Source organism: Schistocerca piceifrons, chromosome 9, assembly GCF_021461385.2.
Source record: "Schistocerca piceifrons isolate TAMUIC-IGC-003096 chromosome 9, iqSchPice1.1, whole genome shotgun sequence".
Classification (NCBI taxonomy): domain Eukaryota; kingdom Metazoa; phylum Arthropoda; class Insecta; order Orthoptera; family Acrididae; genus Schistocerca; species Schistocerca piceifrons.
The window spans coordinates 224,246,837-224,391,015 of NC_060146.1; the positions used below are offsets into that span (position 1 = coordinate 224,246,837).

Sequence of the window (144,179 nt, forward strand, 5' to 3'; positions counted from 1 at the left end):
GCCATCAGTAGTTCTAATGGAATGTTGTCTACTCCTGGGGTCTTGTTTCGACTCAGGTCTTTCAGTGCTCTGTCAAACTCTTCACGCAGTATCTTATCTCCCATTTCATCTTCATCTACATCCTCTTCCATTTCCATAATATTGTCCTCAAGTACATCGCCCTTGTATAAACCCTCTATATACTCCTTCCACCTTTCTGCCTTCCCTTCTTTGCTTAGAACTGGGTTGCCATCTGAGCTCTTAATATTCATACAAGTGGTTCTCTTCTCTCCAAAAGGTCTCTTTAATTTTCCTGTAGGCAGTATCTATCGTACCCCTAGTGAGACAAGCCTCTACATCCTCACATTTGTCCTCTAGCCATCCCTGCTTAGCCATTTTGCACTTCCTGTCGATCTCATTTTTGAGACGTTCGTATTCCTTTTTGCCTGCTTCACTTACTGCATTCTTATATTTTCTCCTTTCATCAATTAAATTCAATATTTCTTCTGTTACCCAAGGATTTCTATTAGCCCTCGTCTTTTTACCTACTTGATCCTCTGCTGCCTTCACTACTTCATCCCTCAGAGCTACCCATTCTTCTTCTACTGTATTTCTTTCCCCCATTCCTGTCAATTGTTCCCTTATGCTCTCCCTGAAACTCTCTACAACCTCTGGTTCTTTCAGTTTATCCAGGTCCCATCTCCTTAAATTCCCACCTTTTTGCAGTTTCTTCAGTTTCAATCTGCAGTTCATAACCAATAGATTGTGGTCAGAATCCACATCTGCCCCTGGAAATGTCTTACAATTTAAAACCTGGTTCCCAAATCTCTGTCTTACCATTATATAATCTATCTGATACCTTTTAGTCTCTCCAGGATTCTTCCAGGTATACAACCTTCTTTTATGATTCTTGAACCAAGTGTTAGCTATGATTAAGTTATGCTCTGTGCAAAATTCTACAAGGCGGCTTCCTCTTTCATTTCTTCCCCCCAATCCATATTCACCTACTATGTTTCCTTTTCTCCCTTTTCCTACTGACGAATTCCAGTCACCCATGACAAATTTTCGTCTCCCTTCACTACCTGAATAATTTCTTTTATCTCGTCATACATTTCATCAATTTCTTCATCATCTGCTGAGCTAGTTGGCATATAAACTTGTATTACTGTAGTAGGCATGGGCTTTGTGTCTATCTTGACCACAGTAATGCGTTCGCTATGCTGTTTGTAGTAGCTAACCCGCACTCCTATTTTTTTATTCATTATTAAACCTACTCCTGCATTACCTCTATTTGATTTTGTATTTATAACCCTGTATTCACCTGACCAAAAGTCTTGTTCCTCCTGCCACCGAACTTCACTAATTCCCACTATATCTAACTTTAACCAATCCATTTTCCTTTTTAAATTTTCTAACCTACCTGCCCGATTAAGTGATCTGACATTCCACGCTCCGATCCGTAGAATGCCAGTTTTCTTTCTCTTGATAACGACATCCTCTTGAGTAGTCCCCGCCGAGAGATCCGAATGGGGGACTATTTTACCTCCGGAATATTTTACCCAAGAGGACGTCACCATCATTTGATCATACAGTAAAGCTGCATGTCCTCGGGAAAAATTACGGCTTTAGTTTTCCCTTGCTTTCAGCCTTTCGCAGTACCAGCACAGCAAGGCCGTTTTGGTTAATGTTACAAGGCCAGATCAGTCAATCATCCAGACTGTTGCCCCTGCAACTACTGAAAAGGCTGCTGCCCCTCTTCAGGAACCACATGTTTGTCTGGCCTCTCAACAGATACCCCTCCGTTGTGGTTGCACCTACGGTACGGCCATCTGTATCGCTGAGGCACGCAAGCCTCCCCACCAACGGCAAGGTCCATGGTTCATGGGGGAAGGTCTGTCACTTAAGCTGAGAAAAATTACTTTGCGCATCACAGTTTCGATTCTAGAAGGGTTGCTCGACTGAGACTGCTATTTATGTATTCACTTATGAAGTAGTACAAACTTCAAATAATGAAATTCCCCTTTTCGTATTTTTTTAATATGTTTGAGGCATCTGATAGTGTAGATCATGTTACCTTCTTAGAATAACTCAAGTTTTATAAAATTGATGGTTTTACATACAGCTGGTTTGAATGCTGCTTTAACAAACAGAATCAAAATTCAAACAATATTCAAAGAGTAGAAAATTTTAGTGGCCAGGGAGAAATCACATATGGAGACCCACAAGGATCAAGTTTGGTTCCACTTCTATTCCTTGTAAAAGTGAATGGTCTTCCACTTAACATTCAGCAAGTAGAACTAGTACTGCTTGTAGATGATACTAGTGTTACTATAAATCCCATTAGAGAGAAATAACAGGTGTGAGGGTACATGGAGTTTTCTAAACAATTGTTAAGTGGTTCTCAGAAAATGGACTCTCGCTAATTTTTGAAAAAAAAAAGTATATTCACTTCTGTACAACAAATAGAGACATACTAACTATTGATGTAGCACATCAGCACACATCAGCTAATCGAGTGGAATGCTCAAAACCTTTGGGTGTTCATAGAGGTAAGAACTTGAAGAAGCATATTACTGAGCATCTCATACGGTTAAGTTCAGCTACTTTCGCTGTTCGTATAATTGCTGATATTGGAATCCAACGAATTAATCCCCTAAAGTATTTTATATACTTCCACTCAGTACTGTCTTATGAAGTAATTTTCTGGACTAACTCACCACTTAGAAAGTACTGGTTGCACAAAAGCGAGCATTAATAATAATAATATGTGTTTGTACTCATATTTTATATAATAACCTCTTCATGGAGCTAGTCATTTTAACTGCAGCGTCACAATACATATACTCGCTAGTGAAATTCGTCATATAAAGTGTCGTGGCTCAGAAAGAAGCTCAACATGCAGCAGCAAAAATCTTTGATCATTTCCCCAGTGACTTAAAATGTCTCAGAGATATCAAAGCAAATATTAAATCTATCCTAAAATCATTTACCCTGTTCAACTCCTCCTATTCCAAAGGGCGAATTTTTATTTGAAAACTGAAAGGGTGCATGTTAAGATTTGTTTCTATGTGTTGTTGCTTGATGAGGACAGAAAAAAGAGCACATCAGTGTTTAATACTAATCATGTATACAGAAACTGTAAACAGACTCGTTCCATATCATTTCAATAAAAATATTCTTCAGACAGTACATGGAAAATGTATCTAACTCACTACAACAACGATCATGTTAGACAGTGCTGGACGTACCCTCATACTGTATGGCGAGAGGTGGGAACGTGTAATTCACCCAGGAATATTGTAAGACGTGATCGTTTTGATGGTTCAAGTGTTACAGTGTGTGCGGAGGCATAATGTTTCATTGGCGTACTGAACTCCAGACCATTGAACATGGTACGCTCACTGGCCAATGTTATCGTGATACTGTATTGCTTGCCCATGTGAATGTTCCTGTTGGTGCATTCGACCAAGACTTCATTTTTATGGATGACAATACTCGACTGCATCGAACTGTACAGGTGGAGCACCTCTTGGAATAAGAATATATTTGGCAGATGGATTGGCCTGCTCGTTCACCCGGCTTAAATCCCAATGAGCAAGTGTGGGACGCTTTGGGGAGACGTACTGTAGCGCATCTGCATGTACGAACGACCATCAAGCAGTTGTCATCCGTGCAGTCTATTGAGAACCATGTCCCACCTTTTGTAACCTTTTGCCTTAAGTGCAATAACTGCATTTGACTAAAAGGGTCATTTATGATCGCCTCACTACGTTTCTCTTCAAGCCATCTTTGGCTATACTGTAGCAGTTCTTTCTATGTATGATCCAAGGTCTATCGAACTATATTATTCGAAAGTTACTTTCGACCTTAATTGTTGCACACTAGTGTAGCAGGAAAAGCAGATGCCAGCCTCAGATTCATTGCGAGAATTCCAACAAAGTGTACTTCATCCACGACAAAAATGAGAGACTGGTTTGACTTACTCTTGAGTATTGCCTGTTAGCCCCCGATCTTACCACTCTGGATTGATAGAAGGTACGAGGATATCCAGCGAAGAGCAAAGCGGTTGATCACGGAACCGCTTGGCAGGTGCGAGAGCATTACAGAGACCATCAGTGGCAGGTGATTCAAGAGCGGCGTGGTGCGTCACAGAGATGACTATTGTTGATATTCCGAGAGATTATGTTCAAAGAACAGTTGGGACCTTCTTGCGTGTACATCCTGCGCAGAGATCACGACGAAAAAAATGAGTGAAATTTGATGTCACAAAGAGCATCACCGACAATCGTTCTCCCTGTATCAGAAGCACACTCTGCCACAAGATACAAAGTTGCTTGTGAAGTATAGATGTGATTGCAGATCGTGGGTGAGACGTTGAACCGTTATCCGCCTTCCTTCCACTGCCTTCATGCACAAACGAATCCCCCACGAGTCTCTTTTATAACTAAGCCGCACTTACCAGTGCTGGAAGAGTACGGAATGTGCCGAATGAAGCAGTGAACCGTTCCCCGCCGATCGGTGCCTTAATTCTGCTCAACGGCAACCAAGTGGAGCCAGCAGATCTGGGGGTGTGAATCGTTTGCTCTGTGCCACTTATATCGCCTCGCTTACAAAGACTTTGCTCTGCAGGTAGGTCTCCAAACACACCGATAAAGCGACCCCCATGACCCGTGTGGACGCAGTTTGTTTCCTCTATGCTACTTATCTCCGCTGGCTTACGCCGGCCGCTGTGGTCTAGCGGTTCTAGGCGCACAGTCCGGAACTGCGCGACTGCTACGGTCGCAGGTTCGAATCCTGCCTCGGGCATGGATGTGTGTGATGTCCTTAGGTTAGTTAGGTTTAGGTAGTTCTAAGTTCTAGGGGACTGATGACCACAGATGTTAAGTCCCATAGTGCTCAGAACCATTTGAACCATTTTTCCGCTGGCTTACACAGGCTTTGCTCTGCAGGTAGCTCTCCGTATACAAGGTTAAGACGGCCCACACAGCACGTGTGGACCCATTATCAGGTACTGTCACACCTGACTGCTCTGTGACATAAAGGGACTGTTGGTGCAAAGCATTTTCTCTCAGCCCGTGATGGGATTCTTAGACGTCGCAGAGGCGCTTCTCTCTGAAGTGTCAAGGACACACCCACCCTGGGAGCAATCAGATTGATGATAGACTGAAGACCCAAAGAAACTGGTACACCTGCCTAATATCGTGTAACGCCCCTGCGAGCACGCAGAAATGCCGTCACACGACGTGGCATGGACTCGAATAATGTCTGAAGTAGTGCTGGAGGGAATCGACACCATGAATGCTGCAAGGCTGTCCCTACATCCGTAAGATTACGAGGGGGTGGAGTTCTCTTCTGAACAGCACGTTGCAAGGCATCCCAGATATCCTCAAGAATGTTCATGTGTGGAGAGTTCGGTGGCCACCGGAAATGTTTAAACTCAGAAGACTGTTCCTGGAGCCGCACTGTACCAATTCTGGACGTGTGAGGTGTCGCATTGTCGTGCTGTAATTGCCCAAGTCATGCTTACTTACGTGTCACCTGTCAGAATCGTATCTAGACGTATCAGGGGTCCCATATCAATCCAACTGCTCACGCCCCACACCATTACAGAGCCTCCACCAACTTAAACAGTCTCCCATTCTCATGCAGGGCCCATGGATGCATGAGGTTGTCTCCATACCTGTACACGTCCACCCGGTCGATACAATCTGAAACGAGACTCGTCCGACCAGGCACGTTGCCAGTCACCAACAGTCCAATGTCGGTGCTGACAGGCCCAGGCGAGCCGTAAAGGTTTGTATCGTGCAGTCATCAAGGGTACCGAGTCGGCCTTCGGCTCCAATAGCCCACACTGGTAACGTTTCATTGAATGGTTCACACGGTGAAATTTGTTGATGGTCCATTACTGAAATCTGCAACAATTTGCGGAATGGTTGTACTTCTGTCACATTGAACGATTCTCTAGTGTCGTCGTTGGTCCCGTTCTTGCAGATTCTTTTTCCGGCCGCAGCGACATCGGAGATTTGATGTTGTACCGGGTCCCTGATCTTCACTGTACACTTATGAAATGGTCGTACGGGAAGACACCCACTTCATCGCTGCCTCGGAGATGCTGTGTCCCACGGCTCGTGCGCCGACTATAACACCACGTTCAAACTCACTTATATCTTGATAACCTTGAAACGTCCCCTTTGAACAATTATACATGACTGTGCTTAAACTGACACACAATATTTTGTTAGCGCAACGCAATCTGACTTTCAAAATTCCCTACAAAAGAGTGGCCCTGACTAACATTAAACTATACCTTTCACAAATCACTTACCTCACAAAAATCTTCGCTGCTCAAGCTACTGCAATACAGCGAGCGCCACTACTGCCAGCTAAATAAAAGATTCAAACTATGGAAGGCACTAACTACTGATAGGGATAGTTAGCAAATGAAAGATATTAATAGAGAACAAACAATGTATTTACCTTGATATCATCATATATAAATATAGCAGTTCATGACAAATTTCAAAACTCCGCCATCTCTCTCCCCACATCCACCACTGCTGGCGGCTCACCTCCAACTGCGCAACGCTACGCGCTGTTCACATCTAGCTCCCGCTGCCCAACACTACAATGGCGAGTATTACAACAATGCAAAGCAGCCACAGACTGCACACAGCACAGCCAGTGATTTTCATACAGAGGTGGCGTTACCAATAAAAAAACCTAAACAGCCTACTTACAACCTGCCATTGTAGCAGCATTAACCGATGTAACAACTGCGACAGACAGTTGTTGTCTTATATAGGCGTTGCCGACCGCAGCGTCGTCTTCTACCTGCCTACATATGTCTGTATTTGAATGTGCATGCCTACACCAGTTTCTTTCACAGGGTAACATAAACAAGTGTGTACATCTACATCTACAGCTACACGCGACAAGGAGGGTACGTCTGTTACCACTATGTGTTCTGAAAGAGAGAAGAAAGTGAAGTGACACTTCATGAGTTGAGGGTTTTGTGAAGTTATTTCAGTGAATAAGATATCAATTTCGTAGGAAGCTGCCTGGATGCACTCGCTGATTCCAGAGGGGATGAGTCATAAAGCCTGTTTGTCTTCCCCAGAGGCAAGCTGACCTACAACTGTCGTATCGGATTCTTGGTATCCTGAATACTGCAACTGGGACTGGTTTGACGTCCGAGCTGGTCCCAGACATATTCTACCAGGGCCAGATTTTGGGATCTTGCTGGGCTATGGGGCAACTCAGTGCCATGCGGACAGTTCGTAGAGACAAATACCACGTGTGGACGGGCTTAGTCCTGCAGAAGAATAGCACCACGATACTGTCACATCGGGAGTAACTTACGGGAACACATGATGTCCGGAACGTACGGTTGTGCCATCACTGTTCTCACAGTCGCTGCCAGCAGTGAGCTGAAGTGAAAGTCGACGGCTCCCCACATCATGAGGCCAGGTGCGGTGCCGCTGTGCCTCCGCGAAGCGCTGGAGGGAGGCCACCTCTGCCCAGGCCTCCGCCATGCTCGACAGTGGCGGTCATTCGCCACTGTGCAGCACCGCAACCCGTCTCTGAACACAGTGCGTAGCCATCCGTCAGCAGTCCGTGGTCCCCGGTCACGACACCACTCCAAAGGCGGCCCCTTGTGTTCTGGAGTTAACAACAGCCTGCCCTGGTCCGGCCGGAACCAGAGTCCACCCACTGCTGCACGACGGCACACAATGTTGCCGTCTAGATCATCACTTGTTCTCATATGGCGGATGGAGGTGTGAAGTGTTGCGATATGACTGGTGCACAACCAAAGAGCGGGTCGACAGAAACCTTCTACATCTACATCTACAGGATTACTCGGCAATTCACATTTAAGTGCTTGGCAGAGGGTTCATCGAACCACAATCATACTATCTCCCTACCATTCCACTCCCGAACAGTGCGCGGGAAAAACGAACACCTAAGCCTTTCTGTTCGAGCCCTGATTTCTCTTATTTTATTTTGATGATCGTTCCTACGTATGTAGATTGGGCTCAACAAAATATTTTCGCATTCGGAAGAGAAAGTTGGTGACTGAAATTTCGTAAATAGATCTCGCCGCGACTAAAAACGTCTCTGCTTTAATGCCTTCCATCCCAACTCGCGTATCATATCTGCCACACTCTCTCCCATATTACGTGATAATACAAAACGAGCTGCCCTTTTTTGCACCCTTTCGATGTCCTCCGTCAATCCCACCTGGTAAGGATCCCACACCACGCAGCAATATTCTAACAGAGGACGAACGAGTGTAGTGTAAGCTGTCTCTTTAGTGGACTTGTTGCATCTTCTAAGTGTCCTGCCAATGAAACGCAACCTTTGGCTCGCCTTCCCCACAATATTATCTATGTGGTCTTTCCAACTGAAGTTGTTCGTAATTTTAACACCCAGGTACTTAGTCGAATTGACAGCCTTGAGAATTGTACTATTTATCGAGTAATCGAATTCCAACGGATTTCTTTTGGAACTCATGTGGATCACCTCACACTTTTCGTTATTTAGCGTCAACTGCCACCTGCCACACCATACAGCAATCTTTTCTAAATCGCTTGACGGCAAGTATACCTGCCTTCACGTTCCCAGGCAGTCCAACATTGGACCACTGTCTCATCCGAACGCTCTACAAATTTGGACACATGGAAATCAAGTTTCTGGGACACACCGTTTCACCTGGTGGCTCAGTACCAGAACCAAGCAAGATTTATGCAATAAAGAACTTCCGCTACCCCAAAACCAAAAGCCAGTTAAAAAAACTTTATGGGACTTGCCTCTTTCTTCAGGCGTTTTGTACCATCGCAATTGCTGAGTAATGATGCTTTACTGAACTTACTAAGAAAAGAGTGTGCTTTGGGACTGGTCTGATTGCGTACAAAGCGGCATTTGACAAACTCGAGCAAGCACTAGTGATTTCAGAAGTATTAAAACATGTGGGTATGACAGAGGACTTTTGTCATGCTACGGACGATTCGCCCTGTGGCTTGGGGTCGTGTCTGTTACAAACGGACCAATCGTCAAGCAAGATTGACACACGGATAACTTGTTTTGCGAGCTCAGTGTTGACGGGAATCGACAGAGGATATTCCGTTACGGAACTTGAGGCTCTTGCAGTAGTGTGGGCTTTTAAAAAGTGCCTCTATTACGTTTATGGGAAGCACGTGAAAGCCTTTTGTGACCATCAATCATTAAGGTTCTTGCTATCATGTAAGCTATTAACACCAGATTGTCTCATTGGACATTTTCAGAAGAACACGATTTCTAAACAAGCCATGTCAGTGGACACTACACCATGGTTGCAGATGTGTTGTCTAGGCTACCAGGCTACCAGAGGGTCTTTCAGAATTTACTGATGTGGTGGAGAAGCCTTCAGAATGGAAGGTATTACTGGTCAGAGATAGAGTAATACAGGAGACGCATTAACTCCTTGTTGGAAGTAATGCATACCTGTCTAGAATATTCTTGTAGTAATTAGTGTTATTTCTACGGAAATATTCATTTTCTGCACACCTCATTTCTTGATGTGTAGAATCCATGTCACGGAAGTTACCGGATCAGTTACAAGACAATGCACCAGTTATGTTTGAATGCGTGCTGCGTGGGCTTCGTGGTATTTGTTCAGAGTGATAACCGAACCTAACTTACGAATATCGGGACGTGTTTGGTAGACTTGCTTTTTTGGGTTGTTGTACATAATGAAGTCGCGATTTACACTTGCTCCCGAGTTTGTTTCTCAGTGTGAAGAAGGGAAGTGCATGAACACAGGTCCTCGTTTTATGCAGAAATGTGTAAAGAAATAAAGTCAAAGAGTGAATCTGTGTTGAACACTACACAACATACTCAGCTTTATGTAATCCAGTATGTTCAATTCATCCAATGTTCAGCAGAGGATGCAATTTATTTGCAAAAAGACAATTTGTAAGCAGACCTTATGTACGAAGGCATCAAACAGTGAAAATGCTATAAGCTGTATTTCTAAGTAAGTGAGTAAAAGAACTTGAGTATGAACAAGGACCACGGAAAGTACAATACAGAGGGAACACTTAATTGATTTTTGTGCGAACCACTTGCTCTTTACGGACACTGTGTGTGAGCGAGAAACGCGTAAGTGAACTGATGAAGCATTCTAGTGATGTCATCAGTGAGTTACGAACGCTCTGTGAATGAAACATGACTTTTAAATTGAACGAAAAGACGTCCGCATAATAACCGTTTAACTAAATGAGAAGATACTTAAGTGAGACCTGAGAGATGAGCAAATGCATGTGGAGAAATACATGCGGAGTAGGAAATTGTGGGGACAGACCGTGTCTATGCAGCGCTCGGCAACTGACATTCCAAATGGTGTCTCGGAAGCAGCGAGCACTGCGGAAGCCAACAAAGCAAATTGTAAATAAACAAACGGGCCCGTGCATCACCAGGAACGCTGATTTGCGTGAAAAATCGTGGTGCAAAAGTGTCGAGACTATTGTCAGTCGAAAACGGGCAGCAAAATGCCGAACAGAAGGCGATCTGTACAGTTATGGTGCCGAGCACAGTACGTACAAGACACGTGTGAAAGTGGGTGAATGACAAACATTAACCACTTCTTTGCAGATGTGATTAGACGTGTATTTCGTGAGCCGATGCCGGCCTTTACTTTCCAGGACCAGTCTCTGGAGCCAGCGGCCAGCACAGCGCCTCACGCCTCCCTCTGCCCCTCCGCTCACGCAGCTGGTTCTCAGACTGGACCGGCACCACGGCGTCGCACGCGGCCGGCCGTGCGTCGTGTGCCGACGACCTACGCCCACGCCCGACAATGTCTTCAACAATGAAGAATGTAAACCTTACACAGGGGCAAAAGAAACCACCTACGTAACATGAAAAAAAAGAGTTCGAAAAACATAACGAAAGAATGGACATTTTTTACATTGTATGCAATGCTTTCCAGATAATTAAAGAACACTGAAATTTTACATGAATTTGTGACACATGTGGGTAGATCTAAGTATTTTACGAATTGAAATTTACCACCGTTATCGTCGTATTTCAAACCATAATTGTAATTTCAAGTGTGGTGATATATATATATATATATATATATATATATATATATATATATATATGACCTCAATCTTAAGGTAACCACCTGAATCTCAGACATAAAGTCACAACACCTGACAGAAGTCAGGTGGTGTAGTCTGAGGGCCGCGGGCGGGTTTTCGATATTCCATCTTGTGTTTTCCCATTCCTTGTATGTAACCCCTTGTGTAAATGCTGCTTCCTTTCCTGGTTAGTACGATATTAAGATTAGTGGACTATTCGCTTTACGGCGCATAATATTGTGTTCTGAATAAAAAGTAATTACATTAAATAAATTTTTTGCTTCATTTCTGCATCCCCACCTCAGAGTGTCTCGATGAGGTACCAGCTAGATACAGCAGCCTCATCCACGTCACACATTACAGAATTCCTAAAACCAAGTGGTAGGCGGCAGCGGATATGGCAACTGTAGACATGAATTATAAAATAATTTTAATCGGACTGCAGTGAGGGGAACAACGAAATGAAAACTGTCGACACAATCCGATTTGAGTTGTTCATACTTTCTTTTCAAGCGGGACCAATATGTTACATGTTCTGTCGGTTGAAGCATGTATTCTATTCATTTGTTCATTCAACTGAAACTGCTGATTGGTGGTTTTACAGACTGAGTTACCCAGTGAGTGAAACTAGTCTGTAGAACTTTCATTAAGTGAGGTAAAAAACAGTGGTGTGCAATACAAACACGGGTACTACATACACATACGCCTGAAGGATAGGGAGCCTGTCCTCGAGTCCATGCTAAGAAGAACACCCCTTAGTGGGTACTCTGAAGTTGAAATGAACAGTATACGCGCTTACTGTAGTTTCACGATTTAAAACTGCTCTCCATTAACCTGTTCAAGGTGCAGTTAAAACAACACATAACTAGTAAAGCTGAGCAAGTGTAAAAGCTTTATTAGAGGTACGTGAAGGAAAAAGCATGATAGCCAAATTTTAGCGACTGTTTGCATTCCGTTGCATTGAAATGGTATGATATACATTAATTAAAAAAAAGGGGGGGGTCACGCTCAACGTCAGCGTCCTGCTGATGCCAGGGGCAGGGTAACAGCCAGCGCGAGGAGGTGGCGCGGTGACTGGCGCGAGCGGAGCATTGACCGCGCTTGCGCAGTGAATCTGCATAGCGGCGGCGACCGCGCCACCTCCTCGCACCGGCTGTTGCCCTGGCCCAGGAGCCGGCGGTACGGCGCTCGCGCCGGACTGCGCCTCACGCCACCTCCTCGCGCCGGCTGCTACCCTGGCAGCAGCAGGAGGGGGGGTTACGACAACTTCCCACTGAAAAAACCGACCGAACGAACGTAAAAGCAATCCAGTCGACTGGATCCCTCCCACGAGGATGGCACGCATTAAACTTTTTTTTTGTATATACGTAACTACTAACTTCCTATGAGGTTTTTGGTTATCGTGTCTTGTCTGAACCATTATCCAGCAGAGGAAGGCATGCTGTGTGCTGTTGCTGAACATGTTCTTATTTCTTTCTTATTTTTCTTTATTGGCAACAACAACACTGTAACACTGGACTGTTAAACTATAATTAAATTTTATAATTGGTAATTCAGCCATGCCAGGAATAAAATACAATGAATAATAAAAAAAATGATGGGTAGCAGCGGGAATCGTACTCTAACCTTACAACTGTTATGCTGTACTTTTACAAGCCGTGCCACGCCACAAACTGCACAGTTGTCATTCAAACACCGCTCACAATATAATTGAAGAACTTTGGAGAGCGTTTTCCCTTTTTTTATGGCCCAGTGAAAGAGAAATTCGGTTTTCAATAAACCATTGTTACTGTGTAACTTGGCTCAGATGTGAAAGAAGCACCGTGCCGCGATCGACGGCCATACTAGAGGCACTGCCCAACATATCCATGTAAAGCTTCATCGGATTACACCTTCTCAGTTCACTTTTATAAAACACATATATCTAGTACGTTTTCTGGTGCACCCATCATCTGCAGCAAGTACATGAATGCTCATTAACAAACTAATGTCAATAAAGGTGTAAAAGCGAATGCGGATGTTATTCCAGAAAAATTGACTGGAGTTGCCTTTAATGTAAAAGTTGAAACAACACTGGGAATCAAATGACAATGTTGCAGCAGGAAAAATGCATTTAACCTATAAATGGTCATATATATACATATACATATCAGGCAATGGGAGGACAAAATTGCTTTTGAGAAACATTTTTCATTTCTTTAAATAAATAAATATAAATCCCCACAAACATTTCATTAAACTGAGGACTCTGAATTAGGGGGAAAAAAAACACTAAAATAATGTTCACTACGATAGGGTCCACAGCGGCGATTAATTTTTTGAATGATTTCTTGAAGCCTTCATCTGCTTCTCTCCTTATTTCGTGTACGATTGTACAGTTTCAGCCTTAGACCATTTTCAAGTATCTTATGGATGATTTTTTAGTATGAGATTGTCATATACGTTGTTGCTCCTATGACATCATGTTATGCTCATAAATTAGTTCGAGGTGTTCATGCAATGCTGAAAAAAGTTCAGTTTCACAACAGGTTGTGTCATCGAGTAAATATTGACAAATGATATTTGCATCACAATGGGACTCGAACCACAGTATCCCTAATTTTGCGAGCACCTGCCTCAACCGTCTGCCATTGCCTGAGCACTACCCTAGTCCTTAACAAAACTCTGATGGTAACTGAGGTTTCCCCAACACAACCACCAGAGGTTGTACCATCAAGGGGTTGTGTGGAAATACAACAGAAAAGCAACTCTGGGGAGACAGAGTCGGCTGGAGGATTCTGGGTCAGCATGTCCCAAGAAATATATTATACAAAATACATAAAATACACTGAGATGAGATGACTGAATCAGTGGGACTGAACGGTGTATGGCTTTACATGGCATCAGAGCACTGATTTCAGCCATTAAAAAATACCCATGGCTTAATTTCATTTATACTGACCCTTTCATTTGATTTTAAAGAGTTTAATTCAGTTCTTATAACATCATAGCTACAAATAAATTTACAAATGATGTCCAATTTTCTACAGAAAGTCCTCAACATAAACACACATACTGTACATTCTTGAAGCACAAATCTGATACACTCCCCACTATTAAACACAGTTTGTACTCTTGCATATTAGCGGTAGCAGTGCAGTGCATTAGGTTGCATCTGGTGCCCCAAATGTTGTCCTCGATCCACTGGCTATGGGCACACGTCCTGGATAGGACCTTGGCATCCAGTGCCCCATATGTTGTCCTGGATCCACTGGTGATGGGTGCCAGCGTCAGATGGGACCATCATATCCTGTGCCCCGTATATTGTCCTGTATCCACCGGTCAAAGCGGCGGTCCATCTCCGGGGACATACGCTGTCTGGAGGCGCCCACCTCGCCCTCGCGCATGAACGCCAGGTCCTGGGGCACCGGCGGCAGGCCTGTGGTGGAGCGCAGCCTCTGCACCAGGCCGTCATAGTTGGTGGCCGGGTTCTGGCGCATGCTGCTGAAGCTGAGGTGCTCTTCCAGTCGCTCCACTTCCTCGTCCGTTACGATCCGGCCCAGAAAGGTTGCCGTCTTCCGTATCACTGCACGAAGATCCTGTGGGCATCCACCACAGTAGCCATATAGTTGACACTGAAACTACATTGCAGACAGCATAGACCTTGAAAAAGCCAGTTAAACGGAATGGACAGTGTCTTGAAATGGAGTTATAAGGTGGACACAAACAAGAGTAATGAAATAGAGCTCAAAGAAAGCAGCTGATGCTACAGCATAAGAGTAGGAAATGAGATGCTAAAATTACTGTACAGGTTTTGCTATTTGGGTACCAAAATGACACCAAAAGTAGAGAGAATAGGTGGTGTTTAAAAAAGGCGTCACATATTACAACAGCAGGTAATATTGATGAAAAATAAAATAAAAATTCCCCTAATGATGTGTGAGGGAGCCAATGCCTGCTGAGATATGGATGAAACTATTCTCTCACTCCCATCTGTGTGTCACACAGAAGTGGACGCTACAGACAGGCCTCCACGTGGTTACCATACTTCCTGACACATCCTTCAGGCCTTCTTCACAGAAATCAGACACACTTTCACATACACGGATTAGTCACATGTTCCTATAATGCCTGCACAGTGTTGATGAGCTGAGCACATTCCAGTGCGTTTAAATGTCCAAATATCCAACAGTTTGAGGTCTGGTCAATGCAGAGTCAATGCTACAGAACCTTCTCAAACAATCCATCGTCAACGAAACTTTGCAGTGAACCACTGTCGCACAGTCTGTAGGCGTTCTACACTTGCGCTGGAAATTCATCAAACAGAAGGGGATGAAACAGAGCACCTGATAATCTGTCTATGGCTCAGTAAGTCTGTCACCAACTGTTCCGGCCCACGCATTGGTATTGAAGCCGTCGATTGTTTGAGATTTTCTAAAGCGTTCTGTGGTAATTTACTCTGCCATCACATGTAAATCCTGCGTCCTCTATAAATAAACTTCTGTCTGTGAACTTTGAATCTTGAACAACCTATATCTTAAGAAGTGGGCCGACTAGTTTCTGGACAGATCTTAACAGGAAGTTTTATTCCACAATGGTGTTCAAAATTTAAGGCCAAAGTTAACTGTGGCATTAGGTACCATAGCCAAGTATCTCGGCTCCATGAAAGTGGGCTCGTAGATAGAATGCACTGCTACAGTGTAGTACAGAAAGTTGTAGAAATAAATAGGCATCGAGACGAAGAGAAATACCACTTTTATTGGAAGCTCATAATAAGACTGAATTCACCGTGGTTTATGACGGTCACCCGCACATTAAAAAAGGTGGGACACGGTTATGATTAGTGTGTGTGATCACCGTGGACAGCAGGGCGTGCTCTGCAGTGTCCTCCCACGCTGGCTGGTGAGGAGTTCCTGTGACAGGGAGCTTCTCTCTTCCACCAGCGCGGCTGACAAAGCCAGATGGTCGTCGGTTCTTGTGGACGTTTAGTAGTTAACTGTTCATATTGATGTGTTAAGTTATTTATTCGGTCATTTGGTACGATTTCCTCGATTCTTTCAAATATTTCTTCCTTATCGTGTGCACATTGTAAATTTAACTCAGAAAATTTTTGTACTATCACGCGATCTCTTTATTCCTGTTCTCTATCCTGTTCCTTTTGTCTAATTTCTATTGAAGTTAATCTATTATTGTGAGCATTCAAAATCGGTTGTACTTCTTCTCTAATTTCTTTCTTTAATTCATCTTTCATGTTTTTAAAACATGTCCCTATTCGTGAGTCTAAAGGTAGGGTGACCATACGTCCCGATTAATCGCGACTGTCCCGTTTTTTGAGGCTCCAAAATTTGTCTCGACCTTTTTTTTTTCAAACAAGCAATTTGTCCCGATTTTCAAGGATTATTTTCAGACATTTACAAAGTGGTTAAAATATTTTCTGAGTGTCGATTTTATAAACTATCAATTGAATTTGACATTCCGTACGTTGGTATCCCCTTATAATGTACAGCTTAAGCACTATAATTTTTGCGTACTCTTATTTTCTTCGATTTTGCTTGCCATTGTTGTCAGCACTCAGTATCAGTTTCGAGAAGTGCTAGCACGTCGTGGCGACGCTGAAACGAAAATCAAAGTTTTAGGAAGAGCTTCAGAGGAAATTTCCTTGCTTCACTGTTACAGACAATGACTGTTCATCAAAATGTAACATATGTAACTGTGCTGTATCCGTGTCTCATGGTGGTGATGCAGATCTCAAGCATCATATGGAGTCAGAGAAACACTGGAAGAATCTTCGATCGGCAGGTTCCTCGCAAAAACTGACGAGGTATTTTGTAACTTCAAATACACAGGAACAGAAAAACGTAGCTGCAGCAGAAGGAACCCTGTCATTCCATGTTGTTAAACACCACCTAAGCTATCGTTCTAATGACTGCAGTGTTCAACTAAACAAAAAAAAGTTTCCTGATTCTATTTTTCGTGTGGAAGAACAAAGTGTGAAGCAATTATCAACAATGTTATAGCTCCGCATTCCCAGAAACAGGTAATAGCTGCTGTAAACAGTGCAAAATACACTCCTGGAAATGGAAAAAAGAACACATTGACACCGGTGTGTCAGACCCACCATACTTGCTCCGGACACTGCGAGAGGGCTGTACAAGCAATGATCACACGCACGGCACAGCGGACACACCAGGAACCGCGGTGTTGGCCGTCGAATGGCGCTAGCTGCGCAGCATTTGTGCACCGCCGCCGTCAGTGTCAGCCAGTTTGCCGTGGCATACGGAACTCCATCGCAGTCTTTAACACTGGTAGCATGCCGCGACAGCGTGGACGTGAACCGTATGTGCAGTTGACGGACTTTGAGCGAGGGCGTATAGTGGGCATGCGGGAGGCCGGGTGGACGTACCGCCGAATTGCTCAACACGTGGGGCGTGAGGTCTCCACAGTACATCGATGTTGTCGCCAGTGGTCGGCGGAAGGTGCACGTGCCCGTCGACCTGGGACCGGACCGCAGCGACGCACGGATGCACGCCAAGACCGTAGGATCCTACGCAGTGCCGTAGGGGACCGCACCGCCACTTCCCAGCAAATTAGGGACACTGTTGCTCCTGGGGTATCGGTGAGGACCATTCGCAACCGTCTCCATGAAGCTGGGCTACGGTCCCGCACACCGTTAGGCCGTCTTCCGCTCACGCCCCAACATCGTGCAGCCCGCCTCCAGTGGTGTCGCGACAGGCGTGAATGGAGGGACGAATGGAGACGTGTCGTCTTCAGCGATGAGAGTCGCTTCTGCCTTGGTGCCAATGATGGTCGTATGCGTGTTTGGCGCCGTGCAGGTGAGCGCCACAATCAGGACTGCATACGACCGAGGCACACAGGGCCAACACCCGGCATCATGGTGTGGGGAGCGATCTCCTACACTGGCCGTACACCACTGGTGATCGTCGAGGGGACACTGAATAGTGCACGGTACATCCAAACCGTCATCGAACCCATCGTTCTACCATTCCTAGACCGGCAAGGGAACTTGCTGTTCCAACAGGACAATGCACGTCCGCATGTATCCCGTGCCACCCAACGTGCTCTAGAAGGTGTAAGTCAACTACCCTGGCCAGCAAGATCTCCGGATCTGTCCCCCATTGAGCATGTTTGGGACTGGATGAAGCGTCGTCTCACGCGGTCTGCACGTCCAGCACGAACGCTGGTCCAACTGAGGCGCCAGGTGGAAATGGCATGGCAAGCCGTTCCACAGGACTACATCCAGCATCTCTACGATCGTCTCCATGGGAGAATAGCAGCCTGCATTGCTGCGAAAGGTGGATATACACTGTACTAGTGCCGACATTGTGCATGCTCTGTTGCCTGTGTCTATGTGCCTGTGGTTCTGTCAGTGTGATCATGTGATGTATCTGACCCCAGGAATGTGTCAATAAAGTTTCCCCTTCCTGGGACAATGAATTCACGGTGTTCTTATTTCAATTTCCAGGAGTGTACTTTTCAACACCTACTGCTGCTAGCAACCATTGGCATCAGAAAATTTTTCCAGTGATAGTTCAGTATTTTTCTGTAAGTGAGGGTGGACTGCAGACGAAATTGTTTGATCTTGATGAATTGCAGAACGAAAAGTCCGAAACAATTTCTAAGTATCTTTCTCATGTTATACAGTTATTCAGTATCATCTCAATGTGTGTTGCATTTGGTGCAGACAATACTAACTGTAATTTTGGGGGGTTAATGAAGAAAGAGGGTAATAATGTTTTCACACATCTGAAAGAAAAATTAGAAAACTCTAACATTGTTGGCATAGGTTGTCCAGCACATGTTGTTCATAACACACTTCAAAGTGCTTGTGATGTTTTACCTGTTGACATTGACTGCATTGTCATGAAGTTGTACAACCATTTTCATATTTTTTCTATTCGTGTTGCAGAACTCACTGAATTCTGTGAATTTGTTGGTGTCACTTACAAAAATTTACTTTCATTTTCCAAAAGAAGGTGGCTTTCATTGTTGCCAGCCATAGAAAGGATCTTGAAAATATATGAAACTTTGAAATCTTACTTTTTGTCACAGTCTAACTCAAAGTGCCCTGCAGTCTTAAAGAGTTTTTTCAGTGATCCTATAAATGACTGTTATTTACTTTTGTACATTCACAAATGAGTGTTTTCCAACAATCCATTCTGAGCATTGAGAAACAGAATAATTCCATATGTGAAGTATTGGCAGTCTTAAATAAAGCTTTGACAAGTCTAAATTCAAGGAAACATGAACATTTTGTACCACTAAATGTAAAAAAAACTGCTGAATGATTGTGATGACTAGTCTGTTAAGAAATTTGACATAGTAGTATCAACGATTTATGATGCTTCAGTAGACTATTTATCCTCATGGTTACAGGGAATAACTGAGTTTTCTGTATTCTCATGGATGATGCCCACAGAACCACCAGAATGGTCAGTAGTTGAAAATACTTTAATGTGGCTAAATGAAATGGGTATTCTAGTAAATGACAGCCTCTTACTTGATGAAATAGTTCATATACAGTCATTTGTAAAACAACAAGCGGAAACAGACAGTGAACAATCGAATCAGTTGATGGCACATGAAAAATGGTGTAGGTTTTTCACATCTTGTCAGTGTAATGAACAGTTAAGAGAATCGCTTAATGTAGCGCAGTACTTCTTTTCACTCCCTGCCCACAATGCAAATGTTGAAAGAGTTTTCAGCTTACTATTGTCGCAGTAGACAGAAGAGAGGAATGGATTTACGGGGAGGAGCGTTAAGTGTATTTTACTGACCTGTTTAAATTTCAGTAAATACAGTTGCACTGACTTCTATTCATAGCTATTAGGCAAACCTGAGCTTCCAGAATGAGATTTTCACTCTGCAGCGGAGTGTGCGCTGATATGAAACTGACTGGCAGATTAAAACTGTGTGCCCGACCGAGACTCGAACTCGGGACCTTTGCCTTTCGCTGGCAAGTGATCTGAGCTACCGAAGGACGACTCACGCCCGGGCAATGGTCCCGAGTTCGAGTCTCGGTCGGGGACACAGTTTTAATCTGCCAGGAAGTTTCAAATCTGAGTTGCTGAATGAAATTTCATCTTCGAAGAAATATGGGTCCTGTGTGGAATCCACAAAACCATAAATTCCTTGTGTTCACTAAGAACTTTTTTTGTAGTGATTGTTACTGTATGTCTTTCTACATTCTGTATTATAAATGTTACATTTCTTAATAAGTAAATTTCTGAAAACCTGAAATGTACTTCTTTCCAGTCTTTCCATTCCTTGTTTGGTTTTGTACACACACACACACACACACATACACACACACACACACACACACACACACACACACACACACAAATATCAGTGAAGGCTATATTTGCAGAGAAAGAAGAAATGTTAGCATTAAAAGTGATATTTAACAAGAAATAAAAATTGTCCCAGTTTTTGGCCAAGAAAATGTATGAAAGTCCCACTTTTGTCCGAAGAAAATATGGTCACCCTAGTCTAACCGTGTTTCCATTGTTCCCATATCAGTTTTAAATGTTCCTATTTGTGATCCCAAATTTAATATTGCACTCATCAACTGCTCCATATTCACTGGTTCGAAATTCTTTTCGCCCCTAACATTTCCCGTAAAACTAACTTCCTTCGTCACAGCTGTAAAGCTATCTGTGTTAGATACTATTCCAGAATCTTCTGTCGTTAAGCTCGTATTCTGAAAATTTTTTGATTGTGAGAAATTTTGAACTGGATCCGGACTATTTTTCCGGCTTATTAGTTTTCTACTTCATTATTCATCATACTGTTCTCCTGTGTTGGCGAGTTCGCCATGTTAACAATTTCGTTATTCTGACTATTCATCATTTTTACCTTTTTCATCGATCGCGTAATCATTTACAAAACATACAAAAATCGCCACTATACGAAAATTACACACAATATAACACTTTATCACCAACAATACCATCCACACGAAGTGCTTCACGACAAACACGATTAACGAACAATTAAAACCTTCACGATTGCACAAAATTGTCAAACCCGTATACGACTCATCAAAAATTAAATTCTCCAAAAATATCATCAGAAGAATGACAAGACAACTACAAATGTTCAATTGCAAAATCTATACGTGCAATATAGACTACAATTACCAAACTACAAATTACTACAACAATACTACTGTCTGCTATTTTTACTATCAAAAGAATTCCAAGGGACGATCCGAAGCAGCGGTCGCCACGTGCATGGGGGATTAATTAAAGGAATATGATACAATAATTTTAGTAGCTGTGTGACCGATTACGAAGTCTCGTAACCGGTTGGCCCTGACTAGTATTAGCATGCAATCTGACTGCATAAAATAAAAATAAAGAATGACAAGGAATTTGCATTAACACAATTGATTAATGAAGTCCCCTGCAACTATAAAAGCTACGAAGCAACAAAGCACAAGTTTAACTGTGTGTGGTAGTGTGACTCAACGTACATGTATCTGGCTCGGTTCTTTCTCAAAAGACAAAATATTTTAAACACTATTTACAATGAACTAATTGAAAAACCAGAAATACTATAATTGCACATAGAAACCAGAATTACAAGTCTAATACATTAACATGAGCCAGATGCTTTGTTGACTGTACCTGTGACCAAGAGGCATTGTCGTTAAAGAAATCTGTAATACCTTTTTACCTAATTATATATTGACAAAAATTTTCCATTACACCAGCATCATAAATCAAAGCCCACCTCCTTCCTCAAATACAACATCTTCCATCTATACATCCAGTGGAGGCGGCGGAGTAATAATATTTGGCGCAACCTCTGGCGCTGTGACTCAGTGTAGCCACCTTTCAAGGACCAATGTCATCTGCCGCTCGTGGCACGTGACGTCCAACTTTCTGTGCACGGATGGGAGACCTTTGGCAACAAGTTCCCGCATTTATATTCATTTCTGGCGAGTGGGTAACATCTTACGTTACTTAAGTTTTGCACAGCAGTGTAGTTTGTGAGCAATACTACCTTCTGTAGAAATATGTGACACTTTTTTTCTAAACACAGTATATAAAATACAGAGGGGTACAAAGAAAAAATGTCACCATCTGAATGTATACTTTTCCTGTTTGTATCGCCAGTAAAAAACTTCTGATTTTGCAGAAAAGTGACAATGGTGAGACTCAATGGTGTTTTAATGCGCCAAAAGATGACCAGTACAGTAGCTGTTGCAACGTTGTCAACATCAGCAGTTGACGACTATGACACTCGTTGTACATCCACATCTACATCTACATGGATGCTCTGCAAATTACATTTAAGTACCTGGCAGAGGGTTCAGCGAACCACCTTCACATATCTCTATTATTCCATTCTCGTTGTGGTTTTTGACAATGAAAATGTTGTGGTCTAGGATAACTTACTGCACTGTGTTTCCTAAATAAAAAGTAACCCAGGCACGTGCCTAACTATGTATTCGATAAAAACGTAATTTCTTAAAAGAATATTCTAAATGACACAATCAGGTGATTCTGAATTAAAATCGTTTTCGAAAGCGTTTCCCTCCATTCCTTGTGGTGTGGATATAATGTGTGAAGACTGAAAGCTTTCTCTGAGAGGTATGATGATGGATGCTATCAAAACTGCTGCAGGTAGGAAGTCGGCAACTGTGCAGTTCGTCAGAGGTGTGGGCACTTCACAGCTATTCCACTCATTACAGCTGGTCGTGTTCACTTACCTTTTTCATTTCTTCGTAAGTGTTCCACAATATATTTGACTCATGCCGGATTTTCCAGAACTCGAGGACATTGGTCCAATATGGTGTGTAGTAAACTGCAAAAGAAAGGGAGGCACACAATCATAAAGCGAAGTGCACTGCCTGGCACAAAAGGTATATCACTCAGAAGGGAAGGAGAAAACAAAACTAAACTTAAGGGTGGAGAGCGTATGCGATGTTATTTAACTGATTACAAAATACACTCAAATTTACAAAGACGTTTGTTGCGTGAGACGCTTCTCGTCTGGACGCATGTGCTGTTTCGGTTGGGAAAGGTGTGTTAAAGCCACTTCTCCTGAGGTAAGCTGGTCCGCTACTGTTGTAGCCGATCCTTGTAATGCTGGATGCTGGCACCAGAAAAGAGTTGACGTCCAAGATGGCCCCATAAACGTTCCACTGGTGACGGGTCTGGGTCTCTTCCCGCCGGCGGCAGTACCTCAGTATTAAGCAGATGGTTCATAGAGACACATGTGGGCGGGCACTATCCTGTCGAAAAATGGCTCCATCACACTGCCACACGAGGAATAACAAACAAGGACACTTGATGTTTGTGACGCACTGTTGCTGGCTGGCTGCTGATGGTCTCTGGCCAGTGGCGCCCTGTGGCACAGCGTGTGGCAGGGCGGCCATTACCCACTGCAAGAGGGCAGGCCCAGGTGTGAGGAGGCGACGCTGGTCACACGTCGTCGACCACAACCTTGACCAAGGGTGTCGGTTCCCTTGCAGTCTAACATCGAAACACTATCGCATCTGAACGCTCCACAAGTCTCGATATTGCTAGATTCGACCACCCAGACAAATAGAAGCTCATAATGAGGCCCCTTGCAAACTCCGTCAACTACTGATAACGCTGTCTCACATGAGTACTTGGTATCTTCACTGTGAACAAACGTCTAAGGCTGCTCGCACCCAGTGAATACCATGGAAGGTCCGGTAATAGCACTACACATGAACACTAATGCAATCTGCTGGCTGTTCTACCAGTCACGCAAAATTGAAACTCTAATCTTTTACATACTTGCTGATGATGGATACGTGTGTGAAACTACACTAACTCCTGGCCATATCTTCTGGGCGCTTCAGTTTCCTTGCCAGACAGGACGTTTTCTTCTTTTATGGCGGGGCTTAGACGCAGTTATGTAGACTGCAGGCCACTTCACAGTGTGTCGCGGAGGCTACTGGTGCACTGTAGTTCTATCCTTCTCACCTTTTCTGCTCCACAGTATGTGGATAACCCAGTTGTCGGCATCTCGCCATTTCAGCTCCGAAAATTATCGTATTTTCCGACGAGGTTTGTTTTGCGAGACGCGTGTGGGAGGAAGTGATGTGGCCTTCACGGAACCTGCACTCTTACAGTTTGTAGAATCAAATTCCCCGTGACGCACATCGCCTCTCTTGTAACGTCTGCACTGCATGTCGCTGAGCATATCCGAAACGCCGTCACGCTTACTAAACGATCCCGTGACGAAACGTGCAGCTCTTCTTGGATGTTAGCATGGCCAGAGCAAACATTTAAAACAAGAGATAGTGTTTTTTGTGAAGACTCTCTTATAAATCGGCCAGAGCAAACATTTAAAACAAGAGATAGTGTTTTCTGTGAGGACCCTCTTATAAATCGCAACAGACATGTACACAATTACTTTGTGCGAGGGGATAAAGCAGAGTTTCGCAGTGCATAGCTGACATGAATGATTTGTTCACCTCCCACGCTCCCTCACGTCAAGTTCCCATTGGTGGCTGGTGAGACCCGTAGTATGTCAGCTGGCGAGATAGTCAAGACTTTTAAATGAATGGTTCATGAAAAGGCTGGGAGATTGAGCTCGTACACTGGGATGACAGAGATCACTCCGTACCCGTCAATGTCGTGTCGGGCCTCCTTCTGCTCGGCGTAGCGTACCAGCTCGATGTGGCGTGGACTCAACAAGTTTTTGAAAGTCCTCTGCATAAACAGTCAGCTAAGCTGCCTCTACAGTTGCCCATAATTGCGAAAGTGTTATTGGTGCGGGATTTTGTGCGCGAACCTGCCTCTCGATTACGTCCCATAAATGTTCGAAGGGGTTTATGTCAAGCGATCTGGGTGGCTAAATCTTTGGTTCGAGTTGCCCAGAATGTTCTTCAAACCAGTTGCGAACTATTGTGGCCCAGTGGCATGGCACATTTTCATCCCTACAAATTCCATCACTGCTTGGGAACATGAAGAGCAGGATGGCTGCAGATAGTCTCTATGTAGCTTAACCTAACCAGTTTTAGTCAATGATCGGTTCAGTTGGACCAGAGGACCCAGGTCATTTTACGTAAAGTCAGGCCTCGCCATTGTGGAGCCACCACCATCAGCTTGCAGCCGCGCGGGATTAGCCGAGCGGTCAGGGGCGCTGCAGTCATGGACTGTGCGGCTGGTCCCGACGGAGGTTCGAGTCCTCCCTCAGGCATGGGTGTGTGTCTTTGTCATTAATATAATTTAGGTTAAGTAGTGTGTAAGCTTAGGCACTGATGACCTTAGCAGTTAAGTCCCATAAGATTTCACACACTGCCGAACCGAACCAGCTTGCACAGCGCATTGTTGACAACTTGGGTCCCCATGGCTCCGTGGGATTTGCACCACTATCGAAACCCCCCATCAGCTCTCACTAGCTGAGACAGGCGCTGATCTGACCAGGCCACGGTTTTCCGATGGTGTAGCGTCCAACCGAAATCATCACGGGGCCAGGAGAGGCGCTGCAAGCGACGTCGTGCTGTTAGCGAAGGCACTCGCTTCGGTCGTCCGCTGCCATAGCCCGTCATCACCAAATTTCGCCGCAGTGTCCTAACGGATGCGTTCGTCGTAGGTCCCACTTTGATTTACGCAGTTATGCCACGCCGAGTTGCTTGTCTGATAGCACTGGCAGCTCCACGCAGACGCCACTGCTCTCCATCGTCAAGTGAAGGCCATCGGCCACCATGTTGCTCATGGTGAGAGGAGATGCCTGAAATGTGGTGGCACTGTGACACTGTGGATCTCGTAATATTAAATTCCCAAACGATTTCCGAAATGGAATGTCCCATGCGTCTATCTCCAATTACTATTGCCCGTTCAGAGTTTGTTAATTTCCATCGTGCAGTCACAACCATGTCGGAAAGCTTTCCACATGAATCACGTGAGTGTAAATGATATCTCCTCCAATGTACTGCCCTTTAATAACTTCTGTACGCGACACTACCACCATCTGTATCTGACCATATTGCTGTCTCATGACTTTTGTCAGCTCATTGTATTTAAACGTCACATAATGGCACATTGGTGGTCAGTTTCACTAAATCTAAGTTACGGCACGAAGACTAAGATTCCGCAAGTTCACTGTGGTGCGGCGGATGCAAGCGTGCAGTTACTCCAGGTTCTCCAAGTACTGATATTTCCCTTTTTTCTGCCTTCACATGTCTAAAATATTTAGGTGCTTCCTCATTAGAAGTATGTTCTGTAGCATTTGTTGGTGTGTGCATTTTATCAGGAGTGAGTCGTCATTGTGAGTAATTGCCGAATTGCCGGCAGGAGTGGCCGAGCGGTTCTAGGCGCTACGGTCTGGAGCCGAGCGACCGCTACGGTCGCAGGTTCGAATCCTGCCTCGGGCATGGATGTGTGTGATGTCCTTAGGTTAGTTAGGTTTAAGTAGTTCTAAGTTCTAGGGGACTTATGACCACAGATGTTGAGTCCCATAGTGCTCAGAGCCATTTGAGCCATTTGCCATGAATTTTTTGAAACATTTCTTGAAGCCTTCAGCTGCCATTCTCTTTATTTCCTGTACGACTGCACAATTTCTCTACACATTTTTAAATATTTTATGTATGATTATTAGCAGTAGATTATGTCATGTACGTCGCTGCTCCTATGACATCACGTTCAGCCTACCAAAAAAAAAAAAATCCTAGATGTTCACGCTATTTTAGGAGTACGTTACTTTCGAGCAGTTTGTAAACGAATATACTTTCTGAAACGACAAACATCATTGTCACCTTTAGTTATGATTTACCTGTTGCTACTTTGGCTTAAAGTGCTTGTTGTAATTGCACTCTATTCAAAATTCTGTGCATGGGAATACACATATAAGGAGTACCACAAATTCACGATTACTATTTTACGTCGTTCAGTTTATTTTTACAAATGGTTCAAATGGCTCTGAGCACTATGGAACTTAACTTCTGAGGTCATCAGTCCCCTAGAACTTTCAACTACTTAAACCTAACTAACCTAAGTACATCACACACATCCATGCCCGAGGCAGGCTTCGAACCTGCGACCGTAGCAGACGCGCGGTTGCAGACTGACGCGCCTACCGCCAGCGCGGCTGGCTTCACTTTTACAGGATCCCGCAACTACCCTTATCCCAAGTACTGCACCTATTCCACGTACTGCCATTATTTAAAAACATAAAAATGCGAAAGTTTCGCTCGTCTCCCCTGTTTACAACCGATGCTCTGCTGACTGACTCTTGTACTACACAGATAGACTCAACACCATCTGAACCACGCACGCATTTTCAAGTGAGACGAATACGGTTCTCTATTAAAACTGCATCTGCTATCGCTATAAACAGGTCGCAGGGATAAACATGTGAAAGAGCAGGATTGTGTTTACCAAATCCCGTCCTTACTCACGGACTATTGTATGCAACCTTTACAGTCTTATCTAAATCAACTAACATTCCTGTATCCATTAAAGAAAATGGAAAACAAAAAGTACACTAAGTTTATATTCTTACGTCAAATATCGTTTACACCGACGAACTGTAATGCTTTTTTAAAAAGCGTGTGGTAACGTATATAGAAGAATGTATCATAAATTCATGATTAATTACTTCATACGGTTCATTTTTAAAGACGTTGTCTCTTCATTCCCACAACTACCCTTGCCCCAACGGCTACAATTATTCCACCTATTGTCATTATTTACAAATTTAAAATTGCGAAAGTTTCGCACTGGTCTCCTGGTCTTTCATTACACTCTCAAATTAAATGACGACTAAATAAAGAAACAGCGAAGCGAAACGAAACAAGCGATTCAGAAGCACAGCAGGGAGTCAGATTCACGAGCGAGAGAGTCTCGTATCGAACGAACACAAAAGGCAATAGCCGTTTTTTCGGCCTTGTATACTGTATGTGACGTCAAAATGACTCCACGTGTTGGAGAACACTTGCGAACTGCGAGTCACACAATCCCCGTATTTTGTTTTAGGTCTCCTAGTGGTGGGGATTTCAGCAAGTGCCACGTTAATCGTGTAACTGTGTGATTTAGATGTGGTGACAAAACTTCGTTACTCGCCGCCGTGTATTTTGCAGGTGGACAGCGCATTGTCAGTGGCATTGTGTTCGGACCTCGAGATGACCGTCTCAGACAGTTGAAACCCACGACCGAAAAACATAAAAGACATTCCCTTTGGAATTAAAAACTGTATTAAGAAATGTGGCTGGCGCATTCAGTAGTTTTAGTGGACAACAGGATGTAGTTATGTAATAATGAAAGCGCGACGCCCAACTATGTTTACTGCAGTGTGGGACTGTTATCTTCCTGTATCGTCGAAACTTATTACTTCTGATGCAGAAAAGTATGTAAGATGGATGATAAATAAATGAAAAATTATAAAAGGAAGATTGTTTTTCCATCAAATTTAAGTTTAAACCATTGGTAGTATCCTCTTGGGGGAACTCTTCTTTACTACCACTTGTATATACGTCACATCAGGACGGCTCTCAGTGCCATAAGAATAAGTTAGTTATTATTTCACGTCACGACTCGGTTGATTTATGATGATCTCATCCTTCTGTCCTTGCCTTGTGCTAATCTTTCCACCTCTACACGCAACACCCTCCACAGCCCATTCCTCATTCTTCACTCCCTGTCTGCCCCTTACACTCTTATCTTGTTGCTCCCAGCACGAGGTTAAAAATATTCCACACCTGCCACTCACCTTTCACTTCTTCTTCGATCAGCGCATTTCGTCGCTATTCTCTTTGCTACTTCTCCATTTCGTACTTAATCTGTAGACTTAACTTACAACATTCTTCCTTGTCGCCACACCTAAGTTATTCCACATTCTTCTTCAATTTATTTCCGATGGTGTGTGTTTCTCTCCCACACAATGCTCTGCAAACATACATTTTCAGGAACTTGTTCCTCATTTTCATACCAAAATCTGTTTTCAGAAAATTACCCTCACTTCTTTTACTACTATGGTCTTTCCTTCGTGAGGGACCACAGTCATACAGAATTTTTTGAAAGAAATTTCCGTCATTTGACTGTTAATTGTTCATTTATTTTACACAGTCATGATTTCGGCCCTTGGAGCCATTCACAAGAGCATGTTGAAATATTAAAATATGTCTGACTGTGTGAAATTTCATCGTAGAAAAAACATGATGAACAGAAGTGATAAACGCTGGTCACAGGAATGTTAAATACGCGACACTGTATGTTAATGGTTCCTCATTGTGCACAATGTCAGGCATATTATGTATGTCCCATATGTACTCGTATCCCGTACGGCGACAACCGCTCTAGAAGACTAGAAATATGTTTTTTCGACGAGGGTATGTCACAGATAGGTCAGATATATTTTAGCATTTTAACACTTACTTGGTAATGGCTCCAAAGGTCGAAATCGTGATTGTGTAAAATAAATGAACAACGAACACCAAAATGACGGAAATTTCTTTTAAAAAATCTTTTAGTATTCCGTCGCTCACATTTTTTATATTAAGCAACGTGCTACTTTATTTTCAAGTGCTCATACCTTTCGTCTACACTTTCTGTACTCTTAAGCAATATCCTGTAGGAATTACGTTCCCCATTTCTTTCAAGAAGTCTTCTAAGGCATCCTTTTATCCAGCTGGAAATTCCTTGTCGTCTCCGAACCTCAATTTTGCTGTCTTCCTCTACCCCTTGCACTTTTATTCCTCTTTCGACATATTCATTTAGTTCATTCATTAAAGTTACGACTCAGACAGAACAGAGAACGGAATTTTTTCCTTACAGAAATGCCTAAGAATTATTCCACTTACCAACATTGGCAAGAAACGCGTCGTAATATTCTTCGAGCGGAAGTTTCAGATCGTACATCAGCCGAATGTGGTAATAAAAGGAGGTCGCAGCATCTTTTGGATTCCGGGCGACGTATATAACCTGTGGAAAAAAAAAATAGGCAATTATCATCAGCGTCAAAGTCAACCGGATGATTTAAAATACCAGCTTTGGACTACTTCTCAACTCTTAAACTCCGTAATTCAGCTCTCTGTGGGAAAAATGTACACTTAATTTTTTTGTGCGAGCTCCGATTTCTCTTATTTTATTATGATCATGTGTCCCAATGTAGGCGGCGACAATTCAGAATGATGTTGACTGAAATTTGGTGAGGAGATATCGCAGCAACGAACAAGTATGTTTTAATGTTTGCCATCCCAACTTGCTTACCATATCCGTAACACTCTCTCCGCTATTTCGCGATAACACAAAACAAGCTGTCCGTCTTTGAACTTTTTGGATGGTCTCCCTCCGTCTTTTCTGTTGAGCATCCGTTACTGCAGAGCAACAGTCTAGCAGAGGACGGACAAGCCTACTGTGAGCAGTCTCTATAGTAGAGCCGTCGCATCTTGCAACTGTTCCGCCAGTAAAATGTAGGCTTTAGTTTACCTTCCCCCAACATTATCTACGGGTTCGTTCCAACTTAAGTTGTTCGTAATTGTAATTCCTAGGAACTTGGTCGAATTGGCAGCCTTTAAATGTGTTTTATTTATCGTGCAATCGAAATTTAACCATTTCTTCTTGTACTCATCTGGATGATCCTACACATTTCCTTAGTGAGACACAATTGCCACTTTTCGCACATCGCATATCGTGTGTAAGTCATTTTGCAATTGGTTTTTATCTTCTGATGACTTTGCTAAACGGTAAGTTGCTCGTGTAGCATTATAAGTAAAAAATGTAAGAGGGCTGATCAGATTGTCTCCTAAATCGTTTACGTAGATTAGTAACAGCAGAGCGACTGTAATACTTCCTTGAGAAACGCCGCGTATCACTTCTGCTTTACTTGACGAATCTCCGTCCATTACTACGTACTGTGACCTTTATGAGAGGAAATCTCGGACTGAGTCGCGCACCTAAGAGATACTCCACAGGCAAGCAATTTCATAAGACGTCTGTTATGAGGAATCGCGTCAAAAGTCTTCTGAAAATCAAGAATTATGGAATAATTTTGAGATTCATTCATTACATCGTACGAATAAAGAGCTAGATATGTTCCGCAAGAAAGATATTTTCTGAATCCGTGCTGACCGTGTCTTACCTTCGAGGTAATTCATAATTTTCGAGCACAATATATGTTCCAAAATCCTACTGCAAATTTACGTTAGTGAAATGGGTCTGGAATTTAGCGGATCACTGCTATATCCTTTCTTGAGGATCGATGTGAGGTGTGCAACTTGATACGGACCTTTCATCAAGCGAGCGGTTGTATAAGATGATCACGTATGGGGCTGTTGTACCAGCTTACTCAAAAACGAACCTTACTGGTATGCTGTCTTGGTCGGCGGACCTTTGCTACACCAAGGACATCTACTTCTAAGTTACTCATGTTGGCAGTTGCTCTCCATTCGAATTCAGTAATACACTGGTGTCCAAAATTAAAGCAACGAACCGCCGTTTCCCCGTCCTGTGTCTAATTCACAATATAGTCATACAAACTGTCGGCAGATGTCCGTAGCATCGTGTTCTGCACGGAAGATGGCATTCCGGTCAACGAACGACCACGCCAACCACGACGTGAGGGCAGAGTTTGCCGGGTGGTCCCACACCCACATTCGCTGTGTCCACAGACACAGGCGGCGCGCTGTGGGACGTGACATCAGAAAGAGAGGACCGTTGTTTGGCTGCAAGGGGCACGACGGTACCGCCTCAGTACTGCACGGCAACTGGCGTCTAACCTTCACAGAAGGGAACGTCTGGAGTGGAGTCGCCAACATGGCACCTGGACGGTCGAATAGAATGCCGATTTGGTCTGGAGAGTGATTTTTGATGGATCCGCATCTGGAGGACACGTGAAACGCAATTTCGGGAGCCAAACATTATGGAAAGAGATCGATATCGAGGAGGATCACTAATGGTGTGGGCAGGGTTGATGATGACCACTCTAACACCTCTTCATGAAATTGTGCGGGTGAATCAGCAAGATTTAACTGCTGTCAGGCAACGTGACGAGATCTCGGCACCTCATATGCGGTTGTTGTGAGATGCTGTAGGTCCAGACTTCGTATTGATGGACGGTAATGCTCGACGTCACAGAGCACGCGTGTTGATGTTTTCTTGGAAACGGAAGATGCTGCACGCATGGCGTGGCCTGCTCGCTCTCCCAAGTTCAATCCCACACAGCATATCTGGGATGCACTAGGGAGACGGCGTTCATCCCGTCAACGTCCCCCAACCACTCTCCAAGACTTGCGAGTAGCTCTGCAAGAAGAATGGGCGTTGCTGCCTCAGCATGCGATTGATGGCGTCATTCACAGCACCCACCGTCGTTGATGACAGGCCTGTATTGCTGCTAGAGGTGGCCACACCGCGTACTGAGCACATTAAGCAGTTGACGGAATGTGTACGCAAACCCGTTGAGTTGGAAAAAGCGAAGAACGTTTTTGTCTACCGTTAAACGCTTGTTGCGCTTTTACGTTCTGTATTCCACACATTGTCCTTACTTTCTTTATGGTGTTTTGTGGCAAAATAAATGCAGTCTTGCAAAATTTCTGTTTGTTGCTTTAATTGTGGGCACCAGTGTTTTTACTTCGTCTTATTTGGTGAAGGAATTTTCCAAAACTGTGTTTAATACCTCCGCTTTAGTGACACTGTCATCGGTTGTATTACACATTGATTATGCCTTGCCGATGGTGAACTTGACGTACGACCAGAATCTCTTTGGATTTTCTGTCAGATTTCGAGAAGATTTTGATTGTGGAAGCCACTAAAAGCAGCTCGCATTGACGTCCGCGCAAAGTTTCGAGCTCCAGCAAATCATCGACAGGCTTGGAGATTTTGCGTTCTCTTAAATCTGATATGCCTTTTTCGTTGCTTCTGCAACAGCGTTCTGACCTGTTTTGTGAACCATTGGCGATCAGCACCATCTTTTATTAATTTTGGTGTAAACCTCTTAACTGCCTCGATTACTATTTCTTTGAATTTAAGACACATCACGTCTACGCTTGCATGTGTAGCTGGTAAGACGTAGGAGCTGTCTCTTAGAAGGAAGCGAAGAGAATTTTATCTACTTTTTTTAAATAGGTCTGTCTTGCGTTCACTTTGGTGGATTATAAATCTGTGGTTTTTCAGTCTCGCTACAACGATCTCGTCTTCACTGATCGCTGTATCCGTCATGATGCTGCTTATTTGATCAGGATTATTTGTTGCTAAAAGGTCAAGACTGTTTTCGCAGCCATGTAGACTTTGACTTGGCACCTGAACTAACTGCTCAACATAATTTTCGCATATAACGTTTGGTACAATTTCTGACGATGTTTTGTACCTAGTGCAGACTTTTAATATGTATTTTCGCCAACAAATCTGGGATAGATAGAATTCAGCATCAACTATAGTTGTATGGGGGTGGGGGTACCGAAATAGTGATGGAACCCAGATTTTGTTTGAACAGTTCGACAACTATATCATCTGAGTCGAGGGTCCGGTTAAAGGAACCACTTATTAGATCATTCGGGTAGTTAAGTATAGCGTCTACCCACACTATCTCTCAGGGACTATCTACACCAAATACGCTATGAGATAAAACCACGAGGGGCGTTCAGAAAGTACTGCATGGTATTATTTTTCTCTGAAAGCATAATATTGCCCATTCTTTTGGCTACAAAACCGTAATTTTGAACATGCTCTCCGTTTAATGGGACGGCTTTACGCCGCTTTACTGGGAGGGTCTGGATGCCCGCGTGGCCCTGTAACAACAACTATTGCACATATAAGTAATTCTTTTCATCTGATTTTACGATAAACTGACTTCATTTCTTTTTGTTTCATGCCATTATGTTAAGAAAGCTGTAAATAAGTTTCAATGTGAATATTAATGTTTATGTCAAATATCAAGAAATATGTTTAAAATTGCAGCTGTGCGTCTGGTCCATACATAGGCAATGTGTTAGGATATGTAGAATGCAAAACCTCGGGTGAACACCCGGTCTGTCAGGGAGCGGTAAAAGGTGGATGGCAGGCGAGCGCGGGAAAATGCGCGCGGGCACTGCACGGCACAACGGGCTCAGCAGTAGTAGTTGGAGTTTGGCATTGGTCTGAGCAACACCTTCTGGAGCGAGGAGGCTCTCCTGGAAGACGTAGCTTCACTGAGCCTCGGGTATGCCGTTCCAACGCCCACACAGCATGGCAAAATTCCATAGGCACTAAATGGAAAAGTATTGCGACGCTAAGAAGAATTAAAGTGCCGATACATCAAGAGCCATAGCTCTGGTTGTATGTGTGCTCTGTGCCTCGCCATCTTGCCGCCCGCCAACCGCCGCATCGATACTAGCAGGTTGAAACTTTTAGTACTGTATTCGTAAGGATCACAGAGTGAACTGTGTTTGTTTGGTGCAATAATAACCTAAATTTTACCAAAACTTTTTCATCATTTAATTATCCTCACAACTAACCTAGACAGGGTCCTTTCCAAACGTTGTGCAATCTGAGTGTCCCGAAATGAAAATTAAAAATTGTGTTAATAATGATTATTTGGAGGACTAGTTATATTAGAATGGTGTTTAAAGAAATGTTTTGTTAATGAACCAGTAATGAATGGTGAAGGTCTAGCGAAGTCGAAAGATAACTTTAGTATTGATATAGTAATGAATTCTATTATTTCGGGACAGATATAAGGTATTTAAATGAGCAGCAAATAAGATGAAAAGAGTAGTAACTTATATACTGGAAATCTTGAATTAATAATAAATTCAGTAATCATTTTTTTTTTTTTTAAATACAGCGATCATAACAGTTTCAGGGTCCCCCCTTCATTCATTTGAATTCTGAAGTGTTGTAAATTGGTTCGACCAGCAAAAGTTAAAGCCAATATAAATGTCAAAATTTGTCAGTGTTTTATCTTTATCAAAATTGACATTTTGTGTGTGTGGCATGAAAGTACAATTTCTAGGGTAACCTATGCCCGATTTTAATCAGATTAATAGACAGTATAGTTTTGTAGTAAACATTATAGTGTAGTGTTATGTATTCATGATTTTTCATATCAGTACAGAATGTGAAACTATCAGTTCAATAGATTTTCTGGTTCTAAAATTCTACTATATTATGCAGTGTTACAACTTGTTGTTTTGCATGAATATATACCAACTTGTACAGGGAAGAAACTCAGTTAATGCCTAATTAGGGCCGGCTGGAGTGGCCCTGCGGTTCCAGGCGCTACAGTCTGGAGCCGAGCGACCACTCCGGTCGCAGGTTCGAATCCTGCCTCGGGCATGGATGTGTGTGATGTCATTAGGTTAGTTACATTTAATTAGTTCTAAGTTCTAGGCGACTGATGACCTCAGAAGTTAAGTCGCTTAGTGCTCGGAGCCATTTGAACCATTTTTGAACCTAATTAGGCTGGCGACCGTATTATTGTCACATTGGTAGCATCTTCTGGTTTGCTTTTGATCCATCCTGACGTGTAATTGCATTTCGAACTTACTTGACGGATCATTGTTATTACAGAGTGGATGTAAGTGTGATTTCCCACCATTCAGGTACACGCGGTCGATATCTATGCGAAAATCCTTTCTCATAAGGTGCATCCCGCTCACTTACCATAGCACAGGCTTGAACGAGTACTGTGTCAGGGATTACAGCACCACTCCACAGGTCGGCGTGACAGCCGACGCTTCGCCGCAGCAGTGACCTCCACTGACTGCTCGCGCAACGCACTTCAGAGCCGATCGTTGTGCGGTGAGGGAGGACGTCAAACAGAACAACCGCTCCAGAATGGCAGAAGACCGTCGACATGGCTTCACCAGCTCAGGGTGGGGCTTTGAACTTTCTCTATGGAGGAGAGGTGGTGGGGCGCCGCTCCATGGATTGCCCTTTTATTTCTGGCTCGATTTGACGAACACATATTTCATCGTCTGTGGCGATGTTCGACAAAACGTTGTCACTATCAGCCTAGTAACGCGCAAGCAACGCCGACCACGCAGTCCTTCGTTGCTCTTCATGGTCTTCTGGTAAGTGGCGAGGAACCGAGCGGGCGCACGTCTTTCAGTGGCCCAGCTGGCAGACGAGTGTGCCGGCACTGCCAACAGAGACGTCCAGTTGTGCAGAGAGGTGTTTACTGTGACCCGTCATCACCTGGAATGAGAGCGTCCGCACGTTCTGACACTGGAGGAATCACAGTTGTGTACAGCTGGCAAGCATGTGGGAGACAGTTTTGTGCGACCTTATTACGATGACGATAGACGCCTCTCCCAATGACTCACCGTGCTTTTGTTCACTATCAGGCCCCTGTAGACATTCTGCAAGCGCCTATGAATATCTGCGGTCCTCTAGTTTCTAGCCAAAAGACACTCGATGGCAGTTCTCTGCTTGGAAAACACCTCCGCTACAGACGCCATTTTGAATGCTACGTGCTGCGCGGGATTAACCGAGCGGTCTTAGGCGCTGCAGTCATGAAATTTGCGGCTGGTCCTGGTGGAGGCTCGAGTCCTCCCTCGGGCAAGGGAGTGTGTGTGTTTATCCTTAGGATAATTTAGGTTATGTAATGTGTAAGTTTAGGGACTGACGGCCTTAGAAAGTTGTCCCATAGGAATTCACACACATTTGAACATTTTCTTGAATGCTACACGTAACGCCGCCGTCAATAAAACTGTCGGGGCTGAAGCGGGAATACTCCACGATGTTCCACAACAAATTCCGCATTTTTTCATCTGAAATGGACTATGATAAAAATGTGTGTTGCATTACTTATTGAACGCCCCTCACAGTTCTAACAGCAACAATGATGCCACCATCAAATGTTTTTAATCTATGCTTTCTAAAGACGGTTAGGTCCATTCCAAAAGTTTACTGGACTTATATTCGGCATTAACCAGCTTTCGGTACCTGTAACGATTTGAGCCCAGTGATTTCTATGAGCGCTTCGTGCTCTGGTTATTTCCCAACACAGCTACGACAGTTTACAATACTGATTATTGCTGCATGTGTCCTCTCCCTGGGTTAGCCCTGTACAGTTTGAAACTGAGCTTCTCCTTCCACTATCTGAAGCCCCTCTAAGCAAAAAAACTGCCCATCCGTCTGCACACGGATCCCGCTACCCGTGTAGCCACCTCCTGCATGTAGTGGACGCTTGACCTATTAAGCGGAACCCGGATCTCCAACACCCTCTGGCTCAAATCGAGAAGTCTTCCATCTACACAGTCGCAGAATGGACTTAGTCTCTGATTCGAGCCCTCCGCTAGGCTCTGTACCAAAGGTCTGCAGACGGTCCTGTCAACGGCGCTACAGATGGTGAGCTCTGCATCTCACAAGCAAGACTGGCACTGTTTACCATTTCAGCTACCCACCCAAATTCAGCGAAAACCTCTCGCAATCCCAATCGATACACATCGTTAGTATCAACATGAGCCATCACCTGCAGTTGGCTGCACTCTGTGCTCTTCATGGCGTCTAGAAGCACTCGTTCCACATCTGGTATGCACACAGAGGTATGCACAGCCATTTCTCTGAGAGACCCCACTACGCTCCTGATGTTGGAGCACGCAAGCAGCAGTAAAGCACCGCCCCTCTGTCAGTGCACAGATCTTGTGGGCTGAGAAGTTCTCTCTGGAACATTGGAACATGGCGAATGACTACATCTGGCTCAGGGTCTTTGTCGGTCAGAGATAGCACCCGAAACCTGTTCGCCAGACGAACTGGGGAGGCTCTACGATCGGCCCCTGGAAAATCTTTCGCTGTCTGCCACACCTCGAAACGGATACCCACACGATCAGGGGTGAGGCGTCGTCCACAGTACGGGCTGTGCCTCAGCAGTCAGAGTATCGGACGCACGGGGGGATGCGATGGACGTGCCCTGCAGTCCTACGTCCAGCCCACACGGCGATGCCCGTCGGCACCAGATTCGAGCTGCGCCACCGAAGCCGGCACCGACTGGGGCTGTGGGCGGTGGTGGGTCACCAGCTGAGCTCGCGTCTGGACACGGCAGCCACACTCCGCACTAAAGTCGGAGGAACCACGGAGACACTGTGGTCAAAACACGCTTTGCCCTGAAGTGCTGCTGCCTGGACAGCAGCTGCTGGCGAACTACTTAACGAGTTCTGCAGTACAACTGACTACTCACACGAAAACAAACTCCTGACGCAAAACAAACGGCGGAAATATACACTACGCAGTAAGTAAAACGCGAAACTGTGGCTACCGGTAACATAAATACTCCGGAACTTTAAGATTTTTAACTGAAATTCACATGCTAAGTAGAACTATAAGTCCCTACTTGATCCTATCAGCTCGTGACAACTTAGAAACGAACGCAGTGCTCCCAACTGTTGCGAGCTGGGCGAGCTGCTGAATATGTCGCTTCGCAACTCCCGTACACAAACAAGATGGCCAGAGGATCTCAAAGGCCCGCTTTCCGTAGCTATTGGTGTGATTAAATCTGTGTGTCGGACAGCAATATCAACCCTGGGTTTTGAAGGTGAATAGAAGACAGATTTGTTTTCGGAAAGAGTGGTGCACCTTGTAAGTAGGCTGTATAGGTTTTTTTATTGGTAACGCCACGTAGCGCTCTGTATGAAAATCACTGGCTGTGCTGTGTGCAGTCTGTGGCTAGTTTGCATTGTTGTCTGCCATTGTAGTGTCGGGCAGCCGGATGTTAACAGCGCGTAGCGTTGCGCAGTTGGAGGTGAGCCGCCAGCAGTGGAGGATGTGGGGAGAGAAATGGCGGAGTTTTGAAATTTGTAAGACTGGATGTCATGAACTGCTATATATATTATGACTTTTGAACACTATTAAGGTAAATACGTTGTTTGTTCTCTATCAAAATCTTTCATTTGCTATGCCTATCAGTAGTTAGTGCCTTCAGTAGTTTGAATCTTTTATTTAGCTGACAGTAGTGGCGCTCGCTGTATTGCAGTAGTTCGAGTAACGAAGATTTTTGGTGAGGTAAGTGATTTGTGAAAGGTATAGGTTAATGTTAGTCAGGACCATTCTTTTGTAGGGATTTCTGAAAGTCAGATTGCGTTGCGCTAAAAATATTGTGTGTCAGTTTAAGCACAGTCATGTATAATTTTTCTAAGGGGACGTTTCATATGTCGACCCTTAGCCGAGGATACCTCACTGGAATCTCCTGATATTTTCTTGTAGTTTGTGCAATTAGTGCAGCCTTTGTTTATTGCTAGCGCGTAATTGTAGAGAGACTTTCCTTTGTAGTTGCAGTTTTTCATTCTTGTACAGTAAAACAGTTGTGGCATGCCTGTAGATTTGCACCAAGTATATCGCAGCTGCGCTTGCAATTAACGAGATATCATTTTCAATGCTATGTTAATGTGTTTTCTTATTTTGCTCTTCAAATTGTGGTTTTCTGTGTTGTCGTGTGAAATATTGTGACAATAATGGCACGTGAAAAACGTAATACTAGGCTCCAAAGTAAACTGAGAAATGACAGTGAAGACGAAAGCAGTGTGTTAGCGCCACCGTGTAATGAATTAACTAATGTTCAAAGTAGTAATTTGGTAATTGTGCATAGGGAAATGGAGCGGGCTGCAAATAATGGTGTAGGCAGTGAAACAATTAGTGAACAGGAAAGCATTATCGATCGATCGGTCAGCAACAGCTTGCCTCAGGAATCCGAAATGACAGGACACAATCTTGCAAATACTGCAGATTCAGGTTTTGCGTCCTCGCCGTTTTCTCAAATAAGTCAAGACACATTTTCTGCTTTTCAAAATGCGAATATTGCCGGTTCAAATGCATTGCCGAATAGCACTGAGGAACTGAGGAACATGTTTCAGACACTAGTGCATTGTTATTACAATTAATGCAACAAATGGGACAAAAGCTTCAAAAGTTAGACACAATGGAAAAAAATCTTCAAAAGTTAGACACAATGGAAAAAAATCTTCAAAAGTTAGACACAACAGAACAACACCAGAGACAAACACAGCAACAGTTAAACACAATGAAACAAAATCAGAGACAAACACAGCAAAAGCTTCAAAAGTTAGGCACAGTGGAACAAAATCAAACACAGCAAAAGCTTCAAAAGTTGGACACCACACTTGAACAAACACGTGAAGATTTAACTACTGAGTTACATAACATTGAATCGAAATGTCAAAATGTCTCTAATGACGTAAAAACACAAATTTGTGAGCACTTTCAACCTATTTTTTCGCGGCATGAAAATGCATTACAAAATCACGAAGCAGCCATAAAAGAACTGCAAACCATTGTTCATGAAAATCATGAAACCTTGTGGGCTAAAATTGACTCAATTGCATCTACTGATTCGGTTACGCTGCTTGCAAAAACTCAGGGAAACTAAAAGGACACAGTAGATACGATTTCAACACAAATGGACACTCTGAAACTTGGTTCAGAAAAACACACTGAGGAAATAAATACACTATCGGAGAAAGTAGCCCAACTTTCGGATCAGTTCACTAACTTATCTGCAAAGGTAGATGATGATCTGAATGACACAAGACCTGTAGCCATCACTGACACAGAAGAGTATGAACAAATTAAGAAATTCAAAAAAAATCAGAATCAAATTAATACGCAACACAAAAGAGAAATCCGGGAAGTACAAGATCAGTTGGCACATGTAATACAAAAATTACATATTTCAGAGGACACTCGCGCTGCAACACGGGAAGAGGGACTTACAAATACGGAAAAGCCACATAATAATAACACAGGGCATTTCGGAAATTATGAAAGAAATTGGCAAGGTGCACCGAATTTTGAGATGGAACCGCCGACACGACGTAACAATGACCAATATGCTACTCGCCGACACGATGATTTTGACTATAAGCTGTTCATTACTACACGTAAATTCAAAACATTTAAGAATTCTGGCAACGACATTCATCCACAAGCATGGCTCCATCAATTCTCTCATTGTTTTCCTCCCAACTGGTCATTAGAGCACAGATTAGAATTTATGTGTGGCTACTTAGAGAATGAACCAGCTGTAACAATGCGATCGGTCATTCATGATTGTCACAGTGAAGGAGATTGTTATCATGCCTTCCTCTCAGCATATTGGTCTCAAGCTACACAAGACCGAGTAAAACATAGCATCATAATGATGAAACATTTCGAACAATCTGAATTTTCCAGTCTTGTGAAATATTTTGAAGACATGTTGCACAAGAATCAGTATCTGTCAAATCCATACAGCCCATCAGAACTCATCCGCATTTGCTTAATCAAATTACCTGAACATTTACGACATATTATTTTGGCAGGACGTTGCAAAGACGACATTGAAGCTTTTCAGGGACTCTTACAAGAATTGGAAATTGTCACTGACAATCGCGGGACGTGAAAACAGGAACACAACAATTACAGGTCACATCCGTCACAATTCCGCGCTGAAAGAAATAATAACTGAACACGACGAGGCTATTCTTACAACGCACATCGTGACCAAAACAGACACCACCCATATGACAACCGTTTGCAGAGTAGTAAGAATTACAGGGAAAGATCACCTCTCCGTGGTAGTGACTGTCACAGAGACAATCAGAGAAACAGACAATATGGGAACCAAAATAATTATTATCAAGGGAGACAGAATAACTTCAGATGCAACGGTCCACCACGCAGTTACGATTCTGGGAGAAATTCTCCACCACATGACCGACAAACAAGAAACTATGTAAACTACCGACAAAGCGACAGACCTGAATTCCATCAGAACTGGCGAGCTTCAAACAGTGCAGGGCCCTCTCGACAAGGTGAATTTGTAGAAGTTAGGCCTCCTAATCCCAATAACGATGCGCGCCAACAAAGACACAATAGGCAATGACTCATATCGCTGGCAGCCACAAAACGTACTTATGAAACTGACGACGCAGCTGCCGTAGCTAGTAATTACGTAAAAATGGAAGACATTAGGGACATCTTACTCCAGGAACACGACGTAAAACATAACAACATTGCATATCCTGTGATTCACATTACAGTAAATGATGTAAAATTTACGGCAGTACTTGACTCTGGCAGTCCCATTTCAGTAATTAGTGAAACAGCCTTTAGCAAATGCAACAAATCGAACGATTGCCCCACACATCCGTTACGTAAGATTAAATTACAAGGTGCAATCGTTGGAAAAAGCGTAGATGTACGCCAACAAACTAACTTAGAATTCTTTTGTGAAAGCCACAGCTTCTCTATGAACTTTCTTATTGTTCCATTATTGTCGACGGAAATTATATTGGGAGTAGACTTTTTGAATGAATACAAAGCAATCTTAAACTTTCACGATGCTGAAGTAAGTTTGGAGAAAGAAGGTAAGTCAATAGCTTTGAAATTTGAAGATTGGCTCTCAAACCATGACGAAGAAATTACTCGGCTTTACCTCCTGTTAGACAACAGTTCGGAATTTGCGACGGAACTTGACACTAACAATCACTCTGCAAGTACTGACAGGGATGATATCGACGGCGCATTTGATACTAATGAGATAATTCAGAATAAAAATTAAACAATTGAGAATTTTAATGACACTGATAGGCAAGACCTTTTTGAGATTTTACAAGCACATTCCACAGTTTTTACTCACAAAACAGGAACAATCAAGGGATTTCAATACCAATTTCGTGTTCGTGAGCATACTAAATTTCGTGCTAGAACATACGTAATTCCGGCGCATTATAGGGACCGTTTTAGAACAGAAATACAATCTATTCTTGACGAGGGCGTTATTGAGCCTGCAGTAAGCTCATACAACAACCCATTACGTGTTATTGAGAAGAAAAATGGATCGATCTGGCCTTTCTTAGATTCGAGACAAATCAATACTATCATCATTCTTGAAACAGACAGGCCGCAAACGTTAGAAGAACTTCTTCAAAATTTTAATGGTGTAAAAATGTTGTCTTGTATTGATCTCAGATCCTGCTTTTATCAGATCGAACTTCATCCAGAGTGTAGAAAATACAGAGCTTTCCTTTGTTTCGGCGTTGGTTATCAGTTTCGGAAACTTCCTTTTGGTTTGAACATTTCTTCGGCAGCATTCATTCGCGGGCTAAATTCCATATTACCTGACTACTTAAAACGTCACATCACCTTATATGTGGACGATATTCTGATAGCAGAAGCCTCATGGGAACAACACAATCGCATCCTCAACAGCGTGTTACATATTTTTGCAGAATCTGGAATTACAGTTAACTTGGAAAAGTCTGAATTCGGTAGGACAAAGGTGAAGTTTTTGGGACATATTATTTCTTCTGAAGGCATTCAGCCGGATCCTGAAAAGTTAGAAGCAATCAGAGCCATTCCAGTTCCATCCACAAAAACACAATTCCGCAGTTTTCTAGGTCTCGAAAATTTTTACCGTCGTTTTCTGAATATGCAAATTCTAGTTACACCACAACTTTGTTCTCTCACTGGAAAAAATACTATTTGGAACTGGGACGAACAAGCACAGTTGGAATTCAATTCTTTGAAAGAATCGCTACTTAACGCGCCAATAGTAGCTCATCCAGATCTGTCACAATATTTCTGCCTTAGCACGGATTCTTCTAAAGTCGGTTTTGGTGCCCATTTATTTCAAGAAGCCACAGAAAATGACACTACTGTTCAGAAAACCATTGCTTTTGCTAGCTGAATGCTAACAAAATCTGAAAAAAATTATTCCGTTACTGAACTGGAAGCTTTAGCTATCGTTTGGGCATTTAACAAATTTCGTTTCTTTCTTTCTGGTAAGCACGTAAAAGTATACAGTGATCATCGTGCATTACAATTTCTTATGTCTTCAAAATTAAATCATGACAGGTCAAAACGTTGGGCATTGTTTCTGCAAGAATTCCACTTCACAATAGTCTACATTCCCGGCAAGCAGAACATTGTTGCGGACGCACTGTCACGCGCACCGGCTGGGCTTGAGAAAAGTAACACAGAAGGCAACCTCGAGAAAAATTTCAGTATTCTTTACATTCAGAAAGTCGCCTTTGAAACCTTCATCTCCACATCTTTAAAGAACATTGCTCATGAACAAGATGAAGATCCGATTTGGAAAGACATCAAAAGCAAATGGCATGAAAAGACACACACACAGATTCGTCATTATTATCTGGTTAGAAACAACATACTGTTGAAACGCTGCACTGTTGATGACAAGCTATGGGTACTTTGCATTCCTGACGATTTTGTTAATAAGCTCATATGGTACATTCATTTCAGCTATCCACATTTTGGCCCACGAAAATGTTATCAATATTCTTCGAACGACTTGTTATTTTAACAATATGGAAAAGAGAATTCGAAGAGTTTTGTCTATTTGTAAACTTTGTCAAAAGGCGAAACCATCTACTATCTCACATCGTGCTCCGTTGTTTCCTATCATTTCTTCTAAATTAAAAGAATTTGCTGCTGTTGATCTCTTGGGACCCCATGTCAGAACATCGAATGGATTTTCGTACGTTCTAGTCGCTGTTGAACTTACTTCAAAATTTGTTTCTTTCACTCCGTTACGTAAAGCCATTGGACGGTCTGTATCCAACGCCTTTGTTAAAAATTTCTTACATGAAGTTGGACACATTAATAAAGTCATTTCAGATAACGGACCGCAATTCAGATCTGCTATTTGGTCACGTATGCTCCGGACTCATAAAATCAAACCTGTTTTTATTTCATTGAACTCACCACATTGTAATCCGTCTGAACGGATTATGAAAGAAATCAATAAGCTTTGCAGACTTTATTGTCACAGAAAGCATCAGCATTGGGACAGATATTTACACTTATTTCAAAACGTGCTGAATGAAATGCCTCATGACTCCACTGCTTTACCACCAGTTCTTGTACTGTGGAATGAAGAACCATCGAGCAGAATCAGAGAGCTTGTACCTTTTCCGAATACACGTAAACTTCGACACAAAGACATAATTGATTTGGCTATTAAAAATATAAATTCTGCAGCAGACAAAAGGAGAAAACTACACGGTAAAGCAAATGCAAAGAAATTATATATTGGTCAGAAAGTTCTCATTAAAGCTCATTCATTGTCACATAAGAAGAAACACTTGAGTCACAAATTCTTTCTAGTTTACAATGGACCTTACAAAATCCGACGTATACCACATGATAATTGTGTTGAAGTTGAAACTCTGCGTACTAGGAAGAGTAAAGGTTTACACCACATTTCTCATGTAAAACCGTTTATTGAAAGATAATCTGCTTTTTAACTTTGTCTTTGACATATAACTTTTCACTTTACATTACTAGTATGCTTTGTCAGACTTAGAATCTGTTAACATGCAACAATGTTTGAAGTTAAATATCCAGTCAAGAACCAAGAGAACTTATTTAAACAGAAATTACGAATGCATTGTTATTGTGAACAGACGACACAGTGTTATTGTGTGTGTACATTCTTGCTTGTTAGTTGCACGATTACGTAACGACTATAAGGCTTACATACTTAGAACATATACCAGCACTGCTAATGAGATTTTACTGCAACATTTTGGTTTACTTGAAAATACATTCTGGATTTAAAGTACTGTCTGCGAGATACCAGATGACACAGTGGTTAGTTTATTTGACAGCTACACGACTACATCACGACGCTACTAATGTGTGACACAATTTACATTGTTGCTTTTGCAGTGTTTCTGCTTTATATCTGCACAGTTTTTCTGAATTATTCTGGAAAGTAAAACATGTTTTAGTAGTAACTTTTATGGTATAGCTACAATGAAACAGCCTTTTCATGAGGTAAGTACGTTGACTTCTGCAGAACTTAGCTTTCGGAGGACGATAACTACGACACATCCACAGAGATTATGTTACAGCAAGACGCACATTTAGTGCTACAGGACACGCATTTCAGTGGTTAATTTTGTACATAAAACATTTATTTTTAAAGATTTTTGGATTACAAAGAAAGTTTTCCGTGATACATTTCATTCCATTGCTGTAATCTGTAACACCTGAGGGTATAATTACATTAATCCTCAAGGGGTACACGCCTACTTTGTGTACCATGTGTTTGGCAAGCACAAGGGGGCCCTAGCTAATATGGTATTTGCTTATACAACTTTACACATCGGTACCATATTTCTCTAACACAGAATTACACAGCTATCTGATTATTTAACAGAGAAAGAAAATTTTTATTTACTACGTCAGTGACATATGTTTACGCAATTACACAGTTGAATAACTTCACACTTATGAAATTGTACTTTGTGAACTATTCATATTTTTTTGGAACTATTGTGATACTATGAGAGCTCTGAATGATGTATTTGGTATGGGATCATGATTTTAAAGTACGTTTGAGGTAGATGACGCTATTGAAATGAGCAGAGAATTTTTTTTAGGTTTTGATATTATTGGAGGAAGCTACGACGTTTTTGAGATTTGACTGAGGTGTTATGATGTTATTGTTATGACGACCATGTGTATTTTGCTGTTGAGGTATGTTTATGATCAATAAGCTGATGCTACGTATTTATTATAATGAAATATTGAAGAAGTGTCGACGAATATGCATATGTGTAATAAGGTAAGGAATAATGAGTAGTGGTTAGGGACTCTGACTTGTGAAGAAGGATGTTGGAAACCAAGAATCATACTTTAAGAGTTATGAAATGTGTGTAAATGTGTGAATGTATCACAATGCCGACCAATATTTTTTGGACACTGTTACAGGATTTCGTTTCTACACATTTGCAACGCAAATTCTCGACCTGTGAAATTTTTTATATGAGACTGTCACTGTAGTGCAAACTGGTGTCGTAAATATTTCGGTAAGAAAGTTAAGTGACCACCTTCACGTAATGCGTCGTGGGCACCCAGCTGCGTGACTGTCGCCTGGAAAAAAGCTATTAGTGTGTGCCTTTCAGAGGCACAGGTGGAGAAAAAAAGAGGCCATTATCCTCGCTATTGACATTTCTTTGTAGAAAGCATCTCAAATACGACACGCTCAAACTTGAAAACATGATTACACTGTATAGATCTTAATTTATGATATTTACTGAAATGAAATGATGAGAAACATTTCACATCTATTGTCTTGCTAGTTGAAAGATTGTTTACTGCATTGGGAAATGCCATTTGGCTAGTGAATGATGTTTCACGACTTGTTTTGCCTATTTTGTTTAACATCTAGTTTCTAGCTGCACTGCAGCATTGGTTAAAATAAAATTTTATAGATGTACTAATTAATATAAATATTTTCTGTCTACAGATCCAGTAAATAATAATTTAAAAAATGAGTGAGCACAAAAAGACATTTCCCTTCACAGGAACTGCATACATAATTTTCTTTTCAAGTACTTGGTAATTTATTTCATAGAATAAGTTTTAGTGGTGCACCACTTTAATTATATAGACATTAAGATGTGAATAGACATCTCCCTTATCTGCATTGTTGTCTTTAGTGTACTATTTTTTCTGCTTGAGCTTTGTCATGTTTAGATATTAGTTATTCCATTTGCTGCTGCTGTTTGCCAGGCATAGTGCTATTAAATTTCACTTTGTGTTACTCTGTTAAGCCGGTTTTACTACTGACTTATTTTTCTTGTTGCTGCACATTGGCTCATATTAGTTGTAATATTGCAATTACTCTGTTAATTTAGATTTACTATTGCTTGCTTTGCCAATTTGCATTTTTTTGTCATTGCTGTTTGCGTTAATTGTTTTGTGCTGCTGCATTGCCTCGTCCTTTAGTTTAGCATCTGAGTTCAGTAGATTTAAGTTAGCTTAAGAGGGGTAGACTATATAAGAGAATGAGTTGCGATGAATTGGAAGAAATGCATTGAGAAGTTTTACGAAAGAAGTTCAGAAAGCAGGTATAGATAGCACTTTTTGAAATACTAAAGAACGAAGGGAGATCTCCAAGAAGTAAAGAAAGTTTTGTTTGCAAGATACTGGAGTAAAACAAACCCTGTCCTTTCCCTTTCTGTTATTCCGCTATGTGTTCTTCCTGTCTTTATGTGTTTATCTGATGAGAGTTACATGGTAGAATTTTTCTGATAATATGTTATTTACTTTGTAAAGATGTTTAGACATTATTTATTCTGTTTTGTTGCTCATATGTGAAGGTGATGTTTCAAAAGTTATTCTGATCTTTATGTATGTACTTATGTCATAATTCATGTAACACTGATGTATATGATTATTTCTATTCTTTTGTAAAGCCTGTGTTACTACAAATGTTATCTGTATTGTTATGTTCTTTAATGATGTATTTTGTACCTTTGTAATTGTATTCTTATATTGTAAATTTATAATTGTATAGACACCAGTTCTTCAAATTAAGTATCATTTCACTGCACACGTTTCTGTTGGTCATAATATATGCACAGTATGTGAGAAGTTGGGACTGTTAGTGCTTGCATGTGTGTTGATAATTCAGCAAGGGACTGGATAACAGCATTGCTGGTTCTAAGGACATTTCAAAAAAAAATTTTGTGAGTGCACAAGTGGTGGTTTATGGACTTGCTATATTGTCCGCAACACTCTTCGATGGTGATTGTGCACCTGCACAGTCGCAACAGATGGTTGGTGGCCGTCTCTACAAGGACTACAGTGGGTCTGCATCTTTGATGACTCACCAATACCATTATTTCTACAAGGACCACAGTGGGTCTGCACCTCTGATGGCCCACCAATACCGTAATCTCTACCAGGACTGCAGTGGGCCTGCTCTGTGATGAGCTACCTACTATCTACCAGTATTCTTCAAAACTTCGACTGACTCTGTTATGGCCCATTACCTGTCTGCATGTCAAGAGTCAGCACTGTCTTTCCATTGGAAGGACAACACTACTTCTTCAACACTGCATGGAAATCCACTACTTCCATGTCAATTTTCTTTTACTGCTCAGACTTTGAGAAAAAAAAAATACTGCAATTTTACTGTGATGAATGATCAGGACTGTCTTTATGGACTGTGAGAAAATTTTAGCTTTTGACCAACATTGTATCAATAAGTGCGTGCATTTGATATCTTTGTTATTGTAATTACGAAAAATTTTATCAAATTATTATTGGCCAGTGCCCAAAATTATTTGTAAAATTTTTTACGGGGAGCATCAGGGCTATGTAAGTAGGCTGTATAGGTTTTTTTATTGGTAACGCCACGTAGCGCTCTGTATAAAAATCACTGGCTGTGCTGTGTGCAGTCTGTGGCTAGTTTGCAGTGTTGTCTGCCATTGTAGTGTTGGGCAGCTGGATGTTAACAGCGTGTACTGTTGCGCAGTTGGAGGTGAGCCGCCAGCAGTGGAGGATGTGGGGAGAGAAATGGCGGAGTTTTGAAATTTGTAAGACTGGATGTCATGAACTGCTATATATATTATGACTTTTGAACACTATTAAGGTAAATATATTGTTTGTTCTCTATCAAAATCTTTCATTTGCTAACTATGCCTATCAGTAGTTAGTGCCTTCAGTAGTTTGAATCTTTTATTACCTGGCAGTAGTGGCGCTCGCTGTATTGCAGTAGTTCGAGTAACGAAGATTTTTGGTGAGGTAAGTGATTTGTGAAAGGTATAGGTTAATGTTAGTCAGGACCATTCTTTTGTAGGGATTTCTGAAAGTCAGATTGCGTTGCGCTAAAAATATTGTGTGTCAGTTTAAGCACAGTCATGTATAATTTTTGTAAGGGGACGTTTCAACCTCTAAAGGAGATGGCACACAACGTAACAGTGCGACCTATTCTAGGGTACCGTTGCAGTGTCTGCTGCCCTTATCGAATATGCGTGACACCAGACACGGAACGAAACGAAAGACGCGCTGTCGGGGTCGGTACAGGCCACTCGAAAGTGTGCGCTGATACGAGACTTTCAGCGGGATTAAGACTGTGTATCGGACCGGCACTCGAACCCGGGATCTCAGCCCGGCCCTGGCCAGCGCTCTGCCGACTGAGCTGCGAAGCAAGGCCCGCGGCCCGCTCTCACAGCTCCACTTCCGCCGGTAGCTTGTCTCCCACCTTCCAAAGCAAAGACAAAAATCCAGTGTTCGAGCAGCGTTCCGACACACAGTTTTAATCAGCCAGGAAGTTTCAGAACAGCGCACACCCTCCTGCAGAGTGTAAATTAATTCCTGTGTAGCGGAGATGCTCGATGAGCTTAGATGGGGATCTCTGGAAAAAAGAAAACATTGTTCTGGCGAAACCATCCAACATTTTTCTTCTTTTTGAGGGGCGTTCATCAGTCTTCTGACTCCTGTGTCTGCCTCTTCATCTCGGAGTAGCCTTTGCACCCTATGTCCTCAGCTGTTTGTCGCTCGTAATCCAACCAGAGAAGGGCAGCACGAATGGTCAGACGTTTGTTTGATCCGGGGCAGACTATAACAGAGACGCTGAAGGAACCGAACTGGCAGACTGATAAAGATAGTCGTAAACTTTACCAAGAAATCCTGCTTGCAAAGTTTGAAGTACTGTACCAGTCTCAAACAATAACTACAACCCCCTACGTATCGCTAACGTAGGGATCGTGAGGACAAGATTAGATTAATATTACAGCACGCACAGAGAAATTTAAACAATTACTCTTCCCGCGCACCACTCGTGAATTGAACGGAAAGAAACCCTAATAACTGGTACAGTGGAACGTACCCACTGCCATGCACTTCACTGTGGTTTCGAGAGTGTAGACAACGATGACTGTCCACTACAGCGAGTTGTCATTTATGGCAGTCCACGAAGCTTGCGTTACTCAGAACAGTCCGACACTTTATTTCCATAATGCCCTCATTAGTGATAAGTTCATGCTGTATTCGGAACGTAAGAGTTTGACAGTTCTTTGCGTACGTTTTTCCCGAAGCAACACCGACACGTTGTTAGCTGCATACCTGCGTGAAATTGTCACTCCTACAGTCTGTCTGTCCGACTGTCTATGTAGCTCCCTCTCTCTCTCTCTGGCTGTTCGTATGGCAGTATTCTTTAACCCATTACATTTATCACCGTTATTGTCCGCCCCTGGTAGATGAGTGGTCAGCACGACGGAATGTCAATCCTAAGGGCCCGGGTTCGATCCCGGCTGGGTCGGAGATTTTCTCCGCTCAGGGACTGGGTGTTGTATTGTCCTTATCATCATTTCATCCCCATCGACACGCAAGTCACCGAAGTGGCCTCAACTCGATAGACTCGCACCAGGCGAGCGGTCTACCCGAAGGGAGGCCCTAGCCACACGGCAATTCCATTTCCATCACCGTTATTACAAAGATTGTCAGAAAATTATTGTGTACTTAAAAAAATTCAGTAAACACTATAATAAGATATTCAGATCATAACATGACATTGCCACCTAGTCACACTTCATACTATAGGACAAAAAATATCTGTTCCAGCAAAGATATGTATGAAGGGGACGGAACGAAAAGTGGCCACTCAGAACTAGCAGTGTCTTCATAACGTACACGTTTCCCTCTATTACCATGGAGGTTACTCCCTGATGTCTTAACAGATGTACTATCACCCTGTCCCTTCTTCTTGGCAGTAATTTCGTGCTTTCTTTCTTTGGCCGGTTCACCAGAGAACCTCCTCATTCCTTACCTTATCACTCCACCTAATATATTTTTCTGCACCACGAAATCGCCAACGCATCATTTTTCTTCTGCTTCGGTTTTTCTCATGTCACGCTTGGTACTGGTAGGCTTCTCCTGACCAGGAATGCCTTTTTTGGCAGCGCCAGTCTGCTTTCCACGCCCCACTTGCTCCGTCCGTCATGGGTATCTGTGATGCCTAGGTATCAGAAGCCCTTAACTTCGTCAGCTTCCTGATCCCCAGTTCTGATGTTAAGTTTCTCGCTGTTATCATTTCTGTCACTTCTGTCACTTCTCTTTCTTCGATGTACTCCCAATCCATATTCTGTAATCATTAAACGTCGCGCAATAACTTCACGTGGGCGACATCTGTCATGGTGTCTTTGATTACTACGTCAGGTACCATGGAGTTACAGGCGAATGTCACCCACAGCACAAAACTGACCCCTCTGGAACGCATCCACGCTACAGTTCACTTTTCATGCTGCCGTGCTGTGACGGCGTATGCAGACACATCCGCTGACGTGTTGTAACGAGGAAGAGCAGATGATTCGTCAGCATACGCTCACCATTCTTTAACCACATTCTCACCGTGCCCACGACAGTAAAATGCTAAACGCCGACCACGTTCGCCATTTCAGAGACTCTCGCTGCGTTAGCTGGGCCTCAACATTCTGCCCTTTTGTCAAAGCGGGTTTCCCTTTTGGGACCGTAAATTATTTTGAGCAATTAGGGCATGAGCCCACTCAAAGCGTAAATGGTTGCGAAAGCATACTTGACCTCTTAGCAACAAATAATACTGGACAAATAGTGAGTATTATAACAAATACAGGGATTAGTGACCACAAGGCGGTTGCGGTTAGGCTGAATACCATAACACCTACAACCATCAAAAAGAAACGCAAAGCATATCTATTTAAATAAAGCTGATAGAAATGCTCTTAACGCCTTTTTAAGAGATAGTCTTCACTCCTTCCGATCTGATCATGTAAGTGTAGAAAAGTTGTGTAATGTTTTCAAAGAGATAGTATCGACGGCAATTGAGAGATACATACCACATAAATTAATAAATGATGGTGCTGATCACAAAAAAACGGATCAGATCGCTGTTGCAGAAGCAACGAAAAAAACATGCCAAATTTAAAACAACGAAAAATCCCCAAGATTGGCAAAGTTTTGCAGAAGTTCGAAATATAGCACGTGCTTCAATGCGAGATGCTTTTAATAATTTCAACAACAAATTACTGTATCGGAATCTAGCCGAAAACCCAAAGAATTCTGGTCATATACAAAGGACACCACTGGTAGAACGCAATCAATATCTTCACTGCGCGATACCAACTGTGAAGTCACTGATGACAGTGTCATTAAAGCAGAGTTATTAACCACGGTTTACCGAACCTCCTTCACCAAAGAAGACGAAGTAAATATTCTTGAATTCCAGTCAAGAACAACTGCCAAGATGAGAAACACAGAAGTAGATATCCTCTCTGTAGCAAAGAAGCTTAAAGCACTTAATAAAGGCAAGGCCGCTCGTCCAGATTGTATACCAGTCAGATTACTTCCAGAGTATGGTGATGTGATAGCTCCATATTTAGCAAATATATACAACCGCTCGCTCACAGAAAGTTCCGCATCTAAAGACTGAAAATTGCTCAAGTCACACCAATACCCAAAATGGGAAATAGGTGTAATCCGCTGAATTACAGACCCATATCACTAACGTCGATTTGCAGTAGAGTTTTGGAAGGTATACTGTATTCGAACATTATGAATTACTTCAAAGAAAACGATTTACTGACACAAAGTCAGAATGGACTCAGGAAACATCGTTCTTGTGAAACACAACTAGCTCTTTATACTCATGAAGTAATGAGTGCTATCGACAGGGGATGTCAAGTGGATTTTATATTTTTAGATTTCCAGAAGGCTTTCCACACCGTTCCACAAGTGTCTTCCAAACAAACTACGTGCCTATGGAATATCACCTCAGTTGTGCGACTGGATTCGTGATTTTGTGTCAGAGATGTCACAGTTGGTAGTAGTAGACGGAAAGTCTTCGAGTACAGCTGAAGTAATACCCAGCGTTCCCAAGGAAGTGTTATAGGCCCTCTATTGTTCTTTGTTTCTTTCTTCCTTGGGTCGTTATCCCATTTCAACGCGGGGTCGGGATTTAGCAATGTTAATTGCAGAGGGTGACCAGATGCCCTTTCTGCAACCACCCCCAACCCACCAGGACATAAGTAGCAGTCTGTGTTAGTTTCAGAAGTGAAAGATAGCGAACTTTTCAAATGTCTGTGAGTCGTGTAACTGAGGCGGACCGTGGGGACCAACCCAGTACTCACCTAGCGGGATGTGGAAAACCGCCTAAAAACCACAACCAGGCTGGCCGGCATACCGGCCCCCATCGTTAATCCGCCGGGCCGATTCGTTCCGTGGCCGGCGCGCCTACCGGAGTCCACGAAGCAGCGCATTAGCGCTCTCGGCTTCCCGGGCGGGTTAATAGGCCCTCTACTGTTCCTGATCTATATTAACGACAAGACGAGGGCTAGTAGAAATCCTTGGGTAACAGAAGAAATATTGAATTTAATTGATGAAAGGAGAAAATATAAAAATGCAGTAAAAAAAGCAGGCAAAAAGGAATACAAACGTCTCAAAAATGAGATCGACAGGAAGTGCAAAATGGCTAAGCAGGGATGGCTAGAGGACAAATTTAAGGATTTAGAGGCTTATCTCACCAGGGGAAAGATAGACACTGCCTACAGGAGAAATAGAGAGACCTTTGGAGAATAGGGAGCCACTTGTACGAATATCAAGAGTTCAGATGGAACCCCAGTTCTAAGCAAAGAAGGCAAAGCAGAAAGGTGGAAGGAGTATATAGAGGGTCTATACAAGGGCAATGTACTTGAGGACAATATTATGGAAATGGAAGAGGATGTAGATGAAGATGAAATGGGAGATATGATACTGCTTGAAGAGTTTGACAGAGCACTGAAAGATCTGAGTCGAAACAAGGCCCCGGGACTCGACAACATTCCATTAGAATTACTGACGGCCTTGGGAGAGCCAGTCCTGACAAAACTCTACCATCTGCTGAGCAAGATGAATGAGACAGGCAAAATACCCTCAGACTTCAAGAAGAATATAATAATTCCAATCCCAAAGAGAGCAGGTGTTGACAGATGTGAAAATTACCGAACTATCAGTTTAATAAGTCACAGCTGCAAAATACTAACGCGAATTCTTTATAGACGAATGGAAAACTGGTAGAAGTCAACCTTGGGGAAGATCAGCTTGCATTCCGTAGAAATGTTGGAACATGTGAGGCAATACTAACCTTATGACTTATCTTAGAAGAAAGATTAAGGAAAGGCAAACCTACGTTTCTAGCATTTGTAGACTTAGAGAAAGCTTTTGACAAGGTTGACTGGAATAATCTTTCAAATTCTGAAGGTGGCAGGGGTAAAATACAGGGAGCGAAAGGCTATTTACAATTTGTACAGAAAGCAGATGGCAGTTATAAGAGTCAAGGGGTATGAAAGGGAAGCAGTGGTTGGGAAGGGAGTGAGACTGTAATTCTGTCAGAGACACCAAAAGACTTGTAAGAGCAGTTGAACGGAATGGACAGTGTCTTGAAAGGAGGATATAAGATGAACATCAACAAAAGCAAAACGAGGATAATGGAATGTAGTCGAGTTAACTCGGGTGATGCTGAGGGAATTAGATTACGAAATGAGACACTTAAAGTAGTAAAGGAGTTTTGCTATTTGGGGAGCAAAATAACTAATGATGGTCGAAGTACAGAGGATATAAAATGTAGACTGGCAATGGCAAGGAAAGCGTTTCTGAAGAAGAGAAATTTGTTAACATCGAATATAGATTTAAGTGTCAGGAAGTCGTTTCTGAAAGTAGTTGTATGGAGCGTAGCCATGTACGGAAGTGAAACATGGACGATAAATAATTTGGACAAGAAGAGAATAGAAGCTCTCGAAATGTGGTGCTACAGAAGAATGCTGAAGATTAGATGGGTAGATCACATAACTAATGATGAGGTATTGAACAGAACTGGGGAGAAGAGGAGTTTGTGGCACAACTTGACAAGAAGAAGGGACCAGTTGGTAAGACATGTTCTGAGGCATCAGGGGATCACAAATTTAGTATTGGAGGGCAGCGTGGAGGGTAAAAATCATAGAGGGAGGCCAAGAGATGAACAGACTAAGCAGATTCAGAAGGATGTAGGTTGCAGTAAGTACTGGGAGATGAAGAAGCTTGCACAGGATAGAGTAGCATGTAGAGCTGCATCAAACCAGTCTCAGGACTGAAGACCACAACAACAACAAACATCAACGACATAGGAAACAATCTGAGTAGCCCTGTTAGCTTATTTGCACATGATGCTGTCATTTATCGTCTTGTAAAGTTAGCAGATGACCAAAAAGAATTGCAAAATAATTTAGATAAGATAATTGTGTGACGCAAACTGTGGCAAATGACCCTGAATAAAGAAAAGTGTGAAGTTATTCACATGAGTGCTAAAAGAAATCCGCTAAATTTCTATTACACGATAAGTCATACAAATCTGAAGGCTGTAAATTCAACTAAATACTTAGTCATTACACTTACAAATAACCTAAATTGGAACGATCACATAGATAATGTTGTGGTAGAGTAAATCAAAGACTGCGATTAATTGGCAGAACACTTAGAAGGTGCAACAGATCTACTAAAGTGAATGCTTACACCACAATTGTCCATGCTATTCTGGAGTATTGTTGCGCGGTGTGGGTCCCACATCAGGTGAGACTGGCGGATGACATCGAAAAAATTCAAAAATGGGTGGTTCCTATTGTATTATCGCGAAATAGGGGAGATAGTGCCACAGACATTGAAAGGTCTCTGTTGGATTCCTTTCATGTTAATTTCTTAAATCTGTTGTCATTTGCGGCATAAATTCCTCTTCTAAATTTACTGTGGTGTTTCTGACTATCTGGGAGGAGACTGAGCAGTGAAACGTGTTACTTTTACACATAAACAAGAACGATCTGTCACACTACTACACTTTAAAACACATTTGTATGTAATTCATGTCACACAGTCTCATACGGAACCTACATCCGCTTTCTTTTATATGCTGTATATGATAAGATACTGTCATCCCCCTTCCCTTCTGTGTGAGAGGATGAATGAGCAAATGTATTTCCAGTTGCATGCTTGATGGTAGCAGACAAGCCTGTCTGCTAGAGAACAGTAGGACCAACGTTGGAACAGGTAGCTACGCTTTCTAAAAGCAGAGAGCTTTCTATTCTTAGTATGGTCCTGTCTGTCCCTTGTCATGTTAATATAGGAAGCTGCCTCTCTGCTCACTTCCGTTTTTATCTGTGAGGCACATTCAGGAAGGGACCACGGCAGTCTGTCTGCGTCGAGCGTCTGAAGTGGTAAGATCTCCAGCTAAGTTCGGCCTAACTGGAAATTTAATCACCTTTATTTCAGGTTTAGCTCTAAAATATCTAATATTATCTTAAATTGCAACACAGTGTATTTCCAGTGTGAAATTCAGAATATCTTCCAGTAGTTGCTTTGTCACTACTTTGTGAGTAAAGTGGAACCACGTGTTGATCAGTAACTCTAACTAAGATCATCAATCTTAAATGCGAATGTGCATGAGATTATAACGCCTCATCTTGACAATATTTTTCAATATAGCAACTTTTCTTTATGTTCTTTATGTTCAATCCACGTGGGGTGTACTTTGTGAGACCAGCACCAAGCGCTTATACAATTGTTTGACCCATCAGGTTTATAGTAAGATGGTAGTAACCAGTTCGAGGTTTTTCTTTTGTAAATTCCTTTTCGATCTAATTTATTTTAATTATCAAAATTATTGTGGAGTTACACTCTTTGTGTAAAGCAAGTTGACCACGTGAAGCATGTGGTGTAATCATCAAAGTAGCCCTCAGCTATTCTTTTAGTGAAGATTTCACAGAGAGTTAGTATGAATTTATTATACCAGTGTGTGGTAATTACATGACGGACAGGATTGTGCTATGAACGTAACTTCTTTGGGTGAAAATTGAATCGGTTGGTTGTGGTTAATTTCCTCTTGCATGTCTTTCAACGTTCTTCGTGTGTTATTTTATGAATGCAGTGTTGTATGCAGTCTCCCAATCTTGGCTCCATATTTGATGTGTTCTGTAAGATTACAAACTCACATTTTCACAATCCTAAATAAGGCACCAGTTTAATTATGAATTAAGTTTAATATGCTCAAATTTCAATGATCAATGTTATAATAAATTTCCAAATATAAGCTGATTTATTTCTTTTTATTTAAATTCTCTTATATATATATATATATATATATATATATATATATATATATATATATATATATATATATATATATCAGCTTATATTTGGAAATTTATTTTAACATTGATCATTGAAATTTACAAGCGAAAAAAAAATACACACACACATAAAACACACAAATATAGAAAACAAAACAAGACAAACAACACAACGCCGCTCAACAACGCCGTGAATCTTTTGAAAGTCTGCTCAGAAACAACGCAGGTAAAAAAATTTAAGATTATACAACGCTCGCAATCTAACGTTTCAGAGATTCCAGAGTCTAGCGGAATCACAGAACAGGGTCACCATGTGTAATGTTGTTGCTTAATTTGTTCTGATTTGCGGTGCTGATATTCAAGACCATAAAAGTGGGTTAAAAGCTGTGAGCTGTCTGGGGAAGTTAACCTTGCATTACTGAGCAACTGTTTCACCAGGTATCCAGTCTAGCTTACCAAATTCCCAACCAGACTAACATTAATTATAATCTTTTAATCGACTTACGACAACTGGTGTTTTATATATATATATATATATATATATATATATATATATATATATATATATATATATATATATATATTTGCGGTGCTGATATTCAAGACCATAAAAGTGGGTTAAAAGCTGTGAGCTGTCTAGGGAAGTTAACCTTGCATTACTGAGCAACTGTTTCACCAGGTATCCAGTCTAGCTTACCAAATTCCCAACCAGACTAACATTAATTATAATCTTTTAATCGACATACGACAACTGGTGTTTTATATATATATAAAACACCAGTTGTCATATGTCGATTATATATATACAAAACACCAGTTGTCGTATGTCGATTATATATATATATAAAACACCAGTTGTCGTATGTCGATTAAAAGATTATAATTAATGTTAGTCTGGTTGGGAATTTGGTAAGCTAGACTGGATACCTGGTGAAACAGTTGCTCAGTAATCCAAGGTTAACTTCCCTAGACAGCTCACAGCTTTTAACCCACTTTTATGGTCTTGAATATCAGCACCGCAAATACATATACATATATATATATATATATATATATATAAAACACCAGTTGTCGTATGTCGATTAAAAGATTATAATTAATGTTAGTCTGGTTGGAAATTTGGTAAGCTAGACTGGATACCTGGTGAAACAGTTGCTCAGTAATGCAAGGTTAACTTCCCTAGACAGCTCACAGCTTTTAACCCACTTTTATGGTCTTGAATATCACCACCGCAAATCAGAACAAATTAAGCAACAACATTACACATGGCGACCCTGTTCTGTGATTTCGCTAGACTCTGGAATCTCTGAAACGTTAGATTGCGAGCGTTGTATAATCTTAAATTTTTTTACCTGCGTTGTTTCTGAGCAGACTTTCAAAAGATTCACGGCATTGTTGAGCGGCGTTGTGTTGTTTGTCTTGTTTTGTTTTCTATATTTGTGTGTTTTATGTGTGTGTGTGTATTTTTTTTCGCTTGTAAATTGCATTGACTTCGATGAAAGACATAAATTTGTTTTGCGTGTGAAAAAGTGCGTACTGGGTTGGGTACCTTCCGTGTGACTGTCGTGATTTTTGGGGGATACATTTATTCTGATTAGTGTGTTGCGTACCGGGTATAAATTGAACTAATGCAGACACGTAACCAAGCTAAAAGTAGGCAGTCCAACAACTTAAGCAACATGGACCAAGGGGATAATTTGATTTCGAATATTAACGCGTTGGACGGTTCCGAAAATGCAATGGGGAATACTTCAGAGGAAATGGAAAACAGGACAAACGGGCTCACATCAGAGCCAGAAATTAATTTACCTCCAACTAACCAAATTGATTTGGCAGAACTCATGAAAGCCTTATTGCAACAAAATAAAGAAAATGCAGAGAAATCTGAAAAATCGATCCGAGAGCTAGGCGATCAAATGACGCACAAATCTGAAAAATCGATCCGTGAGCTAGGCGAACAAATAGACGAAAAACTAATCCAGCAGACAAATAAAGTCAACAAGTCGATGCAGAGAGCGTCCGATGATATCTCACAAAGAATAAACAATCTGGCAAGTGAAATAAAAAGTGATATTATGAAAGAATTAGGCCATACATTTGAACAAATTGATGACTGTCTGCAAGCCTTAGAACAGGGCAAGCGGAGTCGTGATGTGGAATCGAAAGAGAGCGAAGAACAGCTACTTAGGAATTTCCAAGCGCTGAGAGAAGAATGCCAAAGGGAATACCAGCAGGTACTCTCCAGGGTCCAGGAGGCGGAAACGCATTGTCCCGCGTCCGTTAGCAACACAGTAGCGGACAACAGCCAAGCGATTCATGCACTCGAACAGCAACAATTGAAGCAGACTGGGGCGGAGGACAACAGACAAATACATTATAAGGTTGCGGCATTAGCGGACATCGTAGGCACAATGATGGTGATGGAGAGCGATAACAATACTACACCCGTAGCGGTCGCAGAGACCGAAGAAGTGTGTCCGCTTCTTAGATTTCAGAAGGGACAGTTCGAAGTGAACAGGCGGCACAAAGCTGTAACAGGCGAATTACAAGAACGCGTGGCGCATCTGGAAAGCCGCATTGGGTGTGATTCCGAACTCGCCAATAGCACTAAAAATAGCCGTACGAACAGTGCAGAGAGGGACTCCGGCCACGAGGGAGATTTTGACGACAGGGAAGAATGTATTTTGAGGGGCAGACATGAGAAAAATAGAAACATTCAAGGGCCTCGCCGGGAGGAAATGCAGGGAATTGATTTCAAACATTTCCTTACGGTGAGAAAGTTTGAGATATTTCGAAATTCGCAAAAAGGAATACATCCACGAGCATGGCTCGAGCAATTTGAGTTCTGTCTTTCCCCCGACTGGGCAAGTTCACATAAGATAGAATATATGTGTGGATATTTGGAAGGCGAACCGGCGATTTGCATGAAGTCGGCAGCGCGTCACTGCAACTCTACTCAGGAGTTTCGACAAGCCTTTCTGTCCGCCTATTGGTCGGAAGCGGCACAAGATAGGGTCAAGCATGGCATAATTATGCTGCCAAATTTGAACCAGTCTGGTTTCGGTAGCCCAGCACGCCTATTCGACCACATGCTGCAGGCAAATCAGTTTCTATACGACCCATACGGGCCTGCGGAACTAATTAGGATATGCATCACCAAATTGCCGATGCACTTGCGCCACGTCATTCTTGCGGGACGATGCAAAGAGGACGTGGAAACGTTTAAGACACTTCTCCAAGAGTTGGAATACAATACAGGAGAATGTCCGCCTAATCAGGCACAAAGTTATTACGGGGCACAGCAGCGCGATTGCAGTCGTGGCCGTAGTACTAATCAACGGCGTGACTGGTCGTCGCGACGCGAACGGAACAATAATCGGGACCGGCCGTATAGAAACTGGGGTAACACTCGCGAGCACAGGTGGAACAACGGAAATGATCGAGGACGTGGACAAGATCGTGAACGCTACAGGTACGGCAACCAGAATCGGTACTACGATGAACATGGTGGGAATAGGACTGTAGGCAGAGCACCTCATGATGTTGAAATTCGGCCGGCTAACCCTAGACATAATCCAGCAAATGGAAATGAACAAAACCGGCAATGACCAACGATCAGCGCAGAGGGCGCCCAATCGGAACAAATGAGCGACATGGCAAATGAGTAGAAAGGACAGTGAGAAGTAGACAGGACGGTGAGGAGAAAGAATTGATTAAATTTGTGACGTATGCATTTTTAATAATATGTTGGTAAAAATAATGATAAAGATGTTTCTATGTGATTGATTGAAGTGATGTTTTTAGTTTTTTTTTCTTTCTTTGTGCAATTAGGATTTAGATTGGTTCAAATGCGAAGATAAAAGGTTTTGTGAACGAGTGAAATGCTTTTTATGGTTTTTTGGTGTAAATTGAAAAGAGTCGCTCCTGAGAGAAGGAAAATCTGTGTTGAATTAATGCAAAACTCAGGGGGAATATCCGATCTGTGGGTATTATGGGTCTGGCAAACCCAGGTCCCCAGCTGTTAGTAGCCTTGTCTCCGATTTTCTGCTTTCAGTGCTACTATCTATCTATTACTATTCTATATCTGTCAGTATAAATTAGGACCTCTTACTGTAGTATGCGTGCTGTATGAATATTTTAAGATAGGAAACCTCTAAGAAAGGAATGAGTAAGTTTCGAATTTTGAAAACAGGATGCATTAATACGATTGTTTAACCAATGGCTTCCCAATATGCGATGATATGTTAATTTTGATGATATATCTTTTTTGTTCTTTATAGCTGAGTATGTAAAAGGCTGTCTGTGGATTTCGTCAGTATATTGATTCCCTTCAAGGTGGTTTGTGTAATTTACGTGGCCCTGAAATAGTATTATGGCAGTCAAATGACGAGCAGTTTTCCAGCAAATGGAGAATGGAACGGAAATATGGATCCTTTTTGTAGACTTGACTGATGTTGAGCCAGAGCCTGAAAAATTATTCTGCGTTAATACTTGTCCTAGAAAAGCGACGTTTATGTGTTTTGCTGATGCTGTGAGCATTACAGCTTACTGTTTTCGCTGGTGCGGGATGCACTGCAGCCTATATGATTTGTATTGAAGAAATTTCCCTCTTGACGGGGAAGATTAAATAATTTTGACTAAGAGGCTGAAGGAAAGCTTTGTTTAATGTAATAAGGATGAAGCAAAACATTTGTCATTTAAACTACAGGAGGATTCGGATCTTTTGTGTCAGTTGTAAGTTCAATAGGATGTTAAGATGAAACTGTTTTACAGAATAGAGGTGACCACAATTTTGCCATTCATGAGAAATGAATCCAGAATGACCACCACAGGCAAAATAACTGATTTGGAAGCGAAAGGTAACTTAAAGAAGGAACGAAATGGGTAAGAAAATGTAGTATAACCTGTATAATGAAAATATTTTTACCCTTCTCAAAGTCATCTGTGTGATTAATTCTTGTGATAACGTAATTTTAGATGAAATTGTCTTTCTGTTTTATGTATAAACATATGAGTATGATTAATGTATAATTGCGAGTCTCTTACCAGGTGTGTGAACTGGTATAAATGTTTTGACGTTCAAATAACCATTGTTCTTTCTACTATGTACGTTTAAGGAACGTTTCTCCATATTTATCATGTGACAAGACGTATGCCGCGAGCGTCAAGAAGAGGACGAATTAGAACAATGTTGTAGTGGTATAAACACTGTGTTGAAGTAGCATTGAAGTAGCTTGTTGAATTAACTAGTAGTGGATTGAAGCAGAATTTTTAGTAATACATGTTTATGGGTAGTTAGTTTGTAGTATAGACAACAGGTGTGCATGTGTGTGTGTGTAAATAACATGTGAACCCTATGCTGTCCTGACCTATACTTGCACAAGGCAAAATTCTACTCATTTTAGTGAATTAATAAGTAGCATTTGATTTATTAAAACGCAAGTGAACCACATTAGTGATGTGGATTTAGATATTATATTGTCAGTTCATTTAATTTTTATTTTTATACTGTCATTTCACTTCTATTTTTTATATTGTCAAGTCATTTAACTTTTATTTTTATATTGTCGATTCATCTAACTTTTTTATTAAAAAATTTAAGTCTCACTTTTGTTCTTAAAAAATTGTAAAAGACAATACTAAGTGGTATTATGTATGACATTTTGTAATCACATAACTATGATGGACAATTTCTGTGAATGCAGTTGAGAACGTGAAAGCGAACCGGCTAAACTCTTACGAGACAGTGGGAGCAGCGAGGAGGAGAACTAGTTGTAAACAGGTGGGTTTCCCAGCAGGACACTGTCAACCGGGCCACTTCGGGAGCGCGGTCGACAACAAAAGAAGGACTGCGGGGCAAACACTTTTCCTTGCACACAGAGCTAATGGCCGGCCACACCAGTGCGACCCTTCGTGGAGGCGATGACCTGAGATGGGCGAGCGGTCCACCGCGCGGAAATCCATCTGCTGGCAACGCACCACAAGCACGCGACCGTGACGAGACGGGCGCGGTGAAACGACAGACGACAGGGGATAAAGAGGCATGGAGCCTTTTGACAGGTACTGTCCAGAGAAATTTTCAGACGTCAACGACGACTATCAACATTTCTTGGCGGAAGCCCATTGTCAAGCGACAGTAAATCATGGTTCGATGTTCTCTGGTAGCTAAGGGTGGCACAAAGAAGAGCCATTAAGTGTCATTCTTGCCCAGGAATATCAACCTGGCGTGTCAAACGAGGATATCGCACGAATTTGACAACACAAACATGGAACCAAATCGAGATGTACGTGACATGGGCCACCAAGAGAAACTTCATGAGAGGGCAGAGACGACGGGATTGCATGCAACAGATGGACAAAAATCCCTACTGACAGCTGCGGCGACGAACCACCCCCCCCCCCCCCCTGCCCTTATATTGTGCCTCGGAACAGTGGAACTACTGAGTGTATCAATGAACAGTGAATATACGGTTCTTAGTCCAATGCATATACGTGTGTTTCTGTCAGAGAAACTCTGACTCGTGTGTTTTGCAGGGGTTCGATTTATTGGTGTTTATGAGACTGACTCTTGTATTTTGCTGGTCTTCTATTTATTGTTTTTTTTTTAGACTTTGACTCTTGTATTTTGCAGGTGTTTTATTTATTGGTGTTTTTTTAGACATTCACTATTGTACTTTCAGAGCTGTTTTATTGATCAATGTTTGTTCTTGTGTGATGTATTAGATTTGTGATATTTTGTTTCGTAAATTCATTCCTGTGGCATTGCTTCGTTTATCAGTCAGATAGCTATTCATTCTCATTGGACTGTGATCGATTAGCCTTTGCATGGGGCATATTTATAATGAGGAACCCCTTAAGGGTAACAATCACATAATTAATTGTAGTTTCAGTATAATGACACAGTGATCATTGTTTGCTAACTAACTGAAATATAGTAGAGTGATTAAATTAGTGCCACAAAGTTATTTTAATTCTACAAATTATTAGTTTTATAAGATATAGAATTTTTTTGCGATAACCACTTTGTAAAACATGTTTTTTCTCTTATCTTTCTTTTTTGCCCTTGCGGATTGTGCATTGTAATGTTCTGCTTTATAATACTGATGTTATTTTCATGTTTTTTTTATTGCTGTGGCACCTTTGCTATTTTCATAAATTTTACTTGTTAATAAACAGTCATAAATTTTCCTGTGATCAGTAGGCTCTTGCAATGAGCAAATACTGCTGAACTCCATAAGGGTAACAACCAGAAATCGTTATCACATTAATGACACAGGAACCATTGTTTTTACTTGCTGATCGAATTAGGTCTACACTATCTTTTAAATAGGTGTCACAGATTGTTTTTTTTTCTCTTTGAAATTGGTAGATTCTAAAGATGTGTTGAAACTATGGTGTTTTAGCAAGTAGCTGGTGACCTTTTGCATTTTCTTTACATTTTTGGTTTAAGTTGGGTGTGAGAAGCCTGCTTGGGAATGTCCTACCATGGCCAGAAAATTCCCTGCACAGTCTTTTCCCGGAGCGTTGGGGTTATGAAAGGTCTCTGTTGTTTTCCTTTCATGTTAATTTCTTAAATCTGTTGTCATTTACGGCATAAATTCCTCTTCTAAATTTACTGTGGTGTTTCTGACTATCTGGGAGGAGACTGAGCAGTGAAACGTGTTACTTTTACACATAAACAAGAACGATCTGTCACACTACTACACTTTAAAACACATTTGTATGTAATTCATGTCACACAGTCTCATACGGAACCTACATCCGCTTTCTTTTATATGCTGTATATGATAAGATACTGTCATCCCCCTTCCCTTCTGTGTGAGAGGATGAATGAGCAAATGTATTTCTAGTTGCATGCTTGATGGTAGCAGACAAGCCTGTCTGCTAGAGAACAGTAGGACCAACGTTGGAACAGGTAGCTACGCTTTCTAAAAGCAGAGAGGTTTCTATTCTTAGTATGGTCCTGTCCGTGCCTTGTCATGTTGGTATAGGGAGCTGCCCCTCTGGCCACTTCCGTTTGTATTTGTGAGCCACCCTCAGGAAGGGACCACGGCAGTCTGTCCGCGTCGAGCGTCTGAAGTGGTAAGATCTCCGGCTAAGCGCGTGTCTGCTAAGTCTGTAGGACAATGGATTTCTTAAGTTCGGCCTAACTGGAAATTTAATCACCTTTATTTCAGGTTTAGCTCTAAAACATCTAATATTATCTTAAATTGCAACGCAGTGTATTTCGAGTGTGAAGTTCAGAATATCTTCCAGTAGTTGCTTTGTCACTACTTTGTGAGTAAAGTGGAACCACGTGTTGATCAGTAACTCTAAGATCATCAATCTTAAATGCGAATGTGCGTGAGATTATAACGTCTCGTCTTGACAATATTTTTCAGTATAGCAACTTTTCTTTATGTTCAACCCACGTGGGGTGTACTTTGTGAGACCAGTACCAAGTGCTTATACAATTGTTTGACCCATCAGGTTTATAGTAAGACGGTAGTAACCAGTTCGAGGTTTTTCTTTTGTAAATTCCTTTTCGATCTAATTTATTTTAATTATCAAAATTATTGTGGAGTTACACTCTTTGTGTAAAGCAAGTTGACCACGTGAAGCATGTGGTGCAATCATCAAAGTAGCCCTCAGCTATTCTTTTCGGGAAGATTTCACAGAGAGTTAGTATGAATTTATTATACCAGTGTGTGGTCCCCGCCCCCCCCCCCTCCCCACAGTCTGCAGGAGACTATTTCTGAAAGGAGATACCCACGTTTGCCTACCTTTGGCTTGATGGTCCAAAGCTGCTTCGGCAGGAGCGCTGGAGGCAGGTGGCTCTTAATGAGTCGTGGTGATGTCATCCTCTGGGCCAGCTCTATGGTGTCCGCGATGCCGGCCTTGCCTTCCTCCGGCACCAGGGCTGAATACCTGAGGATGGGGCGAACAACGGGAAACCTCAGAGTGTGGAACGTTTCTCTCCACTCGCTGCATCAAAGCCGAGTCCGGCCTACTCACTCGAGGAACGGGGACCTCTCCGGGAGGCAGACCTGCCTGGCTGTTCTGAAGTCCAGGTCGTTCATCAGCAGCCACACCATCTCCTGCGTCCAAGTCGTCCCTGTCGGATCAGCAAAGACTGAGTAAAGAGAATGCAAATGGAAGGAATTTCGAAACTTGTCTACAGCTGCAGCTATATAAATACTCCATAAGCCACGGTAAAGCACAGCATACTAGTACTTTCAAATGTATTTCCCATTTTATCTACATATTTAGCAGGAGGAAACTGATGTTTATATGCCTCTATAGGGATCCTAATCCCTCTTATATAAAGTGACTGAAAAGGCGCACATAAAAAGAAAACCAGGATATACAGGGTGGTCAGGAAGAGACTGAAGAGGAATAAATGAATGTATATTATATAATCAAATACTAATATCGTAAGATCCATAGCCCATTTCACAGTCAAATTATTTTTCCATAAAAGCTTATCCATAATAATTTAAACCCTTATCAGTTCAATAGCACATGCATGAAATTAAGTGTGTTTGTGGAGAAATAATGTAAGATGTGACCAGCAGCAGATATAGGCCCAGATCATAATTTAGTAATGATGAAGAGTAGACTGAAGTTGAAGAGAATTAGACTGAATAACCATTAAGGAAGAAAGTGGCATGTTGAAGTACTGAGGAATTTTGAGACGCGTGTGAAGTGTGCTGAGGATGTGGATACTCCGATAAGATGTAAAAGTGGACAGTTAAGGTGATGAGGAATGGACAGCTCTAAAACAATCAATCGCAGATGTTCGAGAGTCAGACATAGGTACAAGGAACGTAGCTCCGAAGAATCCTTGGGTAATAGATGAAAGGAGGGAGTACAAAAATGTTCAGGAAAAGACAGGAGAGCTGCAATATTAATCACTTAGGAAAGAAATGGACAGGGAGTGCAAGGGAAGCCAAGACGATATGGCTACAGGAAAAATCTGAAGAACTTGGAAAATAAATAATTGTTGAAACAACTCACTAAGCATATAAAAAATCAAGCCACCCTTCGGTGCAATGAAAAGCAAGATGGTAATATTAAGACTGCATTGGGAAGTCCACTCTTAAACTCAGAGGAAAGAGCCAGTGGGGGAATAAATATGTTGAAGGCCTCTTTGAGGAGGAGGAATTGTCTAATGACATGAGAGAAGAAGAAGTTGGAGGCGATAAGGAAGACTTGGGGAACTCGGTTTCAGATTTTAAAAGACTTGAGATAAAAAAAAACATTCCAACGAAATTTCTAAAATCACTGTGGGAAATGAGAACCAAATGACTGTACAAGTTGATGTGTAGAATCTATGAGAGTGGCGACATCAAACTTTCGGAAAAATATCGCCCTCTCAGTTCCGAAGATAACAACGGCAGATAGCCGCGAAAATTGTCACACAGTCGCCTTAACATTACATGCATCCAGGTTGATGACAGAGTAAAGTACAGAAGAATGGGGGAAACATTGAGAAATTGATCGATGACGATCAGTTTGGCCTTAGGAAAGGTAAAGTGTGTTGATACTTACGCAGGCGATCAGCACGCTCTGACCCATGCGCACTATGATACATGGCAAAAGAAGTTAGTGTTAAGACACAGTTCGATACTGAATGCTGCGTCTGTTTGTGTTTTACCTTTTTTGTGGTCGCGAGGAGGCAAACGCAAGAGCGACGGAATTCCCGGCACAGGTGCTGCAGGCTGAGAAGTTGCCCACCATTGTCACACTGCGACTGTTGTTCAAATACGAATTCATGCGTTTTTTATTCAAGGAGAAAATGTTATGTATGTCTTATTAAAGTGAGTGACATGGATACAGAAGTTACCTGTATCAATATTCACATGTAATAGCACACGAATAGTATGTAGTAAAGTGATGTGGGAGAAATTGTATTCAGAAATTACAGAAATGTGTTGGGAATTATTCACAAGATTGTGTGTAATGAAAGTACTGAATTATTCTACTGAAGCATTTTTACCTTAAATGGAATCTTGAATCACACTTCGACTGAAGCGAATAGCACGAGGTATGTTATGCCTCTGAAAAGGATAGCTACGCGAACTAAAAGTTTATAAGCAACATTATGCTGTTTGTGAAGAAATACGATACAGAATCTTCAAACGACATAGTGAAAAATGTTAGTTGCAAATATTCTCCTCGTTCAGATTAAATTTGTTTGAAAATGTTCAGAAGTAACGTATTAACTAGAGAGTTTAGAATAGCAGTTGCTACCTTTATCGATTTTAACATTCGGTGTAGAGCCTATGGATTGCCGAGCAACCGATACAACTGTAGTTATATCACGTAAAATTCGCGTGAAACACTAAAAGAATATTTGTCCTCGGAGTCTTTCGCGAAGGCATACACGAATAAAACGTTCTCGGTTTTCCAGCCGTTGTGCCCAAAGGCTGAAGGCTATAACACATTGAAGAGATAGCTGATACAGAGCAATCTTGAAAGGTGTTTGGACCTCATGGATACAAGTTTGTGGAAGTATCCGCTCCATGTAAGTGCAATGAATCTCCAACAAGTAATTATACGTATAGGACGATTGTAATCAAAACAATGCGGACGGTTGACACACACGGTCTGAGATATACTGTGTTATTCGCAACCACCGCGAAAGATGGCGGAGACGCATTTATGACTTTGCACTTCATAATGGAAACAAGACTGAAGAAATATCAAGGTATGCTCATAGGATTTGTCGATCTAGAAAAAGCGTTCGACACTGTGAAATGGCGCAACATGTTCGAAATTTAGAAAAAAATGGAAGCAAGCTACAAGGAAAGACGGCTGACGTACAGTATGTACAAGAACCAAGAGGGAACGATATGAATGGAAAACCAATAACTAAGTGCTCGGATTAAAAGTGGTGTAAGACAGGTATGCAGTCTTTGGGTCCTACTGTATTCATCGAAGAAGCGATGGTGGAAATGAATGAGCAATGGTAGAATGAAAGAATGGGATTAAAATTCAGGCCGAAAGGCTATAAACGATAAGATTCGTTGATGATATTTCTATGCTCAGTGAAAGTGAAGAAGAGTAACAGCAACCATTGGAAAGAATGAACCTTCTAATGGGTACAGACTGTGGACTGAGAGGAAACCAGAAAAATACAAATGTAATGAGAAGTAGCAGGAATGATAACAGCGAGGAACTTAATATCAAAATTTGTGACACGGAGTAGACGTATTGAAGCAGTTCTGCTACCTTGGAAGCAAAATAAGCAATGACGGACATAAAAAGGAGTGTGGTATCGATAGCTACGATGCCACAACGTAGGTGCGCCCTCGCAGGTTGGCCCTGGGAGAGCGGACGAACAAGGCCGACCACAGCGCCCTCTAAGCCAACACTGTGGAGCTCAGCGAGCGCCGCTCCACATTCAGCCCATTTTGGTTTCGAGCAGACGACCAACCAACATTGTTTCATAGTGGGCGAGCCACTACAGATTTCGCCTGTGTAACTTCAGTTGGCTTTGATACATCCGGCTTCGCACCTACGTGCTCCTCAGTACAAAGTTATGTATTCACGTTTAGTATTGTGTTGAGATACAGTAAAACTACTTTTACTTTAATTGCAGTACCGAGAGTTCTACCTCACCTGCTCCTCCTAGCTTCCTACATTCGGCCTACCCTCTAAATTACGGCTGCAGACCCACGCACGACCATCCAGGTGGAATACAATAAGGAGGACATAAACAGCACACTTACACTGCAAAAATGGCATTCCTGGCCAAGAGAAGTCTTCTGGTGTCAGACACAGATCTTTATTCGAGGAAGAAAATTCTGAAAATGTATGTTTGGGTGCTCCAAATGCTTCATACGGTACTGAATTAAGGACAGTGGGAAAAGTGGAAGAGAACGGAATTGAAGCGTCTGAGATGTGGTTATACACAAGAACGTTGAAAATCAGGTGGACTGATAAGATAAAGAATTTGGAGGTTCTCTGCAAAATCGTCAGAGAAAAAAATTTCTGCAAACACTGACAATAAGAAGGGGGAGGACGGGAGGGCATGTGTTGCAGCATCGAGGAATGACCTCCACAGTGATAGAGCGGAAAGCACTTAGAAAAGTGTTGACAAAAAAAAGCGAGGCACACCTATAATTACGGGCACCAAAGCGATGTTCTAGGAAACGAAAATGACTATGGCTTTGTTCCATTTGTAAGATACGCCCCGTTTCTCTAGCTACCTACAATGGCTCGCTCAGTATGTACTGGAACAACACCGCTACCGCTCCAGCTTAACGTCATTATCAGGCCAGCGTCAGACTCTCATGACACAGAAAGACACACACACACACAAATTGAGACAAAGAGAGAGAGAGATGCAGAGACATGTGCAGGGAGACAGACACAGATAAAAACAGACTGACATGGCACCTGACTTGGGAAAGCTGACCACCCAGACGTCGTCCGGCCTCACGGGGAAGTCGAGGATGCGGCCGGCGTCTGCGAGGAACCCCCTGGGCATGGTCAGGCCGGCAGGCTGCGTCACCACGTAGCCGTCCTTCCGGCTGTGCTCCAGGGCGGCGAGGAACTTCTGCGCCAGTGGGTGCCGCAGCGGTTCCCCCGTCACCTCCATGGCTGTCGGACTGCCGCAACTCCTGTGGAACGTACGATTTGCTCCTATAACGAACTGTCTTTACAAATACATTGCCGGAAAAAAACAGTACAGCTGAAAAGACGACGTCGATTGTGATCCATGACGGCATATGCCACCTCGATGATAATGGATGTTAATGATTTCAGAGTTATCCGCCAACAGGTAGCATAGTGGCATAGCTACCAGAGCACCACCTGTGTCTACCCATCAACAGAAAATGCTCAAAGCCAGAGGCCTCAGTGTGATGCAAACGTTGAAGCAAGCAGGAGCTGTACCACGGAGATGTGTTCGTGCAGCCTCGGTCGTGCAGCAATGATACACCTGTAGACGAGTTTCTTGTCGCCCGCGGAGCACAGAAGTCCTCCAGGATCGTCGTATTGTAAGGACAGCAGTGGCAGATCGTACAGCTACCACAGTAAGGATAAATGGGCTTGTGAGTCCAAACTTGTCAACACAAACAGTTGTAAAGATGAGATTTTCACTCTGCAGCGGAGTGTGCGCTGATATGAAACTTCCTGGCAGATTAAAACTGTGTGCCGGACTGAGACTCGAACTCGGGACTGCCTTTCGCGGGCAAGTGCTCTACCAACTGAGCTACCCAAACACGACTCGCGCCCCGTCCTCACAGCTTTACTTCTGCCAGTATCTCATGCTTGGGTAGCTCAGCTGGTAGAGCACTTGCCCGCAAAAGGCAAAGGTCCCGAGTTCGAGTCTCGGTCCGGCACACAGTTTTAATCTCCCAGGAAGTTTCATATCAGCGCACACTCCGCTCCAGAGTGAAAATCTCATTCTGGAAACATCCCCCAGGCTGTGGCTAAGCCATGTCTCCGCAATATCCTTTCTTTCAGGAGCGCTAGTTCTGCAAGGTTCGCAGGAGAGCTTCTGTGAAGTTTGGAAGGTAGGAGACGAGGTACTGGCAGAAGTAAAGCTGTGAGGACGGGGCGTTAGTCATGCTTGGGTAGCTCAGCTGGTAGAGCACTTGCCCGCAAAAGGCAAAGGTCCCGAGTTCGATTCTCGGTCCGGCACACAGTTTTAATCTGCCATGAAGTTTCAGTTGTAAAGATGTTTTCGACGGTGGACTTCGGGCACGCACGCCTCTGGCCCATCTTCCACTCATTCCACAGCATCGACGTGCGGTGTCTCGACTGCTGCGGCCAGACGATAACTTGGAAGATGGAACGGCGCGCCATCATCTCCAGCAATGGAAGCAGATTCTGTCTGCACACAAGTGCTGGTCGTTTGCGCTTATGACGTACACCTAGTGAGTGCTGCCTCACAGAGTGCATTCGTCCAAATCGCACTGGCCCTACCTCAGGTTTTATGGTCTGGGGTGCGATAGGCTACAACTCTCGTTCACCTTTGGCGTTTCTGGAGGGGACGCTAACCAGCGATCGGTAGATGTAGAATGTTACTAAGCCGGTTCTTTTGTCGTTTTCGCAACAGGAAAATGATTTGTTGTTCCAACACGATAATACTCACCCACGTAGTACCCGTGAAAACTCTGCAAGACGTGCACCAACTTTCGTGGCCAGCACGATATCTGTTCTTACCTTGATTTTATTATTATATGACTCTGCAGGACCGTGTGTATGGTGCCCTGCTCTGACAGCTTGTCACCTGCAATCCAAAGGATATGTGTAGTGAATCGGCCTGCCCAGAACTCCGACCTGGACGCGATGCAGCCCCTGTGCGGTGAGTCAGAAAGTCGACTCTTGTCGTGAAGCGAGCGTCCAGCACCACTGCCGTCTCTGGTTTCTGTTCTTGAGGAAGAACTTGCTACCGCTCCTCCTCAGACATTCAGGCTCCACTCTGAAAAGTCATAAAGGAGAAGGGTGGATACAACCCATATTAATATGTCCACCAACACAATGCCGGGATAAAAATTAGTACAACATTTAGAGGTTCCCAATTCACTCAATATTTATGGGTACGTGAAATGCTGACATTAACAGATCAATAGCTGAAGTGGTTCCGAGGGACGAGCTATCGTCCCGTGCTAAATCACGCGTATCAGTACGTGATGTAGCTTCCACAGCCGACTTTTCAGGCTCTCATTCTGGCATCCAGTCGATCGTACAGGTGGCCAATACGGTCCTAGGGTACGTTACTCCACGCTCGGTCGACCTGTTCACGTAGTTCTGTAACAGTCGCTGGTTGACATGTCACACGAATGACACCTCGTCCCATCATATGGCACACGTGCTCGACTGGAGACAAGTACAGATATCGTGCTGGCCACGAAAGTTGGTGCACGTCTTGCAGAGTTTTCACGGGTACTACGTGGGTGAGTATTATCGTTAACGTAAGGCCCTGATGAAGGCTAGCTGCAACGCTGGCCGAAACGTTGGCACATTTTAAAATTATGACGATGCGGTCTGATACCCTGAAGAATTTTATTGAAGAAGACAACGGCCGCGGAAGCCTACGCTTACACAAGATATGTTCACTTTTGCAGTTGTTGAATAAACAAACCCCCTCTGATGATGGTACAGAGGTGCTGAGACATGTTTGAGTAACAAGAAAAAACAGTGTTTTGCATAAAAGGGGGAACCTATATCCAACAATTTTAACTGCAAACGCGGAAGAGATACAAGGGCTAAAAATCCTAAAGAAGAATAAAATCAGTCTCTCTTGGCCGTCCCATTCCGCTATTTCTGCTTCTCTACAGGTAACCACAATGCCCCCAGCCTGCCATACGAACAGCCAGACAGAGAGGGAGCCACATCGACAGTCGAACAGACAGACTGTAGGAGTGAGAATTTCACGCAGGTATGCAGCTAACAACGTGTCTCTCTTGCTTCGGGAAAACGTACGCAAAGAACTGTCGAACTCTTACGTTCTCAATACAGTATGAACTTATCACTAATGAGGGCATCATGGAAAGAAAGTGTTCGACTGTTCTGAGTAATGCAAGCTTCGTGGACTGCTACATACGCAAACAACAAATCTCTCTGAGTGGACAGTCATCGTTGCAACGCTCTCGAAACCAAGGTGAAGTGCATGGCAGTGGGTACGTTCCACTGTACCAGTTATTAGGGTTTCTCCCCGTTCCATTCACGGATGGTGTGCGAGAAGAGTAATTGTCTGAATTTCTCTGCGGGTGCTGTACTATTAATCTACAAGTAATCTTGTCCTCAAGAACCCTACTTTAGCGATACGTAGGGGGTTGTAGTATAGAGCTAGAGTCATTATTTAAGCTTGGTACACTATCTGATCAAAAGCACCCGAACACCTGGCTGAAAATGACTTAGGAGTTCGTGGCGCCCTCCATCGGTAATGCTGGAATTCAGTATGATGTTGGTGCACCCTTAGCCTTGATGACAGCTTCCACTCTCGCAGGCATTCGTTAAATCAGGTGCTCGAAGGTTTGCTGGAGAATGGCAGCCCATTCTTCACGGAGTGCTGCACTGAGGAGAGGTACCGATGTCGGCGTCCAAAACATCCCAAACGTGTTGTATAGGATTCGGGTCAGCACTCTGTACAGGCCAGTCCATTACAGGGATGTTATTGTTGTGTAACCACTCCGCCACATGCCGTGCATTATGAAAAGGTGCTCGATCTTGTTGAAAGATGCAGTCGCCATCCCCGAATTGTTCTTCAACAGCGGGAAGCAAAAAGGTGCTTAAAATATCAATGTAGGCCTGTGCTGTGACAGTGCCACGCAAAACAACAAGGGGGCAAGTCCCCTCCATGAAAAACACCACCGCCTCCGAATTTTACTGTTGGCACTACACACGCTCGCAGACGACGTTCACCGAGCATTCGCCATACCCACACCCTGCCATCGGATCGCCACATTTTGTACCGTGATTCGTCACTCCACACAACGTTTGTCCACTGTTCAGTCGTCCAATGTTTACGCTCCTTACACCAAACGAGGCGTCGTTTGGCACTTACCGGCGTGATGTGTGGCTTATGAGCAGGTGCTCGACCATGAAATCCAAGTCCTCTCTCCTCCCACCTAACTGTCATAGTACTTGCAATGGATCCTGATGCAGTTCGGAATTCCTCTGTGATGGTCTGGATAGATGTCGGCCTATTACACATTACGACCCTCTTCAACTGTCGGCGGTCTATGTCAATCAACAGACGAGGTCGGCCTGTATGCTTTTGTGTTTGACATATCCCTTCACATTTCCACTTCACTATGATACCGGAAACAGTGGACCTATGAATGTTTACGAGTGTGGAAATCTCGCCTACAGACGTATGACGCAAGTGACATATAATCATCTGATCACGTTCGAAGTCCGTGAGTTCCGTGGAGCACCCCATTTTTGTCTCTCACGATGTCTAATGACTACTGAGGTCGCTGGTACCGAGTACCTGACAGTAGGTGGCAGCACAATGCACCTAATACGAAAAACGTATGTTTTTGGGGGTGTCCGGATACTTTTGATCACATAGTGTAAATGAGCCAAGAACTTTTCGAGATCCTTTTCATTCGAGTGCCGTTGATCTACAACAATTTTCGGGTGCATACCTTCAAAGTAGGCCGAGTCGCAACGAGGAGCTAAAATCAACTGCCTGCCTGACACAGCTGTCCTGTGTTGCTGGTGCGGCGGAGGTTCGAGTCCTGCCTCGGGCATGGGTGTGTGTGTGTGTGTGTTTGTCCTTAGGATAATTTAGGTTAAGTAGTGTGTAAGCTTAGGGACTGATGACCTTAGCAGTTGAGTCCCATAAGATTTCACACACATTTGGCATTGACAGAGATAGATTGCACTCTAGACATCCACCTCTTGTAAGGGCCAAAGATCTGGAGGAAAATGGTTTCTGTCTTGAAGAACGCTGGAAAGTGGAATGGGAAGAATCAGCACCACCACAGGTAAACACCTTACTGAAACCGTCGCACAGACCTCCAGGCTTTGGCTTACCACGTAAAACCTGGACCATCTTCGACAGGATCAGGAGGGGCCACGGTCGATGTGCGGACTCTCTACACAAATGGCGAAGAGCACCATCCCCAAAGTGCGACTGCGGCGCTGAGAAGCAGACGATCCGGCACATCACTGCAGAGCGCCCTCTGAGAGCCTACTCAGTTCAAACAACGGACTTCCTGGATGCGACTCGAAGTGCAGTTCAATATATTAAAAACCTAAATGTTAATTTGTAATTATATATATGTTGTTCATGACATAACTGTATTTAATTCTTTATGTCTTGTTTTTAGTGCCAAAGTTATAAAGTTATTGTAGCAGCTTATTTCTCTATAAACGTGATTTGTACTTGCCATACGCTAAATAAATCACACACATTTGAACATTTTTGAACGGAGCTGTCACAGATTAGGACGTATATCAGATTCCCACACATATTTAGGAAGTGCGAAGCGTTGTCGGGTTATAATATTAGCCTAAACAGTAACAGTATAAGTTGCATATTATTTGAATTTAAAGTAAGACAGCCGCCAATACCTGTTACAACGGCCACTCAGCGTTCGAATCGAGAGAGATTTCGGTCGGCAGTTAACTTTAACAAATCAACAACGAGACATAAGTTAACCCTCGAGCGGTCCCGTCTGGGTATAAAGTGCCCAAACCATAAATAAAATGGTTTTGCGCCGTTCCATTGTTGTTTCAGGGCCGAGCGGTTCTAGGCGCTACAGTCTGGAACCGTGCGAGCGTTACGGTCGCAGGTTCGAATCCTGCCTCGGGCATGGATGTGTGTGATGTCCTTAGGTTAGTTAGGTTTAAGTAGTTCTAAGTACTAGGGGACTGATGACCTGAGATGTTACGTCCCGTAGTGCTCAGAGCCATTTGTTGTTTCAGGGTTACAAGCCCACACATATTCCTTAATTATTGCATCTGTTGACACAGTGACAAATTGAGCTGTCATACGTTGTTAGGACTCTGAAGCATTTTCTGGTGAACTCACTTGCATTTTCTGGTTTGCGAGCACGTTTCGGAATGTCTGTTGACTTGTTTGAAGTAGATACTGCCTGGCGCCATTTTCTGGCTAAGCGTTGCACGGCACTCTTTGCTGGCACTCTGACACCATCAAACTTATCATCAAACAACTGACGTCGCCGTTTGCACGAGTTTGCTGACACGTGACTTTCCGCAACGGACACCCGCTGCTCAACTGCGCGTACCATCGTCCCCCCTGCACTGCCCCACTCACACTGACGCACACACCACTACGCTCTGAACCGGTGTGGATCACGTGACGAGGGTACAGGTGGTGTGCGAGTCACGGGGTCTGCTTACATGCATACATCTACATCTACATCTACATGGATACGCTGCAAAGTGTCTGGCAGAAGGTTCATCGAACCACATTCACAATTCTCTATTATTCCAATCTCGTATAGCGCACGGAAAGAACGAACACCTATATCTCTCCGTTCGAGCTCCGATTTCCCTTATTTTATCGTGGTGATCGTTTCTCCCTGTCAACAAAATATTTTCGCCGCCGGAGGAGAAAGTTGGTGATTGGAATTTCGTGAGAAGATCCCGTCACAACGAAAAACGCCTTTCTTTTAATGATGTCCAGCCCAAATGCTGTATCATTTCAGTAACACTCTCTCCATACTCTGCATACATTCACGTCCAGGCCACTTTTATTTGTCTGTGTATAAAATACAAAGCGAGATAGGGGAGAAAAAATTTAATATCTGTGCAAGAAAATGGCGCAGATTACGAGTTACCAGCACAATTCCACAGTGAGGTAGTTGCCTACGAGATAATTAGTAACCGAATAAGCGGTTAGCTGGCATCTGATGCAACTGCACTTTTAACGCTACGAATTGGTCACTACTGGCTCAGTAACACTAGTCTGTGTCAACTGAATGACGTAATGAAAGGTTATTGCATTACTGCTTAGAAAACTGTGCTTCAGCTCACATTATGTATAAATCATCGTTATTTAATTAAACTGAGATTAGAATGTGAGTTTGCTCTTGGTAACATAAAGGCAGCTACTCTTTACATGTGTACACAGCGCGCCGCGAGCCCGCTCGTGTTATGAAAAACTGCGCGCCCACTCGATAATTTTACCTGCGAATGTAGCAGTTCACCACCTGCTGTTTATGTGAGCCAGTGTCTGTCCTCGCGTGTAGGCATCTGTGTGCGATGAAATTACGTAGCGTCCTAGCAGCAGCGTCACGTTACCAAAAGCTGAGGGCGCACTTCGCTACGTCGTCTGCAGATGCTGCAGTCGGCACGCGAACTGCCGACTCTACATCGTTGTGGAGCGGCGCTGTTGGCGTGTGTGTTTACACGTCCGTGCAGAGAACGTGGCGATCGCCGACCGCTGCCGTGTCTTAGTACAATAGGCAGCCAGCCGGTGTCTCGGTCTTCTGTTTACACAAACAGCCGGCGACGCTAAACGGCTCGCTGAGTTCTGTTTAGCGCACGCTCGTGTCAGCAACTTCGCTCAAGACGACCGCTGTGGTGCAGAGCTGATTACCTTCCAAGCCTAAGAGGAGCGGTCCTTCGTTGTGCTTGGGTAGCTCAGTCGGTTTCGGTCAGAGGGTTAGCTATCCTCTGTAATAAAAAAGCTGAGTGAACGGATCAAGGATCAACGAAGAAACTGAACGGTCCTCATCGCACGTCCGCCCCGAATGAATTCAACGGACAATATAGATCAAAACGAGATCAACAAAAAATAGTCATTAGAGCACGTGCCCGCGGAAGACAAAGATCCCGAGTTGGAGACTGCGGAAGACAAAGATCACGAGTTCGAGGCTCGGTCCGGCGCACAGTTTTAATCTGCCAGAAAGTTTCATTTCTTGTTATTTACATTAGCTATTAACTGTTTTTTTTTTCTCAATTACGAGGGGCGTTTGAAAAGTCCGTGCAAAGTCCGAGAGATGGCACCACCGGCGCGTATCGAGGTCATGTTTAGTTATTAGCATCTTTGGAAAGAACGCACACCAAGTTTCAGCCATATTCGTCTATTCCTTTATGTTTGGCATTCGTGTGAATCAAGGAAGTCCAGTGACTGTCAAAAAAAAAATGGACGAAAAACAATTTCGTGTGATGATTAAACATTACTTTTTGAAAAGCAAAACGCCTCAGGAGACTAAAGAGAAGCTTGATAAACATTACGGTGATTCTGCACCTTCGATTAGAACAGTTTATAAGTGGTTTCAAAATTTTCGAAGTCGCCATATAGACACAAGTGATGCTGAACGTTCTGGACGCCCTGTGGAGGTTACGACTCCAGGAATCATTGATAAAATCCATGATATGGTGATGGATAACAGAAAAGGTGCGTGAGATTGCTATTGCTGTGGGAATGTCGAATGAACGGGTACATAATATTTTGCATAAACATTTGGACATGAGAAAGCTATCCGCAAGATGTGTTCCGCGATTGCTCACGCTTGACCAAAAACGGAATCGTGTGAAGTGTTGCAAGGATGGTTTGCAGCTGTTCAGGAAGAATCCGCAGGACTTTGAGCGTCGTTTCGTCATTGGGGATGAAACATGAACACATTACGATACTCCTGAGACCAAACAACAATCTAAACAATTGGTTACCAAGGGAGAATATGCACCGAAAAAGGCGAAGACCGTTCCTTCGGCCAGAAAGTTTATGGCGACTGTCTTTTGGGATTTGCAAGACATAATCCTAATCGAAAAGGAAAAAGGGTAAAACTATTACAGGTGAATAATAGTCATCGTTATTGGAGCGTTTGAAAACCGAGCTGGAACAAAAACACCGGCGATTGGACCGCAAAAATGTCCTTTTCCATCATGACAATGCACCAGCGCACACCTCAGCAGCTGTGGTCGAAAAATTAATGGAAATAGGATTCCGACCCATTTCACATTCCCCCCCCCCCCCCCCCTATTCTCCAGACTTGGCTCCGTTGGACTACTATTTGTTCCCCATTTGAAGAAATGGCTGGAAGGACAAAGATTTTATTCAAACAATAAGGTGATTGCAGCAACTAATAGCTATTTTGCAGACTTGGACAATTCCTATTATTCAGAAGGGATCAACAAACTAGAACATCGTTGGACGAAGTGTATAAGTCCAAATGGAGACTTTGTCGAAAAATAAAAAAAGGTTACCCCAAACACGTAAGTAGTTTTTATCTTTGAATCGACTTTTCAAACGCCTTCGTACATTCTGGAACAACAAACGAAATTTTAATATAAATGTGGAAGCGTGTCTGCATCGAAGCTGTTGGTTCGAAACCGTTAACAGCACCATTTGTGATAATAGATAGTATTATTATCAGTGGCTGCTTCCTGTTTTCTTCTTTGCAAGAATCAACTTGTAAGAACCTACTTACAGGCACTCAGAACCGCTCAGTTCCACGGTATAGCACTTAGTACGATCATAAAGCATTTTTTTCTGACTTGTCTCAGCAGCTAAGTATTTTTTGTGCTCCATTTCCGCTCTTCAGTTGTCTGGCATCAGGCCTTTTGGAAGGAATTTTAGTGAGCGTACTGATGAGCATTCTGGTTAACTGTTTCACTTGCAGGCAGACGAGTGTAGCATCAGCGATACAGTGGCTGCCAACTCAGCTCTCGAACCAGTTCCAATAAAGTACCCTTCAGTCTTGACGGACCCCCAACCTAAAGTCCTAGTGGCTTCAAAGTGAACAACTGCATTGTTCATGCTTCAGGTACTGCTTCACACACACACACACACACACACACACACACACACACACACACACACACACACTGCAAACACATACCTGAATAAAGGATAGTATGGTAGGACATGCGCTGAGGCACTTACATGGTGCCGGCCGGGGTGGCCGAGCGGTTCTAGGCGCTACAGTCTGGAGCCGCGCGACCGCTAAGGTCGCAGGTTCGAATCCTGCCTCGGGCATGGATGTGTGTGATGTCCTTAGGTTAGTTAGGTTTCAAATGGTTCAAATGGCTCTGAGCACTATGGGACTTAACTTCTAAGGTCATCAGTCCCCTAGAACTTAGAACTACTTAAACCTAACTAACCTAAGGACATCACACACATACTTGCCCGAGGCCGGATTCGAACCTGCGACCGTAGAGGTCGAGCGATTCCCGACTGTAGCGCCGAGAACCGCTCGGCCTTTCCGGCCGGCAGTTAGGTTTAAGTAGTTCTAAGTTCTAGGGGACTGGTGACCTCCGAAGTTAAGTCCAATAGTGCTCAGAGCCACTTAGATGGTGCTAAAGGTATCTGTAGAGGGTTACGACTGTAGCGGAAGATAGGCACGGGAATCCATCTGGCAAATAACTGAGGATGTCGGGTACAAGCGCTGCTCTCAGATGAAGAGGTTGGCACAGGCCACATCACATCTGTCAGAACACTTATGACCCCCCTCCCCCCAAAAAAACGTGAACCACCTTTTAGACGGTCATATCTGACTTGCCCTCACTCGGTAACACCAGACTGCACAGCACAGTATTTCTGACAGACGGGCCCTTCCTAATGGAAGGCGGTAACCCACCTGACCTCGGTGGATGTGTGCAGTCCCATTGTGACAGAAGCCCATCCACTCACCCTCGTGGGCCAATGTGCCCACGTGGAGATCATGGTCGGTCGACAGCTGACGAATTGGATTGGGGATTGAGATACGATGTAATTGTCAACATTAGTATTGTGCGCCTGGAACATTGCATCTCCGTTAGGCCACGAATCGAGCTCTTTTTCCTGCTTCCTGAACGATCCTCATCCGAATACTGGCACTGTGTTCTCAACAACTCTCAGCAGTATACAGTGACTATTCTGTCACTGGTATACAGCCAGTGTTCCCTCAACAAACTTCAACAGTATACAGTTACAGTTTTCTCAGCAACCCCAGCCACAAACAGTGTGCCCTCAGCAAACCTGAATGGTAAACACTGCTGACTGAAGAAGCCTCGGGCGTACAAGCACATACTGCTCCCTCAACAAGCCTCAGTGGCATATAGTCACTGTTCCCTCTGAAACGTCCCCTTACAAAAATTAATGATATTACTGTGCTGATAAACCTCTTACATTATTTGATTTTCAAACATCTGAGCAGAACTGAACGTACTCAGACATTTCGCTCCTTACCTATTCTGATCAACACTAAACTGACACACAATATTTTTTAGCGCAACGCAATCTGACTTTCAATAATCCCTACAAAAGAATGGCCCTGACTAACATTAACCTACACCTTTCACAAATCACTTACCTCACAAAAATCTTCGTTACTCGAACTACTGCAATACAGCGACCGTCACTACTGCCAGCTAAATAAAAGATTCAAACTACTGAAGGCGCTAACTACTGACAGGCATAGTTATCAGATGAACGATTTTGATAAAGAATAAACAATGTATTTACCTTAATAGTGTTCAAAAGTCATCATATATACAGGGTGTTACAAAAAGGTACGGCCAAACTTTCAGGAAACATTCCTCACACACAAAGAAAGAAAATATGTTATGTGGACATGTGTCCGGAAACGCTTACTTTCCATGTTAGAGCTCATTTTACTACTTCTCTTCAACTCACATCAATCATGGAATGGAAACACACAGCAACAGAACGTACCAGCGTGACTTCAAACATTTTGTTACAAGAAATGTTCAAAATGTCCTCCGTTAGCGAGGATACATGCATCTACCCTCCGTCGCATGGAATCCCCGATGCGCTGATGCAGTCCTGGAGAATGGCGTATTGTATCACAGCCGTCACAATACGAGCACGAAGAGTCTCTACATTTGGTACCGGGGTTGCGTAGACAAGAACTTTCAAATGCCCCCATAAATGAAAGTCAAGAGGGTTGAGATCAGGAGAGCGTGGAGGCCATGGGATTGGGCCGCCTCTACCAATCCATCGGTCACCGAATCTGTTGTTGAGAAGCGTACGAACACTTCGACTGAAATGTGCAGGAGCTCCATCGTGCATGAACCACATCTTGTGTCGTACTTGTAAAGGCACATGTTCTAGCAGCACAGGTAGAGTATCCCGTATGAAATCATGATAACGTGCTCCATTGAGCGTAGGTGGAAGAAACTAAAATGAGCTCTAACATGGAAATTAAGCGTTTCAGGACCCATGTCCACATAACATCTTTTCTTTATTTGTGTGTGAGGAATGTTTCCTGAAAGTTTGGCCGTAGCTTTTTGTAACACACTGTATATCAGTTCATGCCATCCAGTCTTACAAATTTACTGTCCCTGATGGACACACGTCCAGATCATCCTCCCTCAAATCTCCGCCATTTCTCTCCCCACACCCACCACTGCTGGCGGCTCACCTCCAACTGCGCAACGCTACGAGCTTTTAACAGCCAACTGCCCAACACTACATGGCAGACAACAATGCAAACTAGTCACAGACTGCACACAGCACAGCCAGTGATTTTCATACAGAGCGCTCCGTGGCGTTACCAATATAAAAACCTAAACAGCCTACTTACGCCTCAACAAGCCCCAGCGTTATACGTCATACAGTCACTGCAGGCTGTCCCGCATGTAGGCTGAGTGGGCAGGGACATGATCAAATTGTTGTGGAATAGTGTGTCTTCTACTTCGGAGGGTAAGACGGAACCGGTGACTCATTGTGAAGAGAACAAGGTGGCAATATCAGGGAGAGACTGAACCGCTCTCGAGAATTCTGCTAACATGAAATCCTTCTCCGTTAACGCCCCCGTTTGCTTTTTTTAACATATCACCAGAATGACACAAAACACTCGAAAAATTCATCCTAAAACGCGCTGCTAATTGTGTTTCTAGCTGTGGGGCGGCGCGCGCATTCGTGCTGCGTTTCCTGTTTCTCACTGTGGGGCGGCGGTTGCCTTCAAACGCTGTCAGATATTATTTTAATATACCGGCCTTTTATTTTTAAAAGAACTAGTGATCACATAAAACAATTTCCCTCTAATTAGTCATACATTATGTGACATTTCATTCATTTAGAAAGCTCTCTCACTGAAGGGTAGCACAAAATAGTATTCAGAGAAGTTAGTTGCGCCTGGCTCACAGGTAATACGTAACGTTACTGTATTGTTGGTAGCGTAAACGATAGAGTCGAGCGTGAACCACTAGTGCTGCACGGGGCCTCATGGTAATCATGTGTGAGCCACCGGTGGTACACGCTGGCGCGAATGTGTTAATCAAAAATGTTCAGTTCTGAGAGTTACTTTCAGGTGCACTGATCATCTCCCATGTGTTCATCTGAACTTACTTCATGTTCTCGTTTCAGATTCTGATTGTGACTTCGATTTCTTTGTTTTCCGGCAGCTTGCGGGAGGTGCAACGTTCAGCATTCTATTCGCCCTTACAAGCTTGTTTGATACGCAGTTTACTTGAAAAAATACGACCGCTTCCGAGAAGACGAGTGTGTGCAAAAAGTCTGAAGAACCCCACAGATGTAGATGTGAAAGTGGACGTGCATGCAGCAAGATAAGTGTGGCACATACCTGTTCTAAAAAAACCTGTGGTGCACTAAATGGTATTCCTTTCTCCACCAACAGACGTTTTGGTACTGCTGCACAATAGCCAGGTTCCCTCACGGAAGAACAGCACACAAACACACACTTATATACACACACACAGAGACGGAGGCACGAGTGATGTTTAAGGTGAGCTGTGTTTACGCCCTCATTGCAACTTGACTTCACGAGTTGGTACCTTTCCGCTCGCGGTGATAACGCCCCCCAGAAACAAGCGCGACGTTAATTCACAACTGCCAGGCACGTGTAACTGCTTCGCTTATCAGACCATGGTGAAGTGTCGCCACAGGACCCTTTCTCACAGGGAGCTTTACAGAGGTACTTTCCTGTAGGTCAGCCACTTCAGTAGTCGCCCTCCGCGACGATGCTGGTAATTATCGTAGATTTAACGTGCCAGTGAGTAAAAGAAAGCAGATGTACGGTATTACATTACTTACGTACACTTTGCACACATCTCATTAGTAAATAATAGTTACAGCTCGAATCAGCCTACGAAATACAGCATTAATGGTACAAAGTCCAGCATGATGTGAAGAAAAGGACATTTTTTCCTCTTTTTTTGCTGCATATGATCTTCTAACATGCACTCTCAACAGTGAATGTTTAACTGTTATGACGAATCCACTGTAGGGATGATCATCATTTTTGAACGCAGCTGAAAGCCACGTCCACTTTGAAAATGGTGAATTAGCTGATCCCTTTGCTAACATCGATTTCTCTTTTTCCAGGACAGGACTGTCGTCATGAGTTTTTACCACTTTCACAGGCAACTCTAAAGAGGAAATACAGAACTTCTAGTATGATAAAAGAACAGAAAAAAATATAAGTTAAATATATTTAATTTTTTTTTAAATTTTAATCTGATAATTATATATATATTGTGTTTCATAGTAGAATGTCGTGTTCCCAGTTTGGCACTGCTTTGCCACGGGAAACACGAAAGCGGTCGAAGACGTCCGTCTTCTGGTCGGCTCCTGATCGTTGTCAGGAGGAGGCTAGTTTTTGATTACGCAAAGGCTTCTATTATTCGGGAAAGGACAACCCGGATTTCTTTACGTAATCAGTATGAATTTTATAATTACCTAAGGGACATTTAACAATGAACAATAAAAAAATTGCATTTTGCAAATGAAATCGTTAATAAATGGGGCAGCTATGAGTTGTATAGAAGTCAAGGAGCGGCCTTCTGTCTACGACCAGGATGCCGCAGTATTCTCTGCTGTAGTAAAGGCTGTTTGACATTTATAAAAATAATATGACATGGAGGTAAGAAAAAATAAAGGAAAAGAATAGAATAAGAAATCTGGTAAACACAAAATTTATTCAAATAATTCTCACAAGCAATTAGGGCTTATTTATGAACAGTATAACTTACATAAGAAATATTCTGACTGTATGGCGCGATCAGATTTCAGCCTGTCCAGTGCTAGCTTCTTGGTTCACGTCTTTGTCACATATTACAGTCATTACTTTTCTCCTTCCTTCGAGACAATTCTTGCTCCGTCAAACACCTTCATAACAATAACTTGTCGATTTACTGTTTCCAACATAAACTACTCGAATTTTATTAATTAATAATGTTGTGAGCACGCTGGCAAGACCGCTCACATTTATGGCTTAAAAACGACCTTCTTTACGCTTTCACATTACAAGCAGAAGTACGATAAAATATGAAGATCTACAAAGGTTTTTTTACTGTCATCTTTTATTTAGAGCGAAGCGGAACGGTTCAGTTCAGCTTCTGTTAAAATGTTTCTTTGACTGCGCAATCGATGTATTAGCGTCCGCGCTAGATGCGCATCTTTACAGTTATGTAAATTATATAAAACAAATGTCTTTCAAGGAATAGGTCTCATGTCATAAGTTGATCATTTAATATACAGATAGGTGAATGCCTTTCCAAGGGTACTCACAGCTTTCCTACGACGGAAATCCCAATAATATTACAAACTCCTGTACATTTCACAAACATTGGTTCACAGCTATCTACAATCACATCTCTCCATTTCAACACCCAGGACTCTCTGCAAATTTAATATTGTGCATTACACTTGATTACAATCATAGTCTTCGCCTTCATGAGATCTCTGCAGCCCACTTTGAAGTGCGTGGCAGAGGGCACTTCAGTTGCACCACGTATTATGGTTTGCTCCCGTTCGATTCGCGTTTGGAGCGCGAGAAGAATGACCGCGATAGTGACGTGGTGTGTGGGTGCCGAGACGACAGCCAATTCTGTCTAGGCTTCGCGGTCGCTACAGCAGCGATAGGAACAGGCCTCAGGTTTACTACTGTATTGTGCACAAGGCTGTAGTTTTCGAAACTTTGTAGGTAGGCTTTCGCGGGACAGTGGTGGTCTCTCTGCAGGCGTCTCCCGGTTCAAGCCAGTCAGCGTTCACCTGGCTGGCACTCAGACAAACCTGTGACCGTTTGGGCTGCCCTTCTCTGTGTGCCCTCTAAGTCCCACACACTCGAGCAGTATTCAAGGATGCGTCGCACGAGTGTTTTGTATGCTGCCTCCGTAGTAGACCGACTGCGTTTCCTCTCCCAACGAACCAAAGTCTGCCACTCGCCTTACCTGTGGCTGAGACTGCATGTTCGTTCCAGTTCAGTTCCCTACAACTTTGTTTGGTAAGGTATGTTCGATCCATTCGGATGATGATATTTCGTCTGTGGGGCGTTCAACTGCGTGGTTATCAGCGCCTGTACAAAGTCCCAATCTATACAGTGTGCAATCCCGGCATTTTACCGAATGATGATGATCAAACGATGAGGACAGCGCAAACGCCCAGTTTTCGGGCGGAGAAAATCACCAACCCGGTCTGGAATCGAAACCGGGACCCCTTGATGCAGAGGCAGCAACGCTAACCACTATACTACGAGATGTGGACTGATCCAGTCGGGTCACTGAAAATGTCCCACTTCCAATTACCGAAACGACTCAGCGATACCCATACAACCTAACTGGCTTCCAATTCAATCTGTTCAGAAGTTTTTTTAAAGTCGTGAGTCGTTCGACTGGTCTGATACTGTCCTCCATCTGCTTCTATCTTGTGCTCATCATTTAATGTCTAACTTCTACTCCCAACATCCTCTACTATCAGTTTCTCGTATTCGAGTCTCTCTCTCTCTCTCTTTCTTACTATTTTCCTTGTCTACTGCTAGTTCCAGCTCCGGGGCAACTCAAGTTGAATCCCTCACGACATGACACACTAATCTATTTGAGATGAAGTTATTTCCTATGATTTGTAGTGCTTCTTCTTTCCAGAAGCTCTCCTGCGAAACTTGCAGAACTAGCACTCCTGAAAGAAAGGATAATGCGGAGACATGGCTTAGCCACAGCCCGGGGGATGTTTCCAGAATGAGAGGAGAGCTTCTGTAAAGTTTGGAAGGTAGGAGACGAGATACTGGCAGAAGTAAAGCTGTGAGGACCGGGCGTGAGTCGTGCTTCGGTAGCTCAGATGGTAGAGCACTTGCCCGCCAAAGGCAAAGGTCCCGAGTTCGAGTCTCGGTCGGGCACACAGTTTTAATCTGCCAGGAAGTTTCATATCAGCGCACACTCCGCTGCAGAGTGAAAATCTCATTCTGGAAACATCTAAACAGTTTACAGCCCGTAAGGTGAAGTTCTCCTTTTAAGGTCAGCTGGCTTTGTTAACTAATGTCACTTGGCATGTACGTATACAGACGCAAGTCTCTGCAAAGTAGATTAGGTGTGGAGAGGCTGCAAATTTGCAACTGCTTGGAATCTGATTATTGCATCTCTTTAACGTCTTTTCATTGAGCACTGTCTTCGAATCTCCGATGTTAACTGCTAATGGCGTACCGGATTACTTTTTTGCAATGTAGATTCTGGATTACACATCAAATGAAGTCTTCGTTTGTTAGGAAGAGTGTAGGTTATATTATACCTAAAGTGATCTAAACTGTGTCACCTGCCTTTAACGGTCAATATATCTATTACTGAAACCACGTATCGAGAGCCGACTACCCATAAGCATTTTATCCTATACTTTTTTCATTTACATACACTGAAGTGCCGCACATGCATTCAAAGTGAGATATATGTAAAGAGGAAGAATACGGCGCTGCGGTCCTCAACGTCTATATAAGACAACAAGTCTCTGGCGCAGTTGCTAGATCTGTTACTGCTGCCACAATAGCAGATTACCAAGATTCAAGTGAGATTGAACTCGGTGTTATAGTCGGCGCACGAGCGATGGGGCACAGCGTCTCCGAGGTAGCGATGAATTTGGGATTTTCCCGTACGACCATTACACGAGTGTACTGTGAATATCAGGAATTCGGTAAAACATCAAATTTCCGACATCGCTGCTGCCTTAAAAAGACCCTGCAAGAACGGGACCAACGACTACTGAGGTGAATTGTTCAATGTGTCAGATGTACAACCCTTCCACAAATTGCTGCAGATTTCAATGATAAGTCATCAACAAGTGTCAGATTGCGAACCAAACGAAATATCGGTATGGGCTTTCGGAGCCGAATGCCCACTCGTGTACCCTTGATGACTGCACGACAAAAAGCTCTACGCCTCGCCTGGGCCCCTCAACACCGACATTGGACTTTGGATGACTGGAAACATACTGCCTGGTCGGGCGAGTCTCGTTTCAAATTGTGTCGAGCGGATGGACGTGAACAGGTATGGAGACAACGTCATGAATCCATGGTCCCTGCATGTCAACAGGGGACTGTTCAAGACGGTCGATGCTCTGTAATGGGGTTGGGTGTGTGCAGTTGGAGTGATATGGGACCCGTGATACGTCTAGATACGACTGACAGGAGACACGTTCGTAAGCATCCTGTCTGATCACCAGCATCCAGTCATGTCTGTTCCGACGCTCTTTGGCAATTCCAACAGGACAAAGCGACACCCCACACGTCCAGAATTGCTACACGGCGGCTCTAGGAACACACTTCTGAGCTTAAACACTTCCGCTGGCCACCAAACTCCCCGGACATGAACATTATTGAGCGTATCTGGGATGCCTTGAAACGCGCGGTTCAGAAGAGACCTCCATCCCCTCGTATTCTCACGGATTTATGGACAGCCCAGCAGGATTCGTGGTGTCATTTTCCTTCAGCATTAATTCAGACGTTAGTCGAGTCCATGCCACGTCGTGTTGCGGCACTTTCCGTGCTTGCAGATCGAAAGTTCTCGTTTCACATCTTGCCGTGTTTAGTTTTTTATGTAACTGGATTTAAGCGAAGTTCCACAATAAAGCCTACAGTAAACAGCGCAGTTCTATTCGACACATGTATACATGAAGTTGCAGCCCCAATTATTGCTTCACCACTGGGACCTCACGAGGTCACCTCCGCATCCCCCCCGTCCCCCCCCCCCGCCCACAAAGTGCGGTACTATCCCCACTAAGTTCATGCTACTGTAAGTGGGATTTGTGAAAGTTATTCTTGGGAATGCGGCATGCACTGTGGCGAAAAAAGCTTCCAAAAGCATCAGTTATGCCAATCAGGTAGTCTCCCAATACGTAGACAGTTTCAAAGCACGAATATGTTTGCATAACTTCCATGAACACAGCGTACATTACACCACGATACACAGTAATTAATTAAACTAGAAAAAGGTCTAAGTAGTAGAAGAGAGTGTGCTCAGCTATTTGCGCCGGCCCGTGTGGCCGAGCGGTTCTAGGCGCTTCAGTCTGGAACCGCACGACCGCTACGGTCACAGGTTCGAATCCTGCCTCGGGCATGGATGTGTGTGATGTCCTTAGGTTAGTTAGGTTTAAGTAGTTCTAAGTTCTAGGGGACTGATGACCTCATATGTTAAGTCCCATAGTGCTCAGAGCAACTTGAGCTTAGCTATTTGCATCAAAACACGTACCAAATTCTTGCTTTATACAATCAGCAACCTGTAAGTAGTGCAGTTATATACTGTTGACTAATGTTTTGTGCGAATGTTAAACAGTAACTCATCATTGTTATTTTCTTGTAGGCGATTTTCTGGGATACCTACTGGTGAATATATCAATTGTGGCCACCTACATATGATTATAGTGACTCGAAATACATTATTTTCGGAATCTCGATCCAGTTGTTGAGTTTGAGAACACACAATGTCGTGAAAGGAAAGTAGTGTAAATGAGTTTTGAATGTCGCCAGTTGTCTGAAAATTTAATACGAATATCAGCTATGGTTATTCGAAATATGCCAAAGCCTGCAGTAAAATTAGATCACAGATGTGACATACTGCATTATGCAAAATTTTACAATAATAACAATAATAATAATGAAAGTTTACATACAAATGAGAACATTTAAAGCCTTGATCCAGAGAGCAATGGACCAAAGAAGCAAATGCTTGCCATAAGTGGCGAGCAAATAAGAAAATTTAAAAATTTAATGAAGAGTTAGAAAGAGGTTGTGTGATTTGAATTGTAATGATCAGAAGAATCCATAACCAGTCAATATGACAGCTATGGTGCATTAATATAGTCTACTTTACATTTATGCACTATACAGAACAGTGGAATGGTATTAAGATCTTGTTTAGAAAAGTTTATCTGTCCTGCCATAATTATGAAAGGCTTGGAAATGAACAAACTATGTAACATTCTTATTCTTTTCCAATAAAACCCCCTATATAGAAATTTAATTCTGTGTTCAGCAAAATATTAGCATGGATGAAGCAGCCTCTTTGCAAAGAGCTTCTTGTAGTCTATTTCTCATGTGATACTATTAAAAAACCGAAGTTGAATATAAACGGCTCTTCTCTGCCTAACAACATATCCTCAATAATTATAGGTTCTTCAGATTGAGGTAAAACCAACATTACAGTTGCCCTGTTAACCCATTCAGAAGGACTGAACTTCGAGCATGTATGAATAATCTCTAAAATAAAGCTCGCTTGTGAGATCTGCATAGTGCATCGATGCCGGCATAGGCGCCAACTCTAAGGAGAACACATGACTGTAAACTGTAATGAGTAATTTTCTCTTCAACTAATGTGGGGTCATCAGTGGCCAGTGCACCTAATGGCCTGCTCCATTGCATTCAACGCTCCGTCAACAGTAGACAACAATAGACGACTCAAGTTGAGCCAAGAAATGGTAATAAAATGTCTGTACCACCACCAGACGAGGTAAAACCGAATTTGGCCTTTATTTTCGATGCCATATCTTTACAGAAGCAGCAACAGATAATATATTACCTCTGCTTTCATAGACATCACTGTCAATGTATTTTTTATTTCTCATGCATACTCACGAGTCCTAAAAATTTCCTGTGTGGCAATATAAATACTATTATAGCTTTCAAAGAGAACATCAAGCACCTTGACAGTACTCGTGTACCTATGAACAGATTTTTCAATGAATTACAAGAGTATTTGTGCAGACTGCTGGAATCTTAGTAAGTACAGATTTTTACTGCGCAGCATATTGAGTAGTTATTGCGTCTTGGTTGTGAGCTAAGGTATGACAGTTCTCTTGGAGATAGCATCTCAGTTTCTGATTGCCTGTCTGGAGCAGGCACTAGCACGGTAGCATTATTTTTCTGGACGTTGATTGGTCAAAGCATATGAGAAATTGTATTGTTGCCTACAGAGGAGTTGGCTGCTGGTAACAGCTGAGTGTGGTGAAAGGTGGCTACACTGAGCCACAGCGCCAGAGATTGCGCCAAAGAGTATTATTCAGCCGCCTCCACTGGCAGTGCTTGTCGTCCACTGGCAGTGCTTGTCGAGAAGTCGTGGTGGAGAGTGCTTGTTGAGATGTAGCAGTGGTGAGTCGTTGTTGAGAAGTTCCCATGGAGAGTGCTTGTTCAGATGTTGTCATATTGTTTTGATGGGCTAGACACCAGATATTGTTGGATTGGGGATGCTGTAATGATCAGAGTGTGCTTCTCGTCAATATATACGAAGGTAAAAAAAAATCCCTTTTATTATTATTTCAATGTCTTAAACAATAATGCCTCTTGGTCACAGGTTCAGTCAACAAAGCATCTGGCTCGTGTTCTTGTATTAGACTGTATTTCTGGTTTCTATGTGTAATTATAGTATTTCTGTTTTTTTTTTTTTACATCTAACATGAACACAGTTAATCAATGTTCAAAAATCAAATAACACTTAACAAAAAAGCGTATACTTCAACTATACTAGCAAGCTATAATAATAAAAATATAGATCTGGCCTTTTCTCTGAAAATCTATTGTAATTACTGTTACTGAAAAAATTGCAAGAAGTCCCATCGTCGTTGTCATACTCACTTCTTGTAGCAAAGTCTTAAAAGTCTCAATGTCGTCTTTACATCTTCCGGCTAAAGCAATTTGTCTTATCGATTGTGGCAGCTTAGTTAAACAAATGCGAATTAATTCAGTCGGGCTATAAGGGTTGGACAGGAATTGATTCTTTCGAATCATGTCTTCAAAGTATTCCGCTGTTTAAAATTACGCTGCATAATAAGACTATGTTTGACTCTGTCTTGCGTGTTTTCGGACCAATATGCCGATAGGAATGCGTGATAAAAACCATTTAGATTATTACAATCTCTAATAAGTGCGCGCATGCGCGTCGCCGGTTCGTTTTCTAAATATCCACACATAAATTCCAGTTTGTGACTTAGTGGCCAATTTGGTGGAAGTGCGTGCATAAATTGATCTAACCATGAACATAGATGTATGTCGTTCTTAGAATTGCGAAAGATCTTAAATTTCCGAACAGTTAAGAAGTGTTTATAGTCAAAGTTTTCTCCTCGTGGCGACAAAGACCTACCGCGTCTGTCCCAGTCCCAATGTCGATTATTGTCAAGTTCGCGCGCCTGGCGCTCTCTTGTTGCATCTCGCAAATGAAATAAATTATTTTCTTCAAACCCCTCTGCTATCTGTGATTCTAAATTTCCTCTGCTGTCTTTTCCTACGATTTCGCCTTCAATTTGTTTGGCTTGCTTTCGTAATGCCTCAAATTCCCTTTTGACGCGCTCATTAAATTTTCCCTGATTTTCAATATGCTTATTTATATTCTGGTACTCTTCGGTTTCTGCATATGGTAATGGAGCTGTATCATCCGAATCTCTGTCCCCATTTAAACTAAGACTTGTCAATTTATCTGAAATCTCCTCAACTCTTTCCGATAAGTCACCTAATTGTTCTTTCTGTTTATTTACGTCTTCCGTAAGCGTCGCGACTCGGGATTCAGTATTGACACATTTAGTAGTTAACTGTTCATACTGTTGTGTTAGGTTATTTATTCTGTCATTTGGTACGGATTCCTCGATTCTCTCAAATATTTCTTCCTTATCGTGTGCACGTTGTAAATTTAACTCTGAAAATTTCTGTACTATCACACGATCTCTTTCTTCCTGTGCTCTATCCTGTTCCTTTTGTCTGATTTCTATTGAAATTAATCTATTATTGTGAGAATTCAAAATCGATTGTACTTCTTCTCTAATTTCTTTCTTTAATTCATCTATCATGTTTTTGAAACATGTCCCTATTCGTGAATCTAACCGTGTTTCCATTGTTTCCATCTCTGTTTTAATTGTTCCTATTTGTGAGTCTAACCGTGTTGCCAAAGTTCCCATTTCTCTTTTTAATTCAGATCCTAACTGTGTTTCCATTGTTCCCATGTCAATTTTAATTGTTCCTATCTCTGTTTTAATTGTTCCTATTTGTGATCCCACTGTTTTTAATTCAGATCTTAACTGTGATTCCATTGTTTTTAATTCAGATCCCAACTGTGATCCCAGATTTAATATTGCACCCATCAACTGCTCCACATTGACTGGTTCGAAATTCCTTTCGCCCCTAACATTTCCCGAAAAACCAGCTTCCCTCGTCATAGCTGTAACGCTATCTGTGTTCGATACTATTCCAGAATCTTCTGTCATTAATCTCGTATTCTGAAAATTCTTTAATTGTGAAAAGTTTTGAACTTGTTCTGGACTATTTTCCCTGCTTATTAAATTGTTTTATACTTCATTATTCATCATACTGTTCTCCTGTGTCGGCGAGTTCGCCATGTTAACAATTTCGTCATTCTCACTATCCATCATTTTTGCCTTTTTCATCGATCGCGTAATCATTTACAAAACATACAAAACTCGTCACTATACGAAAATTACACACAATGACACTTTATCACCAACAATATCATTCACACGAAATGCTTCCCTCAAACACGATTAACGAACAATTGAAATCTTCATAATTGCACAAAATTGTCAAACCCGTATACAAGACAACAAAAATTAAATTCTGCAAAAAATACCATTAGAAGAATGACAGTTACCAAATCTACACATGCAATATAGACTACAATTACTAAACTACGAATTACTACAACAAAACTACTGTCTGCTATTTTTACTATCAGAAGAATTCCACGGGACGATCCGAAGCAGCGGTCGCCACGTGCATGGGGGCTTAATTATATAATGAATGCAAATACTTTTTTATTTTTAGTAGCTGACTGTCCGATTACGAGGTCTCGTAACCGGTTGGCCCTGTCTGGTATTACTCCGCAATCTGACTGCATAGAATAACAACAAAGAATGAAAGAAAATTTCCGTTAACACAATTAATTAATTAAGTCCCCAGCAACTATAAAACCTACGAAACAACAAAGCACAAGTGTAACTGTTCTGTGTGTGGAAGTGTGATTCAACGTACACATCTGGCACGGTTCTTCCTCAATAAGACCAGATATTTTAAACACCATTTATACTGAAGTAATTAAAAAAACCAGAAATACTATAATTGCACATAGAAACCAGAAATACAGTCTAATACAAGAACACGAGCCAGATGCTTTGTTGACTGAACCTGTGACCAAGAGGCATTATTGTTTAAGACATTGAAATAATAAAAAAAAGGGAATTTTTTTTACCTTCATATATATTGACGAAAAGCACACTCTGATCATTACAGCACCCCCAATCCAACAATATCTGGTGTCTAGCCCATCAAAACAATATGACAACATCTGAACAAGCACTCTCCATGGGAACTTCTCAACAACGACTCCCACTGCTACATCTCAACAAGCACTCTCCACCACGACTTCTCGACAGGCACTGCCAGTGGAGGCGGCTGAGTAATACTCTTTGGCGCAATCTCTGGCGCTGTGGCTCAGTGTAGCCACCTTTCAGTGGTTGCTTTGTGAGGTTGTGGTTAGCAATTGTTAATAGCAAGAGTGGTAGTGAGCTGAAGATTGTTCACTGCTCATTGTAGGCTAAAATTAGGAAGCTGCACTAAGAGGAGTTTTCATTATTACGGGTGGGCGGTGCCTGTAGTCAACTACTGTCAGGGGTGTCCGTGGTAACGGGTCACGATAGTTCATATCTTCAAAATGGCTCTGAGCACTATGGGTCTTATCTGTGGTCATCAGTCCCCTAGAACTTAGAACTACTTAAACCTAACTAACCTAAGGACATCACACACATCCATGCCCGAGGCAGGATTCGAACCTGCGACCGGAGCAGTCGCGCGGTTCCGGACTGCGCGCCTAGAACCGCTAGACCACCGCGGCCGGCCAGTTCATATCTTGAGGAGAAATGGGTAGAAGGCCAAATAGTTATTGGTGATCGCTAATATCGATTAAGTGATCTTAAAATGTGGTAGACATGGTAATTAACAGTTTCAGTCCATGTCTTACAAAGCAGGCAGTCATGTGGAATGTTGGGTAGACTGTCGTGTGTATTTCTAGAAGCATGGTAACAAAAATGGCAATGCTGAATAAATTAATGCCTTCCCCGAAAACAAATTTACGTGCTCCTTACTGAAAAAGAGAATTCTGTGTGGGACCGAGAACAGTCCACAAACCGGCGACATACCAATTCTTGTTGAGCAACTGTCGCGTCTGCTCGCTGGCAACCGGCTGCAGCGCCAGGGTCACCAACAACGGGCCCTGGACGTTCGATCGTTGAGCCGGCTGGGCAGAACCCAACACGCGGCTGAATGAGCAACAGGAGAGGCTGGGCCCGCAGAACGACGACTTTTAACGAGGTGACTAAAGTACTGAACTACGATAACGTGTTACTAGCGCCGAAGATGCTTCACAGGTTCCCGACGCCTATCCTAACTTCACGCAGAGGTGTGTGCGCTCCCTACGTACTACACATCGAAGAACACTGTCGCTAGTAAACTGCTGAACAACATCACACGTGCTGCCAGCATTCATTTTGGGTTTCGGCGTCTCAGTTTGCACTCTCGCCGCTGTGTGATACGCACTGAATCTCTAACTGTTGCTCAACACGGCGTGCTCACGAGACAGGTCCACTGAAACAGTCAGCGCAGCTACCATTATTACAGCTGGCGTACTCCAGCAGTCAGCCTCGTCAGGAGTTATCGAAATTTATTCACGTAAATAACAGCAATGGACGTACTTTGTTATGGCATTTGATTTTCTCGCAGCTTTTATTACTGCTTGATCAATTTTCTTGTGAATGTCATATCTAATTTTTGCTTTTCAGTTTGGGTTGTTATTTGCGACAGTGTGACGCTAGTGTTTTGAATTACCCAACTGCATACCTTATTTCATTCAGGTGATAACATTTTGGAGTAAGGGAGCTAGGTGAGAGGGGGGGGGGGGGGGGGGCGAGAGGACAGAAAACTGCTTACGCTGCTATGAGTACGTTTTTTTTTTTTTATCTGGACTAAGGCCTTCATCAGGTTATGTTTTCATGTCGTCCCTTCCATGCAGTATCGTTGTGTGTTTCTGTCCCTGTATCCAACATATAATCAGGTTCGATTAACGCATACAAACACTATAGTAACCTCTGTTTTGTCACTGATGCAGTTTTACGTCTTCGGTGAACCACTTTGCTTTCGGCCAATGGCAGTCGTGCGCGGGACCCTGCTCATGTGACCCGTTCTCGTTTAAAGAATGTTCGCCATTAATACTTCAAGTGTGTGCACCCTTCTGGGTCGATTGGGCCCTTGTTGGAGGAACCATTTTCAGCAGAAAACACTGTGCGTGTCAGTTTACGCGCCATGGTGAAGCGTGGTACACTTGGCGACGTTGCACTGGCACTTGTAACGGTACTTGAATTACGTAACCGTTACGGCACCTCAACTTAACCACTCGATACCAGCAATATTCTACTGTGTTTCTGTAAAGTAGTTAACATATTTCTGAGGCAACATTCAGATTTGATTTTATTAATGTAGAAGTACTTTGATTCATCGATATGTTTATATTGCAATGATATTATTCTTGTGTGTATTCTTTCTTTTGTCACTATGATCTTTGTCGTACTTGTAACTCTGATTTTTGAGCGCGTAAGCGTTTGTTAGTTAGTCAGAGAGTTAGAGACTGTAAGGTCAAGTCTTGGACGTCACGTTGAAAAGACGTATATTGTAGTCAGCTTACAAAATGTGAACTTTAACAGTGAGGAAGATGTTTTCACGTATGTTTTGTATTGTGAAGTGATGTTTTGTGTGTTAAGTGATATTGCAACAAAAGCAATAAAAAGGAAGTGTAAATTAAATTCGGAGTGCTGATTACTTTTATATATCACCATTGTCCTGCAAAAGTGTAATCTTCAAGAATGGTTTGTGAAACACATCTATAAATCTTTTGAATACAGCAGAATAAAACCTAGGCCTCTTTGCATCCGAGCTTGGAATCATCAGCACCTAGATTTTCGACGATTGAGCCGTGATTTTACAACGAGACCAGCGTGGGAAACACGAAAAGATGAGTGCCTAGTTTATTCATTATTACGTGAAATGACTTTATTAACTGTGCTCTAATGACACCTGCCACATAATAACTATGTTGTTGCCCGAAAATGCAGTATTTAGCAGCGTGAGCAACACCGCAATCATCATTAAATTTTGACCTTTGTTGTGGTAGGGTTGTTGAACACTTCGGTCGTCCGCGGGTTGCAGGCCGCGTGGCTTCCTTGTCAGCCATTACTGCGGGCACTTCTGCGCTAGTCGGAGCTGGAGAGTTACATTCGAGGCCAGACAGCATGGAAAAGGAATTAACTACGGATTGAGGTTTATGATGATCAAACATTACCAAGTATAAGGAATCCGGTAGGAGAAATCCTGTCTATATTCAGTGAGGAGTTTGGTTTTCAGTGGGAGGTTAGCTGGCAGTCTTTATTGGTAGCGGTCTGCGTGTAAGCATCCGTTCGCTCGTTTCTGCACTGTGCAATAAGTCGCCAATTCGAACTTCCCTCGCATTTTACAATGATGTATTCAAGTTACTGCTTTTCCTGAACGGTAGAATTAATTTTCTCTGCGGTTTATTATTTCGCATTTCTAGAGTTCGCTTTTTACGCCGAGAGACAGAGAAGACGATGCCAGTGGCAACGAGACTAAAAATAAATACTGGAAGGCAGTAGACAATGGTTGTGTTATAGAAAGAGCAAAGGAGACAACGGCACTGTGAAAGAAAGAGGGACAGTAGCAGTGGGACATAGTTGACAGTGACACAGCAGTACTAGGAAAAGGGTGTAAAAACAGTGACAGGGTGGGGGAGAGGGGGGGATAAAAAGAGAGAGAACGAGGAAGTAGGTGGCAGTGTATATGACAATGAAAACGAGGAAGAGAGAAATAGTGACAATACGAGGAGGCGGCGGTGGTGGCAGCAGCAGTAAGGAAGGAATGAATGAATGAGATGGTAGCAGTAAGAGAGAGAGCAAGAGGGAGAGACAGACAGTGAGAGCAGACTGTAGTAGTGGTACAAAACGAAGGGCACTGTGGCTGTGACACGGCAGACAGGGACAGAGAGACAAAAAGAGATATTAACAATGTATCGGGCTTAATGAGTGACAACGGGCATATAGTGTCGACAGCAGCTGAGAGAGAGATATCTAATAAATTAATAAACGACTGAGCTGATCCTCATTGGTACACAAAATGGGTCAGAACACTGTTGCAAAAACAACGAAAAAAGCGTGCCAAATTTAAACGAACACAAAATCTCCAAGATTGGCGATCTTTTACAGAAGCTCGGGATTTAACGCAGCCATCAGTGTGGGATGCTACTAACTGCTTCCACGACGAAACTTTATCTCGAAACCTGACAGGAAATACAAAGAGATTCTGTGTTAGCAGCAAGACACAGTGAATGCCTTCTCTGCGCGAAAGCAATGGAAATAACATCAATTGCAGGGCTGCCAGAGCAGAGTTACTAAACACAGCCTTCCGAAATGCTTCCACAAAAGAAGACGAAGTATATATTCCAGAATTCGAATCAAGAACAGCTATCGACATGAGTAACGAAGAAGTGGATATCCTCGGAGTAATAAAGCAACTTGAATTAATAAAAGCATGTTTTCAGGTCCAGACTGTATACCAACTAGCTTCCTTAAAGGGTATGCTGATGCAATAGCTCCACACTCCATCACATATAACCGCTCGCTCGACGAAGGATCTGTATCCAAAGATTGGAAAGTTGCACAGGTCACACCAACATACAAGAAATGTAGGAGGAGTAATCCACTAAATTACAGGATATATCAATAACGTCTATATGCAGCAGAATTTGTAACATATATTGTGTTCCAACATTATGAATTACCTCCAAGAGGACGGTCTATTGACACACAGTCAACACTGATTTAGAAAGCATCGTTCTTGTTCAACACAATCAGCTCTTTACTCACACGAAGTGCTGAGTGCTATTGACAAGCGATTTCAAACTGAGTCCGTATTTCTACATTTTAAAGACATTTGACACTGTACCACAAAAGCGCCTTGCAATGAAATTGCAGTTAAGTGACTGGATTCGTGATTTCCTGTCAAAGAGGTCACAGTTCGTAGTAATTGATGGAAAGTCATCGAGTGAAACAGAAGTGATTTCCGGCGTTCCCCAAGGTAGTGTTACGGGCTCTATTGTTATTTACCTTTATAAACGGCTTAGGACACAATTTGAGCAGCGTCTTAGGTTGTTTCCAGATGGCGCTGTCGTTTATCGTCTAGTAAAGTCATCATCAGGAGATCAAAACGAACTGCGAAACGATTTAGAAAAGATATCTCAATGGTGCAAAAATTGGCAGTTGACCCTAAATAATGTGAAATGTGAGGTCATCTACATGAGTGCTAAAAGGAATCCGTTAAACTTTCGTTACACGATAAATCAGTGTAATTTAAACCATACATTCAACTAAACACTTAGGAATTATAATTATGAACAATTTAAATTGGAAAAAACACAGAAAATGTTGTGGGGAAGGCAAACCAAAGACTGCGTTTTATTGAGAGAACGCTTGAAAAATATAACAAATCTAAAGAGAGTGCCTATACTACACTTTTCCGTCCTGTTTTGGAGTACTGCTGCACGGTCTGTGATCCTTAACAGACAGGATTAACCGGGAGAAAGTTCAAAGGAGGTTGATTGGCTGGTTTAAAAGACGGGGGGGGGGGGGGGGGTGGGTGAGGGGAGAAGGAGCAAACTGCGAGGTTATCGGTCCCTTGTTCCCAGTAGAACAAATGGTTGGTTCAAATGGCTCTGTGCACTATGCGACTTAACTTCTGAGATCAGTCGCCTAGAACTTAGAACTAATTAAACTTAACTAACCCAAGGATATCACACACATCCATGCCCGAGGCAGGATTCGAACCTGCGACCGTAGCGGTCGCTCGGCTCCAGACTGTAGCGCCTCGAGCCGCACGGCCACTCCGGTCAGCCCCAGTAGAACAATTACCCTAGGAAAAGAAGAAAACAAAGAAGATGTACGGCACAATAACCCAAAAACCGTAGAAAGGAGATACCAGAAGAGCGACGGAAGGACAACAAACACTACAATGGGCAAAACAGGACAAGAAAACCACAGAGAGACGCAAGAAACAGGCAGAAGAGATTAAAAACAAGAAAGCAGATTACTATGGCTGGCTGACCATGAGAATAAAAAAGGAGAAGCTAGCCACTGTGCAACACATTAAAACGTCAACCCTAAAAGCAGTAGGGTGGACGACACAGAGGGATAAAGGACATGCACTAAAACTTAGATCAAATGATAAAACCCACCCTCAAGAATAAAACTTAAAACTAAAGCTGCTGTTGAGGCATTGTCGCCCAACGCCGAAGGCAGGGTGCTGGGAAAGTTAAAAGTCCGCCGCAGAGCGGCTAAAAGTGGGCAGTCCAGCAAGAGGTGAACGACCGTCATTTGTTGGCCACAGCGATACCAAGGTGGGTCCTCACGACGGAGGAGCTGGCCATGTGTGAGCCACGTATGGCCAATGCGGAGCTGACAAAGGACAAATGATTTCCTGTGAGAAGCCCACAGGGAACACTCCCATACGTTCGTAGTTTCCTTAATGACACGCAGTTTGTTGTGCTTACTGTTATGCCACTCCGTCTCCCAAAGACGAAAAACCCTGCGGCATAATACCGAACGCAGGTCAGTTTCAGAGATGCCCCTCTCAAGGAGGCGTTTCCGCGTAGCCTGTTTGGCCAGCCTGTCAGCAAGTTCGTTTCCTGGGATTCCGCCGTGTCGGGGGGTCCACTCAAACACCACTGAGCGACGGGACCGTTCCAGGGCAGAGATAGACTCCTGGATGTTCGCTACCAAAGGATGGCGAGGGTAGCACTGGTCGATAGCTTGTAAGCTGCTCATGGAGTGAGGACACAGAAGAAACGACTCACCAGAACACGAACGGATGTACTGAAGTGTACGAGATATGGCCACGAGCTCTGGAGCGAATACACTGCAGCCAGCAGGCAAGGAATTATGTTCAATATGGCCTCTGTGGACACAGGCGTAACCAACATCACCATCAGCCACTGAGCCATCGGTGTAAACAACTTCAGAGCCCCGGAACACAAGAACTGAGAGGAAGTGACAGCAGGGAGCAGCGGTGCTAACGGAGTCCTTAGGGCCATGCAAGAGGTCCAGACGAAGCTGCGACCGAGGGGTACACTATGGAGCTGTACGTGGATGGACCTCAAGTAGAGGTGGTAAAGGGAAGGACTCCAGTTCAGAGAGAACGGATCGAACGTTAACCGCAATCGTGAGCCCTGACCTGGGCAGCCAATGCGGGAGATGAACTGCAGCGGGTGGGAAAAGGAGACGGTAACTCGGATGCTCATGAAACCTACGAATGTGTGCGACGTAACTGGCGAGCAGTTGAGCACGTCGGATGCACGATGGAGGGACTCCGACCTCGAAGCGTGTCGTAGGCTGTGCTCCAAAAATTAACAGACAGAAGTGATGACACTTTCTGCAGGACCTGAGCATCATTTTGCAGGACAATGCTCAAGCACGTATAATGCAACCTGTTACTGATTTGTTTGACTGATGGGCCTGCTGTTTGCTATACCACCTACTGCACTCCCCTGATTTAGCCCTCGTGAGTTCAACTCAATTTCTAAACTGAAGGAAACAGTTCACGGCATTCGCTTCTAGAAAGTAGTCGGGCAATAGACCGCGCCGCTCGAACTGCCAAGACAAGTGGCACTGTTGCGAGTATCTTACGACTTCCACATCGGTGGCAACGGGTTTATATACAATGCTGGTGTCTACTTTGAATGTCAGTATGCACATAAAATCTGCCGCTTGCGGCGTGGTGGGTTGCTCGTTCACTACTCATTTAGATATCTGTCCACCTACCTCAATACGTTTCAGGTTGTCTGCCCCGGCACTTTGCGATGAGCGGACAAAAGCAGCGTTGATGAATACGCGAATGAGTACCCAACCACGCAAAGGCCACGTAGCTCCAATCCATGGGCATTAGCTGAAAGTTAGTTAAACTATCGAGTGTTCGGGATTCTTGCATCACTCGTCTGAAAAAAATGTTTAAAATTTCCTTCAGTTCGTTTATTCTGTTTAAAAGAAGGAAAATTACTACCAAGACCGTATTTAATATCAGGTCACTAATTAGGCAATGTTACTGACTGGCATGTAACAAGGTTACACCCAAAAGCAGCCAGAACATATTTAGTCCGACACGATATTTTAAACGTCCGAAATACTCATTGACGCACGACTACTTGCGAGTTAACACGTTCACATTCAGTCGTTGAGTAGTCTCCCTGTACAGGAGTGCCCGCCCTAATGTCTCAATTTGTACGACACACGCCACGCAGAGTTTATGTACGACTTGAAATGTCCACATGTGAAATCTCCTAAAATAAATCACTCACAAAGCACAAACTTTCAAAAGAACACTGTAGTCAGTTTTCATCAATTACACGAGAGCCCATCAAACGCGCATATTTCTTCATTTTGGTATAAATTTGAGAAGCGCGATTTAACGTAGGTGTTTACCAGAAGACGGCTCCGGAGCGACTACCTCGACTCGCAGATCTGAGCCACAAATGCCTACTCAAACGCGCAGGAAATGCTGGATTGCTGTGGGTTAGTATGCTGAGCAGCCAATCACATCATCTCGCTGTATTTCTAAGGTCAGCCAATCAGATTATCACACGTAATTTAGATCAGAAATCTCGTAATTCCGAAACTAGATAAAATTTAATGGAAACAAAATACGATTCCTTTCCACAAATAAATTACTAATGGGCTTGATACTCAGCGCCCCTTGTGGCTGCTTTTTACCAAATCAATCTGACAAACGTCAGAAATTCTCCTATTACACAATATCTCACGCTTACATTTACACTGTTTTAATAAAATCCTACATTCTCACTCTACGGATGTCCTCCATTCACTCTCTTCGAAACAACCTAAACACAATGAAATTTTCGAATGTACTGTTCTGGAAACTGAAGAAAATTCCATAACATTGGAATAAATATACACCTATCTTCGTGGCTGTAGTTTTAATTTATACTATAGTTGAATACATTACAGTACCTAACTCTGTTTCACAGTGCCAGCACGGTTGTGTGTTTTAGGTAAAAATTTATATCTCCGAAAGGAGTGACGTTATTGATTTGAAATTTTAACAGTATGGTTGTGCTATCCACAAAATTCGGTATACTATGAAAAAGATCGAACAATATTTAACAGTAATTCTTCAGATTGACAGAGAGTGTGTGACGCACTGCACGCAGTGCTAATCAAGTACACAACTCGCTGGGCCCAGCAGCCAGCGTGAGAAGCTCCTCTGCTTTCCTCCCGGCTCCACAGCGAGCTACACTTCCAGTGCAAGGTGACAGCTCGTAATAATTTCCTACGTTACACGCTGTCTCGTCATTTTCTTTTTGTTTGTAAGTAACGGCGGGCGACACCTCCCCTCGCCACACAAAACAACCCCTAGCTGGGTACAGAATCTGTTCAGTACAGCTCAATAGAGTACTAGATTAATATTCCGCTGTACACAAGCCTAGTTTTTACGTTTACAACAGGTAACTTTTATCCGCTTTTGAAAAAACTTTTGAGTGGTGTTCTAAAGGAATTTGTATTTAATCAAGGCAATCAGTAATAACTTTGACTTCTAACCAAGCCACGAACGTGAGCGGAGGACACAAGTACACTTCCCCGTTTTATCGCTGGCGACCTTTCTCGTAGTTTTCACGACTGCTTACAACCTGCAACATAGCAGTATTTTAGACTCCGAAAAAACTAGTTTTAGCTCACCTCATGGCTGTCCCTCTGAAATCGAGCTGCCTTTCTACGAAGACATGGTCGCCAGCTTTGAAGGAGCAATTGAATTTAAATGTTTCTGAAGGAAATTTCAATTTGATTTGAACTGAATAGTGTTCAAGTCCAAAGGACCTATACAGAAGAGGGGACAATGCTGCTAAATAAGGTAGGCAGTAACGTGTATCACTTTAAAAAGCAAGAGTCTCAGACCTTTAGAGGTTACTGATTCTACTTTTCGAGGGAAATCAAGAAAGTGCAGTGTGACCGTTGTTTGCAATTAAAATAACGTCAGCTCTGATGGAAAAAGTTATTTTTTACTAAATGTTTAGGATATACGACTGATAACCATTGCCGTAACAGGTAGATTAAGGAAAGGCAAACCTACGTTTCTAGCATTTGCAGACTTAGAGAAAGCTTTTGAGAATATTGACTGGAATACTCTTAAATTCTGACGGTAGCAGAGCTTAAATACGATGAGCGAAAGGCTATTTACAATTTGTACAGAAACCAGATGGCAGTTATAAAAGTCGAGGGACATCAAAGGGAGGCAGTGGATGGGAAGGGGCTGAGACGAGGTTGTAGAAAATCCCCGATGTAATTCAATCTGTACATTGAGCAAGCACTACAGGAAAAAAAAAATTGTAGTAGCAGTTAAAATCCATTGAGAAGAAATACAAACTCTGAGGTTCGCCGATGACATTGTACCTCTGTCAGAGACAGCAAAGGACTTGGAAGAGCAGTTGAACGGAATGGACAGTGTCTTGAAAGGAGGATATAAGATGAACATCAACAAAAGCAAAACGAGGATAATTGAGTGTAGTCGAATTAAGTCGGGTGACGCTGAGGGAATTAGATTAGGAAATGAGACACTTAAAGTAGTAAAGTAGTTTTGCTATTTGGGGAGCAAAATAACTGATGAATAACTGATGATGGTCGAAGTAGAGAGGATATAAAATGTAGACTGGCAATGGCAAGGAAAGCGTTTCTGAAGAGAAATTTGTTAACATTGAGCATAGATTTAAGTGTCAGGAAGTCTTTTCTGAAAGTATTTGTATGGAGTGTAGCCATGTATGGAAATGAAACATGGACGATAAATAGTTTGGACAAGAAGAGAATAGAAGCTTTCGAAATGTGGTGCTACAGAAGAATGCTGAAGATTAGATGGGTAGATCACTTAACTAATGAGGAGGTATTTAATAAAATTGGGGAGAAGAGGAGTTTGTGGCACAACTTGACTAGAAGAAGTGATCGGTTGGTAGGACGGACTGAGGCATCGAGGGATCACCAATTTAGTACTGGGGTGGAGAAGTGGGAGGTAAAAATCAGAAGGGGAGACCAAGAGATGAATACGGTAAGCAGATTCAGAAGGGTGTAGGTTGCAGTTGATACTCGGAGATGAGGTTTTCACAGGATAGAGTAGCATAGAGAGCTGCATCAAACCAGTCACAGGACTGAAGACAACACCGAAGTGAAGGACCAAATACACCAACTGATGCTAATTCTGCGTTTGAGAATTGTAAATTTGTGTACTAATATATCAAAGAAACAATGTTATAAAGCAAAATTCGTAACGAAAAAACTAACAGGAGAAATACGCGAAGTTGTTAAAGCTGCTTGGATTTAGGTTTTAGGTTTCAGCTTTTTACGTTCATGATATATTTTGTAAACAGAAGGACGTTCTAGCTATATGAAATTATATTATATATTACGGGGTTGTTAACCGAAATTATTGCGACGGAGTTCGAAAACTATTTCTTCGTTAATTACTCCCGTATCGCAAATCGAGTCACGAAAATATCGATGATTCCATGACACTAAAATGGAAACAATACATAAAACTCAGCAGCAAAATTCAACCAACAACCGAAAATTAGCTTCACAGGTCGAACGTTGAAGCCAAAGAATGTGTATAGCAAACAAAAGTTGTTAAATTTAATCGTAGGGTACCATAATTTTCACGTTTGCAGCGTCTTAACTGCTCTACTTCATAAAAAATAATAAACTGAGGAAATTGGTATGTCTCGAACGAGTACTTCATATATTGTGCATAACTATCGTAAATGAACTACAAATTCAAAGCGCATACAGTCCATACTGTGATATTCTCTATCTTTGGCTTCATTAAAACAGCAAATACTTAACACTTTCAGCCAGAAGGCAAATGCTTGTTTATAGAGAATGATTACTTTATAATAAGGCGTCGCATAGGGATGGTGGAATTTCCTAAATAATGCAATTCGTCGTCTTTTGGCGGCAACATAAACAGAATAATACGGATAGATATGCGAGCCTTCACTGTTTTGTTTGCTGGATAACAAATGAAGCCCTGAGCGCTAAAGACGTGTACTGTATTTCTTAAGTAAGACGGACGCAGATTTGTGGCGGTCAGATTAATTTTTTACTAAATAAACAAAAACGTGTTCCGTCTATGTTTGAGTGGAGTGTGAAAAGAAGAACTGTTATAACTTACCGTGACGACGCACGAGCGACTCAAGAGGACAATGGCTATCTATATAAAAGAGCGCTCAATGGACAGGAAACGGACATAAAAATCTACCGTCATTGTAGTACTAAGCTTCAGGTACGATATACGTTTTAGTTATAATAAATATTTGTTCTGGAAATATTGGATCATTTAGCAGTGCTCAGTATTATTTTCATTTTAATTATGCATTTTACTAAGATTACAGATACCAAGATCAGCAGTCCAATGTGCGTGTTACATTGACAAAAAAAAACTGTTTTATCGTCTTCTTGCATCAGCTTTAATATTGAATTTCCCTTTTGTGCGATGTTACAGTTGTTTTTGCGCCCTTAAGAACTTTCTGGTCCGTTAGGAAATTGTTTTGTCATAAGAATAACTTCATGACCGGGTATGATCGTATCTACGATCATGAAGTAATTAGAAAGACGATAATGCAATTTCTTAGTCAATAGCACGCTAGCTGTGACTGATTCAAGTCACACGAAACTGCAAGTAAGGACTATTCACTTTTCATAATGCAATATTTTATGACAATGGTCAATCCATGATTCTTACGCCAATTGTGATTGATAAAAAGGTAAGCGAAATCTCAAATTCCAACTTTTCCATTGAATAACAACATCACTTTTATTTTGTTACATCACACTTGGCGCCCGAACACGGACCTGACCAAAAATTAGTTCAAATATTTGGAAAATTTTCTATGTGCTTGTGTTAATAAATGTTCTGTCGTTTCATGTACACATCATTCCTCTGAGAGAAAGACGGAAAATATGCTGGTTGATAACGCAGTTTAATTACTGAGAGGAAGGAAAAGAAAAGAGACGCGAATTTGCTGAGACAACATAGCGATATTCAAGCCATCAAAAAGTAAGTCAGAATTTTGCATACGCAGTGTAGTGCTTCAGTAGCAACGTTGCTTTTCCAAGTTGATCCATATCCTTCCCGCTATAGAAAATCTGCTTTATTTTATCTTTCAAAGTAAAATTCTTCGTAGTCTGATATTGGACATTTTTTCATTGTTAGAATAGCTGTATTACATTTACAACATGGTGGATATTGTGTGCAATTTGCAGTGAAGAGCATCTTCATTCATTTGTCTGAGACGTTTAGGTTCCATCTTGTCTTCTCGCCAGATAGAATTTCATTTGTTGCTCACGCGACAGCGGTGCTCTTAGCGGACTCACACGTCACTGACAAACGACGAAAGCCTTGCGTAGCACGTGACTTGGTTACAAAAATGGCATATAGTAAACAGAGACAGGTGACAACAGGAGGCGGGAGTGAAGACGTTAACAGTATTCCATACCCTTTACGATCGCGAACGGTAGGTTCCCGTGTGGAAATTGAACTATGTCTGTAACAGGGGAAAGTGACACTAAAGTCCAAACTCTTCCCGCTCCAGCAACAAATGACTTCGGTGCGTTAATGAAAATGCTGAAACAACAGTTTGACGCAGTAAATGACACTATAAAAACACAAAATGAGACTGAACGCCCTATTAGATGCTGTAAGCGAATCAGTAAAAACACAGCTAGGCACAATCAAAACAGATCTGCATAAAGAAATTACGGCTGAATTAAATACCCAGTTGGGTGAAGTGCAAACTAAGATCAGCGATCAAATTCAGAAAATGCAGAATCAGGTGAAAAGTGAAATATCTGAAGTATCTGGAACATTAAACACAAAAATTCAGGCAGCTACCAAAGAAATAAACTCAGCTAGAAATGCGGTATCTGACATTGAAGGTGTAGTAGAGGATCTGTCGAGGCAGATAGACTCAATCAATATCGAAGAACAGGTTAAGAGCACCGTGAAAGCACACGCGGAGCCATTGTTGGAACACTACGGTGAATGGATAAAGGGTAAAGATATATTTATCGAAAAGAAGGTCAGGGAGGAGCTTAGGGAGACTGTCAAGGATGTAACATACGAAATCTTAGCTGCTCCTGGTAAGTCGGGAGACACAGTGGTTTCTGAATTGGGACAGATTCGGAGGACACTTACACGGGATCTTCCAGAATGGAAGCAGCAAGTAGTGGACGAAGTCAGAATGCTGAGAAACTGGGTAGAAAATCAGCACACGCATACGCAAACTATAGGGAACAACTCTATAGACGGTGCCGAATGCCAGTCAACTTCGATAGTTCACCGCCTGATTACATGCAAAACAACAGTCCTGTTGAGCCTCTAGTGGGGGAAATAAACGATCCGCCCACAATTGGGAGTTTAATGCAAGAGGAAAGTGTGATTAAGCATCGCACTTTTCCTGTTTTTCATCCGTAGAAACGAGAAATACATCCGATCGTGTTCCTAAAGAATTTTTCCAGCATATTTCCCAGGAGCTGGACAGGCAGACAGACAGCGTATTCAGTACGTCACTGGATTTATTTCCGGTGATGCAGCATTATGGGGAACGGAAATGGTAGACACGTGTAGGAAATGTAAAGAGTTTGAGAAAATGTTCTTGGCAAAATTTTGGAGTAATGGGGTACAGCAGAATTAAGGTTCAAATGGTTCAAATGGCTCTGAGCACTATGGGACAAGATCTGTGGTCATCAGTCCCATAGAACTTAGAACTACTTAAACCTAACTAACCTAAGGACATCACACACATCCATACCCGAGGCAGGATTCGAACCTGCGACCGTAGCAGTCGAGAGATTAAGGAAGGAGGTGTATTGTGTGGAAATTTTCAATAAGGAGCATGGAAGTCTCCGGCGATACTGTAACAAGTAGCTGGCAAAAATTAAATTCTGGGATTCCAAGGACGTAATTATGGTTCTCAAAAGCAAACTCCCTGTGTCTATCAGAGAGACACTAGTAAATGTGCCCGAAGAAGACACGGGTGCATTCCTTTCTGTGCTGGATTCCTTAGATTTAATTAGCGAGGATGTGCGTTCCAAGATTGGCAGCGTCAGATTCTTCCCTGGCAGCCAGCAGAATGGATCGCACGCGGACAACAATGCGCCGAAGGAGAGTGTGCGCTACTGCGATCGCCGGCACCAACCAGCCAGCCGTAATGAAAACACAAACAGCAATAACTGTAAACGGAAGCACAAAACCAATTACAGTAATCAGCAGAGATAGCACCCAATTTATAACCACCAGGTACAGCATCAGTACGGAAACCGACCCTTTAATTCTGCCCCCTCCTTTGGGCGGCAACAAACAGAAGAATACGGATAGACATGCGAGCCTTCACTATTTTGTTCGCTGGAGAACAAATGAAGCCCTGAGCGCTAAAGACGTGTACTGTATTTCTTAAGTAAGACGGACGCAGATTTGTGGCGGTCTGATCTAACTTTTTACTAAATAAATAAAAACGTGTTCCGTCTACGTTTGAGTGGAGTGTGAAAAGAAGAACTGTTATAACTTACAGTGACGACGCACGAGCGACTCAAGAGGACAATGGCTATCTATATAAAAGAGCGCTCAATGGACAGGAAACGGACATAAAAATCTACCGTCATTGTAGTACTAAGCTTCAGGTACGATATATGTTTTAGTTATAATAAATATTTGTTCTGGAAATATTGGATCATTTAGCAGTGCTCAGTATTATTTTCATTTTAATTATGCATTTTACTAAGATTACAGATACCAAGATCAGCAGTCCAATGTGCGTGTTACATTGACAAAAAAAACTGTTTTATCGTCTTCTTGCATCAGCTTTAATATTGAATTTCCCTTTTGTGCGATGTTACAGTTGTTTTTGCGCCCTTAAGAACTTTTTGGTCCCTTAGGAAATTGTTTTGTCATAACAATAACTTCACGACCGGGTATGATCGTATCTACGATCATGAAGTAATTAGAAAGACGATAATGCAATTTCTTAATCAATAGCACGCTAGCTGTGACTGCTTCAAGCCGCATGAAACTGCAAGTAAGGACTATTCACATTTCATAATGCAATATTTTATGACAATGGTCAATCCATGATTCTTACGCCAATTGTGATTGATAAAAAGGTAAGTGAAATCTCAAATTCCCACTTTTCCATTGAATAACAACATCACTTTTATTTTGTTACATCACAATACGTCTTAGAAAATTGTATATGACAGAAAATATGTAGAAAACCAACGTGTTCGGACAACATAAGCAGGCATTCCTGCCACTCTATACAGCATAAACAGACTATTGTGATAGCATGATTGATAAGTTTTTTTAAAAGTGCCCCTAAACTCGAAAATCAGTGTGAATTGAACATCCTCAAAATAATGCTAGTGGCAAATGGGCTTTGCAGTCAGTGAATTAACGGTAATGCGAGAAATAAAAGTAAAATGCAACGGCGTCCGAGAAACGAAACAGCAGACACCGAGGACGGTAAGTGTAAGAGGTTTACAATTCGGAGACGTATCACGAAAGTATTAAGATGTTAAGGCAGAGAGTCAGGCATTTTATGCACAGGGTTTCATTGAAAGCAGACGACGTAAGAGGAACGTCAGCAGAGCGGGAGCACATGTACATAAAACGTGTAGCAGAGTGCACGGTAAGTTGCACAAAGCAGAGGCAGGGCGCAATTTCCATCTTCTAAAAAACGTGGGGACAAATAGTAAAACTGCGTCCTGAACACCCATAAACCGTGCGATGCTTAGACGTAGGACGGCACGCGCAAATAACGGTTACACCGGAGACTCATTTGCTTAACCACCAGATTACTAAACCCTCGCAAAATTATACGATTGCAGTAGCCTACGATACTGGACATCTTGCACTTAATTTGGCATGTAAGATACGGACGGACGTCTAATAATGGTACTTAACTAATACGTAACCTATAAATTACTACTTCCTTTGAATAAAATGTGGTTTAGTAGCAAAGTAACACTTTCCTGCCTTTAGACTTCTATGGTTAATCTAATGGAGGAACTTTAAATTTTCACGCGTTACTTGAATGAGTGAGATTATCTGCTCAATGAACAAAACCTTTTGCTGATGCACAGCTTTTTAACTTTTACTGAGTGAGATCACACACACATAGCGCCACGCCGCTGTCGCCGCCCACCAGAGCACTGTCTGCCCGACACAGGGAAAACAACGGCCCACCACAACGCCCTCTGCTGGAACACTCGCAAAAGAACAACACCAAGGACTGCATCACACTATCATATCCCTCTGTCAAATGCCGTTTATAAAAAAGTTTTATAAAAGCATTACAGTATACTGAGATAGTTTTACATCTTTTATAAAAGTTAGAGCGTGATAATAGCTTTTGTATCAGTTTCCTCGAAGAAATTCGACAGTCTGTTACGGATCTACTACGCAATTGCGAGATTCCCTTCCATAATAGCTTCAGCTTCCGACACTCACAATAATGTTATTTCATTTCGTCACCATTGTAACTATATTTTACCCTTGTATTTTCCTTTCGGCATTTAGAGTTCTTATCAGAGTTGTTATCTCACTAGGGGTAAGATAGATACAGCCTACAGGAAAATTAAAGAGACCTTTGGAGAAAAGAGAACCACTTGTATGAATATCAAGAGCTCAGATGGAAACCCAGTGCTAAGCAAAGAGGCGAAAGCAGAAAGATGGAGGGAGTATATAGAGGGTCTATACAAGGGCGATGTACTTGAGGACAATATTATGGAAATGGAAGAAGATGTAGATGAAGATGAAATGGGAGATACGATACTGCGTGAAGAGTTTGACAGAGCACTAAAACACCTGAGTCGAAACAAGGCCCCGGGAGTAGACAACATTCCATTAGAACTACTGACAGCCTTGGGAGAGCCAGTCCTAACAAAACTCTACCATCTGGTGAGCAAGATGTACGAGACAGGCGAAATACCCTCAGACTTCAAGAAGAATATAATAATTTCAATCCCAAAGAAAGCAAGTGTTGACAGATGTGAAAATTACCGAACTATCAGTTTAATAAGTCACGGCTGCAAAATACTAACGCGAATTCTTTACAGACGAACGGAAAAACTGGTAGAAGCCGACCTCGGGGAAGATCAGTTTGGATTCCGTAGAAATGTTGGAACACGTGAGGCAATACTGACCCTACGACTTATCTTAGAAGAAAGATTAAGGAAAGGCAAACCTACATTTCTAGCATTTGTAGACGTAGAGAAAGCTTTTGACAATATTGACTGGATTACTCTCTTTCAAATTCTATAGGTGGCAGGGGTAAAATACAGGGAGCGAAAGGCTATTTACAATTTGTACAGAAACCAGATGGCAGTTATAAGAGTCGAGGGGCATGAAAGGGAAGCACTGGTTGGGAAGGGAGTGAGACAGACTTGTAGTCTCTCCCCGATGTTATTGAATCTGTATATTGAGCAAGCAGTAAAGGAAACAAAAGAAAAATTCGGAGTAGGTATTAAAATCCATGGAGAAGGAATAAAAACTTTGAGGGTCGCAAAGGACTTGCAAGAGCAGTTCAACGGAATGGACTGTGTCTTGAAAAGAGGATATAAGATGAATATCAACAAAAGCAAAACGAGGATAATGGAATGTAGTCGAATTAAGTCGGGTGATGCTGAGGGAATTAGATTAGGAAATGAGACACTTAAAGTAGTAAAGGAGTTTTGCTATTTTGGGAGCAAAATAACTGATGATGGTCGAAGTAGAGAGGATATAAAATGTAGACTGTCAATGGCAAGGAAAGCGTTTCTGAAGAAGAGAAATTTGTTAACATCGAGTATAAATTTAAGTGTCAGGAAGTCGTTTTTGAAAGTATTTGTATGGAGTGTAGCCATGTATGGAAGTGAAACATGGACAATAAATAGTTTGGACAAGAAGAGAATAGAAGCTTTCGAAATGTGGTGCTACAGAAGAATGTTGAAGATTAGGTGGGTAGATCATATAACTAATGAGGAGGTATTGAATAGGATTGGGGAGAAGAGAAGTTTGTGGCACAACTTGACTAGAAGAAGGGATCGGTTGGTAGGACATGTCCTGAGGGATCAAGGGATCACCAATTTAGTATTGGAGGGCAGCGTGGAGGGTAAAAATCGTAGAGGGAGACGAAGAGATGAATACGCTAAGCAGATTCAGAAGGGTGTAGGTTCCAGTAGGTACTGGGAGATGAAGAAGCTTGCACGGGATAGATTAGCATGGAGAGCTGCATCAAACCAGTCTCAGGACTGAAGACCACAACCACAACAACAACAACAACAACATCAGAGTTGTGCAGATTTTATCGAGTCTTTTAGCGATTGGCTTGTATTCGGCTTGAATTCTAATATCAGCTTGTCTGGTGTCTGCCCTCTGTGGTAAGGGGGAGAGCGAAAATCGTAAGTTTTAGTTTTAGGTTTACCGCAGTCCCGTTTAGCTCGCTTTTAGTGGTCCGAGTACACAGAACAGATTCGCACATATGTGAGTGTCCCGAAAACTGTTTAGTGTAACTCACGGAGAGTATCCATCAGGATAAGAGTCTCGTGTGGTGTGCCGGTGTGACGCAGGAAAGTGTGATGGGACTGCCTTTTTTTCTCTCTCTGTATTCCTAAAGAACTGACGGATACGGTGACCAGCAGAGTGGGACTGTTGCCCGACGAGGCTGTGGTGTACGGAAAAGAGTCGTGGTTGAGTGACTGTAGGAGCAAACAGGATGGCCTGGATTTTGCATTTGGTGTGATGAGTTGCACTTCGGTCTAGGTGTAGAAAAATTTCAGTTAATGGGGCTGACTAGGAAAAATACTGGTTTATTGTTCAAATACAATATTAGTGCTTTCATAGTCACGTGACTTAAATATCTGGTCATAATGTTGGAGAGCGATGTGAAATGGAATGAGCACTTGCGGTCGGTAGAAACACAGGCTAATGCTCGGCTTCGGTCTGTCGGACGAAGTCAGAAACCGACTAGCTCATCCGTGAAGTACACAGTGTAACACTGAGGAGACAGAAATCACGGGACAGCTCCTGGTACCGTGCCGGGCCTTCTTTTGTCCAGCGTGGTGAAGCGGCACGGAGCCAGCAAGCCGTTGGAAGTCCCCTGCAGAAATACCGAGCCGTGCTGTTCATAAGAGCGGAAGTGTTGCCGGTACAGGATGTTTCGCACGAACTGGCCTCTCGATGTCCCGTAAATGTTTGACGGGATTCACGTCGGGCGATCTGGATGGCCAAATCATTCTCCTGAATTGTCCAGAACTTTCTTCAAACCAATTGCGAACGGTTGTGGCTTAGTGACCCGACGTCGTTGCGTGGGAACACGAAGTCAATGAATGGCTGCAAGTCGTCTCAGAGTAGCCGAACATATACACCGCCAGTCGACGATCGGTTCATTTCGATCAGAGGACGCAGTCCATTCCGTGGGAGAAGAGCCCGCATCATTATGGAGCCACCATCTTGCACACTGCCTTGTCGGCGACTTTGGTCCACGACTCCGTGCGACCTCCGCCGCACTCGAACCCTGCCAACAACTCTCACCGCCTGCAATCGGGCCTCACGTGGCTGGGCCACGGTTTGCCAGTCTCGGGCCCAGCCAAACTGGTCACGAGCCCAGGAGCAGCACTGCAGACGACGTCGTGCTGTTAGCAAAGGCACCTGCTACCGTGGCCCTTCAACGGCAAATTTCGCTGCACTGTCCAAACGGATACGGTCGCCGTACGTCCCACACTGATGTTTGTGGTTATTTCACGCAGCTTTGCTTGTCTGTCAATACTGACAACTCTACGCAGACGCTGCTGCTCCCGGTCGTTAAGTGAAGGTCGTCGGCCACTGTGTTGTCCGTGGTGGTAATGCCTTAAGTCTGGTATTCTCGGCACACTCTCGACACTTTGGATCTCGGAATATTGAATTCCCTAACGATTTCCAAAATGGAACGTCCCGTGCATCTAGTGCCAACTACCATTCCGCGCTCACAGTCTCTTAATCCCCGTCGTATTGTCACAGTCCCTTAGGAAACCTTTTCACGTGAATCACCCGATTACAAATCGTAGCTCCGCCAGTGCACTGCTCTCTCACACCTCGTCTACGCGATTCTACCACCATCTGTATATGTGTACATCGCTGTCCCGTAATTTTGTCACCTCAACGTGGTAGAATACCAGTAGGTCCGACTCTTGAGTACTGCTCGAGTCTTTGGGACGCTCATCAGGCTGAATGGAGGGCAGGCATCAAAGCAGGTCAGAGGTTCGCTGTTAGATTTGTCACCGGTAGATGCTATCGATGCGAGAGTATTACGACGATGCTTGGTAAACTCAAACGGGAACGCCTGGACGGAAGGCACGATCTTTTCCCAAAACACTCTTGAGAATACTTAGAGATTTGGCGCTTTAAGTTGACCGTCAACATACACTTCCCGTAAGAACTACAAAGACAAGATAACGGAAATTAGTCCTCGTGCGGAAGCGTATATATAGTGGTTTTCCCTCCTCGTTCCATTTGTGGCTGGAACAGGAAATGGCAGTGACTGACAGTGGTACAAAGTACTCTCCGTGTTTGTAGCTTGCCTAGTACATATATATATATATATATATATATATATATATATATATATATATATATATATATATACGAGGGCCGTTCAGAAAGTAACCTCCGGTTGATTTAAAAAAATACACCAAGTTAAATAAAAATATTTTAATATATACATCTTACAACTACATCTTTGCACTATTTTTCTACATAGTCTCCATAGCGATTGAGGCACTTATCGTATCTCTTCACAAGCTTTGAAATTCCTTCTGCATAAAAATCACCCGCTTGTGCCTGGAGCCAGCCTGTGACCGCATCTTTGAGCTCTTCGTCGTCATCAAACCGCTGTGACCCGAGCCATTTCTTCAAATGCATGAAGAGGTGATAATCACTTGGCGCCAGGTCTGGGCTGTAAGGTGGATGGTTGATAACGTCCCACTTGAAGGACTCAAGAAGGGCCGTTGTTCTGCGAGCAGAGTGAGGACGGGCGTTATCGTGCATAAAAACGATACCGGAAGTCAGCATACCACGGCGTTTGTTCTGTATAGCCCGTCGTAACTTTTTTATTGTTTCACAGTACACGTCTTGATTAATGGTCGTACCACGTTCCATGAATTCAACCAACAACACCCCTTTGGCATCCCAAAACACCGTTGCCATCAGTTTTCTGGCAGAAAAATCTTGCGAGGCTTTTCTTGGTTTGGTAGGCGAATTTGAATGTGCCCACATCTTTAATTGTTCTTTTGTCTCAGGGTTCACGTACTTAATCCAGGTTTCGTCACCGGTCACGATTCTGTTTAACAATGGTTCTCCTTCGTCCTCATAACGTGACAGAAAGTCTAATGCAGAGGCCATTCTTTGAGTTTTGTGGTGGTCGGTAAGAATTTTGGGCACCCATCGTGCACAGAACTTACGGTAACCCAATCTTGCTGTCACTATCTCGTACAAGAGAGTCTTAGAAATCTGTGGAAAACCAGTAGACAACTCCGACATTGAGAAACGTCGATTTTCACGAACTTTTGCATCAACTGTCTGAACGAGTTCGTCAGTCACCAATGATGGTCTACCACTCCTCTCTTCATCATGAACGTTTTCTCGTCCACTTTTAAATAAACGTACCCATTCACGGACAACTCCTTCACTCATAACTCTTGGTCCGTACACGGCACAAAGCTCACGATGAATAGCTGCTGCAGAATATCCTTTGGCTGTAAAAAACCTTATGACAGCACGCACTTTGTGGTGTCACTGCCAGACACCACACTTGCTAGGTGGTAGCTTAAATCGGCCGCGGTCCATTTAGTACATGTCGGACCCGCGTGTCGCCACTGAGATCGCAGACCTAGCGCCACCACCAAGGCAGGTCTCGTGATACGAGAGAGCAATCGCCCCAGTTGTACGAGAACCTAGCTACCGCCCAGTTGTACGAAGCCTTTCTCTCTCATTAGCCGAGAGACAGAATAGCCATCAGCTAAGTTAATGGCAACGAACTAGCAAGGCGCCATTTGTATCAGTGCCTATAGCTTACGAGTATTCAAGAGAGATGTATTCCAAGGACTAATAAAAAGATAAGTAATAAGCATCTACATACTTTTCTTCTTATTCATTTATAAGTTCTCATGTTCCAGACTTCACGCCCGTCTGCTTTAGCCTTGCGTGCCCTATCGGCTACAGCGTTAGTCTAGCATTCCTTTTCAGCCATCTAAACTTCACGGTGTCGGCCCAGCTACCGACACAACACACTTCACATTTGGCGGGGTTTTCTATTGCAGCACACATTTCAAACTGCCACAAAAACTAAACTAGCGCAGGTACGACGTTCACTCGACCACGGCTTGATGCCGACTGACCTGTTGAGTGCGTGAACGCACAGATGGCGTCGCTACTCCCCCCACAACCCGCACTGTGACCAATCGGAGGTTACTTTCTGAACCGCCCTCGTATATATATATATATATATATATATATATATATATATGTGTGTGTGTGTGTGTGTGTGTGTGTGTGTGTGTGTGTGTGTGTGTGTGTGAGTGGGCGAGTGTAGAACCGATTATTATTTTTTTTTTTAACTTACTTTCACGATTGCTTTGAAATTTCCCCTTCGGCTGCAACATAACCCTGTTTACTTTCCTCGTTTTATGCAGTGTTTTTATCTCAACCTCTCTCACCAGCTTCCCTTTGTTACGGATAAGCTGCCCACTTGAGCAATCTTATCACTGTCGCCGTCTCATTTTCAGCTGTCTCTTATAATTACAAAAATCTGGTATGTTCCACATCTCCATCTGACAGCTACATCGATTTCAACCAAACTTCGTACACTCGGGGTGACAATCACGTATGTGCCACAGGACATGTATGTGACACAGGGCACGTTAATGTAAATTTTGTGTAGGCTACACATTAGTCAATAGATTTTATAGAAACATTGAGACGGTAGTGTACCCCAGAACACCTAGAGAAACCTCGACGTGTAAAAATATTTGAGAACTACCGACATTAGTATCGAATCGGTAGTTTTCCGGGTCGTCACATTTGTTGCTGACAGTTCGGACGACTTTTCACTCCTAGAGTTCGGGGTGGAAGTGGAGTGCAGCGACTATGATGTAGTGGCGTATCAGCAAATGTGTTAACGTCTGAAAGAATTTCTACCAAACGTGGCACACGTATCATTCGCTATCTGGAAAAAAATACTTTGAGAGAAGACACGCGTTGCACCCACCATGGCTGAAGGTGAGGATCGAGAGAAATGATGTAAAAGCGCAACTCAGGAAGGAATGGAGCACTTCCAACAAAATTTGGTACATTCACACTCATTACTTGTGGGATATAATACCCCTGCCATCCATAGCGGTGAGAGTGGGGACACGAAGGGCTGACGTGCGGGAACGTCCGTAAACGGCCTATTGGTGTTCCTTTTCCGTAATTAGTTGACTCGCAGTACTCTGAAAGAAGGAATCGCTGCCTGTCTCTTATTTACGTGACGCGTGAAACAGATCTGCAGAAAACAAATAATTTTCTTAGAGTGTTTCGGGGCCAGACAACATGCCACACGGCTGAATACCACAGGTAGTATTAAAGTCTTCTCTGGAGTCGCATAGTATAAAACAGTGAAGAATTGGACAACTGCGAGGGACAGTCTTTTTCTCGAAAACATCAATTGTTTTCTATTGTCAGTATGCTTCAAAGGAAACTGAAGACGATCGTCCAAAATTGGTAGAAACGAATAAAAGTGAAGCTATTGCGAACAAACTGAAAAGATCATCAACGATACCACCTACTTCAGGTTATGCTACGTATATGACATATGCGAAAGCGAACAAAGCCATGGGGGGAAAGCTAGTCACAAAAAAAAAAAGTGTAGAGTCCGACGTAATTTTTCTTTTCCTGCTGGACATTGAACTGCGCTGACAGGAAGAGATGCTTGATCGAATTTTTTTAAGAAATTCGATTAATAAGTAACGAGTTTCAAAATAATTAGATATGAGCGACATCAGTAATAAACGTAATCGACGGTTTAATCGTTATATTGCTAGAAAAAGAACGCAGAAGAAGAGTTACTCTGAAAGAAAAGAAAACACTCGGTAACCCGGATGTCTTTGCAAAGCTATGCTTTCACGTACCGTGCAGGGTGAAGAAAGCATCGTACCACATTGTTTCTACATTATTCTAAGAAATTTGCCATTCTTATTCTCTTCTGCTGGGTACTTAACATTTTCCTTATTCCCACTTCTGAACTTTTACGCCACTGTTGTGTGTTTAGTCTGCGGCGTTTGTGTGATGAAACAGCGATGCTTCCCTGAGGTCACATGGCCGGTGCTATCACTAGCTGGCAGAAGCAATCCGAGCAGGTGCCATATTGATTTAAGCGTTAGCAAAAGTAGCATCCCATATATGGTTGTTTCCCTATTTGCTATTTGCAAGCATCGTTTGGTTTACCGACGAAGTCCATTGTCATTTGGATGGGTTCACAGTAAGAAAATTTGGCGCATTTGCGGGACTGAGAACTCGCATTTCGCGATCGAGAAGTCTCTTCACCCTCAACGGGTAACTGTGTGGTCTGCAGTGTCCAGTCACCGAGTAGTCAGTGCGATATTCCTTGATGGCACAGTGACTACCGAACGGTACGTGAAGGTTTCGGGAGATGACTTGATCCCCACTATCCAAAGTGACCCTGACCTCGACAATATGTCGTTCATGCAAGACGGAGGTCGACGCCATCGAAGCAGGAGAGAGTTTGATATCCTGGAGGAGCACTTTGGGGACCTCATTCCGGCTCTGCGGTACCAAGAGGCCACTGGCATGGGCCTCGACTGGCCGCCATATTCTTCAGATCTGAACACATGTGACAAGCTGTAGAGCAATAACCCCAAAACAGTTGCTGTGCTGAGAGCAGGTACTTAGCTCATCGACAGCATCGATGTTCCGACACTTCAGCGGGGCGTGCAGAATTTCGCTACCCGTCTGCGCCACATCATCGCCAATGATGGCAGGCATATCGAACATGTAACATGAATCAGAATATCTGTAGTGACGTTGACGTGTTGAATAAAGTATGTGCACGCCGTAGTTTGAAACTAATTTACGTTTTCCTCCTATAGTTCAATAACTCTCACCCTGTATCCAGAATGAGATTTTCACTCTGCAGCGGAGTGTGCGCTGATATGAAACTTCCTGGCAGATTAAAACTGTGTGCCCGACCGAGACTCGAACTCAGGACCTTTGCCTTTCGCGGGCAAGTGCTCTACCATCTGAGCTACCGAAGCACGACTCACGCCCGGTCCTCACAGCTTCACTTCTGCCAGTATCTCGTCTCCTACCTTCCAAACTTTACAGAAGCTCTCCTGCGAACCTTGCAGAACTAGCACTCCTGAAAGAAAGGATATAGCGGAGACATGGCTTAGCCACAGCCTGGGGGATGTTTCCAGAACGAGATTTTCACTCTGCAGCGGAGTGTGCGCTGATATGAAACTTCCTGGCAGATAAAACTGTGTGCCCGACCGAGACTCGAACTCGTGACCTTTGCCTTTCGCGGGCAAGTGCTCTACCAACTGAGCTACCGAAGCACGACTCACGCCCGGTACTCACAGCCTTACTTCTGCCAGTATCTCGTCTCCTACCTTCCAAACTTTACAGAAGCTCTCCTGCGAAACTTGCAGAACTAGCACTCCTGAAAGAAAGGATATAGCGGAGACATGGCTTAGCCACAGCCTGGGGGATGTTTCCAGAATGAGATTTTCACTCTGCAGCGGAGTGTGCGCTGATATGAAACTTCCTGGCAGATTAAAACTGTGTGCCCGACCGAGACTCGAACTCGGGACCTTTGCCTTTCGCGGGCAAGTGCTCTACCAACTGAGCTACCGAAGCACGACTCACGCCCGGTACTCACAGCCTTACTTCTGCCAGTATCTCGTCTCCTACCTTCCAAACTTTACAGAAGCTCTCCTGCGAAACTTGCAGAACTAGCACTCCTGAAAGAAAGGATATAGCGGAGACATGGCTTAGCCACAGCCTGGGGGATGTTTCCAGAATGAGATTTTCACTCTGCAGCGGAGTGTGCGCTGATATGAAACTTCCTGGCAGATTAAAACTGTGTGCCCGACCGAGACTCGAACTCGGGACCTTTGCCTTTCGCGGGCAAGTGCTCTACCAACTGAGCTACCGAAGCACGACTCACACCCGGTACTCACAGCCTTACTTCTGCCAGTATCTCGTCTCCTACCTTCCAAACTTTACAGAAGCTCTCCTGCGAAACTTGCAGAACTAGCACTCCTGAAAGAAAGGATATAGCGGAGACATGGCTTAGCCACAGCCTGGGGGATGTTTCCAGAATGAGATTTTCACTCTGCAGCGGAGTGTGCGCTGATATGAAACTTCCTGGCAGATAAAACTGTGTGCCCGACCGAGACTCGAACTCGGGACCTTTGCCTTTCGCGGGCAAGTGCTCTACCAACTGAGCTACCGAAGCACGACTCACGCCCGGTACTCACAGCCTTACTTCTGCCAGTATCTCGTCTCCTACCTTCCAAACTTTACAGAAGCCCTCCTGCGAAACTTGCAGAACTAGCACTCCTGAAAGAAAGGATATAGCGGAGACATGGCTTAGCCACAGCCTGGGGGATGTTTCCAGAATGAGATTTTCACTCTGCAGCGGAGTGTGCGCTGATATGAAACTTCCTGGCAGATTAAAACTGTGTGCCCGACCGAGACTCGAACTCGGGACCTTTGCCTTTCGCGGGCAAGTGCTCTACCAACTGAGCTACCGAAGCACGACTCACGCCCGGTACTCACAGCCTTACTTCTGCCAGTATCTCGTCTCCTACCTTCCAAACTTTACAGAAGCTCTCCTGCGAAACTTGCAGAACTAGCACTCCTGAAAGAAAGGATATAGCGGAGACATGGCTTAGCCACAGCCTGGGGGATGTTTCCAGAATGAGATTTTTCACTCTCCAGCGGAGTGTGCGCTGATATGAAACTTCCTGGCAGATTAAAACTGTGTTTCCGACCGAGACTCGAACTCGGGACCTTTGCCTTTCAGGAGTGCTAGTTCTGCAAGGTTCGCAGGAGAGCTTCTGTAAAGTTTGGAAGGTAGGAGACGAGATACTGGCAGAAGTGAAGCTGTGAGGACCGGGCGTGAGTCGTGCTTCGGTAGCTCAGATGGTAGAGCACTTGCCCGCGAAAGGCAAAGGTCCCGAGTTTGAGTCTCGGTCGGGCTCACAGTTTTAATCTGCCAGGAAGTCTCACCCTGTGTGAGTTCTGCCCCGTTAACCACGAGTACCGGTGGACGAAACTGAACCAGTTGTCTGCCCTCATTTCCTGTGTCATGTTTGGCGCACGTCTGCTGCTTGCCCTTTATGTGTTGTGTAAGTTCAACGTATTTTCCGCGTTACTTGGTGGGACCTGCTCTGAGTCTGGGTTGCGGGCCTCGCTCGAGCCCCTCCCCGTGCTTTCGCCTATACTGTTTGATTTGTTTCTACTGTAAGTAATCGCTAACGCCTGACGATATGTTATAGAGGTCTTTCTTAATTTGCCGAGAAGTCACATATTCTGTTTCCTCGTGTCTTCTGGCGTTTTTTTCATACTTCATAACTATGGTTTAATTCAGTAGCCGGCCGATGTCCCCGTGCGGTTCTAGGCGCTTCGGTGTGGAACCGCGTGACCGCTACGGTCGCAGGTTCGAATCCTGCCTCGGGTATGGATGTGTGTGATGTCCTTAGGTTAGTTAAGTTTAATTTGTTCTACGTTCTAGGGGACTGATGACCTCAGAAGTTAAGTCGCATAGTCCTCAGAGCCATTTGAAACATACAGTAGGTAGCAATGGGCTAATTTTCCGAAGCTTATTAAGTTTAATGAATTTGTTCGGGTTTGATTTGAAAAGGAAATTATGTTTTACCATAGAACCTGCTATTGACACTTCCGTTTACTTACTAGAGGCTTTCGACTGATCATGGATTTTAATTGTTTAACTCTACCTCTGTAGCGAATAAGTATTGCTTATCCTATAATTTGGTCTCTGTAGTAACTAAATATGTTTAAAGATTATTTTCTTTATGTTCAATGCCTTACTTCTACTAGATCTTATGCCACTGCTAATATACGCACCTCATCTTAAATTGGGGAGCAGAAACATTGTACGTGTAATATCGTTTCTTTTTCACTACATACACGATTCTTATCTCCATTTACAAGATAGGCACTGAAACGTGTTAAATGTAGCGCAGAGTTGGCTAAGGTGCAGGAGAGGGCTCTGTTTCGACTGTTTGTTTGCTTACATCGCAGTCGTTGGATTTGTCAGCGAGCTCGTTAATGACCTGTCAGCATGTGTGGTCTCCACCTACACACAGGCTTCCCTCACTCACACAACATAACACAGTACTGCATAGGGAAGGTCGAGTAGTGTGGGCAAGTGTATAGTAGCGGATAGCAGTTGTTCCTGAACTCCTGTCGCATCGTGGCTGTGTAAACTGTGCGCCAGCACCTCCATTCACCCGATTCCTGATCGAAACTACTGTGCGTTTTGGGGTGTTAGAAGGTCATGTGCTCCTGGTGAGTTTTGCGGTGCAGAGATTTAGCTTTAGGGTGTTTCGTTCTCTTTGCTAGTAGGTAACATCACACATTTGTTGCATTTTGTGTTGTATTCAAGCCTAATACACACAATGAACTGTCTGATACCGACGGGAATGTATATTTGTAAGAGAAGTAGTCCATATAAAACTCATATAAAATTTATTGTTTCATGCGTAACTGTTAGTTTTACGTGATTAGGACGATTTTTCATGTTTTTTTTACATGAAAATACGTTAATTCTGTTGTCACTGGCTTACATAACATGTATCATCTCATTTGAATATCTTTGCCACAGATGTAAATAACTATCTCCATATGTAGTCTTGGTTTTCTCTCGCTCTTGGCGGGAAGCGTGTCTGTTATTTCAAGAAGCATATGTAGGAAGGTGTCTTATGGACCCTTTCGTGGGAAGAAGACATGGTTTTTGTGCACACGCATCAGTCAATTACAACTTTGTATCTCATGTGAGCCAATACAATAATGATGTAGAAGTTGTGTTATCACTGTGTTCGGTCATTTACTTTTGAAGAATATAACAAATGAGCAATCTCGTTTTGCTTTGTTGATAGTGAACCACTGAACTTTATACTTCCGGAAACAGTATAATTTTTTCGGTCAAGTAACTCCTACAGGAAATGTCGTACTCTCATACCCCTTAGAAGGGACTATGAAGCCAACTTCGAGAGAATCACCTAAGTACACTTTGGATAGTTTAATACTGCGTGCACGTCTTTTCAGTTTTATCCATTAGTGATCAACAGTAGTGAAAGAGGACTGTTACAGACTTCTCGGACAACTGGTATTGTTTGCTAACAGCGAGATGCCCCTCCTTCGCTTGGGTAGCTCTAAATATATGAGTGTACGGCTGGGCGACTAAACTTCCTGTGTTTCATGTCATATCATAATCGCTCGTTATATCACAGACAATATAATCTTGTTATATATGTCTTTATGGATGTCCGACCTAGTGCATGGACGAGGGACTTCAGGAAAGTACCACCACGGCTGTACCTTGAGCATGTCTTTATTGTCGCACACGGCTAGTTTCGGCGGCACAGTACCGCCATCCCCAGGCACCACCACTCCCAAGAGAGTATTCGATTTTCTTGGCGCGTATAACGTGGAGTCTTTCTTAGAAGCACACGTGGGCTAGCTTTCCTCAGGAGTCTCTACTCGACATCGTGCTGTCTCCAATATGTAGTACTACATTATGTTTATAGCTTCTCATGTACACTTTTTTCTCAGATAGCCAATGTATAATAAGCCACATACTACGAGGGACCCTAGTACAATTTTTAAAGAGAATGGCTTTATTGCCAACATATTAGTAAAGGACAAACAAAACATTCAACAAAATAAAATAACTACATGCATAAAGTAGGGAGGGAAGAAAAAATTGAGACACTTCGACATTCGTAAAACGTGAAAATCATGATTTTCTCATAAAAATAATTTCTAGTACACTGCTGAGAAGGGCTTCATACTCACAAAATATAGAATTTATTTTTTTCATTTTACCATCCAAGTATTTTTAATACATTATCTTCAAATTCAACAGCTAATTGTAGCCCCATGTCATTCAATTTTTTCCTTGAAACAGAGCCTACAGATTGTGTAATAGAAGCTCCATTTACAACACTCCCAACCCTTACTAAATTAGCAATACACCGATAACATAGGCCAATGAAAAAATTGTTTTGAAAAATTTTTTACTTTGATCACTGATCTTTTAGATTTTTTATGAGCCGTATGCAAATCTAGCCTTTTTTTCTATCACCCACACTTTTCGAGCAAAATGCTTTTTATTATATAGTATAAAAATCCTATGCTATACGATAAATGGGGAAATTAATGAAATGCTTTATTACAACATAAGCATGGTTTGTATTTACAGTAAGCTACTTAAAACAATGATATGTGTTAATAGAGATTTCACTTGTTAGCTGGAATCGGTATTCTCTTTCTCTTTTTTCTTTGAAGCTTCCTGTGTAGCTTGTTCTACGATGAGGCGTTTGCTGAACGTCTCGGTGAAGTGACAAACTGTAGTCTCCCATCATGTTGATGTTCCAGCGGCCTTGGTAGCGGTTTCCCATCACTTTAATGTCCTGGTGAACACGCTCTCCTTGCTCCTCACTAACACCTCGCATATTGTCCGGCAAGTACTCAAGGTGACTGTTCAAAAAGTGGACTTTCGGACTCTTTTAAACATCCTAAAGTTTTAAATTTCTTTAACATTGTAGCTATAATAGAAACATATTCTCGTCTTTTTCATGTCCTAAAAATTCTGTAACGACTTGCTTCAATGATACCCACGCTTCTTTCTCATTTAAGGTCATTGAGGATTCAGAGTTAACATCAAACATCAATTTTTTAATGTCTGGTCCGACAAAGAAGTATTCTTTTAGCTTAGCTTTTGAAAGTTGTGGAAAATTTTGGCAGAGATACTTAAAAAATGGTCCATCTTTAGGCAAAGCCTTTACAAACTGTTTCAAATTGCTCTGAGCACTATGGGACTTAACATCTATGGTCATCGGTCCCCTAGAACTTAGAACTACTTAAACCTAACTAACCTAAGGACATCACACCACACCCAGTCATCACGAGGCAGAGAAAATCCCTGACCCCGCCAGGAATCGAACCCGGGAACCCGTGCGTGGGAAGCGAGAACGCAAACTGTTTCATCGAGCCAAACTTTATATGTAGAGGTGGTAGCAGTACGTTTTTTGGATCTACAAGGTTTTTGCGTGGAATATTCTTCTCATCAGGTTTTGAAGACTCCCTCACAGGCCAGTTCTTTCTCCACCACTGTTGATCCCTAGCCCTACTGTCTCATTCACACAAGAAACAAGGAAATTTGGTAAAGCCACCTTACTGACCAAGGTGCATGCATGTTACTTTTAGATCGCCACATATCATCCAACCATGAGCAGAATAGCCTGTTTTATTTAGCACTATTTCTAGGTTTTCATAGGTTTCTTCCATATGTAAAGAATGTCTAACGTTATAGATACATACATGTTACCATTGTGTAATAAAACAGCCTTTAAACTAGTTTTGGATGAATCAATACCAAACTCATTCATTAGACTGGGAACGGCTGAGCAGTACACTAAATCACCTTGTTGAAGAAACTTGGAAAATTGCTGCTCTCTTTCTATACAGGTATATGCTGGTTCCAGTGAGTTCTTTTCTTTTAATCTAGAGCCAAGCAATTCAGCTTTTTCTTTCGTTAAGCCCAGATCCCTAACCAAATCGTTAAGCTCCATCTGAGTAAACAATTTGGGCCCTAGACTGTGTTACAATGGAACTCATCATCTGGTTCATCTAAATCGGATCGTACATCAGAACATACTTCTGTTGGAATAGAATTTAAATCATCTGGTGGTTCAGGAACCGGAAAATCTACACCATGTCCTACTGGTCGGATGGCGGACGGTACGTTACGGTAGCTTATTACCTTCTTGTTTTTCGAATTATTACCAGTAATGTCAACAATGCAAAAGTAGGAATCATCAGAATGATTTGTCTCCCTCCGTATCATAGGAGCAGCAAATCTAAAGGCTTTTTCCTCCTTTTTGGTCCATTTTCTCATACCTTCAACACACACATAACATACCTTATGCGGCGCCCAAGATTTATCGTGATCACCAAGTTTAGATCCAAAGTATGGCAGTTAACCTTTTTCACAAAGTCTGTAATGTTTCTTTGGTGTTTTTTAATCGCAAATTCACCACAAATATAACAAAAACTGTCAGCAGAGTTTTTACAACCATGATTAGACATTTTACCCGGCACATGTACAGGAAACGGAAAAGTGAGGTTAGGTTAACAGTAAACAAAACATCTCTTAGCACAAAAATAGGATTTACCTTTTTGCCAGCAAATGTTTTTCAGCAGTGCTTCCAACGTTATCCACATTCATTACACTTTTTAAATTATTTTAACTACATAAAAGCTGTAAATTCTTTAAAAAATCGCTTAATTTAATAAATTTGAAATGTGAAGAAATGGTGGGTGATACAATTTAAGTATCATATTTGGATTTACTACCCTAGAAAACATAAGAGTAAAGTATTTTCAGCCAAAAAGTTTTTCCATCGTTGGCCTGTGTAATGTTACCCCTGTGAAAGAATTTGAAAATGATGGTGGCTGTATTTCATGGATGAAGTATTGGACTGAATTTAGTTTCTCGAAAATTTACTATTGAAAGGAATCAATAGAAGAACAAATGGGATTCGAATCAAGATTTTGTTAGCTACAAGTAAACTACAATTACGTAAAAGAGAAAGGTCGCCAGACTAAGTAAGCGAGGCTGTACCAAGTACTAGCACTGCCTATAAAGAAAGTTAACTGTTGCTATTTAGTTTACTTCATGCTGAGATTATAGTTTTGCTTGTAGCACACGTCAAGCAATATGCCAATGGTCTGGCATGGATAATGCACGAGGAGCAGGATTATTAAACCCTTTCAGCAACAACTAGCTTTCAGTAACACCACCTGTATATTAAAGAAAAAGCTAATGATCATTCCAGGTAAATGATTATTAATGACTGAACACTACTATCCTTGACCTGAGGTTCTTTCATCAGCTTAATTTTTGGAGTAATACTGTCGCTGAAAAGACTTTCTGATAATTATTTTCTCTATTCTAATTACTATTTGTATCGTCAAGAAGCATTTTCTTCTTTATAATATGTAGCTCAAATGGGTCGTACGCAAGAAAATTTAATTACTTTTACTTACAAATCTGTACAATAATTATACATGGCGCTGGCGTTTCAAGTTTATTAGCTAATAAACTATTCTGAATGATCAGTTTTATTCATGTAAATTTAATACTGTTCTGGGATTTCAATGAGAATAACTTTGAAGCAAAATACTTTAGATCATCTTCCTGCAGTTGTACTTTGGTGAAAGTTAAATTTTGTTTTAAGAGAAAGTACGTGAAGTATTTTAAACATAAGGTCCACTGAATAATCATGATATGTACTGCTCCACAAAATTTATTAACCGTAGTGAAAGAAGACAGTTACTTTACAGTGCCCCAGGCACAATCTTATTAGTGGATAATGAAAGACATAAGTGCTTCTTTGAGTTAAACAGTACTCAACTGACTGTGACAGGAAGTTGGTGGCAATGTAGATCCGCTGTGGCAGTAAAAGTATCCATAGCACTTTCTGTCCAAGAAGTTCTGAAAATTCGCTTCTTAGCATCGTATTTTCGCGTTTCAGAGCTAACCAATGAATGCCATGTATAATGAGCCTAATTCCTTCCACATCTAAGGCTATATACAACAATCTTTCTGCTCTTCTTGCCTCTCTTCCTTCACAAGATGCGAACACTTTTTATGCTATTTACAAAGGAGTAAGTTCAATTGCTAAATCCATATTTTCCATTCTCGCCTAGTCTGCTTCGTCGCAGGACTTCCCCATGTTTTACTTTCTTACAAACCTATTTTCCCTATCCATAAACCAGTATTAAAGTTCTAACCTTTCCATTCTTTTACAAAACTTTACTTTTAAAATTACATATGTAGATTAATTACATCGATATAAATGGACATAAATAATGAATAAAACTTAGGTGTTACATTAAAAAGTGTTGGTACAGGAGTCACATTAACTAAAAACTGACTAAGGTACACGATAAGTACAGATAACATCTATTTTGGTGTTACAAGTTAACTGTCATTGTATGTTTAATTCTTTGGTTTTGGTATATGACCGTGAAAATTCATCTTATAATAATTTTTGTGTATTAAGAAAACATCGTCGTGTCACAAAGTTGCTGAATGTGTAAATCCAATTACGTATTATATTCAGAAAGCTGGTTGAATTTTCTGAACACTACTTAGGGTTTAATCTCAAAAGAAAGTCATTGTAAATTGCCTTATGCCAAACGCGTTGGCTGAGAAACCTTTGCTTTATAGTGCGTAAGGCTCGTCTTTTCCGGTAGAAACTTAATTCCTTTTGTCAGTTTTCCTCAAAGCACTGGTTGTTCCATTCCGTGCCAGTCTGATGTCTTGCGATTGTTTCGTAGGAAGAATTTAGACATTTTGTTAGTTATGTTCCTGAAAACGAAGTTAGTAGAATTACTAAACAAGAACATGGAATAGCGCTGTTCATCTGCAACGTGGTAGCCACAGCAGTTGAGTGATATGCAAACGTACTCCAGGGAGAGAAAGAAAAGCAGTTGCACTTACTGCTATTGAGAGATAACTGCCAGTCATTAAACCACGCATTTATTTTCTGCAAATCATCATTAATTTGTTCACAACTTTCGTGTGATACTACTTTCCTGTAGGCTACAGCATCATCGGCAAACAATCTAATGCCGCTGTCAATACCATCAACCAGATCGTTTATGTAAACCGTAAAAAGCAGCGGACCTATTACGCTGGCCTGGGGCACACCTGAAGTTACGATTGTTTCTGTTGTAGTCTCCCCATTCAAGTCGACGTACTGCTCTCTGTCTTTTAGAAAACTTTCTATCCAACCGCATATGTCATTGGACGTACCATAAGCGCGCACTTTCTGGAGCAAGCGACAGTGCGGAACTGAGTCGAACGCCTTTCGAAAGTCGAGAAATATGGCATCAACCTGGGAGCCGGTACCTAGAGCCTGTTGTAACCCATGCACAGAAAGGGCCAGCTGGGTCTTGCGTGACCGCTGTTTCCTAAAACCGTGCTGGTTTCTGCAGATGAGCTTCTCAGAGTCTAGAAAGGTCATTATGTCTGCACACAAAATATGTTCTATGATTCTACAACAAATCAATGTCAGTGAAATTGGCCGGTAATCAAGTGCATCCGATTTTCTACCATTTTTATAGATTGCTATGACCTGGACCTTCTTCCAGTCCCGTGGAACTTTCCACTGTTCCAGTGATCTATGGTAGATGATGGATGAGAATGATGCTAAATTTGTAGCATAGTCAACATATAATCTTACAGGGATGCCGTCTGGGCCAGATGCCTTTCTGGCGTCTAAGGATCTTAACTGTTTCACAATCCCAGATAATTGAAGGGGGGAATGGTGCTGCAGTCCTCTACCGTAAACGAGTTTTTGAAAGCGAGGTTTAGAATTTCGGCCTTCTGTTTATCATCATCCGTGTATTACCCGTACTGTCAGCAAGAGGAGGTATTGAATTATTTGTAGCGTTCATAGATTTTACGTACGACCAAATTTTTTGGGGTTATTTTTAGAATCTGCATATAAAATATTGCTTTCAAATTCGTTAAAAGAATCTCTCATTGACCTTTTGACAGCTGCTTTCATTTCGTGTAATTTCTATTTGTCAGCGGGGTAGTGATTACGTTTAAAACGACTGTGCAAAATTCTCTGCTTTCTCAGCAACTTCCTAATATGTTTGTTGTACCAATGTGGATCGTTTCCCTCCCCTATATTTTGCTAGGCACATACTTCTCTAGCACGTGCTGGACAATACCTTTCAATTCCAACCAAAGATGCTCAATATCTTTGTGTTCCGCAGTGAGTGATTGGGGCTGACTATGAAGATATTCATTAATGACACTTATTTGCTTTCCCAAACAAGAAAACTTTGCACTGTTTTTTGGTTTTTTTGCTACTTCCATTGACATAGAAGCCACAACGACGTTATGGTCGCTGATACCTTCTTCTAGATTAACTATTTCAAAACGATCAGTTCTGTTTGTCTCCAAGATATCTAATATGTTCCCACCTCGAGTTGGTTTTCTAACCAATTGCTCAAGGTTGCATGTTGAGAGCGCTCCTAGAATAACTTCACACGAGTCTTTGCTTCTGCCCCCTGTGATAAACGTGTAATTTTCCCAGTCAATGGATGCCAGATTAAAGTCTCCTCACAGCTTTACTTCTGCCAGTACCTCGTCCCCTACCTTCCAAACTTGCCCGCGAAAGGCAAAGGTCCCGAGTTCGAGTCTCGGTCCGGCACACAGTTTTAATCTGTCTTGTAGTTGTTCACTGTTGTAGCTGGTTCCCACCACCTGATCAGCTGAAATAGCAAAATAGTAAAATCGCTCATTTGAAGTTCAGATTGCCATTTTCTCACATGATAGCCTGAAAACCACAGATGAAGGGCAACAGGCAGATTCCATATTTCTGTATTTCCCAAACGCATTTGACACGGTGCCCCACTGGCGATTGTTAATGAATATGGAATAGGTTCCAAGATATGTGAACGGCTCGAAGACTTAAGTTACAGAACTCAGTATGATGTCCTAGATGGCAAGTGTTCATCAGAGACAGGGGTACCACCAGGAGTGTCCCAGGGCAGTGTTCTAGGGCCGTTGTTTTTCTCTGTGTACATCTCGTAAATGATTGACTTGCAGGGTGAGCAGTAATTTACGGCTCTATGATGATGCAGCGGCGTACACGAAAGTGGCTGTATGAGGATACAGGGTGACTTAGATAAAATTTTTAATTAGCGTGGTAAGTGGTGGGTTGCTCTAAATGTAGAAAATGTAAACTAAAGCACCTAAGTAGGAAAAAAACAATCCTTTACTGTTGTAACAGTACTAGTAGCGCGCTGCTTGCATTCACGTCGATTACACACCCAGACGACACGTTTCAAAGCGATATGAAATGGGAAGAGCCCAGAATGGCGGTAGCAGGGAAGGAAAATAATCGACTTCGTTTTATTGACAAAGTTTTAGCAAATTGTGGTTCATTTGTAAAGGAGACAGCGTGTAGAAGATTAGTGCGACCCACTCTTGAGTGCTGCTCGACTGTATGGATACCACCAGGTCATATTAAAGTTAGACATCCAAGCAGTCCAGAGGTGGGCTCCTAGATTTGTTACTGATACGTTACATCAACGTGTGGGTGTTATGGTGAAGCTTCATACTCCAACGGAAATCCCTTGAGTGAAGGAGATGCTATTGAGAACATTTAGACAAAGAGTATGTCAGTCTGACAGCAGAAGGATTCTGCTTCCGCCAACTTACATTTCACATGAAGATCACGAAAACAGGTGGTGTGTAGACAGTCGTTTTTCCCTCCTCCATTTGCCAGTGGGACAGGAAGAGAAATTACTAGCAGTGCGCGTCACACAGTGGCTTGCAGAGTACGTCTGCAGACGCAGGCCTACTGGACAAATTTGACTGCAGCTCTGTTGCAACAAGAAGGTAGCGAAGCTGTCGTTTCCCTACTTCACTTCACCGAAACGCGAACTCTGTGCCTTCCAACAAGTCCATGCGATTTTCATCCCGTTTATAACGGGAAAGTGTCCCAAGTATTTCTTGCTGTATTTTATATTCTGCAATTGCCACATATCAACTGACCAAGGACACACACATTTAGGTGAATACACGGAAAGTCTTCGCACAGGCATCTAAGGGCAACAGCTTTTATCACAGGCGACATGTCCGCCTCGACTTCCCACCGGCACTACGCGGCCTCTAGTATCCACCTGCCCAGGGACGGCGGGATTTCACCAAACTGGGAGGGGGCTGGTAGTCGTGTGCAGCGTAATACCTACCCCAGTAAATTTTTAATGGCAATCAACAACAAAACGCACAAGATCTCGTGTATCTAAGCAGTTGAAAGGTATTTCAGGATCGAATCAAGAAGCTGAGTTTTGCCTTGCCGGCCACCTTTCACCGATAGTAGATGACTGAATAATGAGCAACACGCACTGCGTACCCCTGCTGCCTCTCAGGGGTGCGACAGGAGACTTAGCGTCGCTGGGGGGCAACAGCAAACACACTGACTTCGGCGGAAGTTGCTCCCCACGACACGTATCGCCCCCTAGAAGATTGTTCCCAAGTGTCTGAAACCCCGTTTATGCATCTTCAGCTATAATTTACTGTAATTCGTCTCGCTAGTGAGCGCGCGCACACAAATCTATAACCGTGACCCATGTTTTCTGTTTGGTTTCTTCTCCATTAGAATATTTTTATGCTACTTCAATTACTTAGTGGTACTCAAAGCCACACAGTAATTTTTTGTTTGTTTGTTTAGAGGTAGAAATTTGCCCGCCTTGCCCAGACAGGAATTCCCTGCACCACATTGCCATTGCACGCCACTAGTTGAGGCATACCATAATGTGTAAGTGGGCTGTTTAGATTTTTATATTGGAAACGCCATGTAGCGCTCTGTATGAAAATCACTGACTGTGCTGTGTGCAGTCAGTGGCTGGGTGGCATTGTTGTAATATTCGCTATTGTAGTGTTGGGCAGTTGGCTGTTAACAGCGCGTAGCGTTGCGCAGTTGGAGGTGAGCCGCCAGCAGTGGTGGATGTGGGGAGAGAGATGGAGTTTTGAGAGCGGATGATCTGGACGTGTGTCCATTAGAGACAGTAAATTTGTAAGACTGGATGTCATGAACTGAGATTATATATATATTTTACGACTTTTGAACACTATTAAGGTAAATACATTGTTTGTTCTCTATCAAAATCTTTCATTTGCTAACTATGCCTATCAGCAGTTAGTGCCTTCAGTTGTTAGAATCTTTTATTCAGCTGGCAGTATTGGCGCACACTGTATTGCAGTAGTTTGAGTAACGAAGATTTTTGTGAGGTAAGTGATTCACGAAAGGTGTAGGTTATTGTTAGTCAGGGCCATTCTTTTGTAGGGATTATTGAAAGTCAGATTGCATTGCGCTAAAAATATTGTGTCATTTCAAGCACAGTCATTTATAATTTTTCTAAGGGAACGTTTCATGTGTCGACCCTTAGAGGAGGATACCTCACTGGAATCTTCTGATTTTTTCTTGTAGTTTGTGTAATTAGTGTAGCTATTGTTTATTGCTAGAGCGTAATTGTAGAAAGAATTTCCTTTGTAGTTGTTTTTCATTGTTGTACAGTAAAACAGTTGTGGCATGCATTAAGATTTGCACCAAGTATTTCGCAGCTGCGCTTGCAATTAAGGAGATATTTTCAATGCTATGTTAATGTGTTTTTTTAATTTCCTCTTCAAATTGTGCTTTTCTGTGTTATCGTGTGAAATATTGTGTCAATAATGACGTGTGAAAAACGTAATACTAGGCTCCAAAGTAAACTGAGAAAGGACAGTGGAGACGAAAGCAGTGTGTTAGTGCCACCGTGTAATGAATTAACTAATGTTCAAAGTAGTAATTTGGTAATTGTGCATAGGCAAATGGAGCGTGCAGCAAATCATGGTGTAGACAGTGAAACAATTAGTGAACAGGGAAGCATTATCGATCGATCGGTCGGCAACAGCTTCCCTCCGGAATCCGAAATGACAAGACACAATCTTGCAAATACTGTAGATTAAGGTTTTGCGCCCTCACCGTTTTCTCAAATAAGTCAAAACACATTTTCTGCTTTTCAAAATGCGAATATTGCCGGTTCAAATGCACTACCGAATAGCACTGAGGAACATGTTCCAGACACCAGTGCATTGTTATTACAGTTAATGCAACAAATGGGACAAAGGCTAAAAAAGTTAGACACAATGGAACAACATCAGAGACAAACACAGCAACAGTTAGACACAATGGAATAAAATCAAAAGCAGTCACAGCAACAGCTTCAAAAGTTAGACACAATGCTTGAACAAACACGTGAAGGTTTAACTGCTGAGTTACTTAAAATCGAATCGAAATGTCAAAGTTTGCAATGACGTAAAAACACAAATTTGTGAGCATTTCCAACCTGTTTTTTTTTTGCGTCATGAAAATGCATTACAGAATCAAGAAGCAGCCATAAAGGAACTGCAAACCATTGTTCATGAAAATCACGACACCTTGCAAGCTAAAATTGACTCAGTCGCATCTACCGATTCGGCTACGCAACTTGCAAAAACTCAGGAAAACTTAAAGGACACAGTAGATACGATTTCAACACAAATGGACACACTGAAACTTGGTTCAGAAAAACACACTGAGGAAATACACTCCTGGAAATTGAAATAAGAACACCGTGAATTCATTGTCCCAGGAAGGGGAAACTTTATTGACACATTCCTGGGGTCAGATACATCACATGATCACACTGACAGAACCACAGGCACATAGACACAGGCAACAGAGCATGCACAATGTCGGCACTAGTACAGTGTATATCCACCTTTCGCAGCAATGCAGGCTGCTATTCTCCCATGGAGACGATCGTAGAGATGCTGGATGTAGTCCTGTGGAACGGCTTGCCATGCCATTTCCACCTGGCGCCTCAGTTGGACCAGCGTTCGTGCTGGACGTGCAGACCGCGTGAGACGACGCTTCATCCAGTCCCAAACATGCTCAATGGGGGACAGATCCGGAGATCTTGCTGGCCAGGGTAGTTGACTTACACCTTCTAGAGCACGTTGGGTGGCACGGGATACATGCGGACGTGCATTGTCCTGTTGGAACAGCAAGTTCCCTTGCCGGTCTAGGAATGGTAGAACGATGGGTTCGATGACGGTTTGGATGTACCGTGCACTATTCAGTGTCCCCTCGACGATCACCAGTGGTGTACGGCCAGTGTAGGAGATCGCTCCCCACACCATGATGCCGGGTGTTGGCCCTGTGTGCCTCGGTCGTATGCAGTCCTCATTGTGGCGCTCACCTGCACGGCGCCAAACACGCATACGACCATCATTGGCACCAAGGCAGAAGCGACTCTCATCGCTGAAGACGACACGTCTCCATTCGTCCCTCCATTCACGCCTGTCGCGACACCACTGGAGGCGGGCTGCACGATGTTGGGGCGTGAGCGGAAGACGGCCTAACGGTGTGCGGGACCGTAGCCCAGCTTCATGGAGACGGTTGCGAATGGTTCTCGCCGATACCCCAGGAGCAACAGTGTCCCTAATTTGCTGGGAAGTGGCGGTGCGGTCCCCTACGGCACTGCGTAGGATCCTACGGTCTTGGCGTGCATCCGTGCGTCGCTGCGGTCCGGTCCCAGGTCGACGGGCACGTGCACCTTCCGCCGACCACTGGCGACAACATCGATGTACTGTGGAGACCTCACGCCCCACGTGTTGAGCAATTCGGCGGTACGTCCACCTGGCTTCCCGCATGCCCACTATACGCCCTCGCTCAAAGTCCGTCAACTGCATATACGGTTCACGTCCACGCTGTCGCGGCATGCTACCAGTGTTAAAGACTGCGATGGAGCTCCGTATGCCACAGCAAACTGGCTGACACTGACGGCGGCGGTGCACAAATGCTGCGCAGCTAGCGCCATTCGACGGCCAACACCGCGGTTTCTGGTGTGTCCGCTGTGCCGTGCGTGTGATCATTGCTTGTACAGCCCTCTCGCAGTGTCCGGAGCAAGTATGGTGGGTCTGACACACCGGTGTCAATGTGTTCTTTTTTCCATTTCCAGGAGTGTAAGTTCATTATCGGAGAAAGTAGCCCAACTTTCGGATCAGTTCACTAACTTATCTACAAAGGTAGATGATGATTGAACAACACAAGACCCGTAGCCTTCACTGACTCAGAAGAGAATGAACAAATTAGAAAATTCAATCAGAATCAAATCAATACACAGTACAAAAAAGAAATCCGGGAAGTACAAGATCAGTTGACACAGGTAACACAAGAATTACATATTTCAGAGGACACTCGCGCTCCAACGCGGGAAGAGGGACTTAGAAATACGGAAGAGCCACAAAATAACACAGGGCACTTCGGAAATTATGATAGAAATTGGCAAGGCGCACTGAATTTTGAGATGGAACCGCCGAAACGAAGTAACAATGACCGATATGCCACTCGCCGACATGACGATTTTGACTATAAGCTGTTCATTACTACACGTAAATTCAAAACATTTAAGAATTCTGGCAACGACATTCAGCCACAAGCATGGCTTCATCAATTCTCTCATTGTTTTCCTCCCAACTGGTCATTAGAGCACAGATTAGAATTTATGTGTGGCTACTCAGAGAATGAACCAGCTGTAAGAATGCGATCAGTCATTCACGAGTGTCACAGTGAAGGAGAATTTTATCATGCCTTCCTCTCAGCGTATTGGTCTCAAGCTACACAAGACCGAGTAAAACATAGCATCATAATGATGAAACATTTCGAACAATCTTAATTTTCCAGTCTTGTCAAATATTTCGAAGACATGTTACATAAGAATCAGTATCTTTCAAACCCATACAGCTCCTCAGAACTCATCCGCATTTGCTTAATCAAACTGCCTGAACATTTACGACATATTATTTTAGCAGGACGTTGCAAAGACGACATTGAAGCTTTTCAGGGACTCTTACAAGAATTGGAAATTGACACTGACAATCGCGGAACGCGAAAACAGGAGCACAATAATTACAGGTCACATCCGTCACAATTCCGCGATGACAGAAATAATAACTGGAACAATCAGAGAAACAGACAATATGGGAACCAAAATTATTATCAAGGGGGACAGAATAACTTAAGACGCAACAGTCCATCGCGCAGTTACGATTCCGGGAGAAATTCTCCACAACATGACCGACAAAAAGAAACTATGTAAACTACCGACAAAACGACAGATCTGATTTTCATCAGAACTGGTGGGATTCAAACAGTGCAGGGCCTTCTCGACAAGGTGAATTTGTAGAAGTTAGGCCTCCTAATCGCAATAACGACGCGCGCCAACAAAGAGACAATAGGCAATGACTCACACCGCTGGCAGGCACAAAACGTACTTGTGAAGCTGACGACGTAGCTGCCGTCGCTAATAATTACGAAAAAATGGAAGACATTAGGGACACGACATAACTTTGCATATCCTGTAATTCACATTACAGTAAATGACGTAAAATTTACGGCAGTACTTGACTCTGGCAGTCCAATTTCAGTAATTAGTGAAACAGCCTTTAGCAAATGCAACAAATCGAACAATTGGCTCACACTTCCGTTGAGTAAGATTAAATCACAAGGTGCAATCGTTGGAAAAAGTGTAGAAGTACGCCCAGAAACCAACTTAGAATTCTTTTGTCAAAGCCACAGCTTCTCTATGAACTTCCTTATCGTTCCATTATTGTCAACAGAAATTATATTGGGAGTAGACTTTTTGAATGATTACAAAGCAGTCTTAAACGTTCACGATGCTGAAATAAGTTTAGAGTAAGAAGGTAAGTGAATAGCTTTGAAATTTGAAGATTGGCTCTCAAACCATGACGAGGAAATTAATCGGCTTTACCTCCTGTTAGACAACAGTTCGGAATTTTCGACGGAACTTGACACTAACAATCACTCTGCAAGTACTGACAGGGATGATATTTGCCGTCGTTTTCTGAATATGCAAATTCTAGATACACCAAAACTTTGTTCTCACTGGAAAAAATACTATTTGGAACTGGGACGAACAGGCACAGCTTGAATTCAGTTCTTTGAAAGAAGCGCTACTTAACGCGCCGATACTAGCTCATCCAGATCTGCCACAAGAACTCTGCCTTAGCACGGATTCTTCTAAAGATGGTCTTGGTGCCTATTTATTTCAAGAAGCAGTAGAAAATGACACTACTGTTCAGAAAACCATTGCTTTTGCTAGCCGAGTGCTAACAAAATCTGAAAATTATTCCGTTACTGAATTAGAAGCTTTAGCTGTCGTTTGGGCATTTAACAAATTCCGTTTCTTTCTTTCTGGTAAGCACGTAGAAGTATACAGTGATCATCGTAAATTACAGTTTCTTATGTCTTCAAAATTAAATCATGACAGGTTAAAACGTTGGGCATTGTTTCTGCAAGAATTCCACTTCACAATAGTCTACATTCCCGGCAAGGAGAACATTGTTGCGGACGCACTGTCAAGCGCACCGGCTGGGCTTGAGAAAAGTAACACAGAAGGCAACCTCGAGAAAAGTTTCAATATTCTTTACATTCAGAAAGCCGCCGTTGAAAATTTCATCACCACATCTTTAAAGGACATTGCTCATGAACAAGATAAAGATCCGATTTGGAAAAACATCTAAAGTAAATGGCATGAAACACACACACACACACACACACACACACACACACACACACACACACACACACACACAGAGAGAGAGAGAGAGAGAGAGAGAGAGAGAGAGAGAGAGAGAGATATTCGGCATTATTATTATCTGGTTAGAAACAACATACTCTTCAAACGTTGCACTGTTGATGACAAGCTATGGGTACTTTGCATTCTTGACGATTTTGTTAATAAACTCGTTTGGTACATTCATTTCAGCTACGCACATTTTGGTCCAAGAAAATGTTATATTCTTCGGACGACTTATTTTAACAATATGGAAAAGAGAATTCGAAGAGTCTTGTCTATTTGTAAACTTTGTCAAAAATCTATACCATTTCGCATCGTGCTCCGTTGTTTCCTATCATTCCTTCTAAATTAAAAGAATTTGCTGCTGTTGATCTCTTGGGACCCCTTGTCAGAACATCGAATGGATTTTCGTACGTTCTAGTAGCTGGTGAACTTACTTCGAAATTTGTTTCTTTCACTCCGTTACATAAAGCCACTGGGCGGTCTGTATCCAATGCCTTTGTTAAAAATGTCTTACATGAAGCTGGACACGTTGCTAAAGTCATTTCAGGTAACAGACCGCAATTCAGATCTGCTGTTTGGTCACGCATGCTTCGTAATCATAAAATCAAACCTGTTTTTATTTCATTGTACTCCCCATATTGTAACCCGTCTGAACGGATTATGAAAGAAATCAATAAGATTTGCAGACTTCATTGTCACAGAAAGCATCAGCATTGGGACATATTTACACTCATTTCAAAACGTGCTGAATGAAATGCCTCATAACTCCACTGCTTTACCACCTATTCTTGTACTGAAGAATGAAGAACCACCGAACAATCAGAGAGCTTGTATCTTTTCCGAATATACGTAATCTGCGACACAGACAACTGATTTGGCTATTAAAAATATGAAAAGGAGAAAACCACACGGTAAAGTAAATGCAAAGAAATTATATATTCATCATAAAGTTCTCATTAAAGGCCATTCATTGTCACGTAAGAAGAAACACTTGAGTCACAATTCTTTCTGATTTACAATGGACCTTACAGAATCCGACGTATACCACAGGATAATTGCGTTGAAGTTGAAACTCTGCGTACTAGGAAGAGTAAAGGATTGCACCACATTTCACATGTAAAATCGTTTATTGAGAGACAATCTTTTTTTTTTTAACTTAGTCTTTGCTATAACATTTTTCACTTCACGTTACTAGTACTCTGTCACACTTAGAAACTTAACATGCAACTATGTTGCAAAGTTAACTATCCAGTCAAGAACCTAGGGAACTTAGACAGTAATTAAAATGCATTGTTATAGTGAACAGAGCACACGGTGTTATTGTGTGTGTACATTCTTGCTTGTTAGTTGCACGATTACGTAACGACTATAAGGTTTACATACTTAGAATATATACTGCTAATGAGATTCTAATGCAACATTTTGGTTTACTTGAAAAGACATTCTTTATTTGAAGTACTTTCTGTGAGATTAAAGATGACTTAGTATTTGGTTTCTTTGACAGCTACACGGTTATATCACGACGCTACTGATATGTGACACAATTTACATTGTTGCTTTTGCGGTGTTTCTGTTTTATATCTGCACAGTTTTTCTGAACTCTTCTGGAAAGTAAAACAGGTTTTAGTAGTAACTTTTGTGGTATAGCTATGATGAGAGAGCCTTATCCGTAGCACAGTAATACGTTACACTATAGTACTTTCTTCATCACGGCAATAAGCGTAATAACTACGATATCTATACGCAAAGCATTCCACTTTTCTTTATGATGAAGTAACTACATTGACTTCTGTAGAACTTAGCTTTCGGAGGACGATAACTACGACACTTCCACAGAATTATCTTACTGCAAGACACATTTAGCTCTAAAGGACACGTATTTGATTTATTTTGTACTTAAAACATTTATTTTTAAAGATTTTTGAAATACAAAGATACAAAGGTTTTCCGTGATACATTTCATTCCATTGCTGTAATCTGTAAAACCTGAGGGTATAATTACATTAATCCTCGGGGGGTACACGCTTACTTTGTGTACCCTGTGTCTGGCAAGCACAAGGAGCCCTACTTAATATGGTATTTGCTTATACAACTTTACACTTCGCTACCGTATCTCTCTAACACAGAATTATACAGCTATCTGATTAACAGAAACTTTTTTTACTACTGCCAGTGACGCATGTTTACGTAATTACACAGTTGGATAACTTCACACTTATGAAATTGTATTTTGTCTGTACTTTGTAAACTGTTCATATATTTTTCGGAACCACTGTGATACTATGAGAGCTTTGAATGATGTATTTGGTATGGGATCATGATTTTTAAAGTACATTTGAGGTAGATGACACTACTGAAATGAGCAGAGAATTTTTCAGGTTTTGAAATTATTGCAGAAAGCTACAATGTTTGAGATTTGGCTGAGGTTTTATGATCTTATTACGACGACGATGTGTATTATGCTGTTGAGGTATGTTTATGATCAATAAGCTGATGCTATATGAGGAATTTGATAATTCTGTGTATTTATTATGATGAAATATTGCAGAAGTGTCGACGAATAAGTAGATGTTTAATAAGGTAAGGAATAATGAGTAATGGTTAGGCACTCTGATTTGAGAAAAAGCGTGTTGGAAACCAAGAATCGTACTTTAAGAGTTATGAAGTATGTAGATGCGTGAATATATCATTCCGCACGGCTAAAATCATTTGGACACATATTTATAAGATTGTTTCTACACATTTGTAACGCAAATTCTCGACCTGTGAAATTTTTTGACATCAGAATGTCACTGTAGCGGAAACTTCTGTTGTAAATTTCGGTAAGAAAGGTAAGTTAGATATTTTATGCCTACAGATCCAGTAAATAATAATTTTATGATGTTCTTCCAAAAAAAACGAGGGAGCACAAAAAGACATTTCGCTTCACAGGAATTGCTCACATAATTTTTGTCAATGACTGGGTAACTTGTTTCGTAGTTTAAGACAAGGTGA

At 42.6% G+C, this 144,179-nt stretch overlaps 1 protein-coding gene and 4 non-coding genes across 5 annotated transcripts; all 5 read right to left on the reverse strand.

Moving 5' to 3' along the window:
* Positions 1–14,365: 14,365 nt before the first annotated feature.
* LOC124716884 (luciferin sulfotransferase-like) lies at positions 14,366–71,497 on the reverse strand. Its single transcript, XM_047243437.1, has 6 exons — positions 71,296–71,497; positions 66,907–67,006; positions 66,675–66,819; positions 29,881–30,001; positions 22,813–22,907; positions 14,366–14,674 (listed from the first exon to the last, which is right to left on the reverse strand). The coding sequence occupies exons 1-6, from the start codon at positions 71,495–71,497 to the stop codon at positions 14,366–14,368; spliced, it is 972 nt and encodes a 323-aa protein (XP_047099393.1).
* Positions 71,498–122,499: 51,002 nt separating this feature from the next.
* Positions 122,500–122,574, reverse strand: Trnas-cga. The gene has a single exon. It is a non-coding gene; the product is annotated as a tRNA-Ser (tRNA).
* A 226-nt stretch (positions 122,575–122,800) lies between these two features.
* Positions 122,801–122,875, reverse strand: Trnas-cga. Its single transcript has one exon. It is a non-coding gene; the product is annotated as a tRNA-Ser (tRNA).
* Positions 122,876–123,100: 225 nt separating this feature from the next.
* Positions 123,101–123,175, reverse strand: Trnas-cga. The gene has a single exon. It is a non-coding gene; the product is annotated as a tRNA-Ser (tRNA).
* A 226-nt stretch (positions 123,176–123,401) lies between these two features.
* On the reverse strand, positions 123,402–123,476 carry Trnas-cga. The gene has a single exon. It is a non-coding gene; the product is annotated as a tRNA-Ser (tRNA).
* Positions 123,477–144,179: the final 20,703 nt, after the last annotated feature.

Coding starts and splice junctions, on each gene's coding strand:
- LOC124716884 (XM_047243437.1), bottom strand. CDS start 71,497: ATGGAGGTGACGGGGGAACCGCTGCGGCACCCACTGGCGCAGAAGTTC. Junction 30,002..66,674: donor TTTGGACCATCAAGCCAAAG/GTAGGCAAACGT, acceptor TTTTTTCCACAG/GTTATATACGTCGCCCGGAA. Junction 22,908..29,880: donor CGCGTTTCTTGCCAATGTTG/GTAAGTGGAATA, acceptor TTTCTTTTGCAG/TTTACTACACACCATATTGG.